The sequence below is a fragment of the Mastigoproctus giganteus genome, chromosome 10 (genome assembly GCF_048544385.1).
Source record: "Mastigoproctus giganteus isolate SK-2022 chromosome 10, ASM4854438v1, whole genome shotgun sequence".
In the NCBI taxonomy this organism is placed as follows: domain Eukaryota; kingdom Metazoa; phylum Arthropoda; class Arachnida; order Uropygi; family Thelyphonidae; genus Mastigoproctus; species Mastigoproctus giganteus.
In genome coordinates this window covers 179,181,184-179,308,058 of record NC_143584.1, presented here as the reverse complement: position 1 = coordinate 179,308,058, position 126,875 = coordinate 179,181,184, and the positions used below count along the sequence as shown (strand labels likewise).

Below are 126,875 nucleotides of genomic sequence, written 5' to 3'. Positions count from 1 at the left end.
ATTATATTTTGGACACTTATAATATACTTATTTATGATAAATATAAATCCACAAAAAGTATGAAAATAATACACTATTTTTGAGGGGGAAAAAATATTATTTAGAGGTACAAAAATACGTAAGAAATGCATGTCTACTGTATTTTGCAGGGAAAAAAACTAAACAAACAATTATAAGGATTAAGTTTTTTAAATATGTTGAATAAAGACTAAGTAAGCATTATATATAAAAAACACTAAATAAACAACAAACTAACAATATAATTACAGAGACTAAATATACACTTATTTAGACATTTTCTATACATCGGAGGCACAGTCTTTTTGCACATTGAAAACATATAGGCTTCTTACATGAATTACAGAGGTATTTTGTCATTCTTCTTTTTTGGACAAATTGAACAGATTTTACGTTTTTCCAGAATGTCTTTATCAACCAGATCTAAAACAGCCATATCTTCAGTACCTAGAATGCGGCATATGCAAAATTTTATTTCTCTAGGCACATGTGGATTTGCTTCCCTTCTTCTCATATGTGGTTCAACCATTTGCTTTGCAAGTTGTTTCAAAAAATTTGATTTTTGTGGTATTCGGGGATTGTCTGTATAAGATTATGGCCTATTATGGATTATGTATACATTTAGTGCAGTGGTGCCCAACCTTTTCCCGTGCAGGGGCCATATTCAAAGATAGATTTATTTCATGGGCTGCACTGAGTGATTTGAGAAAAATTAGTGTTACTTGTAAAAGGAAGTTTCTCTTTTCATGTTACCTTTTTTTTTTTCAGGTTGTACTTAAAAAAATTAAACTCCCAACACTTTTATGTGTAACAAGTCTATGTCAGTGATTTATTTTTTAATTTCATTAAAATTATAAAAATATGACTTTTGTTTTTTTAAATAATACTTTACTTTTTCTTATAAATGCTCACTTGACAAAATTTACAAGCTGAAAAGGATTACTGATTTTCAGTATTAAGGTGAATAAATAAATATAATGATACACCTAAAACTGAAAATATTCAAAAATTTTATTAAGTACGATACACAATAACATTTACTGAACTAAACTTAATATTTAATGAGATGACTGAGGCTGGATATTTTTAGATAATTGTTCAAAATTTTATTGAAAATTTGTGATGCCAGTTCTCAATATGGAACGAAGATGCTCGTCTGTTATTCTATTTCTTTTTAAATATTTATTTGATTTCATGCATGAAAAAAATTTACTTGCAAACATACGTTGATTGGAACAAAGTGGCCATTTTCGTGGCATTTTCGTTTATTAGTGTAAAATCTTCAGATGGCAGGGCCTTGTAGAATTCAAGTAACTTATTTTTGCAGTCCATATACGTATTTTTTGAACCATGTTTTGGCTTGAAGGTCAGTTATTTCAAGTTGCAAGCTGGGATTTTAGTTTTCAGCCATAGAAATAAATGGATTCTCAAACAAACTGATGTCTTTTTCATGGGCTCCTATATCAGCAAATTGACTTCCAAACTCTTCAAAAAGTAATTGCATCACGATTCATTGAAAATGCATGTTTCTCTTTTAGCTCGATACAACACTCAAAGTGAACTAAATTGTCTTGCTTAATTTGGATTTAAATAATAACAGCTTTATTCTGAAATGATTTGATGTCACCATACAAATCAAAGACCAACTTTCCTTTCCCTTGTAGTTCCAAATTAAGAGCATTTAAATGACTAGAAATATCTGTAAGAATTGCAAGATCAACCAGCCACTCCATGTTTGAGAGTTGTTTTATTGGTTTCCAGAAAGAAAGAATATAACACTTTGCCACGACTAAGCCATCCCACTGCACTATGTAAAATTACATCTTCGTATTCCACTTCAATTTCTGAAACATGCAGTGATTAAGGCCATGTGATCTTATAAAATTTACAGTTGAAATAATTACATTCATAATGTGTTGGAGATGCAATACTTTCCCACAGAGAGCTTCTTGATGCACAATGCAGTGAATTCCAATCAGAGGTTCAGCTCCTATATCTATCACTTTCTTGGTTATTCCACCCATAAGTCCAATATTTTTACCAGTCATATTTTTTGCACTGTCAATTGACTCCTACCAGGTTTTTAATATTTAATCAAACTAGTTGAGACAAACTGTCTTGTATAATTGTTCGTTTCTCCGGACAAATTTCTTCCACAACTTTTTATTATTATTATTATTACTAAGCCATAAGGAGGGTTATGCTGCACCAGCCAAAAAAAAAAATCCTGTGTTACCCTGAGAGAGAAATAGAAGGGAATCACCAAGAAAGAAGAATGATGATATCCAGCTCAGGATTCTGGGTTTGCCAAGCCCATACTCACCAGATGTGTGAGCCCCTGGGGTAATTTTTAACAAATTCACCACCACTGACCGGTTTACTTTCAAAAGTGATCAAATGTGCAGCTTGATAACCTGTCACTTATAGCAGATACATTTCTTGACTGATACCTTTTCAGCGTGTTTTGTTGTTTTCTTAATTTGTTTTGTAACTTTGAACACTTTTCTTTTCGCAGTGCTCCTTTATATAACAGTTATGCTTGGAATCATAGTGTCGTTTTAAATTATATTTTTTATAAACTGACAGTCTCCTTACACACCAAACACACTGCTTTTTCATCGTGTTCAATGAAGAAATAGTCTTCAATCCACCTTTGATTAAAAACACGATACTCCAAATTGACTTTCCTCTTTTGGAACATTTTTAAGGATGATTTTTTAATTCAATGCAAACTAACAATAATCCAATCCGATGAATAAGTTATATCAAAATAGTAGAATTTCACAATGTGAAAAGATTGATATGTACATAACTATATTTAGCATATATATGACTGCACTGGACTACATGTACACGTTGGATACAGTCGAGCTCGCCGCTTGCATGCCTGTACACACAGTGGCACGACTCTCTAAAATGCTGTTTTAGTTCCCCTTCCATGCGTGGGCCAGATACAGGTCATAGGTTGACACCACTGCATTAGTGCAAGCAACATCTAAAATTCTGAAAAGTATTGACACCTGCCATCTTTCTGTGTGACAACTTGTAGTGCTATTAGAACATTTTTCATCTAGTGAGTCTGCACCACCTTTTTTTTTTTTCGATTGTAAAAAGATATTTCTGGTTTATTCATAGCTGGATCAGTCTCTCTACTGTGGTGCATCGATGAGATGAGAATACTGGCCTCTCCTTTTTTACCAGTGTATGATAACAAAGTAATATCTTTTGTAAAACCATAAAGTGTGGTTCCAACTTCTCTTTTTCTGTTTGGTAGGAAATTGGGGGTAATTTCCCTTTTATTTTTTTCATGGTTGTTCCCACAGCAGTCAAACCATTGCTCTTTAGAAGTTGCACTAATTCAACTGAAGAAAACCAATTGTCTGCAATGACATTTCGGTTTGTTTTGAACAATGGACATGAAAGTCTTATAACAAATTGGGTTGGTTTTGGCAGCTCTCTTTCCTCTTCTGTTAGCCCTTTCCCATCAGAGTCTTTGCCACTATATATGTAGTTATTGTACAAATAACCATTTCTGGCATCTGTGAGAAACATCAATTTGATTGCCATATTTATCGGGTTTGTTTGGCAAAAACATTCGAAATTACACCTTCCCCAAAAACCAACCAACATTTCAGCAATACATGCTGAACTTCCAATTGTGTATACACTTTGGCAGTTTATAATAAATTTCTCAAAAAGTTCTGAAATTGAAGCCGAAATGAAATCAGGATTATCAATACAAAGGCATGCCAAAGGTACTGCAAATCTGTCTTTACTCATTATGCACCAGAAAATGTCTCTTTCGGTGCCATCTCTTGCAAAAATAGTATGGATACATTCACAATTTGAGTTGAACACAGCATATAAATCAGCATACCCAAGAATGCTGCGATTTCTGTCAAATCCTTGTCAACAATTTCACTTCTGTTTTGGCATTTCTATTTTTGTGGTAACCATGAATTTTCACACTTGTCCAACAAAAAACATGTTCAAACATGTCCGTACTAAATAGTAAATTCCACACTGCTAAAGGGTTTGATTGATTACCAAGAAAATGAGCATGTCCTTTCAGACCAGGAAGTTGTAAAACTATGTTATGTTTTGTGTTCTACCACATGTAGGTGCAACTTATTTGCACTATTTTAAACGACTATTTTAAAAGCAGTTTAAAATAGTGCCGACTATTTTAAACGGCTTTTGCCTATATAATTTTTATTTGATATTTCATTTTCATTTTCTTGATTATCTGGATCAGGATTTTCGCTGTTGCTCTCATTATCATCCAATATTTTGGATGCTGTATCATGCTCACTTTCAATTGCAAAATCATTACCGGCATCCCTATTTCACTAGCATCACTATCACACTCTTCATACTATTTTTGCGCTGTTTCTTCAAAATCATCATCAGTAGGACAAACAGCCTCTGAATTTTTTTTTTTTTTTGTAAACCCCAAACACAAGATGTATTAGAACCTATAGTACTTAGTACCGTGCTTGAGTTGGAGGTTGAGAAGACGAAAGAAGATATTTGTTGACATTGGACTTGTTCAAGTCCAATGTCAACGTTCAACTTCTGAAGACTGTGATTTTCAGGAAATATGACATAACAAGGAAGGTTGTTCTGGAAAAACGGCAGTTGAATGAATAAACGAAGAAGGTGAAAAGTTGGTTCTGCGAGTCCGAAGTTGGACAGTAAATGAATGTTGGCAGGTGGCTGCATGTGTTTGAACTGTTTTGAAAGAGAGAGCGGGAATTATAGAAGCCAATTCAGGAAGAGTGCCCATGGAAGTATCTGTAGAAGAGGCATGCAGCAGAAACAGTATGTCTATGAGACCGAGTGGAGAGTCTCTGTTAGAGATGAATCATTAATTAACCTAACTGCTGTCTTCTGAATGGAATCAAGAAGCCTGAGAGAGGTTTTGGGGGCACCACCCCAGATGTGGGAACAATATTCCATGTTAGGGCGGATTTGCGATTTATACAGAGTGAGCAGCTGTTTGGAAGAAAAGTAATGGCGACAGCGAAAGAGAAAACCAAGTTTTTTAGATGCAGAGGAAGCAATATTTGTAATGTGCTTGTGCCAAGAGAGATTAGAAGTCAGGGTAATCCCCAAAAGAAATATTTCATTTTGCCTAGAAATCGGAGTGTCACCAAAGATAAGCATAGGAGCAGAAGAATCCTTTTTGCAAGCTATAAGACAAGACTGAGTTTTACAAAGATTGAAATCAACAAAGTTGTCTTTGCCCCACTGGAGAATTACCTGGAGATTGGCATTTAAGGAATTAGGAGCAAATTTTCGAGAAGTTGAAGCTGATTGAGCAGGACAAGGTTTCTCAAAATGGAAAGTGGAATGCAATGTGCTATCATCGGCAAAACTATGGATAGGATTTTCAGTCAATGGAAGAAGGTCATTAATATACAAGAGGAAAAGAGTGGGGGAAAGAACTGAACCTTGGGGGACACCAGCATTAGTGGAGAAGTTAGAAGACAGAGAGCCATCTACCATCACCCTCAATCAGCGATCAGAGAGAAAACTGGATAAACCAATTACAAAAAACAGTTGGCAAACCATAAGATGGAAGCTTCTTTAGGAAAACTTTATGCCAAACATGATTGAAAGCCTTTGAGATGGCAAGAGCAACTGCTTGTGTTTCACCGAACTTTTCCATTGAATTTGTCCACAAGTGGGTAGCGAAAGCCAAAATATCACCAGTGGATCGACACTGACGGAATCCATACTGGCGATCGTTAATCAGATGGAAGGTTTCTAGGTAGTTTAAGAGTTGGCGGTTAATTGATTTCTCCATTACTTTAGAAAGAGTAGAAGTAATTGCAATGGGACGATAATTGGATGGTATGGATTTGTCACCCTTTTTAGGAACTGGCTGGATATGAGCAAATTTCCAAGCAGAAGGAAAAGCACCTTTGAATAAAAAGTGAAAAAAGGTGGCAAAGAACAGAAGTTCAGGAGCACAGGTTTGGAGGACAAGTGGAGAAATATCATCGGGACCTGGAGCTTTCTTAGCATCAAGATTCGTCAAAATCCTTCTCACATCCTTTTGATGGAAGACAGCAGGAGGCATTGAATGGAGAGTGTTGGGAATGGTGGGAGGTGTTTTACCAAGATCATTAATACGTGAGTTGGAAAAAAAATGGGATGCTAGCAGGTCAGCTTTATCCTTGGCTGAAGTGACAACAGAACCATCTAGTTTGAATAGAGGTCGGAGCAGAGATGGGCAAAAGTTGTGGCCAATAGCTTTGGCAAAAGACCAGAATGCTTGGCTACCATTAGGGCAAGAAACAAGTTTTCTACTCTTAGCCTGTTCAAGCTCTAGTTTGGACTGATTAATAACTGCTTTACAATTGTTGCGAGCTTTGGTGTAGGCAGAAAATGAAACTGAAGAATTAGAAACAAGCCAATTACGATATGCAATGTTCTTCTCTTGAACAGCCTTTGCGCATTTATTGGAAAACCAAGGTTTAGATAAAGGATGAGATTTTAAAGTGGAGTGTGGGATAAAGGATTCCATTCCTGCAAGAATAATTTCACTGATATGATTTGAGCAAATGTTGACATCAGAAGTTTTGAAACAGTAATCTGACCAAGGAAAAGAAGAAAATAAATCTCGCAGGTCATCCCATTTTGCATTCTGGTAATGCCAAAGAATACGAGGTTGGGCATAGCCATGAGATAAAGTTTCCATTGGAGAAGAGACAATCACCAAGTTGTGATCTGAGGTGCCTAAAGGACCACTCACTTCAACCATGTACTTAGAAGGGTTGTTTGTGAGAAAAAGATCACGTGTGTTGGCTGTATGGTTAGGATTGTCCAGTATCGTAGTTAAATGAACAATCTGTGCAAGGTTATCAGTAATTGCAAAAGCCTCAGCATCTCGACCAGCTGGGTCGGTGTGACTAGAAAACGGAAGCCAGCTAGAGTTGTGAACATTAAATCAACAAGGAAAATTACCTCACTGTTAGGAAAGTTGGACTGGAGAAAGTCGAGTTGCAAAGAGAGGAAGTCAAAGAGCTCCAAGTGATTAGTGGAGTTAGGAGAACAGTATAGACAACAGATGAATTTGACACAATGAGGTAGAGAGATTTTAAGCCAGAGAAGATCGAAAAGAGGAGATTCCAAATACCAAGTCTCTGACGGGGAATATCGGAACGGACATATGCACAAGTACCACATTTGAGGCGAAAGGAATCATACAGCGTATAGTTTGGGCAACTGAGATGAGCAGTAGTTGAATCAACCGATAACTGAGACTCTGTCAGAAAAAGTACATGGGGTTTGGCAGACTGCAAGTGGAAATGGACATCGTTGAGATTGAATTAGGAAGTGTTTGGGAGGTTTAGATCTTTTTGCAGATAAGCTTACTCTATTAGTTTGATAATTCATTGTGTATTCAATAATAAGTAAAAGTGGATCAGACATGCTGTATGAAGTAATGAAATTTTTGGATATGGCGCACATGATAAGAATATACCCAGATCCTTGACATAACGTAGCTTCAACAATGCCCCCCGCATATACACTACTTGGACTCCCTCCAGTCACTATCTGGCAGAGTAGAGGTAGCAAAATTATACACTAGCTGATCCGGAAGCCTTCTAGAGTTACCGATTGGTTCATTCCTGTGTACTAACTAGCGACCGGCCTGCGAACACCGTTTTAGTGCTGTACCCTTAGATTTCAAGGGTACACAGTTTTAGAGCTGTACCCTCAAAATGTAAGAAATATTGAACCTCGCCATGATGTTCATCATAACCTGAAGTCATCAATCTTACTGCATAATGGAAGAGATGGGGAAGGATTGACTGGAACTTAGCTCTGGAGAGGGTTCCACCACTTCAAGCCTCCAATAAGCAAAGTGGTTGTATTACACTGGTTGATGAGTCATTTACCACCTAGTAATAGAATAAACAGAAGTGGTATGTTGTATTTCAAACTTCCTCCAACAGATGGTGGTACAGAAATTGTTTAGTATGCTGACAGGTTGCAAGTAACAACCAGTTTCATTAATAGTGTTAATGTTCTGTGTCATGATTTTTCAATGGAGTAACAAATGAATATCAAGTTTTGCTTTAAACTGGGAAAATCTGCAACAGAAATGAATGAAGTGTTCAAAACTGTTTATGGTAATCAAATGTTAAGTTGTACCATGTGTTTGAATGGTATAAGTAGTTCAAAGACAGATGTGAAGATTTTTGCGATGATCCAAGAAGTGGGCGACCATCAACTGCTCGAAATGAGAATAGAGTTGCAAAAGTTCTGGAAATTGTAGAAAGATATCATTTGATCCTGAGAACAATGGCTGATGAGTTGGATATGGAGACAATTTGTCAAATTCTGTGTGAAGATTTACGGTAAAGGAAGGTGTGAAACATCTGCACTGAACAGCCTCACGAACGAGCAAAAGCAACAAGGAGTGTCATGTGAAGACCTGGCAAGACAGTCCTGATTTCCTTGACTACTGTCACTGGAGATGAGTGTTGGGTGGCTCAGTATGACCCAGAGATGAAGTGTCAAAGCATGCAGTGGACTTCAAAATCATCACCAAGGCTAAAAATGTTTCATTTACAGACATCCAGGATGAAGGTGATGCTGATTGTGTTTTTCAACAAACAGGGTGTGATTCCCAAGGAATTTGTACCTGAAGGGGGAGAGAGAGTCAGTGCTGTGTTTTACATTACAGATGCTTCAAAGACTACTGAAGCACATTTCCCATGAAAGGACACAATTTCAAGAGAAGGCAGCTGGTTCTTGTTGAACAATAATGCCCCCACCAGTTCACTTGTTTTGAAGACATTTCTGATGAAACATGTTCTAAAGTATTTTAGAACATGTAAATGAAGCATATAATAACTTCATTTACAATATATGTAATTTTATGGTTGTTCTGATAATGATACACATTAATTTGATTTATGATCAAACAAAAATTTATAGAATATTCTGATGTTCCTGGCTGAAAGACAGATTTGTTTTAAAAGTTTTACAAATTGTGATTCATAAAAGTTGGCAGGTATGCAAGCATCTGTAAATCAGAGCTGTGTATAAAATAATCATTATAGTTATCTCTTTGGAAGGCATTTAAAAATGGCCTTTATATGTTGATTAGAATGATAAATATTAGGAGCTTTTCATTTGGTAACTGATTTTATTAACAAAATAGCAGCAGTTACAAATGGATTTCAGAAACATTCTGGTATGCCAGAATGGTATTGAAAATAGTGTTAGCAGAAAGTATATCACAATAACATTTCAAGCATGAGATTAGTAATTACTTAAATTTCTCTCTCTCTCTCCTTTCATTAGATGACCAACATATATAACAAAACTCATTTGTAAAAGTATTTTCAAATCATACCACACTTCTTGTTTTTGTTAACTCCAAAGTGTCTGTATTGTTGAACTGGGATTACAAAGGGAATGGTGGACATAAGCTGTACCATATTTTAGCGTAGTTCTAAATTTTATATCCCTATCTCCAAAAAAAAAAAAAAATTCATTATGGGAAAAAAAAAGATGTAATAATAAATTATGAAATTTTATTTATTTTAATAGTATTTGAGACTTTGAGACTCTAATTAGGGCAGGGATACCATAGGTTTAGTTTTTAATTAGTTATTGCTTCTGATGTTGATCTGGGTATAACAAGTCTAATATTCAAGTTTGTAGTTACAATAATAGCAACCAGGCTATGCTGTTTCAAAACAACCTAGATAATTGTTCAAATACTCCAAAGAATGGCAGTTAAAATACAATGCTAGTAAATGCAAGATTCTGCACTTGTGTAACTGAAACACAGATTTACATATTGTTTAGGGAGCAACAAACATAAGGTAGCTGAAGAAAGTGATTTAGGGATAATTTTACAATCTGGCATGAAAAAATGAAATCACACATGAAAGGATTCCACGTGTGATGTGCATAGAGGATTCCACATATGATGCATAGAAGTTTTGGGCTACACCAAGTACTATTATGTTTCTGGAAACCCTATTTCAGGAAAGATGTGTATTTGTGGGAAAAGGTAAAACAAAGAGCAGTAAAGTTAATTATTTGCATGAAGAGGTATTCTTATAGGGAAAGATTCAAGTTTTTAAGTTGCAAAGTTTGAAAACACAGCATCTCTGTGGGAAAATGATAGAGGTTTTTAACGCTTTAAAAAGAATTGAGTAAACCTGTAAATCTTTTCTTTTTGAAGTGACCCAAACCTGATGTGTATTTAAGTTAAGAAAGGATAGATGTGGACTAGAAAATTTTTCTTTAAGTCAGAACAATTAGCTATGGAAATAAACTGTAATCTAACTTTGTAGAAGTGGAGAGCTATAAGAATGGTTGAATAAATACCAAGATTAAAAAAAAAAGTGATTATAGCCAAGTGGTTAAACACAAGAGTACCAAAGTACATTTTTTGAGTATCTAGTGCCCACAAGGCTGCCAAATAGTGCTGTTCTTGTATTCTCTTTAGCTTGTAAACTCCCCCACCACATAAAAATTTTTGGTTTAAATTGAAGTTTAACAACTAATTTTTTACAACTAATGAAACAGGATTCTTTTGTGGACAAGTATAAATTTCTTGAAACAGGCAAAGTCCATCTAAGCATACTAACAAAATACAGGGCAGTGATAAAGAGTGAGTCTGCAATTATAATCAAGAATAAAAATAACCTTGTGGCTCATACTGGAAAAAAATAATAATTGCAGCGATGAAAAGCTTATGTTACTATAGCTGTTTACTCAGATTACTTCATACTCTCAATAAATATCATGCAAGATTTACCAATTTTCTATTGTTTAAATGAAAATTGCTTTATACTCTGTATAGGAATACCTTGCCATTTTGGGCTGTTTGTCTTTATAAAATGATTTATTAAACATATTTAGAATCTGATTAATGATTAAAAAGAAGAGAGAGAGGTTTTCAGTTAAAAAAAAATAAAGTAGCTGCAAACGCACCTTTACATTAAGTATTCTTGATTTATGCATACAGTGAAATGTCAGCATAATAGTTTAAAGAAAAAATTTGGATATCTACTAGACCTAACATTTATTTACTGTAGTAAATGAATTTGTATATTTTGTAGCTTACCCTTTTAAGTGACTTTACCAATGTGGCATAATGTAGTTATGGTACAATGTGTGATGATGCAGTGCACCTAAATCCAAGAAACCCCATTTCTAACTGCTTGCTGTGGGTGTGAAAGTGTAGTGTAACCTTTTTCTTGAAATTATTGAATTGCAGTTATGGGGGGAAAAAATTAAATATCAAATAACATTTCACATTTAACTGCACAGTCTAAGTAGCAGTGTCTACACAGTAATACAGAATACTGATGAAATTACAAGCAGGACATCCTGTTAAAGGGTTGAGATAAAACCTGTACTTTGAAGTAAGGTAAGATTAATCTTTTTTTTTTTTTGTTTTCTTTGTGACAAAATATATCTATCAAGATTGTTGGAGGATGATTGAAAGGTGCTTCACTTATATACAGGGATGAAAAAAAAAGACAATACAGATTCAAAGGCTGCTCACATAGATGCTCCTCCAATTTTTACTTAGTATAAGTTTAAGGATAATCTTAATAGTTAATTAATAGGTTTGTTATACATACTAACATTTCACTGTATGACAGTTTTGAAAGACCAAAGGGAGTTTTTATTTCATGACTACAATCAGATGTAAAAATTATAAACAGGCACCATCCCTATATCAAAATGTAAATATATAAATAATACTTTGAATATCAGTAACCTATCATGCTAAATAAATCTTGTGTGCATTTTTACAATATGTGCAGTTTGTATACATATTTAAAAACAAAGTCCCTTCAGAAGCCTAGACAAGTAACTAGGATTCACTGTTAATATTACTTTAAAAATAGAGACAGTCAGCTCTACATTAATGCAAAAATTAGTGGTGACTCATACAAATACTGTCAGCATAAATCACAATCAGAACTTATTGCACAGGGCTGAAATAGGATTATTCATTTTTTCTGACACCAACATGCTCTAAAATATGTTCAAATCAGTAATCATTTCTGAAGTGGGGAAATAATTTTATCTAAAAATACAAGGATTTTTTCATGGCTCTTGACAATAACCAGTTACTTAAAAATGTTTTAAAATTATCAAACAATGGATTTTTTTGTAATTCTCATCTTTACATAAGTTGATTACAAGTTTGGAGTATTAAAGACCATTCTTTAATTAAAAAGATGCATTAACACCATTAAAGGGAATAAAATTCTAATATAATACCATAAAAACTCCTCTATTTAGTGGTTAACCAGATGAGAAATAAACTATTAATAACAATATCTCTTTTACAGTAGTATTTCCATCATAACAATATATATATATTTAAATATAATAATATATGGGACACTCATATATTATTGGGGGGGGGCTAACCAGATTTTTTAATAACAGAAGCAAAGCATTGTAGAATGGCACCACAGCAAGCTCTAAGAAGTGTCAGTGATGGTCATGTGATGTTAGATTTCCTTCGCATTCAGCATCAAATATATTAAAGAATTTGGTATAGCTAAATTCTAATGTAGCAGGCTACTGAAATTCGTAATCTATTATACATTATCCATACTATTCTTGAATATACGTTTGTTCATGATATTTGCCTTGAATATTTCATCTACAAAGATAAATCATATAATTGTTCAAAAAATCTCCAAAACCAGAATGTAATGAGTTCATTTTTAAATACAAAATTGATGCAAATGATTAATTGATGCTGTCGTTTTGCAAATCATGATATTATAAGAGTTTCTGTTATATGTTATTCCTTGATTCTGTTGACAGAAAAACTGAACAAAGTGATATAAATGAGATATATAAATAAAAAGTTTGTCACTGGGGTGGAAACTTACTGATTATATATAATTTAACACAATTAAAAATAAGAAAATTAATTAAAAGAATTTAACGAAAAAAATTGCAAAACGATTTTGCTTCCTAGAGCTAACAACGCTTTTCGACCGTATTTCGTGATCACAGGAATGAAAATACCGAATAGGGGTGAGTATGGAACTTAAATAGTGATTATTTGTCTTCGCACATGCGCGTAAAAGCCCACGAATCGGATGTGAGATATGGCCGACGAACATTAACAGAATTTTCATGTAATTTAATTTCTACGGGTTCTGCAATTAATAGTTGCGTATAATTACGTTGAACACTAAGTATTTTGGCTTCGTTGGACTTAGTGTCCAATGTAATTGTACGAGACTATTAATTGCAGAAACCTTAGAAATTAAATCACACAAAAATTCTGTTAATGTTCGTCGGCCACATCTCATCTCCGATTCGTGGACTTTTACGTGCATGCGCGAAGACAAATAATCCCTATTTAAGTTTCATACTCGCCCCTATTCGGTAATTTTCATTCCTGTGATCATGACATACGGTCGAAAAGCGTTGTCAGTTTCAGGAAGGAAAATCGTTTTACAATTTTTTTCGTTAAATTCTTTTAATTTTCTTATTTTTAATTGCGTTAAATTGAGTTAGTGTTAAATTATTTTTTAAACTATTTGTACTCTAATGTAAGTTTTTCGTTTTAATTTCTGGAGAGTATCATACGGAAGTGTTCTACGTACTATATTGAGGTAAACTTCTCTTATTATTTTACAAATAAAGTAACTACTGAATGCTATGCCTATGCTGGAACTTGTACATTTGACCACTCATAACTTTTATTTGTTAATAAAATATTCTTGAAGATTTGACCTTATCAAAAAGATAATTGAGAATATGTGTTGGTAAATATTAGGAATTTGTACTATAGTTATAAATTTTGTATTCTTTCTAAAAAAAAAATCCGCTTGCAAGGCAGTACTTTAAATCTTATCCATGCTGAGTTAGGTCAACTTATTTTGTATATATTTTTCATTTCATTTGGCATTTTCTTCTCTATTGACCCATATACAGTAAGCATATAATTTAGATAGTTAAATAAACTACCAGATTTGCTATAAAAAAAAAAAAAAGTTTCAATGCAGCCCAACCTATGGTATATGTACCATCAGTCATATACATACTATAGGTTGGACTGCTTCACTAAACTTTTTCAGACATGACATTTGAATGGGGAATAAAAAATCTAATCATGTAGGTGTTAATGACAACTGACATTTACTTTCGTTTAAATTTGAAAAATTTTGTAATAATATATTAAAAATGGAAAGAGAACCCATTTGTCTCTATTTTAAATCCTTTTGTTGCATAATAATTATCACACTGCTTCTTTATTAAAAACTGTCCAATATCATCCATGAAGTTGTTTCAATAAGCACTTTATTTCCATGAAATTTTATGACTGGAGGTTAGAAATTGAATATGTGTTCAGTTTCTAAATAAGTTGGTGATAATCAATCTCAGACACCATGGAATAGTTGAGTGCCATTGCAGAACATAGAATGTAATGCTATAGATCAGGATGATTCCACCCCCACACAAATTCAGACACATGGCACAAGTATATGTGGAAATTACAGATGGATTAAAATAATGAAAATTCCTTCTTTTGTAGCAGAATTTATTTCTATTAGAAAAAAAAAACATACTAAAATAATATTTCTTAACATAAAAAAAAATAAAACTATAAGTGAAAAAAGTATCTAAAAACTATCTTTAACATAGCAAAAATCTAAAGGGATACAAGTGAGGAATCTGTATGGGCACCCTTGTGTACGGTGTATTTATAGCTAAAAGGCACAATTCATACTTTTTTTTTACTTCAGAATCTCCTTTATTTCTGGTAAAAACTTAACAATAGATCCTGATTAGAAATTGTGATATAAAATATCACCTTTGTGGTAGTATTTCTGTTGCAATACATTGCTTGGCAATATATATATATATATAGCTTAATGGCACAATTCATAACAAGAATGGGTAGAATTGAAGGCTTCCTCAGCATAAGATAGCAGTTTCCAAACTTTATATAAGATGCATCCCACTCTAGCTGGAGTTTACTGTACCTTTCCATTACAATAATTTCAAGAAAAATAATATGTTATTAATATTAAGTATACATTCTTGACTGTTTTAAACTCTAAATGTTGAGTGTGAAAATCAAACCTAAGTGGTTACACAAGCTGATTTTGTTTTTAATGATTATTGACATTATAAATATGTAATACTATTAACAATCAGGAAAAATAATAATTTTAAATATTCATATGCTGGGTTTTTAATTTTGTCCTAAAAACCTTATGAATAACATGGTATATATATCTAAAAACAACGTCAGATTATTTTTCAGTCATGTTAATATGAGCTGCCATATGAATGGTGTGGCAATTAATATGCGGTTACTTAGAATGGAATGTAAAAGTAATCTTGCATTCATTTGCTTTTTTGGTTATTTTAATTAGTCCATGTTTACTACAAAATTTAGAAACTATATTTTGACTCTCAGAAAACCTGTAATCTGCCTCTTCCTGGGCACTGGGACACGACTGTCAAGAGGGCTGTTTGTATATTGCAATCTACATATTTAAAGAGCTACAAATATTCTTAAAATTTCTCTGATGGGATGTAAATTGAGAGAGGTAAACACCTCATTTGATTCACTTTTTTTCTGATAACTTATTCAAGCAATCAGTTAGAGATTATTTCTTCAAAAAAAAAAAAAAAAGACCACTACAATTTTTGTAATGAAGGAAGTTTGCAATAAAGGACTTCTAGTAGAAATAAAATTTTAATTTTTAACAAGAGTTTGTCACAGCTTCAAAGTAGTAAAGTACATCATTTCTATCAACAGTTAAGCCATTTAATCATGAATTTAATCACCCTATATACTGAAAATGACTTCTCACTACTAGATCTTTTCAACAGTTGAAACAAATACAAAATTATATTTGTAACCTATAAGGCAAAAATTGTTACCCTTGTGTTGAACATATACATCACAGATTCTTTATAAAGGCCACTTGCAATATATTTATTAACAGTTGGCACTATTTGCCTAAAAATATATATATATATACTACTACTTTATATACAAAAAATAATTGTTTGGAATATGTGCACTGATTATGGCACTTCACTTATATCTCAGAAAAAAACGTATTTACTGTTCAAGTACCAAAATATATTACTGAAAACCCAAGGATTTATTTTTAGTAACCAAGTTTTTTTCTCCCCTTTACAACAGATTTTAACAGTAAAGTCGCAAATATACTAAAAAAAGCAATGAAATGCACACAATATTGTAAAATCTTAGGCTACACAATTTAAAGTATTCCATCTATAAAAAAATAAGGGGGGGGGGGGAATTGAGATTCATGGAAATTAAATCTGGACCCTGTCACCACTCTTTGCAAATAATGATGTCTTTAATTACAAAGCTATATAAACATCTGATATTTTTCAACAACACTAAGAATAGACATCTCTCCAGTTATGGCCTTTGAAATTCTACTTGTATATCCATATCTTGATAATTTTCAAACCACCAAATTTGATAGTGCCCACCAGTACACTTTGTAACAAATACATCTTGCCCACCTTTACGATTCTGTGCATCAAGACACATCCCAGTAGCAATATGTTTAATTGGTCCTCCCTAAAAAATATAAATGTATAACCTGAACTAGCAAATATTTAAACATCATTTCACAGATAAACATATTTAAACATCATTTTACATATAGGACTAATTTTTAATAATAGGACTTATTTGAAAATGCTGCTAAAATTGCAATGCACAATTAAAAATTAAAATTTCTTACGATGTTATGAAATTTAGCTTTCTGGGACTCATGTCACATCCCCATTCCCAAAAAACAAGTCAAAATTTAAATTTTACCACACCTAGCTGGAAGCTAGACATTACTTCAAATATTTCCCTAAGAGTGGTTGACCTACAAGGGCAGAGGAGAAATACACTGGATGGACTTTAAAGGACCACAGGTGCCACATTCGTACAGTGTTTCATTATTCTTTGCATTTTCAAACACAAATTTCTTTGTGTTTTATATATTTCTTAGACTGTGCTGTTGTTACCCTGTATTTGCAACGTATAAAATTATTCATTTTGCAAGAAATTCAAAACTAGTTCACAGTATAGTACTTAGTAGTACAGCGATATATATTTAGTTTTAAAGAGGATTTGATTTCAAAATCATATTGTACCATTTATACTTCATGTAAAAAAAATTACTGGACATTTGCAACACCCATACCAGAAGCAGCATAGATGTTACAATTGTCACATATCATTTATTATCTGATTTCTGATAACAGTTTTAGATTATTTAGCTAGCAAAAATGCATACTTTCACCAAATTCACATTGATGAAATTAAAATTATGTATCTGATAATGTGACTGCATTAAATTATGCTATCAGATCACCAGAGTTTGCCAAGTAGAGAATACATACATAATATGAATTATCCCTGAATACTTAGCACTGCGCATAATTTTCAAAAATCCACCATGTGCTATGTCTGAAAGATGCCAGATTTATGAAGTCCTACTTACTGCAGATTAAGAAAGATTGTTTGCTTAGCTTCTAATAGGTGTCATGAAAGTGATGGCATCTTTTTTGGAATTGCTGGGGTGTACAAGCAACCCTCATCCACCCTTCAGTGCTGGTGGGAATTTGAATTAGGACAGTGGATGAATACGGGCCATATCTCTGCACTAGTGAAATTCTATAATTTGGCTCAATGTGCATTGTGTGTTTTTCTGAAAATTGTGTTTTGTTGTCAGTTTTCCTTATGCAAAATTGAGGGAAGTTGGTATGATAGGTAAAAAAAAATTACAACAGCACAAGAATTTTCAACAAATGAGACATGAGATGTAAATCATAATTAACAAAAGACAATTTACAATTAAAAAACTACACAGATGCTGGGGGAAATCTTGAACTATCCAGTATGCCAAAAATAGAACTTTCATTACATTTTTTTTAATGAATGCACCAACTAGAAGGCAAACTGTTAAGCAAACATTTTGTTGTAAGCAAATTTCGCTACGCACATTTTTTGTTTTAAGCTTTACTATTTTGATACCATTGAACCTTCATAATGGTGGGACTATGGGTGCAAAATCTAGAAGTACAACAATCTACGGTAATATACTGGAGGTGACTGCACAGCTGTGAACCAACATAAGCAGGAGTCAAGAGAGGAACAGCTGATCCTCTGTGTAATCAAGTAATACTAGGCAGTTGAAGACTCATCACCCGGTGTGATACACTCTGCTTAATAGATGCTTGCAGTGGTGAAAATAATGTTTGGTCTCAAGAGCAAAGCTCTGCAATCTGCTGCCATGCAGCATGGGTCATGTCTTTTGAAGTTGTGGTGGCAATCATGGGGAGCTCCAATATTCTTTGCATTTCGAGGATACAGCTTATATAAAATTCCACTTCCATCTAATGTTGTGGAGGCCATGACTTTCAGGTTTTGCTGATTATAAAATTTGTTTTCCTGTCTTGCTGACATAATTATTGTACTGCCATCTGTTTATAATCCATATAAGCTACACATTAGGTGGCACTAATGTGTAGCTGTGATGATTGCTTTTATATGTGCTCTTGCTAATTAGTTTATAAATATGATTTTAAAGTGTTTATTTTAAATTCTTTTGTGAAACTCAAGTACTGTGTGATAAGGTTCATCAGGTTTGATTTATAATCATGGAAAGGTAATTATGCTAAATTTATGATAAGTCTGTTTTGGCAGTTAGAGCATTCTTTGTTCTAACCGTCAATTCCAGCTGCCTTTGTTTTAGCATAGCACTAGTATTTGAAAGTTTGAAGAGCTGCTTTTTAAATTCTACAAGTTATGGATGCTGGAGATTTTAATTAAATGGAGGGGCTTGTCACATTGATTAGTTGCATCTAATTTTGAAACAAAATATCACCTTATCAGAAAAGATATAGATTTTTAAAGGCTGAGCTTTAATTAGTAAAGACCTATGCAGCCATATAACAGCACCACCACTGGAGAAAGATTTGGTGACCTACTCCAATATTTTTCACCAGAAAACTTTATGAACGAGCTCAAGAATAAACCGATAATGCTAGTAAGGGTCAGTGGAACAAAGAGAAAAGATCAGCAAAGAACACGCTGGCTCTACACCATCAAGAGCGACACTGGCATGAGCATGAAGAACTTGGAAGAAGCTGTTGAAGACCGGACAACTAGAGGCAGCTCGCCCAAAAAGTCTCCAAAAGTTTGCTGTGACCAAACTGATGAAAACAATAAACAATCTTAAAAACTAAATAAATATTTATATTCACTTAATAAGCAATTGTCACTTAATAGCAGTTGTTTTTTGTTTTAGTGGTCACAAAGTACCTTGTATTCTGTGTTAGAAGTGAAGTATTTAGTTATAGTAGTGACATCATGTAAAGGACTTTCTGACAAAGAAACTGAGAAGGTGTTAGAACTTTCTGATTCAGGGTGTAATTCACTTTTGTCACTAGTGATGATAATGTTATTTTCAATCCAAACAATGTATCTAGTAGAAATGATGAAGAAGTTGATGATAATCTGTCAATCAAAGGTAGTGTAGGAAACTGAAGACAAAGCAAGATGAAGTGTGTTTCAAGCAAGCAAGCTTGCTTACTTGAAATACCATTTATCTATCATTCAAATGTTTTCCCTTTACTGTTTCAAACTGTGGATTTTGGTCAGGTAAATCAAGTGTTCCAAAAACAAAAACTAAATATTTTCAGCTGTTATTACCAATTGTTTATTTGAAAAAATTTTGAAAGAATCATATAAATATGCTAAGTAAGCCCAGTTGCATATCATTTTCAGTTTCACTAAATGGACTAAAGATGTTTTGTGTTATTATTAACATGGGACTAAACAAAAAAAAACTCATGTAAAGGAATGAAGAATGGACAGATAGAATTCCATGTTTCAAAAATGTATTTAGTAGGAAGAGATTTCTGCAGATATTTTGGATGTCTTATCTCTGCCCATCAGCAAAGAGCACACAAAAGGAATTCAAAACGGGATATAAAGTAAAAAATATTGATTATCCAGATTTCATAAACATTTGTTTCAGGCAGAGATACTGCATTAGATGAAAGTACTGTTCTTTTCAAGAGTAAAATATCATTCAAATTTTATAACCCTCAAAAGCCAACAAAGTGGGCCTTTGTGTATTTGTTTTAACTGAACAGAACAGGTTACATATCAGCTATTGTGCCATATTTTAGAAAGCCTACTACTCATAGCTTGATAAGACCAGGCATGACTTTCTCCTGAAGCATAGTGCTTCACAGTATTGAGGCTAGTGGATTTCATTTGTTCACTGATTTTACACTACTATTTAACTACCAGAAAAACATAAATATACACCTAACAGACATTGTTATGGGAAACAGAAAAGGATTACTACCACTGAAGAAAACTGAAAAACACAGAATCATTAGTTTTTGAAAGAGTGTTAAAGAGAGTTGGAGTGTTAGCATGGAAAGACAAAAGAACTGTACAGGTAGGCCCTGCTTTACACCGGGGTATGTTCCACATCCTCAGGGTCATTAGCTGAAGTAGTGTAAATCGAGGAAGAATTATAATGTATTTAAATGAGATTGAACCATAACAGTTAATATAAATGTATTTTATATTAAATATTTGTGGTTATTTTATAATTATGAGATATAAATAATTTATAGATAAAATATAAGTAATAAAATAAAAATTTAATTTAGTACTTCATTCCAGTAGAGCCATCTTTGAAGTATGTAGTAATGCCGCTGTCTGCCCCCTTATTGAAGTTCTTTGACAGTGGCATAATGGGGCAGCATTAATGGGATAGGCCTGATGGAGGGTCGACCAGTTCTGCAGGTTCTTTAGCCCTAGAAAAGAACTGCAGCAATGGTGTCTGGTGAGTCTTTCTCTTTCTCTTCTAACATATTGTAGTAGAGCTTCAATATGTTAGTAACAGCTCTTTGGATGGAAGAGCTGCATCCCCAGTCTGGGTCATTATAGAGTTTCACAGCCTGTTTGTATTTGTGCCAAAGCTGATTGAAGTGTCTTTGTGCTGAGGGTCCTAATTGGCACAATCTCGTGCTCTTCCTCCTCCTCAGAATCCTGTTTAGCCAGTTGTGCAGCCAACTCCTTTAAAAGAGGTTCACTATAAGCCTCTCACTGACACTATAAGATGTCAGTGAGTGGCTTTGCAGCAACTCACTGACATCATCAATGTCAACCTTATCAAGGCAAACACCCTTAGCTATCCGAATGACATCTTCAGCCACTGCTGAAACTGGCTCAAACTCAAGGAAGTAAGACACTGCATCAGGCCACAATTTTCTCTAAACGCCGTTCATGCATGATTGCAACACTTCTTTCCAGGCTGCAGCAATGTTACTTATGGCCTTAATTAAGGATGTTGTAGGACCTCCAGTAGTCCCTCACTGAATTAGGTCCCTACACTGTCTCAACAATCCCTTTGAAGGTTGTACATAAATAGTATGCCTTGAAGGTCGCAATAACGCCATGATCCATTGGCTGCAATGGTGAGGTGGTGTTGGGTGGCAAATAAATGATCTTCATTCAGAACATCGTTAGGGATATCTTCAAGGTTGGCTGCATGTCCTGGAGCATTGTCAAGGACTAAAACAACATTTCTGGGCAAGTTGTTTGCTGCACAAAAGTATGAAGTGTACCATTCACTAAAAAGGGTCTGGGTCACCCACGCCTTCTTATTAGAACACCAGAAAATAGGACAGTCTTACCAATGCCCTTCTCATAACACGTGGATTCTCAGAATGGTACACCATTAGCTTTAACTTAAAAGTGCTTGATGCATTACCACTCAGAAATAACGTAAGCCAATCTTTTTCAGCTTTAAAACTAGGGGCAGACCTCTCTTCACAGGCTATGTACGTCCTACTACCAGGCATCTTCTTCCAGTACAGCGTCGTTTCATCAACATTAAAGACCAAATCTGGGGTGTAACAGCCTTCATCCTTTGAAATATGGGAGAATATTCCTTAGCACCTGCAGTGTCAGTGATAGCCACCTCACCAGTAATTTTTATATTGTAAATTCTGGTCCAGTTTTTGAACCAGAAAAACCAGCCCCTGCTAGCCAAAAATGATTCAGTCCCTCCCAATTCATCATTAATTTCATTGAACAAGCTCCTAGCCTTGTCCAAAACCACTATTTTGGTTCATATTGTCTATCCACAGCACTAATAACTTCTCCATTATCTCACTCCTTGAATAAGTTGTTCTCAAAACACCTATATTAACAATTCCCGTATGTGACTGCTTGATCTTCTCAACATTATTCATAATGGTCGTAACAATAGAAGGTACTAAGTTTAAGGTCTTGCACACCTCCAAATGCCGCTCACCACATTCCATACAATGAATAATGTTTTTTTTTTTTTTTTTTTTTTTTTGATTTGGTAGTTGTTGGCGCATCGGCTTCTGTGGCCATATTGCACCTCCCAAGGTTTTTGCAGTACTTTGATCCAAGCCCGAGGCGGGAATCGAACCCGCGACCTTCGGGTTGCCGGGCAGGTACTAATGAATAATGTACATTTTCACTTCAATCATTAGAGATGTGCAGACACAGATTCACCACTACACTTAGAAGACATAGTTGCACAATTTATTTAAAATAATAAGGCAATAATGAACACAGGAAATTATTAAAATTTAAGACACAGCTAACAACACATGCACAATGGCAGATGAGGAGAAAGCAATTAATGTTGACACTAGTGCTACCTATGTACACATTTCATGGCCTGCATTTATGCTTGCATTTTCAAATTGCTTTTTATGTGTTTTTTTTTTTTTTTTTCATTATTATTTTAAAAGGGCATTAATGTGAAACAGTGTAAAATTAAGTGTCGTAAAGTGGGGCCTACCTGTACTTAGATGCTTTCTGCTTTCTTTAATACTGAAACTGAGGTGACAACAGGAAAAATAAAAGAGGGGGAAAGCTTTCAAACTAAAAGCCAGTCACCATTTGTAAATATACAAGAAATATGGGTGCTTTAGACAGATGTTTTTTTTTTTTTTTTTTTTTTTTTTTTAGGAGCGTTAGCAACTAAGGCCATATTGCTCCGGGGATATGCGGTGGTCATTCCCTGACCTTTCCGCATTCTCCGTATTTGGTGGGCACGGGCTCGAACCCCGGTCTAATCAAGAAGCGTGTGCTACGCACTGCTGCTCCTGCCCACCTGGCTACGGAGGCGCCTTTAGACAGAGCTGACCATTACAGTGCAAGTTATTTGTTCACTCAAAAAAAAATCAAGGAAATAGTGAAGAAAGTTTTTCTTGCTTTTAGAATTCTCAATTGTGAACAGCTTCAATTGTGAACTTTTGAGATGGAGCAATTCTTCAATTCTCAATTGTGAACTTCTGAGATGGATCTGCCAACTTGAAGGTGGCAGATCCATCTCAAAAGAATCATTGTCACAAGTAGTTTCTAAAAAAGTTTCTTGTTTAACTAGTAGGAGTTCTCGTTCTCTGAAATAAGCACACCTTTCTAGAAAAAGGCTATCAAGTTTACATGTAGGAAACAATTGAATGGCCGCCCTCAATTTGTGATGAAAATGAAAATCCAAATAAGAAGAGAGACTGTGGTATTTTTAGTGACAGAAGTGTTTAAAGGTAGGAGAAAAGAAACAGTTTAGTATTGTAAGACACAATCCAGAAAACCAGGATCACATCCTAGTGAATGTTTCAAGAAATACCATACACTAAAATCATCACATTTAAAATGTCAAAACAGTTTTTAAAATGTTTTATTCATGTAAATCCAAAAATTGTTTTTAATTTTCATAAATGACATCGATGAAGGGATAGAGGACATGTCTAAATTTGCAGATGTTAAAATTGGTAGAGTAGTTAATGAACACTGTCAAGCTGAGCTTCTTTAGAGAGACCTAGATAGACTTCAGGAATGGTCAGAAAAATGGCAGCTATGCTTTAATCCAACAAAGTGTAAGGTATTACACCTGGGAAACAGTAATCCCAGAATAACTTATTCACTTGGTGGAATTCAACTAAACCCAGTACTGGAGGAAAGGGACTTGGGTATTGCGATACAGTCAGACATGAAATTCTCTGAGCATTGTAAACAGGTTGCAAAGAAGGCCCATGGTGTCCTATCGAACTTTTGCAAGTAGAGATAGGGAAGTGATAATCCCATTATATAAGGCTTTGGTTAGACCACACTTGGAATAGTGTGTTCAAGTATGGAGACCGCACCTAAAGAAAGACATCGAGCTTCTTGAAAGGGTACAAAGACGAGTAAACTCGCCTGGTGAGATCGGCAAAAGGGTGTCCTTATGAAGAAAGACTTCGAATATATGGGTTGCAGAGTTTGGAAACTAGACACCTTAGAGGAGATTTGATTGAGGTGTTTAAAGCTCTGAGAGGCATCAGTAAAATGAATGAGGACAAAATTTTCAAGATTATAAATGATTCTAGAACTAGGGGACATAAATTCAAGTTATGGGGGAAATGTTTAGATTGGACTGCAGGAAGTTTTATTTTAGCCAGAGAGTTATAAATTACTGGAATAAGTTGCCTACGTGGGTGGTAGAGGCTGACAGTTTGGGGAAATTCAAAGGTAATCTGGATAGTACCTTTGGGTCAGGGAAGTGCATAGGACGATAGGTTTAATTTCCTTTTCTTTTATTAATTATTATTTATTTATTTATTTATTATTATTATTATTTTTTTATCATTGTTTTATTCGGTTTTTTTTTTTTTTTTTTTTGGCTGGTGCAGCTTAAGCCATAGGCTTTCTTGCACCATGCGGCCATTACTAATACTAAATAAATAATTTTTGAACAGCGCTTTTCCAGTAGTCATTTTGATTTTTGAGCTGGATGCGTGGAAAGGACAGCATAAAAAATGCTGCACTGAAAAGGGTTAGAATGGCTTCAATAAGCCAGACACTAGATAATCCACCAAACTAAACCTATTGGTAATGCTGTAGGAGGTGGATCAGCTAGCATATAATCTCCCTGCTTGTATTTTGCTATCTGTGACCGGAAGGAGTCTGAGTAGTGTGTACATGTGGGGTAGGGGCAAAGCCAAGGAGTGGAGTATACTGTTTCTGTGGGTATGCCATATCAAAAATTTTTATCAATTAAGACGATGCCCCTCCCAACCAACTTTTACTTCAGTACACCAAGACCATTCAAATGTTTGAATGATAGATAAATTGTGGCTTTCCTAATAATAAGATGAATATAGGTTCCCCATTAATATTAATACTGAAGCCCTAAGTAAAAATGTGGGAGGCTTCAAGCCAGAATGGTTCTAGCTTGAAGAACCATTCTTCAAGAATGATCTTGATATTATGAGAATCAAACTGTTCATGCTACTCACACCAATAATGCTCAAAGAATGGGTGAAATGTCCCAATGTGCAGTCCTTGTCATTCATCGTTCCACAAACAGGTCACTTTTCCTGGAAAAAATGAATATCATACATTACACTGACACTCTAGACAATTTTTCTCTTCCTACATTGGGAAGAGAGCCCTTTTGTTATCAGCATGACAATCCACCTATGTCATACTGCACAGCCTGTAGCATTGTAATGTTGGCTGTATTGTGTGGAAGTCTTAGCTTATTAATGATAAACTAACCAATTTTCCAAACAAATTTACTTTATAATAACCTGTGTTTTTAATTAGTGTCATTCTTTATAATAAATTGTATTAACTATTTTTTTTTATTTATTATTTTTTTAATTTTAAGGAGAAATAGCATATATGCATAATGTGCCTATTTTCTTTGCCATGTTCATCTGCATGTAATAACTCAACTCCTAATGGATGGATTTTTAAAAAAATTTATATCTGGTTCTTTTAGAAAAATGTGCCGCAAAGCTATCCCAAATTTCATATTAAAACTGGATCAGTAGAAATCCAGCAATTATTATTATTTATTTTTTTTTTTTCATACATATCACATAACACTATCCATATACCATATATTGTAGTTGAAGCACTAGATATAATTTTTGCATGCACTGACTGGATGGATGAATGGAAACATAGCAAATGGGCAGAAATGAAATGCTTTTGGTTCATATATAAAAGTCAAAAGTCATTGCTTTTTTTTCATATATATATATATATATATATAGAATATCATTAGAAAAAGTAAATCAATCCAATAATAAGAATACCATCAAGGACTTAAGAAAACGCAAAAAAAAAAAAAAAATTATTATTATTATTATCGCTTTTTACCGACAATCTAGATGACTTCAACTGGGGCCAACCACCCAGAATGAAGGCAAAAAACGACAAGAAGTTCTCTGTTTCTGTGATGATCAATATATGCTAAGTAATTTAAATCTAAACCAAATATAAACCAGTATAGGCCGAACATAAATTGAATATAAATAAATCGAATGAAGATAATTAATTAAGAAAAATTTTGAAATATTAGAATCAAAGGTAAGAAATATAAGTAAAATATAAATGTAAGCATATATTAATCATCGTTGACCCGACAGAGAACGTAATTTAAGGATTAAAACAAGATTAAATATATAATACATACTACATTTGACCGTATCTAGGACATAATGTAATAGTCGTCAAAATAATATGTGGTGCCCCCTATGTGATGGATACGGTAAAAATAAATAATTAAATTAAATTAACGCAAAGAGAAACATGCAGATAGTAAGAAGAAAAACTAAAGGAGTAGGAAAAATAGAACCTGAACTCCACAAAGGCGAAAAATAGTGGTATAGATAAGAAATAGTTTCTCCTACGTCCTCGGATTGCCCTAATAATTTCGGAGAAATAAAAATAAAGAGTGTAGGACAGCTTAAAGGCATTACAAGATATAAGTTGTGGCTCGGGTATGCCCTTTTATCACTAATATAACTATTAAAATATATATATATATATATATATATATCATTAATTATTATTTTTTGCTAATATGCCCAAAAAGTATGCTGCATACATTAGCTAACTTGTTGATGTGAAAATATCTTTTCCGGTACCTACTAAATTTCAAACTGAAATAAAACCAGTTGGACATGAAAATTTGAAATGGAAATTATGCAAATTTTGTCACTTCCTAAATGATCTTACAGGAAGTGACAAATTTGTACCAAATTTTTCGTTACATGAAAATGTGAAACGGAAATTACGCAAATTATGCCACTTCCTCAATGACGTTGATGCAGTCACTAATGCTGATTCAGTAGAGTAAGTACTTACTCTACCAAATTTGTCACAAAAATGTGAAACGGAAATGATGCAAATTACATCACTTCCTAAATAATGCTATTGCAGTCACTAACATTGATTCGGTAAAGTAAGTAGCGGGCATGAGCCCACTACTTTACCAAATCACATTTTCATGACAAATTCAGTAAGATGTTTTCACATAAAACATCTTTCGTGCAGACAGAGTACACACGTGCTCTTTTTTTTGTTTAATGTAAGCCTTAGGATGTGACATAACAGAAAGTTTCATGAAGGTGAGCAATATACTATAATTGCCATAACAGCAATAAAGCTTCACTCTATTAGAACATGGAATAATCTTTTTCTTTACAACAGGCGGTCTGTACACTTTACTACCAGTAAAGCTGTATAGATTAAGTTTCAATAATTTAGCAAGGAATAAATCCCAGTGTTGCCATATTTATGAAATTATACTACATTTTAAATACTAAATTAAATGCCAAAAGATAGAATCATACTGTTTCATTTCTGATATAATACTCATTTGCATTTCTAATTTCAGAAAAAAAATAATATTTTTTTAGGTTTGATATTAACACAAAAATCAAAATACCTTTTCATGACTCCATGCCTGATCATCTTTCTTTCCATGGCACTTTGACATCAGTACTTTCTTGTATTTTTCATTGCTGTCAGGAGATACCTCTGCACAGTTCTCCTCTTTTCGGAGTTCACCAGTGGGCGTGAGTGACAACATCTTAAAAATCAATTAAAAACCTTGTCTATATAAAAATTAAAATCCTTCTCTGCATATTTCAGCAATAATAGTAAAAGCCTTCAACTATAATTTTTAGATTTAACAAAAGCATGTGTAAATATTATTTTAACTGGTGATATCATGCACTAATGTGTTTAAATTAATGTGGCACTAAGATTCTTGCATAACTTGCTTTCCCTGTAGCATGACACTAAAAATTTGTTTTTCTGTGTCAAAAAATAACATAAGAATGAAATATTACTTCTTTATGACAATTTATTTAAGGACTACAGATGATCCATTTCAGTATTTGCAACTTCCTCCAATATGGCAGATTTTTGATATTGTATGTATTATTAATCTAGAAAAGCCAGTATACAGGCAGTTTGGTTATGTGCTTAATGAAAAAGAGCACCACCATGAACTGGAGAACTTAACTGTTCTCCAGTTCATGGTGGTGCTCTTTTTCAGGTTTGATAAGGGGAAATCTGATTAATTATCCATTTATGGACAAATTCAATGGAAAAGTTCGGTGAAACACAACAGTTGCTCTTAACATCATAAAGGCTTTCGATCGTGTCTGCATTAAAGGTCTTCTAAACAAGATTCTTATGGTTTGCCAACTGTTTTTTGTATTTGGTTATCCAGTTTTTTTTTTCTGACTGCTCACTGAGGGTGATGGTAGACGGCTCTCTGCCTTCTAACTTCTCCACTGGTTTCCCCCAAGGTTCAGTTCTTTCCTCTTGTATATTAATGACCTTTTTCTGTTGATTGGAAATCCTATCCATAGTTTTGATGATAGTACATTGCATTCCACTTTCCAGTTTGAGAAACCTTGCCCTGCTCAGTCAGCTTCAACGTCTTGAATATCCACTACCAATTCCTTAAATGCCAATCTCCGGGTAATTCTCCAGTGGAACAAAGACAACTTAGTTGAAAAAGGATTCTTCTGCTCCTATGCTTATCTTTGGTTACACTCTGATTTCTATGCAAGATGATCTCTTTTGGGAATTACCCTGACTTCTAATCTCTCTTGGCACAAGCACAATTACAAATATTGCTTCCTCTGCATCTAAAAAACTTTGTTTTCTCTTTCGCTCTCAGCGTTACTTTTCTTCCAAACAGCTGTTCATGCTGTACAAATCACAAATCTGCTCTACCATGAATACTATTCCCACATCAGGGCAATGCTCCCAAAACCTCTCTCAGGCTTCTAGATTCCATTCAGAAGAGTGCAGTTAGGTTAATTAATGACTCATCTCTAACAGAGTCTCTCCACTCTCTGTCACATAGTCGTACTGTTTCTACTGAATGCCTTTTCTACAGATATTTCCATGGGTATTGTTCTTCTGAATTGGCTTCTATAATTCTTGCTCTCTCTCTTTCAAAACACTCTGAACACGTGCCGCCACCAGCCAACATCTATTTACTGTCCAACTTCAAACTCACAGAACCAACTTTTCATCTTCCTCTTTTATTCATTCCACTGCCGTTTTCTGGAACAACCTTTCCCCATAAGTATTTCCTGAAAATTAGTCTACAGAAGTTCAAGTCTATGTCAACAAATATCTTCTTTTGTCTTCTCAACCTCCAACCATGCAAGGTACTAAGTACTATAGGTTCTAATACCTCTCGTGTTTGGGGTTTTCATAAAAAAAAAATAAATAAATAAAATAATATGCGTATTTTGTTTCATTTGATTAACTTAGCAATCATGATCATGTAGAAACAGTTGTCCCATTCCAAACTTTAGAATAAAATACAAATATAGAGAACACCTTTTTGAGAGCCAAATAAGATGGTTTTTAAAGACTTGAGAACATGCATATTTCTTGAAAGATATCCATTGGGTATTAAAATCATTAGATATTCAGTTACTATTCGTGAGTTCTTTCATTTCCTGTTAAATACAAACTATTATTTTCAAGCTTAAATTGCTTCAGCTGATGTTTCTCCAAGAAATGCAGTTCATGGTATTAAGTTCCCCATTTTCTGCTCATGGATCAAGGTCTGGCTACCACCCATACTGTATAGAATAGGTTGGTTGTTCTAGGTTTAGGCCCATCAGCAACTTAGGCAATATTACGCTATATATATATATATGAGGTATGGTAATAAAGTTCCGGACTGGTGCTGTTGCGGTCATGTTTGATGAGTGAAAATAAAGGGATGTGGTATGTTAGTTCTAACTTCTTCCAGCATATATTGCCCAGTAAGGTGACAGTTTGCAAGTAACAACCAGTTTCATTAATAGCATTAACGTTCTGTGTCATGATTTTGCAATGGAGCAACGAACAAATATCAAATTTTGGGAAAATCTGCAATAGAAACCCGATATTAAAAACTGTTTATTGTGCTGAAACATTAAGTCGTACTAATGGGTATGAACGGTATAAGACAGAAGTGAGGATGTTTGCGATGACTCAAGAAGTGGGCATCCCTTAACCTCTCGAAATGAGGACAGAGTTGCAAACGAAGGAAATTATTGCAAGAGATCAATGTTTGACCCTCAGAATGATGGCTGATGAGTTGGACATGAATAAGGAGACAATTCATCAAATTCTGCATGAAGATTTAGGGAAAAGGAATGGCTTTGCAGCAAATACACAAATTAGTTCAGTGACTATCCTTCCCTGTAAATTTCTTAGGCAATTTTTCTCAAACATAACCTATTTGTAGGTTAGGATTGAGAAAATGGTTAGGTGTGTGAGGATGTACAGTAAACCCCCACTATTTGCGATCGTCGATTTAATATAAAATGAAACCTAAAAAATGTGAATTTTAAAGCGCCGTGAATATTTTCCGCCATAAAAAACATGGGCATGGCTAAAATTATCTTTCCCGGTCAAAACAGCGCTCAGTGGGTGGGGGGAGAGGGGTGACAAAATCGCGAGCGTGGATGTTTCTCGCTAATCCTTGTTCAGTATGTGTTATGCACTTGTCATGGAAGGTTTCGTCATTTGATTTTAATTTATATGCTTATAAATTGAATAAATTTATCAATTTATAAATTGATATGCTTACAAAAATGATAAATCTGCCGTTCTGCAGTGTAAAACAGACTTTTTCGAGTGTCGGAAGAAAGTGACTTTATTGTGGACAAGTTCTTTCTAACCCCTACAAAAATATGGCTACGAATAACAAGAGAAATGTGAAAATATCAAAGAAGGTGATGACATTAGCGAATAAAATTGAGTTATTAGATAAAATTTCTAATGGTGAAAGTGTCTCCTCAGTGGCAAAACATTATAAAATCAATGAGTCAACGGTACGATCAATCAAAAAATCCGCCATAGTGTCCGTGAAAACGTGCTAATTGCTCCAAAAATTTGCTCTGTAACTCGTGATGTTAAATTAGAAAAAATGGAAAAGGCTTTAAATCTGTGGATAGAAGACCGAACTCAAAATAAAATTCCGTTAAGTTCACTCATCATTCGTGAAAACGCAAAACTCCTTTATCAACACTTTAGCGAAACTGGTGATAGCACTGGCGAGATAAGTTTTTTTGCTAGCAAAGGCACTGGTTTGAAAGATTTGTTTGAAATTTCTAATAAATATTACATTTAATATTAAATTGTTTCTTATTTTCATTTCGATGCCATATGCTTGCATTTCACTATGTACATAGTCATATTATGAAGGTACATATAATACATACATAGACAAAATTTTAGACTAGTTTTTCTTATATATTTCATACTTTGGAACGGAACCCCTTTATTATTATGGGAGCCATAACTCAGTATTCGTGACATTTCTCAGGAACGTAACCCCCGCAAATAGTGGGGGTTTACTGTATTTGGCTATTTTATTATTATTATTAAGCTTGATTTCACCCCCTGTACAGCTAGTGGGCTAGAAGGGTGTACATAGAATTATAAGTGAAAAAGACAGACATACATACATACTGTACATTACAAGGACAATAGATAATGTTTGACAACCTGAAGTTGGGATAACATGTGTATACATATTTAAACATATATACTGGGAATTAATTAAGTTTACAATATAAATTCAGTTTACAGTCTATTAAAAGACAGCCATAAAGTCTTGAACTTCAGAGAATTTTGTGCGTCTGTCAATGGCATGTGATGGACTGGTAAATGGAGTGACTTGATCGTGTTTGTCGAGATTCACTGGAGGTCGGTGCTTCTATGCAATTCTTCCTGTATTTTTTTATCATCCAATAGTTCATTGGGGTTAATTTGCAGATTGTTGAAATGTTCCATATTGTTTGCTGGGAACATATCTCTAAGGCGGACAAGGTTAGTGAGAGTCAACCTATATTGTTGTTTATGTCGCTCTCTTGGATGGGTGCTTGAGGCTAAGATTATTTCTTGCACGTTGGGAGAATCAATCCTATTAGTTAACAGTTTGGCAAGAGTGATGAGGTTCTTTTCCAGAATTTTGATTTTCCACGGTGTCATGTTCATGTTTGCACGTAGAATAGACCTAGAGATGGTGAACGGGTTCCCATGGGTCCTGTTCAACCACCTCAGAACCCAATATTCAATTGTCTGGTATTTTTTTACAATACTTGATGGGGCTGAGGACAATAACTCAGATGCATATAAAGTGATGGGCATGAGACACCTTTCAATATATTTGCATATTAGGGACGTATTTTGGCAGCAAACAAGCTCCTGCCTGATCGCCCAGAAAGCTGCATATGTTTTCCTTTCTGTATATATGAAATCCTGGAAAGTAAGGTTTTCGTCCCAGGTGAGACCAAGATCTGTGTGAGATGAAACTTTTGTGACCTTATTGCCATTTATTAGAGCTTGGATATCATTTTAGGTTAAGAAAACATTCCAAACATTCCAAAATTCAACTGCCAGATTTAGAATAAAGCTGATTTTTCTTTCCTGTGAATTAAATTGACAAATTTCCTTAACCAATTCTAAAACTGAACAAAGAAATATTTGGATAATCGTTATAGCCAACCATAAGCATATTCCTGAATATGCCATGGAGGGGCCTGGAAGAATTTGCAGCCAAATGTAAGTATTCCCAAGCAGTTTCGGGAGATAGGAGTTAGGGATATAAGAACTCACAATATGAATTTATAACTTCAGTGAATGAAATTAGTTGACAGGCAAATTAACATGTCAAATATCTTTTATCATGACATGTCATAATAAAAGATATCTGCTCTGAAAAACCTAACCAGCTATCTGTGTTGGATTTTCTATTAATAATGAAAACTACCTGTTTTATCAACATGCAACTTGTAAGCTGTGAATGAATTCTGCAAATTTCCTTGGCCTATGCTAAAAATGACAAAGCATACATTTTAATAGATTCAGATTAATGGAAAAAAACAAAAAAAAACTACATGTTTCACCAATTAATAAAATTTGTTGAAACAATGTGCTGGTTTTTTCTATCTCATGCTTAGTGTAGATGAAAAAAAAAAAAAAAACAATGTCCATGCTTAGCTGCTAATAATAGCATCAGTTGGATTTTATATGTATTAAGAGACACCCTGCGCAATTTTCAAAATACAATCTTGACTTTATCTCAAATGTCACTGTTATCAAACTTTTAAAATATCTACCATTTACTATTAAAAACACAGACATGGTTACCTTGTAAAGTTCCTCATAAAGGGAATAATTGCAAAAATGATATGCAAGTAAATAATTATTAGAATAAACACTTTGCTATATAATGAAAATCCATTAAATTTTCTGGATGGATTTAAATTTGTCTGAATGGTAACTCAAAAATCACTACACCACACCACACTATGAATTCCATCTACTGGCGATATCTTGGTTTATAATGAAATAAAGTTTATGGTCTGAGAAAATCACATAGGGTCAGAGGTCATAAGACAGAAACCATAAGAACTGGTATAGAGTGATTAGTGTGCACATAGAATTGCATATATGTGGCATGTCTAACTCTCTACTTTCAAACTGATCACTCAGGTAAGGTCATACTGTGTTGCTAGTATGTAGGCAAAAATCTTTAAAAAGTCTGAAGAAATTCAAGTGGTTGCTCTTGACATTTCTAAGTCTTTTGATTGTGTTTGGCATAAAGGGGTTCTAAGCAAGCTTCCATCTTGCCGTCTACCTTCTGATTTTTGCAACTGGGTAGGAGGAGTTTATAAGATTCCTCCTCCCAATTGTAAAAAAATTCTTCTCTTCTCTCTGACTGCTCACTGCATTTGATAACAGACACTCTCAATCCAGTGTTTTCAAACTTTTTTGATACTGCCACACCACATGTATGCCAAAAATAATTAAACACACCACCCAGAATTTTGTAATTGTTTAACACCCTACACTTTTTGTTCCTTAAGTTGAAGGTAAATGCAACATATGCAACTTCCCCTGTTTCAGGCCAAAAACATATCAGGCCAGTTGCATATGTAAACAAAAGATGTGTGATATTAAGCACAAGCTCAACCAAGGCCATCTGAAATTGACTATGTCAGTTATTTGTTTTGAAAGAGAAAGAACATGTCCAAGGCTAACCAGCAGCCAAGTATGAAGTATGTGAAGAAGTCAATGTCATAAATTTTAATGCATTTCTTGTATTTCAGTCAATCAATAATTGTATTCATAAAATTGGCAAAAAATTAGTTCTATCTAGTTCTACTTCATAAAATTAGCAAAAGTTTTAAATTTATGAAATGTTCTTGCTTAAATAAATGTGTTTTATTTCACTGTCTTTATGCCCATAGGTATCATACATGTTTCATACCAAAAATGGTTGAAGGAAAAATCAATTTGCACATAACATGGCCTGGGAACCATCCAGATCTCAATCCAGTTGAAAACCATTTGGAAAAAAATGGGTATTTCAGAAATGCAAAAGAAACCAAAAACACTTAAGAGAGCTGCAAGAGACATTAAACCCTATTTGGTGCCATGGGATTTCCCAAAACCTTATCCAGTCGATGCCATAATGATGTGCAGCAGTTATCAAAGCAAGGGATGGACCAACAAAATATTAGTGCATTTTGTTGATATAACTTTTGTTATATCAACAAGTTGATAGAATTTTTGTTATTATATGAACTATAAGTAACATGATGTTATTTTGGAGAAAATTACTTATTTCGTTATATTTTTACCCATAAGGCATAAAAGTAAATTTTTCTGCAATTAACAGTTTCATATGTGTATTATTATTATTTATGTCCTTTCAGCTATTTATAAAAGATTAGCTGCCAGTATAAGGACAAACAACCTAAAAAATGAGGTAATGCAATTTTTTGAGCACTACTGTAAATCCATTTTCACAAATTCATACAGCTTCTACTATAAATGTATTAAATACAGTGGATTCCGGTTATTTGGGCCACCGGTTAATCGGGGCAGCCGTTTATTTGGGACAAATCTTAAAAAACAAAAACCAATCGAGAAAATAGCCAGGGTTTACTTCGCTTAATTGGGACAAAATGCCGTTTAATCGGGGCAGGAGACCACAGCACTGGAGATTACCCTACGATTGTCTCCGACCGTACCACGTAGTTCGGTCGGATTTCTGGAGGTCACAACCATAAAACAATAAAAACAATTAGCAGTCACCTTTTATTGGGCTTTTCTGTTAGTGCAATAAACGGACAGTAAACTCGATCTTATTGAATTTGCGGTAATACCAACAGCTGGAATTCTGTGGGTTATTATGGTAAAATGTGTTTACACTTCCATGGTATCTTCAATCATATAAAAAAAATTATTTTCAGAATCTTCTCTTCATTCCTATTTTTAAAGCTTCCTAATTTGTTACTCCGTTCTCACTTGCACGTGTTGTGTTACTTGCAATTTGTGTGTGCTGTGTTCTTTGTTATTGATTGCTTATCTTTTTACTGTTTTAAATTTCAGCCCCCACCAACAAATGTCAGTAAACAGAAATGTCAACTAGTTTAGTTAGTATGTACATATTACAGTATGTATTAATTATTCTGATCATCACGTATCATTTAATTTTTTAATTGGTAAGGTAATAAAGGGTAAATTTGTGCTTAATATATCTTTACTTTTATAGCCTGTGGATAATATTCCTCCTATTTTCACTAATTAGAATCGCTGTTTAATAGAATTAAAATTCAATTCACAAACGTGATCATAATGACCGGCGCTTACTGCACATCGTATAGTGAACGGTACTGTACTATTTTGAGTTCGTCGTAACGTGTTTTGATTGTACAGTGAACTAATTGTAAAGGGGGGGGGGGGTAAATTGTATTTTTAACTACTTACGTGAAACTTCGGATAATTGGGGCAGCCGCTTAATCGGGCCAAAATGCACTAGTCCCAATGTGTCCCAAATAACCGGAATCGACTCTATTTTAAGCAGTAACATTTCATTGGATCATAACAACATACAAATTACCTTGATGATACAACATGTAAACTTACATGAACACTTTTTTATTTTTTGTTTTATACCACAAGTATAAAACACTGGATGCAAAAAATAATTTTAATATCACATACTAGGATTTCAGGAAGGCTTTTGATACTGTTGCACATAAAAGACTGCTGTACAAACTGGAGCAATGTGGCATTAAGGACAAGTTACTGCTTTGGATAAAGGGATGGTTAAGTGGAAGAAGACAGACTGGTTATCAATGGGCACTGCTCTTTGCAGACTAATATTATCAGCGGAGTTCCTCGGTTTAGTGCTGAGCACATTGTTGTTTTCAATATTTATTAATGATATTAATAAAGGTATATCAGGCTTAATGTCGAAGTTTGCATATGATACAAAGGTTGGTAGAGCAGTTAATAATAGTAATGATGGTATGCTAATGCAACAAGATTTAGAAAAATTAGGTCAATGAGCCAAGAAATGGCAGATGAAGTTTAACATTGACAAATGTAACAAATGTAAGGTACTGCATGTGGATAGCAGTAATCTCAGAGTAACTTATCAACTGTGTGGAACTATACTCAAGGCAGTACAAAATGAAAAAGACCTTGGGGTAACTGTGCAGTCAGATATGAAATTCTCTGAACGGTGCAAGCGTGCTGCCAGGACAGCTCATGAGTGCTGTCAATAATATACAGAAACCTCACTAGTAGGGATAAGGAGGTGATTATCATTATCCCTTTGTATATGGTTAGGTCATAACTCGAGTACCCTTACAGGTCTGGAGGTCTCACTTTACGAAGGATGTAGATCTGCTGGAATGAGTGCAGAGAAGGGCAACCAGATTGGTGAAGGGAACAACGCCCCTTACCTAAAAAAACTTTGGCTTCGGTTCTGCAAATTGCGGCATCTGGAGACTAGGCACCTAGAATCTGACTGAGGTGTTTAAAGCCTTGAATGGATTGAGTAAGTTGAATGTAGATGACATTCTTCCTTTTGCTACATACAAGGGGGCTAAAATTCAAATTGAGGAAGGATGGTTGCAGGATAGATGTGCAGAAGTTTGCCTTAGCCAGCAAGTGGTTGATTATTAGAATAGTATTAGTATTAGTAATGGCCGCACGGTGCAAGAAAGCCTATGGCTTATGCTGCACCAGCCAAAAAAAAAAAAAAAATCCGAACAAAACAATGATAAAAACAAAAAATAAATAAAATAAAATAATAATAATTAATAAAAAAAAGGAAATTAAACCTATCATCCTATGCGCTTCCCTTACCTGAAAGTACTATCCAGATTTTGATTTGATTTGATTTTATTGGCGCAAAAACAACTAAGGTTATACTGCGCCAAGAAACGATTAAAATAACAATAAAGATAAATTCTGGTAACCTTTAAAAAGGTTACCTCGTCAAATTGTTATTTATATATGTGGATATATATTAATAGCTTTTAAAAATTTAAAAACTGCCGACACGTGGTCGTTGTCTGATAAAATCCGACTGAGTTTATAAGGCTCAGTCGGATGAGTAAAAGCGGTAAAATGTATATTGCGAACATGGATAAAATGAACGTAATCTATTAAAATATGCTTTAGAGTTAAAACGGTGTCACAAGACTCGCACATAGGAGGGTCATCCGCCCTCAGCAGAAAAGAATGTGTCAGATGACTGTGACCTATGCGGAGTCGAGCAAGAACAACTTCCTCGCTCCGATTCCTGCGCAGACTAGACTGCCAAGTTTGTATTGCAGGCTTTATTTGATATAATTTATTTGTTCTCTGTCTGTGCCATAGTTCTTGCCATTGGGAATATATCTTTTTGCGTATTATTTGCCTGTAGTCTGTATAGGGGACTGACAGGCAACGATTATGAGTGGGTGTTGCTGATTTGGCTGCAGCGTCAGCCAAATCATTTCCCTTTATCCCAATGTGGCTAGGAATCCAGCAGAAGCGGATATCAAACTTGCATTCATGAAGAGAATGTCTCTTCTGCTGAACCCGACAAAGAACTGGATGAGAATTATGTCTCGTAGATAATAAAGCCTGTAATACACTCAAAGAATCGGAATATATTATTGACCTTTGGAATTGACATGTTCGAATGTGATCCAAGGCTAGCTCTATAGCATACAGCTCTGCAGTGTATATGCTGGATTCGGGAGGAATCTGCTGAGATATTATAGTGTCCGGAAAGACAGCAGCAGATCCTACGCACGATTCAGACTTCGAGCCGTCTGTGTAAACGGGCAGGAAGTCTGAGTACTCAGCTTGGTGTGCAGAGTAGAGCTGCTGGTAGACAGATGATGAGGTCTCAGACTTTACCCATTTCTTAAGGGAAAAGTCGCACGGTGGGGGATGAGCATGCCAGGGTGGAGGAGTTTCTTTTGGTGTTTGTGCCACCTTGTCTACCATGACGTTAAATTCTCTGATTAGCTCTTGGACACGAATACCAAAAGGTCGGTTGGCAGTCTGACGGGTATTGTACAAGTTTTCCCAACGTGGCTCAAAAACGGATGCCCACGTAGGATGGTCTGGCAGGGATTTCAACTTTAAAGCATAGTTTAAAGATAACTGCTTACGTCAAAGGGATAACGATGGTTCGTTTGCTTCGACGTATAAGCTCTGGACAGGAGATGTTCGAAAAGCTCCAGTAGCGATACGGATAGCCTGATGGTGGACAGGGTCCAGCCATCGGAGGACACTATCTCTAGCTGAAGAGTATACCTGGGATCCGTAGTCTAATTTGGGTCGTACAAGTGCACGGTAAAGCCGTAGTAGGGTGCATCGATCTGCGCCCCAACGCGTTGAGGAGAGAGAGCGGAGGATATTGAGTCCCCTCGTGCATTTTGTACGAAGTTGACGAATATGTTCGAGAAAGGTCAACTTTTTATCAAACACAAGTCCCAAGAATTTTGTGTCTGACACTACTGGAATAACATTTTGTCCGAGCCTTAATTCAGGTTCAGGATGAAGATTACGCTTGCGACAAAAGTGCACGCAAACGGTCTTCTCCGGCGAGAACCTGAAGCCATTAGCAAGTGCCCAGGAATTAAGGCGATCAATGGCTTTCTGCAGTTGTCTTTCAATAACCCTCATGTTGCACGACTGACAAAATATGCTAAAGTCATCAACATAGAGGGCACAGTTTACAGTTGGAGGAAGTTGTTCTGTGATGGAATTGACTTTGATGGCAAAAAGCGTGACACTTAATACTGATCCTTGTGGTACTCCCTCCTCTTGGCTGAAGGGACGAGAGAGTAAGGATCCCACACGTACTTGGAAAGTTCAATTGGCTAAAAAGTTTTTAATAAAAATGGGGAGTTGCCCCCTAAGGCCAAGGCTATGCAGATCTTTTAAAATGCCAAATCTCCAAGTTGTGTCATACGCTTTCTCCATGTCAAAGAACACCGACACCAAGTGTTCGCGTTTTAGGAAAGCATCCCGGATGGATGCTTCCAATCTAATAAGATGGTCCAAAGTGGACCGGTTCCTTCGGAAGCCGCACTGGATGTTGGAGAGAAGGTCATTTGATTCTAGATACCATATTAAACGAGAATTAACCATTCTCTCCAGGATTTTGCACAGACAGCTAGTCAGAGCAATAGGACGATAGTTGGTGGTGACTTTTAGATCCTTTCCTGGCTTAGGGAAGGCAAGAACGATTGCCTTTCGCCAGGAGTCCGGAAACTGGCCTTCAGTAAAGATTCTGTTATACAGAAGGAGCAGACAATCCATAGATTTTGGTGAAAGATTTTTAATCATTTCATAATGGATGCCATCTGGTCCAACGGCACTTGCTTTGGAAAGAGCGAGGGCTCTTTCCAGTTCTTGAATAGTGAAATCCCCGTTGTAGGGATAAATACTCTTAGATTTAAAGTTAAGTGCCTGTTTTTCGATTTTATATTTCAGGACCAGGAACTCTGGGGAGTACGAGGATGTTGCGGAGATGTTAGAGAATGTTTCCCCAAGAGCATTGGCTATTGCAGTTGGATCTGCAATAGCGCATCCATTATAATCTAGGATTGAAGAAGGGTGGGATGTATATTTTCCCTTCATTTTCCGGATTTTATCCCAGACTACCTTAGAGTTGGTAGACTGGTTAATAGATGATGTAAAACGGATCCACGATTCCTTTTGACTCTGACGGCGGATATATCGTGCATTGGCTCGTGCACGTTTAAAGGCTATAAGGTTGGTCGTGGTAGGATATCAGCGGAATATCCCCCACGCTTTGTTTTGAGCCTTTTTTGCTGCTGTGCATTGTGAATTCCACCAAGGTTTAGGAAATGGTGGAAACCGGGCCGATGTTTTTAGAACAGCATTCGCAGCTGCTTGGACAATATTTTCTGTGATGTACTTAACTGCATCATTGATAGACTCTTGACTGACTGTGCTAAGATCAAAATTTGCCTGATGTTGGAAGGCAGTCCAGTCAGCCTGATCAATCTTCCACCGTGGTAACCTAAAAGGAAGACATGGTCTCCCACTGTGTAACAAGGTTATCACGGGGAAGTGATCGCTTCCGTATGGATTCTCCTCCACCTCCCAAGTGAGTGAAGGGAGTAGAGAAGGGGAGCAGATAGAGAGATCAATGGCAGAAAAAGTACGGGTAGGCATGTGGAAGAAGGTGTTTGTTCCAGTATTTAGAAGGGAAAGGTCATTGTCATTGAGCATACGCTCTATGACTCGTCCCCTTCCGTTGATGTTAGCACTACCCCACAGGGTGTTATGTCCATTCATATCCCTGAGAAGTAATAAAGGGGGAGGCAACTGCGTTAGAAGATCATCAAGGTCTGCCTGGGAGATGTCAGTCCCAGGTGGCAAATAGATAGAGCACACAGTTAATAAAAATCCCACCGTAAGGCGAATTGCAACAGCCTCTATGCTAGTTGTAATTAGTAAGGGCTGCACTGGGGTCTGGTTAGCCACAAGGATAGCCACTCCCCCATGTACAGAGCCATCCGTAATTCTATCCTTACGAAAAATTGTGGTGTTATGCATTGTGGGATCGTCATTTGCCTTTAGGTATGTCTCCTGCAAGCAAAAGCAAACTGGCTCGTGCTTTTGCAGGAGAGCCTTGATGTCATCAATATTTCGCCGGAATCCATGACAATTCCACTGTAGGAATTTAGCCATTATTTTGGCTTGGTGGGTCCATCAGGCGGCTTCCGAGGTGCTGAGGGCTTACTTTTATCAGTCTTGGATTTATCTTTTTTGGGGAAGAATGGACGCTGTCCCGTGTCCATTTCTTCCTCCGCAAAGAGTTCCAAGACTGAATCTTCGGGTACCTCCTTCTGCTCGACATCCATCTTTTCTTGGGTACTAGGGGGGACTTCCCCTTTTTTATTCTTATCTTTCATAATTATCTTTGTTGCTTGTGGAGCATTAGGAGGTACCGATATAGGAGTGGCAGCTGATTGGTCCTTCTGTGCAGGTTTTTGTGAACTCAAGAGATAATGCGCGATGGGAGTGAAAGACTCCTTTGAGGAATGGTCATGTCCGTCTGAGTTCCGACGGAACATCTCCCTGCTACCTTCTGGGCGTAGGTAGGTTTGTTGATATTCAGGGGTTTGACCGATTTCCTTGCCTCCTGGTATGATATATTTAGCTCTGCCTTCAGCCGTTGAATTTCTTTTTCTTCTTTCCACCTCTGGCATGCTCGTGAATAGGCCGGGTGTTCGCCTTCACAGTTAATACAGGTGGGTTTTACGGCTGAACATGCTGTTGTTTCGTGGTCCTTTGCACCGCATCGAGCGCATGCTAGGACTCCACGGCAGGCCATTTGAGAATGTCCATACTTCTGGCATTTAAAACACCGTAAAGGGTTCGGAACGTATGGACGCACTGAACAGTTGATGTATCCAGCTTTAATCTCATCAGGAGGTTTAGGAGAGTTAAAAGTCAGGATAACGCTCCTGGTTTTAACAATTTTTCCATCCCTTCGCGCAGTGATTCTCTTGACGGCAATCACTCCCTGTGGTTTTAATTCGGAGCAGATTTCCTCCTCGGTTACGTCGAGAAGGTCCCACTCCGAAATGACACCTCTCGATGAATTGAGTGTTCTGTGTGGTGTCACAGTTATAGGGATTCCTCTGATTGATGTTGTTCGGAGTAGATGTTCTGATTGCCTGTCATTTTTAGTTTCAATTAAAAGGTCTCCAGAACGAAGCCTTTTAACTGATTTGGGTGAACCTGCTAACCCATCTAACCCTTTTTGAATGAAAAAGGGTGACATTTTACCAATCGGTGTCTCATTGGTAGAATGCATGATTAAGAACCTTGGGACTGGCCCTGATGGTAATTCGGTTCGCTGCCTCTTTGTAGCAATAATGCTATCTGACTCTCTGTCTCTGTTTTCAGATAGGGACCGGGTTGGGGCCCCTGAAGAAGTTAGTTTATCAGGATTCATGGAGTTTATTAAATTGTTCAGTGCCCGGGCTCCCCACCCAACACGGAGCCCAAAGGGACGCCCACTACCCGGCATGCAATAAATGCGCTCGGGAGTGGGACGCCAGGGCTACCCAGACACTATACCCGCACCGCCGCCAGCCTGAATCCTGTCCCTCGGACCATGAGGGTAGGGGCGTGGCATTGACACGGTTAACCCTCGCAGGCGAGCCTACTAGCCGATTGATCCTAGCCGGGCCTTCCAGGACCACCTGTCTTGTCGAAGCAGGGGCCAAAGTGGTGTATTGAAGCTGGGCCCCTCAACCACCAGGATCCCCCTTTCCGAATTTCCACGGGTTGCAGCGCACGGCAAACACGCCGAATTCCATTGATGTAAGCCTGGAACCTGGGCTGTGGGCTGTGGGCGTTGGATCCCAGTGATGCTAGTCTGGAAGTCCAGCAGCGTCACTGGGAGGTCCCCTCACCACGTACAGGTGCCCACGTCGAGGGGCTATCCAGATGACCTTTGAATTTCCCCAAACTGTCGGCCTCTACCACCCATGAAGGCAACTTATTCCAGTAATTTATAACTCGCTGGCTAAAATAAAACTTCCTGCAGTCCAATCTAAACATTTCCCCCCGTAACTTGAATTTATGTCCCCTAGTTCTAGCATCATTTATAATCTTGAAAATTTCGTCCTTCTTTGAATAAATTCAAGGAAGGCGCCTCCGTAGCCAGGTGGGAAGGAGCAGCAGTGCGTAGCACACGCTTCTTGATTAGACCGGGGTTCGAGCCCATCACCACCAAATATGGAGGATGCGGAAAGGTCAGGGAATGACCACCGCATATCCCGGAGCAATATGGCCTTAGTTGCTAATGTTTCTAAAAACCAAACAACAACAACAACAACAACATAAATTCAAGGAAGAACTAGACAAATTCTTGGAGGGTAAGCATGGGTGAGGTGTGGGTGTACGTTTTTTTTTTTTTTTTGGCTAATGCTATATAAGCTTGTTTTCTTGCATCACTTGCCACTACTACTATTTTCCAGATTTTGGCACACAGCAGTAGCAACTATTGAAAGGAACCATAGCTTTACTATAACACAGGGGGAAGGAAAGCTATATGCAGTATAGTTGCATCTTGTATTCTGAAGCTGGTTATCTCAGAGTAAATGAGTTGTTTGGGACTTGAAAATGTAATAATTTCTTTTTTATATAAATAACTACATCTTTACATATATAAACTAAATATATAAACTCCTTCTGGGTGGATAAATTTGAAATTGATCCATCCAGATTGATTAAAAACAAAACAATAAAAACTGTTGAACACATTACTAGTAGAGGTATCTCCATTTACAGCTAAGCAAATAATAAAACTCACTTGGTTCATAACTACGCCTTTATGACTTTTGCATGGAAATAAGCCAAGAGGAGATGATTTCTCTTCATTTCGATTCAAAGTATCTAGACACAAACGTGAAATAGGATTGCGAACCTAGAAGTAGCATAGTTACTAAAGTAATTCAATACAAAAATTATGTAAACAAAAAAACAAGTCTCAAGAATCAAACTCAAAATCATAAACATGCTGATTTAAATATATATCAGTATGAAATGCTAAACTGAGTTACACCAGTTGACATTTTAGGTTAGTTGTTCTAACAAGCCAGATATTTGATTAAGTAATATCATAATTTATATAAAAACTATATCATTCATGTATCCATTAAAATAAGTCATATCCATTTTGCCATTGCATATACAAGTAAAACATGCACATATTCCTCTTCATAATCATCCATGGTTTAGACCATAAATATTCCTCTTCATAATCATCCATGGTTTAGACCATAAATTCTAAGGTTTACTTAGTTTCTTAACCAGTGTAAAAAAGTTACCTAAAACAAATTACATACAAGTTGTATGTAAGTGGGTGAAATCACAGTGGTAGTGTTACATAAAGATGAGAGCTTTTGTTGCTATGTCTGTGTTGAAGATAGTGAGAGTTTCCAAAACAAAGTGGTTTACAGGTTTTTTTTTTCCTTACAGGAATTTGATTAAGATTATAATCATTCATGTTGTAGGTCATTAATACAGTTGATGCCACCTATTGTGATCACTTCAGGATACAGCTTAACTTTCACTGCTGACTTTTCCGACAACCTTTCTGACCCAAGATTGAGTCAATCTGGACTGAAAAGGGCAGAAACATTTTTGGGCTTTCTTCTCATTATGATTGAATTAATCAGCCTCCAATGAAGGTTGTGTGACAAAAATATCTGATTTTTCTTCAGTCAAATTCAAAAAACAAGTTCTAAAAGTAGAGTGGTTTTCTCTCTAAGTAGATTAAAATCAGAAGCTGCATATTTGCATTCAGGAAGCAGTGAACATGTTAATTGATAACAATAACTGATGAAACAAAAATGCAGCTGTTCAGAGCTGCTTATTGGTGCAGTACAGAAATGCATATATAATATTATATAAATAAATACTAATAAATAATATAAATATTATGTATCTGACTTACACCATTTCTACAAGAAAGTCATCAATAAAAGTGAAACCATCATAATGTTTCTGGAAATCAATACAAACCATTAAAAACAATTAAAAGAAAATATTAAAATCAAGAATTACAAAAGGATTAATGCTCTACTGTAAAACAATAATGTTGGTACTAGTACAGATACACAACCATATGAACCGTATAAAGCAACAGCAGTAACTAGAAATGCAAAATGTTGGAGTTCAAGAAAAAATCAGGATGTTACATAATCACTTCTACTGCACATGAGTAAATAATGATAATGCAAAAATGTGATAATGTAAACCGAAGTGCTGAATACAATAAACAGAGATTTTTCTATGTATTAGTATACATTGATCAGGACTTCAAAAAAAAAAAAAAAAAAATAATAATAATAATAATAATAATAACATTACATGAATGATAACATTATCAGTGATCACAATAAGCAGCATGCACTGTATTTTGCACGTGCTTAACACAACACGTTTATCTGTATAGTGTTAGTTGTCTGACGGCACCAGGGGTTTCCCCCATCTCCACTTGTTTATCTGTATAATCAAATACAGTATACAGATAGCCCTCAACTTTCCAAAGGGTCTGATTCTTCAAACCCTTATGTAAGTTAAATTTTACATACAGGGGGAGAACAAAAAAACTGCATCACCTTAGAAAAAGTAACATTTGTAGTGAAACATATAAGATATTGTTTGATTACAGTCATTTTGTTTGTTGCAAAGCAAAGGTATTGCATCAGACAGTAATTGCAAGGTACTGCATCAGTCGTTTCTATAAATACACACTCATTAGTATTCGGTTTTGTGGAGGTGTAAGCATGGCTCCACATGTTCACTTGACACCAAGAAAAAAAAAGTGTAGCTGTTGCGCTGTCCCAGGAAGGGCTATCTATGCATGCTTTTGCTGATAAAATAGGCTGCCACCAGTCAACAGTAACCCGAGTGCTGAAATTAAAGCGTGAAACCGGTGACGTGAAGAGAAGGCCTGGATCAGGCCGTAAGAGAGTGACTATGCCTTCCCAAGATCGATATTTGAAATGGTTATGCCTTTGTAATTGCCATGCTAGTGCTCTTGATCTAAAACTGGACTTTGAGATGGCCTCTGGAGTTGCAACAAGTACACGAACTATCCAAAGATGGCTTTCGGAATGTGGTCTGCATGCTTATCAGCTCAAGAAGCCTTTGTTGACCCAACAAATTAGGAAGAAGCGACTTGGTTGGGCTAAAACACGTTTCATGGACAAAAGAGCAATGGGACACCATCATCTTTTCTGACGAATTGAAATTCAACCTGCATGGCTCGGATGGGAGTGATATATCAGAAGATGAAAATTGGAGACATACCATCCTGACTGCATAACACTGACTGTAAAGTTCCCCACTGGTCAGATGGTCTGGGGATGCATAAGAAGCAAAGGGGTGGGCAAATTAAGTTTATTAACGGAATGGCTAATGCAGAAACCTACAGTGCTATCTTGGAGAAGTGCCTGAAAGCCATTATTAAGGATCACCATAGAGACGTCCAAAACTTCATTTTTCAACAGGACTGAGCACCTTGCCACACAGCAAAATTGGTAAGTTTTGTGCTATTTAGATTTAATGATGAGTTTGTCTTCTTGTCTCACAAGGCTTAAAAAATATACACCAATATTTTCCCTCGTTTTTCTTCCTTGAGGTGAGTCATACCTCAGAAATGCTGGCATTACAGTGTTGGACTCACCCGGCAACAGTTCAGATTTGAACCCTATTGAAAATTGCTGGTATATAATGTCGTCTAAAATTGCTCAGAAGAAGCCAACAAGTAAGATTCAGCTGCAGGAGAACATTGTGTAAGGGTGTGGTACCACACAGCCTTGCAATGATCTGGCATAGAGTTACTACATCGTGGTAACTCCATGCCAGATCGTTGCAAGGCTGTAATTGCAGCTTGAGTTCCTCTAACAACAAAATATTGAGGGCTTGTTTTGCTGATTTACAGTACATACTACTATTACGTTAACTTGTCATTTCAGTTTGTACATGTAAATGCAATAAAATGTATGTCTGGTTGTCACGATTGCAATTTGCATGATTTCCATTAATTCTGCATTTTACCCTTTGGGAAGATATTTATGGCAATTAGGTACATCAGGCATAGTGTTTTTTTATTGGATTTCATGCATTGAGATATATATCCCATTTAACAAATGCATTTCAAACATTTCTGCAACTCACAATGCAGCGCGAACCACATTATTTGTAAAATTCACAAGTGATGCAGTTTTTGTCTGCCACTGCATGTTGGAAATTATCATAAGTAAATCTGTACACATGTACTTAAGTACATATGTACAATTGGCATATTATATACGTTGAAGCTATTCTGCAAATAATAAAAATAATTTAATATCATCAATTTAAATTATTTTTACCTACATACCTTAGTTTTGGTAGTCTGTTAAAGAAAAAAACCTGATGCATACAGTAAATAAAATAAAATAATTAAAATTAAATATTTTACTTATTTCATAAAATAATCTTTAAAAATTGATTTTAATCCTTGATTTGTAAAATTAATAATTTGCCATCTTGTAAAGCAATTCAGGGCACAACTTTGCAATCATTTCATAGGTCCAGAACCTTTTCCATGTTTTTAATATGCTCTTTGTCTTTTGCTATAGTGTTCACTGGCAACTTAGCCATACTGATACACAATGTGAAAGTTACTGATTGGCCACTTTCATAATGCTTAACAATGGTTTATATAATGTACAGATAATAGCTAATAGTGTTATTTTTTTTCATAATGTTTAACAAGTTTTCCCTCAACAAGCATAATCATACATCTCTTCTTCAGAGCACTAGCACCTTTAAAATAAATTTTGCATGCTTTTCAGCCATGTTGTTGGAGTAAAAGTTATGATTTTGTGAAAAAGTACTAGCTATGCACAGTCAAAATAAAATGGGATGAAAATGCTGTGAAATGTGTTGATATTATATACAGATGTGCAAAACTTAAGGACCAACACTATTTCTAAAGGTTACAACCACAAAATCTTTACTTAAAGTACTCTTTACTGATGAGAGTAGATTCAGTCTCAGCAGTGATTCTGGATGTCAGCTAATCTGGCGCGAGGTTGCCACACGGTATCACTCCGCAAACATCAATGAAAGGGATTGATATGGCGGTCGATGTGTTCTCATCTGGGGAGGCATTATCTTGGAAGGATGTACACAACTTCAGATACTGGAAGGTGGTACTGTAACTGATGCATGCTACTGTATTGTCCTTCCCTATGTGCATCTGTTCTGAGGTGCCATTGGCCCCGAGTTCATGTTTATGGATGATAACGTCACACCCCATCGCACTGCAGCTGTGATATGCTTTTGGAAAGTGAGGACATTGTTCGTATGGATTGGCCTGCCTGTTCTACCGATCTAAATCCCATCGAACACATATGGGACGCTCTGGGGAAATGCCTAGCAGCATGTCCACATCCACCAGAAAATGTTCACCAGCTGAAGATGGCACTGAAAGAGGAATGGACAATGTTACTGCAAGAACTTAACAACATTGTTCTAAGTATGAACAGGTGGTGCAAAGCCTGTATCGGCATTAGGGGTGGCCATATCTCCTACTGAGGACCACTTCTTCCCTTTGTTCCATCTTTGGCAGTGATGCATCTGTATCATGGCTTTTGATTTTGATTTGATTTGATTTGGTGTTTTATGGCGCATTGGCACTGTATCATGGCAGCCAGTGCTATGTTACCATTTTTGAATAAAGTCCCTCTGTACTGTTTTGTTTCCGTTGTTGTGTCAGTGTTGTTTCCCTCATCATTTCTGTACCTCATGAGGTTCCTTTGGTATGCTTTTCCCATATCCAGGCCACTCCTATGAGAAGCTACAGGTGAAAACCTGATTGGTCCTTAAATTTTGCACACCAGTGTATGAAGAATGCAACCACAATACATATATCTCAGATTTTTAAAATGTATTATTGAAGGTTTTTCACATAATGTTGGATTTCATTAATTGATTCTGCATAACCCAGGGAAGACATACATATACAAGGGATGGTTGATAGGTTCATGACATAACCATTAAAGAAAGAAAGAGTAACAAAGATTAATATGTATTTTTCACATGATTTTCTCCAGCGTCAATATATATTTTGCAGCAATCTTTCAGCATTGCTATCCCTAGTTTGTAGATGGCCACATCATGGGTCTCCAACCAGAGTTAAACGACACCAATGATATCATTATGACATACTCCCCCCTCCCATTTTCATACCTGCTCTGTGTAATTTTACACCAAATATCTTTGCTTGTGGAACTTTTCATAAACAGGCTTAGCTATGCTTCTCTTTTGTAAAGTGAACTGCTGCACCAGTGATACCCGCTGCTCTGCTTCTGTTTTACTGCTACAAGTGGTAATGCAAACCACTTGTAGCAGTAAAACAGAAATAAAACCATGGTGAATTTGTGATTATTTGTAGTAGTGAAGCACATATAAAATCACAAGTTTTATATGTGCTTCACTGATCGAGTTTATGATTACCTGTAACAGCGAAATTATGAACTTTATTACTAGCAAAGTACAAATTTTACTTTAAATTTCTGTTGCAGAGGGCCATCTGCAACAGAATAGATACCACTAAACAGATAAACAGCTTTTTAAGTTTTCCCCCCACAAATCTCACTCCCATAACTATAACTATGATTATAAAATTTATTAAAGTCATAATTCTGACCATAAAAAAAATCATTTAGATCTACCAACACACAGCAGAATTTTATTATTCTATGATTTTTGTAGCACAGATATTTAGATATGTAGATTTTTGTTGCCAGTTATATAAACTATTTGATAATTCATTTGGTTATGCTATGTGATTCATTCATCGTCTATAAAGTAAAAATTTCCAAGTCCCAACTTTACCAGCTCTCTCTAATAATTAGTAGTTGTTTCTAATGCATCAAGAAGTCTATCCTTTCTTAAAGTCTGCAAACTGATTGACAAACAGCATTAATAATCTCCAGGCAAGCACAGAATTATTCCTGAAAGTTATGTCAACTGCAGGAAAGGAGGAAAATTTTTATAAATAAATGAAATTCTTTTAATACTTGGTACAACCATCCATACCCAGAAGAGTTTACAACTTCACTGTAATTATTGTAAGCTTAAGAAACCTTCAATTCTACAAATAAATGAAGCATACATAAAACTTGAAATTTAGCCATTTTTCAAATTCACTCCCATAATGTGAAGCCTACATTGAAACTTCTTAGCTTCTAAGAAATTTCTGGACCTGAGTTTAACCTTTCCCCCACCCTTTCCAAAAAAATAAACAGGCCACTGTATGAGAGTAAAAACATTTTTGTTTATACTTTTATGCGACATATGGTGGAAGTATAGTGAGATACAAGTCTGCATTTAATGTTTTTTTTCCTGATAACATAGTTTAAGCCCACAGAAATGATAGAAAGAAAGATAAGAAAAAAAGAATGCCCTACAGGAACTGAAAAGGAAGAAGAAAATGATACTTTGTGGAAAGAATACCTTCTGTTAACTAAAAAAAAGATAATTCTCATGTGTCTGGCAAAAATATGAACTAGAATAAGCATAAAATTAATTATTGAATATATTATACATTATAAATTACAATAGAGAGCAGAAAAACAGCAAAATTAAAATTTAATTAAAACAGATCTATCCTAAATGCAAAATTCAAAAAAATTAAGTACATTGACACATTAAATTCTTCAAGATTAACATTTTTATACTTACTGTTCCATAGCCAATAACGTTCTCGTCAAGAACAAACTTCTGAGGATAAATATTTTTCAAGTACCAGCTAAAAGGTTTACATTTAAGTTTCTCCTTTAGGGCTAGCCTACTTGATATATCTCCATATTCAATACCCTAAAAAAATTTATAAAAGTTATTGCATCCAAATACAATTTATAATCATAGCTAACTTTAAAAATCCTTTAATACACATATAATTAAAGGACTTTTCTTGAGCAAACAGATTTAATATATTCTATCCTATAATGGTGTAACTTGAACCCTAATTTTTTTACATTAAAAATTTACTGAAAACAGTGTTATATTTTTTATTGTAAATTATTTTACTAATTATTGGATTAATAATTTATTAATCGATAAAATTATTGGATTTTTAGCCAATCTCAAGAAAGGGAGTAGGAGTTTTCCCCTGTGAGTTATTCTGGGTTTTTCATCCCACAATTTACAAACTGGCCTGTGAATACAAGCTACACATAACTATCCCACATGGATATGAGTAACAAGCTCATGCACTATTAAAATAATAATTTGAAATTTGACTTATGTGGTGAATTGCTTGAGAAAAATTGCACTAAAAGAGTCCTGCATCAATCTCTCAGGTTGCAGTCTATTATTTAATCTAGTGTTACAGTATGAATAAACAGTACAGTCAGTCCTCGTATAGCACAACAGTTGTGTTCCTAGAAACCCTTGTGCAATATAAACAACAGGCCCTATGGGAAAAATAGGGTTAGGTGCCGACCACCCAAGATTGAACACACATTTGTAACCAAAACATTACCAAACACAATAAATTATCGTAATAAAATACATATTTTATTACGACTATTACGTAAAAAAATATTGCTAATGCTTTTGCTTCTGTTTGTTTATTTGGTTTTTAGGAGCATTAGCAACTAAGGCCATACTGCTCCGAGATATGCTTGGTCATTCCCTGACCTTTCCGCATCCTCCGTATTTGGTGGTGACAGGCTTGAACCCCGGTCTAATCAAGAAGCATGTGCTACGCCCTGCTGCTCCTTCCCACCTGGCTACAGAGTAGTAGTAGTAGTAGTAGTGGCATGTGATGCAAGAAAGCAAGTGTATGAGCTTATGCAGCATCAGCCAAAAAAAAAAATCACACCATTCCCTCCAAATGCCTGTCCAGTTCCTCCTTAAATTTATTCAACCTATCAACTTCCACAACGACAGATGGAAGTTTGTTCCAGCAATTAACCACACGCTGGCTAAAGGCAAATTTCCGCACATCTGTCCTTTTTTAATTTGAATTTATGCCCCCTTAGGTTCGTAATCTGAACAAGTGGAAGGATCCCATCAGAATTCAGCGTGCTCAACCCCACTGCAATTTGCAGAACTTAAGCCTCTCTTGATAAGAGGATCCCTTCATTTCCATCACCAATCTTGTTGCCCTTCTCTGTACACGCTCAAGTAAAACTACATCCTTCCTAAAATGAGGCCTCCAGACCTGTATGCAGTACTCAAGGTGTGGCCTGACCATTGCCTTATACAGAGGGATAATCACCTCCTTTTCCCTGCTAGCAAAATTCCTATCTATCATTGACAAAACCCCATGACCTGCCCTGGCAGCCTGTCTGCATTGCTCAGAAAACTTCATATCTGCCTGCACAATTACTCCCAGGTCTTTTTCATTTTCTACCACCTTAAGTGTAGTACCACACAGTTGGTACGTTTCTCTGGGGTTACTTCTACCCATATGCAGTACTTTGCATTTGTCAAGGTTAAACTTCAGTTGCCACTTCTTAGCCCATCTGCCCAAATTATCCAGATCCTGTTGCAGTAGCACACTGCCATTACTGTCATTAACAACCCTGCCAACCTTTGTATCATCTGCAAACTTCGACATTAAGCCTGATATACCTTCATCAATATCATTGATAAATATACAAAACAACAGTGGACCTAACACCGAACCCTGTGGGACTCCACTAATAACATTAATCCACGAAGAGCAGCACCCATTGATTACCACCCTCTGTCTTCTCCCACTTAACCATCCTTTTATCCATTGTAGCAACTTACCCTTAATACCATTCTGCTCCAATTTGTACAATAGTCTTCCATGCGCAACAGTGTCAAAAGCTTTCCTGAAATCCAAATATATGATATCAAAATTATTTTTTGCATCCAGTTCCTTTGTAACCACATCATAATATCCTATCAAATTTGTCAGACAAGACTTTCCCTTAACAAACCCATGCTGTGTCTGAATTATTGCTGCAGTCTTGTCTAGATGATCCTGCAATGCATCTTTAACCAGTGACTCCATTATTTTACCAGGAACAGAAGTTAAACTAAATGGTCTGTAATTACTCGTGTCACCCTTCGACTCCCCCTTTGTGAATTGGGGATACATTTGCACATCTCCAGTCCGTTGGAACCTCCCCTGAGTCCAAGGACGCTCTCATAATTATGGCTAAGGGTTTGCTTAGTTGCTTTGCTGCCTCCTTTAATATAACTGGATAGATCCCATCCACCCCAGGTGCTTTTCTTATGTTTAACTTAACAATTTCTCTTCCACTTTGCTCGCCTACTCTTTTGCTTCTATCGTAAGCAAACTTGTTTTTTGTTTGATTTTCTATCGAAACAAATGACAGCCGTTCCATCTCTTCCAATTCTTTGTGTCTTGATCTAATGGATTTTAATTACATTTTGGGTTGTTCCTGCTATGAAAGTTGTTTTTATGCATCTTTCTAATTCTTGGCATTGCCTCATTTAGGCCTGTAGCATGTGCAATATCACATGGTCTTTCATTTCGATCAAAGCGTTTCATAATTTCATATTTTTTCTCTATCGACAGAGGCGGACTGGCCATAAGCCTTACCGGGGGAAACCTTGGTGGGCTGGAGGCTGGTGTGATTTTGGCCATAAACCATAGTATGAGGCCACTACAAATTTTCCCAGGTAAGAATTTTGGACCCAATCCACCTCTGTTTATCGATATTGCTTTTCTTTTTCTCTCTGAATCTGCAGTGTCTTCACCAGGACGCTTCCTTTTCACACCTTTTAAGTATTTTACTCATTATTAGGGAATAAAGCACAATTACAAAATGAGGAGGCACGCTTGATACACATAAACAAAGCTGCGCGCGTGTAGCAACTGAATAAACAACACCGTAAAGGCAGAGATACACTATTAACACCTCACATTTTACTAAAGCACATTTCTGGGGGTTACTCCCATAAAACAATTTCCAGTTGCGTTCCTGCTAGTGGAATTTGTTATAAACTGGTAGTAAACTCGATCTAATTGCATTTGCGATAATACCGATAGCTGGAATTGTGTGGGTTTTTACCTTATTATGGTGAAATGCGTTTCCCATTCACTGATATAAAAAAAACATAAATACATTTTCAGAATCTTCTCTTCATTCCTATCGTGTTGCGTTCAGTTGGGGTGATTCCACGTTCGACTGCCATTTCTTGTAAACACAAAGGCGAATCGTGCATAAGCGAATTCGGTTCATGTTATATAAGATATTGTTCCCCTATTTATAAATCATGTATAATCGAATTTGTGTAGTGTAAACATGTGTTATACGAGGACTGACTGTACTTCTCAAATGATAAGTATAATGCTATTTATTTGTAATGTGGTGCCCACCACCATCCAAGTGGTTGATTCAGTGATTATTGCTCAATTCATAGTTGGTGGCCAGACATCCCATTAGAGCAGCACCTCACAACAAAGTTTTGGCGGTGTAAATCACAAGATCAGAGATGTTAAATGGTATAAGAAATACATATTAAAAAAAAAGGCTAAAGAAAAGAGTGGGGCGATTTCAGTAGTCTTAGACACCCTTGAAGTTCTGGGATCAAATGGTAATTTTAACAAATACAAACTGTAGAATGGGATATGTTCAAAGGTATTAAGCTTTTTATACTAACAAAATGGTATTTCTTAAGGTATAGACCAAAATGGATGTTGAAAGAATAGTTGACCTAAGAGGTATAAAAAAAAATGTGTGAGAGGATTATAAACTATTAGGGGACACTAAAGACTAATTTATAGTATATATAAATTAGTCTGCAATATAGTTACTCAGGAGGTTATGCATTCTAAGTGAGATTGTGAGCAGTGCTTAACTAAAAGTATAAAAAACAATATTAAGGAATTCTTTGAATATGTTAGGAGTAAAATGAAAGGATTCAACCATATCAGTCCAGTTTATATCTTTGTTAACAGAGTACTGAATGCTAAATGATTTTATGATAACTGAAAGGAAGCAAACAGTGAAACTATTACATGAGTAATTAAAAAGTGAACACTAGGAGCTAATAGAATCTATCCGAATGAAGGAAGCAGCAAAAATGTCATCAAACTTTTAGCTATAAAATAAATATATACTGAGTGTATCTTTGGACTCAGGTAAAATCCCTGCAGGTTAAAGATGTGCAGATGTCTCTCCAATTCACAAAGGTGGCCCAAAGGGTAATACGAGCAACTAAACACTTGTAAGTTTGACTTCTGTGACAAGGACGAATATGGAATCCTTAGATAAAGATATAATACAGGATCATATAGACAGGGATTAAATTATGAGGGAATTGCACTAAGGCTTTATTTAGGGGAGATCATATTTGACTAATTAACTAAATAGTATGCTGTTGTCACTAAAGAATTGGAAGTAAAAAATAACCTTAGATAATCTTTGATTTCAGTAAAGCTGTTGATACTGTTCCACATGAAGCACTGTTGTATAAATTGGAGCAAAGTGGCATTACAGTCAAGTTATTACTATGAATAATGGTTAAGTGATAAGAGACATGGAGTAGTTATAAATTGTCATTATGCTTTCTTGGACTAATATTGTGAGGGGGAGGGTTCCCAGGATTTAGTGCTGGGCTGCTTACTGTTTCTAATATTCATTAATAATACTGTAAACTACATGTCATCATAATGGGAAAGGTGGTTAATGACAATAACCAGAATATTCTACTTCAACAAAAACTACAAAAATATTTGAATAGACTGAGAAATAGCAGCTGAGGTATAACACCGAAAAACTGTATCTCAGTAATAATAAAACTAAATTAATATACCACTTGAGTAGTACCAAATTTAAAACGGTTGCTAATGAAGAGATTTGGGAGTAACTATACAATCTGATATGTAGTTCTCTGAACAGTGTAGAGATTCTTCTAGGACAGTTCATGGTGTCCTCTCAGTTATATGCAAGAAATTTGCCAGTAGAGAAAAAGAAGTGATTATTCCATTATATAAAGAAACAGCTAGGCCACATCTTAAATACTGCATAGAGGCTTGGAAACTGGCAGGTCTTCACTGAGTAATGCCGCAGCAATAGAGGATGGTAAGTTAGGATAAATGCAGATTTTTTTTTTGATTCACAGATTTTTTAAACTTTGATACTTTGACAATACAAAAGTAGCAGTGATGATGAAAGTAAGTGGGCCTCTCCATATTTCAGGTATAGTAAAAGGCATATACTTAGAATCATCATGAAGTTATCTCCACTAATGTTGACCTGCAACTACTACAACAGGAATGAGGTATTCAGTATTTGCTCTATGGTGCAAGGAAACCCTGGGCTTTCGTACACTGACCAAAACACAAAATTAACACACCACTTATTTCATTTCCTCTTCACATAAGTATCTATCCAGTTGAGTTTTGAATTTATCTCAACCACCCATAGAGGCAACTCATTTCAATAAATAACAACTTGCCAGCTAAAATCCTGCAAGCTAGTCTAAAGGCACCCACAACTTGTCCTGATCATGTATAGGCATTCCAAAATAGGCTTTTACACTGCAAAACTTGATGCAACCAACAATGTTATGCTTCATCAGCTTTGAACCTATATAATATCTACAAACATAACAGAATGAATCTGAAGATAACATACACCTTCATTTGGTAGCCACAGAAAACTGCAAAAAAAAAAAAAAAAAAATTAAAATTCATTTACACAAATGTTAGCCTTTTACAATATCACAGTATTGGTATCCACTTATGTCACACAATACATATAAATTTTGCAGAAACATAAACCCTCAATTTCCACCAAAATACTGATACTACAGAAAAAACCAAAGATACAATTAGGTTTAATATGCAAAATTGTTCCTTAACATTTAAATATAAACATAAATATGTTATTGTTACATGACCAAATATGTTATATGATCAAAGTGTGCTACGTGGCCCAAGTTTTGGGACAAAATTTTAGGAATATATTTCCTACTCTAACATTATATAACATTAACCACAATATTACATATTTCTGTTATGATTCATAGCATTTATTTATTCACAGGATATATTTAAGCATGTTTACCAAAAGATCTTGCCGGTACATATAGAAATAGGACTTGTACTCATCCATCCACACCTCCACTGTCCGTACAGTGTTGATCCCATGTGTGTCTTTATTGCCAGGAAAGCTATATGGATGAAAGTTGCGAAAGATATGTCCAACGTGCGAACAAGGAACAATCTCCAAGGACCCACCACACATCCAAACCTGTAGAAAAACAAATTTTTTAAATAAATACTTTGAACATGATTGTTGATAACCAAATTTGGCAATCTACTAACATTTTTAGAACTCTGAATTGCTTGAATGTTTGCTATTTCTGACTTAGATATACAGTATAATTCGATTATTAAGCTTGCCTTGTATTGTACTTACTGAGAAAATGGCCAAATTGCCAGCTAAACTGAAAATGCTGCAAAGCATTTCCAATTGACAAAAGTAATTTTTTATGTCAACAAGTAATTTATATCTGTGTTAATTAGCTGTTGTTTGTACTTGCACAAGTTTTCTGTATACATGGCAGTAAAACCTATGGCCTTCAATGCCACAAATGGAAATATACTGAAGAAGTTAAGTGCAACATTTCTTGCATGTTATAAAATATACATTTTATACATCTACTTATGAGTATTATGGGAAAAGGAGTGCCCACTTGGGTTTATAATTAACAGAGGTTTAATGAAGCATTGGTTATAAAACTTCTCTTTAGGCACTGTCAAATGTCTATCAGGGAGTTCCTTTTAGCTGTACACTGGTTAGTAGCACCGCTGTTTGCAGTTTAGTTTTGGTTTACAGTCAGTTCTAGCTTATGTACCGTTATGTGCATTTTGTGTCTGTGTGATTGATTTTAGTTTATCATACAAGTAGTTTCAACTTCTCTTTAAATTTAAAATGGCCTCAAAGTGATCAAGTGAGTCAGAAAGTGCTAATAACACTAAGGTGAAAAAGCTATTGTAAAAGCATTAAATTAAACTGGATATTCTAAAAAAGACTGGATTTGCAACACCGACCTGTGAAAAATGTTTGATTTGGTAGCCTCCACTGTCAGACCCATAATAAAGATCAAGGGGAAAAAATCTTAAGAGTGTGGGAGGATAAGAATTTTTTTAAGTGCAATTAAATTATATTGATCTAGACTTAGACTTAATCGCGATTGAGACCCGTGCTGATGTGGAGGAGATGGACAAAAAAATTTAAGGCACTTTTGGATATTTTGAAGAAGATACTACACCCTTCAACCAGGGCCTAACTTGAGGATATGCAGGCCCTAGGCAAAAGTATTTTTGGGGGACCTGTAAAAATGTTTATTATGAAATGACATTTAATGTTTTTGGATTAATAAAAATAATAATGATGAATGGATAGGTTTTGGTGCCATTTTGTGAAGTCATGGTGCCAATGGTGCATTCAAAAAGTCATCTTGTCAATAATTCTTCCTTGAAACTGCTTTTTAAATTACTGATATTATACTATTCTGCTCTTTTTTGTTCAATACCATACAGTTGAATACTTGTTATTTGACACAGATGAATATATTTCACAAAACAAAAATTAACTTGTAGAATATCAATTATTAATTAGTTACTTAGAGACTCAGTTATATTACAAAATAAGATGTTTATTCAATTATTTCCATTGATTTGAAGCAACTAATACTCTAAAAATCAAATCAAAATTAAGACATAAATTAAATATAAAAATTCACTACAGAAAATGACAAAAATGAATATATACCATTTATGTAAAACAGAGGTTTCCAACCCATGGGTCCTGAACCCATTGGGAGTCGCGGAAGAAGTTCGAGCAGTCGTGAGGATGTGCGAAAGAAGACCTAAGCATAATACTTTTATCATGACATTGTATTACTAAAATGTCAACAATGTAATTGGCAACACTCCTTGAGACTCCACTTTAGCTCCTACAATGTCAAGTGTTACAATTTTGGCTATGTCCATTGCCATTTACAGGCTCTAGGCACAAGCCTAGTTTGCCTAGGTCTAAGATAGGCCCTGCCCTCAAGAGGTGTTAAATGTTCACAAATATGGTCTATACTGGAAGATAATAGAACAGAACAGAACAGAACAGGACTTAATTAAAGGGAAGAAAAATATATATCTGGATTTGAAGTTTTTTCAGATAGATTAATGGTGATTCTGGATAGGAATGCTGCTAGCAACTTCAAGCTGAACTCCTTGTTAGTCCAACATTCAGAAAATCCTAGATGCTCTTAGGGGATTTATTAAATCAAGGTTGCCAATCATATGGAAATCTGACAAGAAGGTTTAGGTCACTAGAAGCGATCCAAAATAATAATCTAGAAAACTTGTTTCAAAACATGTTTTTCAGATTATTTCTGTTCAATAGTCAAATGGCACTGTGCCCCAACAACATTCTCAATCAAATCTTTTGATACTGGATTTGATCACCAGGTCATACCATTTCTCTTAATGAGTTTAGTGTCAATATAAAAGCTATTTTACGTTCCTAACACCACCTCTCTTATCCACCCAGTAGACCAGGGTAAAATAGCAACTTTCAAGGCCTATTATATCTGAAGGGCTATTTCTCTCATGCTATTAAGGCTGTAAATTAAGGGAAAATACACCAAACTTTAAGAAATTTTGGAAAGCATACAATATTAAATGTGTGTGAGGCACAATTTTTCTGTATAAAGATATTAAATGTAATTGAAACATTCAAATAGAAACTTTAAATACATAAATTATTCCAAAAAAAAAAATGTATGTTCAAGAAAATGCAAGAAAACTTACCTTAAATTATCAAAAATCAATGGATGGGGAATGTGAGAAAGCTTTGGAAAAGCTGTGCTGAGGCTTCCATGGCTTTGATATTGAAAACATTAAAAATAGCATAGTACAGCTTGTCAAGTATATTGGGTTGGATGATATACAATCTCAAGACTTATAAGAACTCATGGAGAACCAAGATGGTTTAAGAAACAGAGAACTCATGGAAATGGCTGCTAAACAGGAGAAAACTCTTGAAGACATTGAAAAGAAAGAACTTGAGTCCCCTAAAACCACAATCACTAAAGACATTGCTGAAGCTTTCCAGAAGCTTGATGAGTACCTTTCTACTTCTGAAATGATGATGTGCATATGAAGAAATCCCTCAATGTACGTGAAATAGTTGAAAATGCTGTGAGCTGTTACAGGGCAATCTATAACAAGAAGGACTACATCTTTCTCTCTCTCCCCCCCTTCTAGATTTTTTCTTCATCCCTAAAAGAGATCAGTTTCTGCTGCTGCTTCAGACACATGTGAAAAAATATTCCCACCCATCTTTAAGCTTGTTCCACATGCATTTAGTGGACTTGAGCAATCTGAAAATTAACAGTATTGCAAGCTGTTATTATAAATACAGCCTATCAAGTTCCATAATTTAAAGTAAGTTTTCTTGCATTTTCTTGAACATACATTTTTTTTTTTTTTTTTTTTGGAATAATTTATGTATTTAAAGTTTCTATTTGAATGTTTCAATTACATTTAATATCTTTATACAGAAAAATTGTGCCTCAAAATTAGCCAGAAACACTGTTCGAGCTAACCAGTTATAATTATTTACGTGATTTCCTATGAATAAATCTCTCCCACCTAATGTGGATTCGAATCAGCCTATAAAGAAGCAACCCCAGATTCACTTAGTGCTAAGTTTTTATGGCCCAATTAAGCAGTCTTTGTTTTTCATATTATATTTGAAATCAACTGAAATATTTGTAATTAGAATTTTTTTATCGCTATTGTAGTCAATACACTGGTTGTCGGAAGAAAGAGGACTTATTCTAGCTAGGGCTAAAGATCTAGCAGAAAATAGAATAGGTGGAGAAAAATTAAAATAGTTAAAGAAAGGCTGATAGCCCAAATGGACTATTTACAGTAAAAGTAATGGCAGGATAGCTATGCAATAATAAGCAACTTTTCATCTAACTATTAATGACAGTTAATGTGCTATTATTGTTTGCTGCATTTTTTTGCCAGATAACTTTTCAAGAAAAACTTCAGACATCTCTATAAACCTGTAAAACTTTAGACATCTCTATGGAACAAAGGGGTGCTCTTACGAAGAAAGGCTTAAGTTTTGCGAATTACAGTGTCTGGAGACTAGGCACCAGCGAGGTGATCTGATAGAGGTGTACAAAGCCTTGAATGGTTTGAGCATGCTCAATGCTGATGGGATTCTTCCTCTTGCTCAGAATAATCACCTGAGAGGGCATAAATTCAAATTGAGGAAAGACAGATGTAGGATAGATTTGCGGAAATTTGCCTTTAGCCAGCGGGTGGTTGGTAAGTGGAACAGACTTCCATCCCTTGTCGTGGAAGTTGATAGCCCAAATAAGTTTAAGGCTCGGCTGGACAGGTATTTCGAACGAACAGAGGGGTGAAATGGAAGTGGTTATTTTTTATTTATTTATTTTACTTTAATTTTTTTGGCTGATGCTGCATAAGCTTGCTTTCTTGCATCAAATGCCTCTACTAATGCTAATGCTAACCTGAAATCTAAACTCACATATATAAACCACTAGCTTTTCTTCAATTTTAAGAAATATTGTCTGCTTTACTGATTACATCAGAAAAACAGACACTATTTCATGTTCTTTCAGTGGGGCATTTTGAAGCAATTGTTGTTTCACTTCTTACTTGCAACATGCAGCTATAACCATTCTGAATAACTTATCTTTGTGTACTCAATCAATATGCCCATTGTGTAGACTATAAGATGAGTACGTCATTCATTAGGTACTGTATCTTCATATATGTGATAGATTCCAATTTCAAAACTATGAACAAAGTTGAACAGTACCCACTTTTCAAAAAACTGGGAATTGATCAATTTCTGCACCCTTGTTTTTTCTATAATGAAAAGTGGTATACATCCTACACTGCTGCTTTAACAATAAATACAGTATTTCAATATTTTTCTTCATGTCTCCAATTTTAAAATTTGGCGAAAACTGACGGAAAATTAATCGAACATGAATATTATTAAGATCTGCATCTCACCCTAAATGACATCTCTAAATTTTCTCCTCCCCAGATATCCATACCAGGATCATAACTGCCAATCTCCCAAAAATATTTTCTATCCATAGCAAATAATCCTCCAGCCATTGTTGGAGACCTATAAAAATTAATTGAAAAATTTTGTTCATAATAACAAGAATACATTTAGACATTTTCTGTGCCAAAAAGAGATAATTATAAAGCAACACCAAGCAAGTGTAATAAATGTTAAAATATACAAAAGCAGTACAAAACCTAGTTGGTGAAACTTCACTGGCTTTCCTTTTCTCTTCCCATTCTGGAATTTCAATCCATGTAAAATGTCCACTCCAAGTAAAACCTCCTATTTGAAAATAATCTCCATTACTAGCATAATATTCCAGAGTTTTATCATCAATGACATCAATTATTGGACACAGCACTGCCTTCCTGTATTCTTTAATTCTCTGTAGTAAGGGTTCTAACCTAAGAGCAAAATAACAACAAAACATATACTTTAGTTTACTCATTATATTAAAATGCATAAGGCATAATACGATATTATGCACAAGGTATATGATATGAGCTTAAAATATATTATAAAATATTGGTGTAAATACACCATAAGGTTGCTCATAAATAAAAACTACAATCGTAGTGTAAAGGCATTGATTTAATTGTATCTCATATTGTGACCACATTCACAATGAGTTTCCATATATTGCACTACCTTGAATAAGTAATGCTTTGCTAATAGTAAAGGCTAGTGTCACTTATTCTCAGTAGGCACCACCACCACCCAGAGGGCACCATTTCAAGGCTTGTTGGCCTATCGTCAGTGGGTGGGCAGGTGTCCTAGTGTTGCAATCATGCCAACCCAGTTGTGAAGTTAATTCCACAACATGAGAGATGCCAAAATCTTTACAAAATAATACTATATTAAAATATAAATGCACAAGGCATTAATACGATATGAGCTTAAAATATACTATAAAATATCAGTGTAAATACACCATATATTGCTCATAAATGAAAACTACAATCATAGTGTAAAGGCACTGGCAGAGGTGAAAGCGATTCTTGCACTGCTTCTATTGGAATGAGCAGCAGCTGGAAAATAAGATGTAGGATATTTCAGAGACTGTGGGAATAATTGGGGTACAAGTAAACACATGGGTTGTGTTAGGGTAGCTAAGAAAAAGAACAGGTGCATGATTACTTGCATGTACACCAATGCTAGGAGTTTAGTAAATAAATTTGATGAAGTTGAGGTATTGCTCAAAACATCAAAGGCAGATATTGTTGGGATTTCAGAGATGTGGTGTCACACAGATATAAGGAATGCAGAACTGGAATTTGGGGAGTACAATATCTACAGAAAGGATAGACAGGATAGGAAGGGAGGAGGGGTTATGCTATTAGTTAAGAAACACATAAAATCCAAGGAAGTGAAGTCAGTCGACATCGCTGGACAGTGCAGTGTCGAGTCAGTTTGGTGAGACATAAGCATTGGGAGATAAAAATTGAGAGTAGGAGTGTGCTATAGGCCTAATGAGTATAATAAGAAACTGTACAGGGAAATAGAGTGGGCCAGTAAATCAGAGAGTCTTATAATGGGGGATTTTAATTTCCCAGATATTGACTGGAATTGGGGGCTGGTCACTCACACGCTAGCAAGGCTTTTGTGGATTTATTGGATGATTGCTTTCTACATCAGCATGTTCGGGAGGCAACTAGAGGGAGTAATACTCTTGATTTGATTATCAGTAGTGATTCTTCATGCATTAAGAATCTGCAGATAAATGAACCACTAGTGGCAGTGATCACAGTGTGCTGAAGTGGGATTTACTCAAAGAGGTAACTACCATTAGGGGTAAAAGGAAGGGTTATTGCTTTCGTAAAGGCGACTAGGATGGACTGAGACAGTATTTAAATTCTATACAGTGGGACCAACTGATGATGTTACCAACAGCAAATTCAAAATGGGAAGCATTCAAAGAATTTATCTTGGAAGCTACTAGGTTTTACGTACCAACTAAGAAATACTGTTCAAGGTTTAGGCCTAAATGGATGTCAGATGAACTAATGAAACATATGGCAGAGAAGAAAAATGCATGGGATACATACAAATTAACACGTGACACAGAAGCCTATGATAGATACAAGTTGATCTGTAACCAAGTTACAAAGGAGGTTAGGCAGGCGAAGGCAGATTACGAGAAATCTTTGGCAAGGGATGCAAAGAAAAACAGCAAAGAGTTCTTTACTTATGTAAACTCTAGAAGGAAGGGGATGAATCAGATTGGTCCACTTGATATCGATTGTTCAACTGTTCATGATCCTGCTCAGGTAGCTAACAAACTAAATGAATATTTTGCATCGACATTCACACATGAGGAGTTATTCAGCGAGGGGAATGCCAGAGGTGTATTCAACTCTGGCAGTAAGCTAGAGAATCTTGTAATAACTGAGAGTAAAGTGGAGGAGAAATTGTTGAAGGTAAACACAAGAAAGGCACCTGGGGTGGATGGGATCTATCCAGTTATTTTAAAGGAGGCAGCAAAGGAAGTAAGCCAACCCTTAGCCATAATTATGAGAGCTTCCTTGGACTCAGGGGAGGTACCCATGGACTGGAGATGTGTAAACGTGACCCCAATTCACAGAGGAGGATCAAAGGCTGACACAAGTAATTATAGACCTGTGAGTTTAACTTCTGTTCCTGGAAAATTAATGGAGGCACTGGTTAAAGAAGCACTGCAGGATCATCTAGACAAGACTTCAGTTATAGCTCGGACACAGCATGGATTTGTGAAGGGGAAGTCTTGCCTGATCAATTTGATTGGATACTATGATGCAGTCACAAAAGAACTGGATGCAGGGAATAACTTTGATATTATATACTTGGATCTTAGAAAGGCTTTTGATACTGTTGCACAAATTGGAGCAGTGTGGCTTTGGAGGCAAATTGCTGCTATGGATAAAGGGGTGGTTGAGGGGGAGAAGACAGAGAGTGGTAATCAATGGACACTGCTCATCGTGGACTAATGTTATTAGTAGAGTCCCTCAGGGTTCAGTATTGGGTCCATTATTATTTTCTGTATTTATAAATGATATTGATGATGGTATATCAAGCTTAATGTCCAAGTTTGCAGACGATACGAAGGTTTGCAGGGTTGTCAAGGACACTACTGACACTATGCTGCTGCAACAGGATCTGGAAAGGTTGAGCAGATGGGCTGAGAGGTGGCAAATGAAGTTAGACATTGACAAATGTAAAGTACTACATATGGGAAACAACAACCCCAGAACAACGTATCAACTCTGTGGTACTACACTGACAGTGGTAGAGAATGAAAGGGACCTGGGGGTGGTTGTGCAGGCAGATATGAAGTTCTCTGAGCAGTGCAGATAGGCTGCAAGAGTAGCTCATGGTGTATTGTCAATGATATATAGGAATTTTTCTAGCAGGAATAAGGAGGTGATTATTCCCTTGTATAAGGCAATGGTCAGGCCACACCTAGAGTACTGTATACAGGTCTGGAGGCCTCATTTCAAGAAGGATGTAGAGCTGCTGGAACGAGTACAGAGAAGGGCAACAAGATTAGTGAATGGAACAAAGGGGTGCTCTTACGAAGAAAGGCTTAAGTTTGGCAAATTACAGTGTCTGGAGACTAGGCACCAGCGAGGTGATCTGATAGAGGTGTATAAAGCCTTGAATGGTTTGAGCATGCTCAATGCTGATGGGATTCTTCCTCTAGCTCAGAATAATCACCTGAGAGGGCATAAATTCAAATTGAGGAAAGATAGATGTAGGATAGACGTGCGGAAATTTGCCTTTAGCCAGCGGGTGGTTGGTTGGTTGGTGGAACAGACTTCCATCCCTTGTAGTGGAGGTTGATAGCCTAAATAAGTTTAAGGCTGAGCTGGACAGGTATTTCAAACGAACAGAGGGGTGAAGTGGAAGTGGTTATTTTTTATTTATTTATTTTATTTATTTATTATTTATTTTTTTTTTGGCTGATGCTGCATAAGCTTGCTTTCTTGCATCAAATGCCCCTACTAATGCTAATGCATCGATTTAATTTTAATGTAGTATTATTTTGTAAACCTTTTGGCATTTTTCATATGTGAAATTAACTTCACAACTGGGTTGGCATGGTTGCAACACCAGGGTACCTGCCCACCCACTGATGATAGGTCAACAAGGTAAACATAAGCTTAAAATGGTAAACATAAGCTGTTGCGTCTTCATGAGCATCAGAAAACTGTCATCTTCTCATGGATCCCTGGCCACAGTGGTATTCCAGGAAATGAATGTGCAGATGATGCTGTTGCAAAGCATCCTTCCAACATAGCCTCAACAAATGATCTAGTCCCATATCCTGATTATAGACATAATATTCGAAGAATATCTAGGGAACAATGGACACTTCTGTGGAAAATGCAAACAAATAAACTATTTCAAATAAAACCTGAACCACAATTATGGACTTCTAGCCTTTGTAAAAATAGAAAATATGAAGTAATCTTAGCTAGAACTTGTATAGGTCACACGAAACAATCCTCCACAGTGTGTGCACTGCTTGCAACCACTTACAGTAAAACATATACTCCTTGAATGTAAATTGTTCAGCAATGCCCGACAAACGTCTTTTAGTTTCATTTCAGATCTACAACAACAACCTCTCCCCCCCTCTCCCCCCTCTAAATAGCATAATAGGTAAAGAATCCAGTCTAAACATCTCACATCATAACTTGAAATTATGGCCCCTTCTAGAATCATTGATAACTGTGAAAATTTCATCCTCATTCATTTTGCTTATGCCCCTCAGAGCTTTAAACACCTCAATCAAGTCTCCTCTAAGGTACCTAGTTTCCAAGCTCTGCAACCCACATATTCAAAGTCTTTTCTCATAACGATGCTCTTTTGCCAATCTCACCAACCCATCTTTGGACCCTTTCAAGAAGCACAATGTCTGTCTTTCTTTAGGTGCAGTTTCCATACTTGAAAACAGTATTCCAAGTGTGGTCAAACAATAGCCTTATATAATGGGATTATGGCGTCCTTATCTCTACTAGCAATTGTTCAATAAATCATCGATAGGACACCGTGGCCTTCCTTGCAACAAGTCTACAATGCTCGGAGAACTTCATGTCTGATCGTATTATAACACAAGTCCCTTTCTCCACCTACTGACTTTAGTTCAACTCCACCAAGTGTATAAGTTACTTTGGGTTACTGTTCCCCAGGTGTAAGACCTTGCACTTTGCTGGATTAAAGCATAGCTGCCACTTTTCTGACCATCCCTGAAGTCTATCTAGGTCACTATGAAGAAGCTCTGCTTGGAGGTGATCATTACCTACTCTACTAATCTTTACATCATCTGCAAATTTAGACATCATGCCCTCTATCCCTTCATCAATGTCATTTATGAAAATCAAAAACAACAGTGGTCCTTATACTGATCCTTGGGGATCCCTATTTCTTACATCAACCCAATCTGAGGAATAGCCATTTATCACAACCCTCTGCCTCCTGCCCTGAAGCCATCCTGCTATCCATCTAGGGATTTTAAAAATTTCTTGTTTATACTCCAGCACAACCACCAGGTCAGTGGAGCTTACAATAAATCAATCAATACAAATATTAATTGTATTTAGCAGTCATGGGCTTGAACCCCAAAAAGTGTATGCTACTGCACTCGCACTCCTGACCACTTGGCTACGTCATTTTCCCTGTGATTCCAACATGTTCCAGCTTATAAAGTAACCACTCATGTGGGACTGAGTCAAATGCTTTGCTGAAGTCTAAATAAACACAATGTTGAAATTATTCCCTAAATCCAGCTCATGAGTGACCATGTCAAAATAGATAACCAGTTTAGTTAAACATTATTTTTCCTTTACAAAACCATGCTGCATATCCTTCAGAATTTCATTTCTATCTAAATGATCCTGAATTCCACCCTTGATCATTGCCTCCGTGATGTTCCCCGACTGCTGAAGTTAGACTGACAGGTCGGTAATTTCCCACTTCACTCTTAGAACCACATTTATGTAATGGAGATACATTGGCCCTTTTCCAATTCAAAGGAATTTCTCCTGAGTTTAGAGTGATGCTCTCATAATTAGCCTCAGTGGTTTCATGCACTCACTTGCCACCTCTCTTAAAATTACAATGTTTACCCTTACAAAATTAGTGTCATAAGGAGGCCATTAGTTCCCCTACTACCAGCACTAAACTAATACTAACAGGTAGTATGTGGAAACTCCCAACATGTTGAAGTTCGGGTTGTAATTTCTGACAATAAAAGTGGAATTTAAACTACATAATTTCTTAATACATAAGCTCACATAATTTCTGATTTTTGAAATCAGTTGTATAATTTGGTTTAGTAAAGACACTTTACCATGTGAAGTATTTAATCAGTTTATTGGAACAACCTATGTATTAGTAAATTAGCATTTTGGTCTTCCATGGTAGAGTTATAAACTTATCCTAAATCAAAAATCCAGCCCCGAAGATGGATTTCAACACAGAAATCTGAAACGTAGCCAATTAATTTGGTTGTCAGAACTGTTTGAATCTATTATAATAATTGTCCTCTCAATCCAATAAATTAATTAAATACTTCAAGTGGTAATGTCTTTACTAAACCTACTTAGTAGTAATTACACATAACTTCCTTCTCGAGCTTAATTATTTGTATAATTTTTTTAAAATTATATTTTTCTGCAATGGGGACAGGTAACTGACAAGAGTTATGGGTGCCACAAGTGGCAACATGTATGCTGCAGATTGGTAACTCTGGCAGATTGGTAATCAAATCCAATAGAGCACAAATAATGATTTTTTGAACAATTAACTTTGATTAAGTTAAATGTTAATAACTCTAAATTTAATCATATATAGAGCCCCTCTTCAACTGTATTCGCTTTTTTGAAGAAAGCAGAAATTTTCTGTTGAGTAAATATTCTACTATCTTGCCATTTATAATATTCTTCTTCATTTCACTTAGAGTGAAAATATTTTTTTAATTCCTCATTACAGTTTTCAAATTTAATAAAAATACTGAAATAGCTTTTGCTTCATATAATTTAACCTTTTCTTATTTATCTCATTCTTCTTTTTCTTCAGTTTCTGCTTCACCAACAGATTTTCTCCCTTTGAAAAGTTGCCGTTGTTATTTCCTCTTCAGTCACAGTATGATAACCAGCTCTATCTCTAGTTACATTCTCACGTCCCTTATTAATATCCTTTTTACCACTATTATGCAACACATCCTGATGACCTTCACCTTTGATTTTCTTTTGGCAGATGCTATATAAGTATGCTTTCTTGCATCATATGCCTCAACTAATACTAATAAAGATAAGCAGCAGACTTTTTGTAAGAAATAAGACATTACTGTATTTTAGGAGTGAAGTTACTAAGTTGTTTTCTTCCCACTATAGTTGGATATCAGTATTTAAGGAACTCCTAGTGGCTACTTGAGAAGTTGTAGCTGTTCGGGCAGAGCAAAACTATGTTGAACTCAAAAGTGGAATGTAATGGGCTATCATCAGTCAAATTATGGACATGATTTCCAGTCTATGAAAAAAGTCACTGACATACAAAGGGATGCTTATAAATTTTTGGCCCAACCCACTTGGCATTAGCTTTAGTAGAGGCATATGATGCAAGCTTATACAGCATCAGCAAAAAAAAAAAAAAACAAAAAAAAAAAACCACTCCCTATTTCACCCATCCATTCACTCCAAAAGTTTGTCCAGTTCTTCTTTCATTTTTTATTTAAGCTATCAAATTCCACAATGACAGATGGACGTTTGTTCCAGCAATCAACCACCTGCTGGCTAAAGGCAATTTCTGCACATTCTATTTCCTCAATTTGAATTTATGCTCCCTTGGGTGCATAATCTGAGCAAGAGGAAGGATCTCAACAGCACTGAGCTTGCTCAAACCATTCAAGGCCTTATACACCTCAATCAGATCATCTCACCTTCCAGGTGCCTAGTGTCTTTGTGCCCCCTACACCTCCTGCAAGTTTGTCACTCTGGTAGTGAATCACCCTGTATATCACTACAAAATTAAAAAGATATGGTACAATGGATACCGCACACCTTTTTATAGTGAAATAAATATATAAATTTAAAAAAATAATAAATAATAAGTTTAAGTAACTTAAACCAAATTACAAGGCACCCCTGAAATGTTGTTGCAGCACCCTAGTGTGCTGCGGCACCGCGTTTGAAAACCACTGCACTAGGGTGTTCAGACAGAAATGTATTAACCATTTCAGAGACATTACATTATAGAAAAATATGCTGCAAATGGATACCAAAGTTGTAAACAAGAAAAATGAAATTCTCCAGGAAGGAGATATGCCAAGATTTGTTGAAGGAATACAATAACTTTCAAGAGGATTTTTTTTAAAGACCTGATAATAGGTGATAATAACTGGGTCTTTCATTATGCTAGTTTATAAAATAGACATGTCTGTCATCTTCAGTGAAGGAAAATCCTTGAACAGCTAGATCATCACAAAAAATTATAGCCATGTGTTTTTTTCAAAGAAGGCCCAATTCTGGTTGAATTTTTAGATAAAGGTCAGACTATAAATAAGGAAAGATATCACCAAACACGTGATAAGCTTAATAAGGCTATAAAACAAAAATAAGACTCTACCAGGACATAAAATCATATTACACCATGATAATGCCAAGCCACACACTGCCCATGTGACTCTGATGAAAACTAGAGACCTAGGATGGAGAGTTTTGCTTCATCATACATACAGACTGGAATTGGCTCCATCTGATTTTTTCCTATTAGACATATTTTTATGGAAAACACTTTTGAATAATGAGAAGCTGAAAAAGACACAGACAGGCTGGCATCAATAGAAGAGTCCACCCTTTTACTACAATGCATATGTGAGGTGGAAAGAATGATGGCAAAAATGTACTGATAAGCAAGGATACCTTGTTTATAAATGTTGAAAATTAATAATGTATACATGCTTCGCAGTGTTTATTTAATAAATGATATAAATTTTAATTTTGTATCAGTTGTATTTATACTTTTATGTTCAAAGAGACATTACTTATGGATCAACCCTTGTATATCTGTTCCTTCATTCTAGTTATAATTCTTATTACCAAAATTTTAGATACTTTCATATAATTCAAAAATGCATCAAAAATGTCTATAAATACTTCACAACTGTTTAAAAATTAATATAATATAACCTGATTTTTTTCAAGTTTTTTTTAGTGAATCTGATTTAAAACACAACTAGGCACCTCCCATCTTGTGAGTTAAATTGTCACTGGGGTATAATATGTGGTACCAAGGAGTGCCTACCACCCACAAACAAGATGGCAGTGACACACAACCATCTGGTGGTGGTGGGGGATGCAATGGTTCCATGAATAAACAAGTAAAATCACCAGGTCAGTTATTTCAACTATAGGTCTAGGTCTGAACTTAAAGAACAGTTAGACTATAATGTCTTTTCTCTTATAATGGTGCTATTTAATTGTAGTGTAACATTGAAGTAACTCACTGCAATAGCCTCACAAAATGAGAGATCACTTGCTGCTGTGAAAAGACTCTTATATACATTATTTATATAATTTGTGAATATTTAAAAAAAAATTAAATAAACAAATTTCAAGAATTCTAGTTGGGATTAAAAAAATCTCAGTGAAAAAATAAAATTAGGTTAAAGTTTATGACTACCACAATAAGAAGAAATGGCTTTTAATAACTACATCAAAAGATGTGTCCTTCTTACCACTGCTCATTAGCTTCACAATGGGAATCTAAGAAAACTAACACATCCCCCGTGGCAGCTTTGGCTCCAGCTAACCTTGCCCGTATTAAGCCTTCACGTTCAGTCATACGTAACAGTTTTAATTTTTTTGCATTAAAATGATGAGATATGTATGTTTCTAGCTCTCCCTTCAGCTCTTCTACAAACAAAAGGTAAAACAATTCCTGAACTCCAGACAAATTGAAATTCATATGTGCTAAATATACATTTACTAAAGAAACTAATTATAATTTATTAATTTAGAATGTTGTGATATTTAAAGCTTTCAAAATTTTAATTATTCATAGATACACTTCTCTTTTTGTTAAAAATGATAATTAGGAAACAAGAGTTTAAGAAAGTTCATTAATTGTGTATATAGTAGTAGTTAATGAATTACCATTAGCAAAAAAACTTAAAATTTAAATTTATTAAAAACACAGACATTTAATGAAAGCAATAGCGAGTTAAAAAAAACACAAATGTTTTTTTTTTAATCAATCTAAATTGTTATAAATAAATCAATGCAGTAAAATGCATTTGTTATACAAATTAACTATTCTTGATGATGCCCTTCAGCTCATACATATTGAAAATTAATATTCAGTTTAAAATGAATATAACAGTATTATTTGACTGTCATTTTGTAGCATTAATGGTACCAAATTTCCTGCAGTGACATGAAAAAATGGTACCAAATTTCCTGCAATTATGACATGAAAAAAAGCTAATTCAAATAATGAACATAAGTCTTTTCAATTTCACTGTAAATATTATAACTTGCTTTATGGTTTCTTTCATCAATTTGATATTATTGTTGCATTTTCAATAAAATGCATGATTTTTTAAAGCTACTTAGAGTGAAATTTAATTACAATGTATTTTGGGAGACCTTGGCTTCATGTTTATTGTATCAAGAATATGTTTAGTGATGTATATATATATATTAGAATAATGAAAAAGTTGAAAACGGTATTAGTTTTGATTTTATATTTAATATTAGATATATATACTGAGATCCATTTTTGACATATTTGCTATCTCATTATTACAGAAACTGTAAATGAACTGAACGAAACCCTAATATAACAAATATATTAGAGTACCAAATATACACTTACAAAAAAGAAATTTGAAGAGTATATAGCATGCCAAACTTTAAGATTATTACTATATTTAATACCGCTCATATACCATGTCAAATTAATAATATAGTTTATTAAGCAATTGCCTAAACCACTATACATTAAGGTGACATTTCAGGCATCTTGCTGTTTCCCATCATCAGACCATGCTGCTGACAGACTTGCCGATGCTGCTAGACACCTGATGTGCATCCCTTTCTGGTTTCTGACAGCATCAGCAAGTACGAGTCTGTCAGCAGCATGGTCTGATGATGGGTATCAGCAAGATGCCTGGAACCTCACCTTAATGTATAGGTCACCTCAAAAATTTAATTATTCATAGATACACTTCTCTTTTTGTTTAAAGGAAACAAGTTCATTAAATGGTGTATATAGTAGTAGTTAATGAATTACCATTAGTTTAGGCAATTGCATAATAAACTATATTATTAATTTCACATGGTATATGAGTGGTATTAAATATAGTAATAATCTTAATGGAAAATAACCATGTAATGTCCTTACCTAACTATGCCCAACTTTATAATAACAGAAGCTGCATATCATAATCTCAAAGGTTTGAAAGATACAATCAGATTTGATCTAGGTTACCATAATTAATAATTTCAAAATATATTTTTATGGATAATTTTTATTATAAATTTTACATATTACTAATATATTTTCTATTTATAGATTCATATACTGTATTAATCTTATAATTCAGTTTTATTTTTAATTAACACAATAATAATTGAACTACTTGCTGGTAGAGATTTTGTATTTTGTTCATCATGAGGCTTTTGAAATCCAGTTAATAGTTTGTGAATGCAGTACAAATTAACTCTGTCAAATGTCAGTTTGTTAATTGTGCATGGTGTTTTGATTTTATGAATTTCATTGTTGAGTATAGCAATTCATAGCAGCATATTGTACTGAAAACTGAAATTAATCTAACCAGCATTCTTTTTTGAGATGGGAACAATTTCATTCTGGAACAAGTTTTCAAAATTTGATTGAGATTATGATGATTTACGATGCATTTTTAGACCCTAATCCTTCTGAATTTCTAATAATTCCATTTCTCCAGCAAAAGTTTTAGGAAAGTTTTTGGGGTCACTGATTGCATCATTCTCATATGAGTTTACAAGAAAAACAATACCCAATTTGAAGTTCTTAAAATCATGAAACCTAACTTTGAAATCATCAAATAATCTTTGAAATTTACCTCAATATTCTGTTCTTCAGATAGGGAAACTGATTAAATGTTTTTTGTAATCAGGTTATTTTGAAAAAGCTCTATTTTTTTGAAAGATAAAATTATCTGTGTGAGATCAGAAACAATTTTATCCTCTCTAGGTAGTGCTAAGTTGAGAGTTCGTTAATGTTTGAGTTTGTTAATCAGTCAAAAACATCAAATCCTGTATCCAATCATCATCTTCCAATTGTTATTAAGATTTTTCCTTTTCTATAAGAAAACTGGCAAAAGGTCCGAATAATCCAACAAACCGACTTAAGACTTTGTAGGTTGATAACTGCCTCATAAGGCAGTAGAAAGATACGTCATTATGGTAATCCTCAAGATCCAACTGTTCAAAGAAATTTTTGAGTTGGAATGGTTCTTTATATTTGAATAAATATTATTTACAACCTGTAGAAACATTTTCCATAACATTATCATATTTGAAATGTTTAGCTACGAAGTGTTCACAGTGCAATGGATAGGCAGAAATTTCACAATTCTTGGATCGCTTTTTAAGAAACTAATAAGACCTCCATTTTTAATTAACATTGGAACTGCTCCATCAGTTGCCATATTCATGAGATTTTTAGTGGTACTCCAGCATTTGCAAATACAGGTGACCCCCACTTAACACTGATAGTTCATTCCGGGAAAACAGAGCGCTAAGTGAATCAGCGCTAAGCGAGCGCCATATTCCCATAAGGTAACATATGTATTTGTGAGTTGCGGTCTATTCCATAGGATATTTTCTAATCAATAATAAATGGTAGTGAAAATATGCACCAATGTCGATTAAAAATATTTAATATTCAAAATTTTGTACATATAAAATATTCTACATTATATACACATATAATTATGAGGTAATTAACTAACGAAAATCATGAATTTATTAATTCGATGGCCCTGTGCTCTCGAGTTTTCGTATTGTTGGACTGAAAAATGAGTCGATTTTGGGTTGTGCTTTGGCCTTCTTCCTCTCATTGTACAACAAGATGTAGGGATTCATTTCTTTCTTCAAATTTCTTATTACCTTGGCACTTCGTTCCATGTCAGGGTCGTTCTCCCGGAAATAATCACACATTTTTTCGAAGTGTTCAAAAGCTTCACTAAGTCCTTTTGCAGTCAGCGACTTCATCGGTTCTTCATCTATAGTATCTTGATCATCATCTCCCTCAATAGCAAGCTCTTGTTCTTTTATAATTTCCATTAGTTCTTCATTACAGAGGCCATCCCTGTCGTTGTCGATCATCTCTTGTACGATGTCTTCGTTAATTTCGTGTAATCCTGCTTCTTTTCCGAGCTCAACAATTTGTGTTTTAACATTTTCAACGGAATCATCAGGTTCCTGGGAATGCTTTATGCAATTTTTCCAAACTTTCCTCCACACTCCATTCATGGTTTTCTGAGTCACTTCATCCCAGGCCCTTGAAATGTTGTAGATGGCGGTTTTAATGTTATAGGATTTCCAAAACTCCTTTAAACTCAGTACATTTTCAGTGTTGATGGCTTTAATAGCTTGGGAAAAGGTGTTCCTTATGTAGTACGCTTTAAATGTGGCAATTACTCCTTGGTCCATTGGTTGGATCAGAGATGTAGTGTTTGGAGGCATGTAAAAAACTTTTATGTGATTGTTCAAGTCTTCTAAGCTCTCTTTGCTTGGGTGACCTGGTGCATTGTCCATGATTAGAATAGCTTTATACCCAATGTTATTTTTTGCACAATATTTTTCCACTGCAGGACAGAAGAACTCAGCATACCAATCAATGAAAAGTGGTCTGGTTACCCAAGCTCTTTTATTAGCCTTCCAGATGACAGGTAGGTTTGATTTAGCTAAACCTTTAAGAGCCCTTGGATTTTCGGAATAGTAAACTAAAAGGGGTTTTAATTTAAAATCCTCCGCAGCGTTACCGCCCAACAACAAAGTTAACTGATCCTTCGCCGCTTTGAAGCCTGGCATGTTTTTTTCTTCTTTCGATATGAAACTTCTTGTAGGCATTCGTTTCCAAAAAAGACCTGTTTCATCTATGTTAAAAACTTGTTGAGCAGTATAACATCCCTCTTCAATAATTTTAACAAATTCTTTTTTGAAAGTTTCGGCTCCTTGTTGATCTGCACTTGCAGCTTCTCCCTGTATTGCTACGTTGTGCAGGTTATAGCGCTTTCTAAATCTATCAAACCAGCCCTTACTAGCGTTAAATGGTTCCACGTTTTTTTCGGGGTGAGCTTCCTTTAAATCTTCATATAGGCTCTTCACTTTTTCTTTAATAATAATTGAACTTAACGGAATTCTATGTTGAATGTTGTCTTCAATAAAATTATGTAGAAGTTTCTCCATTTCAATCATAATAGCCGGCCTAGCCCTGGTCAATTTAGTTGCCTGCAGGGGAACAGCTGTTTTTCCAGCTGCTAAAATTGATTCTTTATTTTTTATGATTGTTCTTACAGTTGAACCTGCCAGTCTTAAATTATTGCACACATCCACTTGTCTTTGACCGGAATCAATTCTCTTCAAAACGTCTAATTTAATTTTCAAACTCAATGTTTTTCTTACCTTTCCAATCTTTGCACTGCATCCAGACATTGTTGCTTTTTCATTCTTATCCGCTATAACTCTCTGCAAATGTAACTGCGTTGCATTGATTGTGATACGATGTTCGAGTACAGTAAACTGTCTGTATGTCTAACACTGTATGCACTGAATGATATCTAGAATTCCTCTGGCAAGTGAGCTGAAGACGGTGACAAATGTTTTATTTATCTGAAAAGTTCGATTTTACCGTGCAGTAAAATCAAATGGTTGTTTATTGCACGAAAATACTGTAATAAATTATGGTGTGAGTCATGGAGAATGTTTATGGAATTTCCAAAACAGTAAAACAAACAAATTTTATGTACTTCGGATGACCACAAGGTCAGAGGAGTTCAGAAGACAAGAGAATACTGTACAAGAAACAGCAACGCATTTAGCACTCATGGGATTGATTGTGTGAAAAACATTTCGCAAGTTATAGTTCCCACAGTAAAACAAAAGAAGAGATAGGGAGTAAATCTATTTTTAGTATCTTTCTATTACAGGTCAGAACAGAAAATGCAGACTTCGTAACAGCATATGACACTGGATGGTAAATTTTTTCAGCTTGTGTACTAAAAAAGAATTTCTCCCTTGAAACTATCCACACCAAGAAAATAGAGCATATTGAAAGTTTCAATTTTGTACATAGAGTAGAAATTATAAAAATAATTACTGTATTTAATTTCATGGTGGCTATTTTCTCCTTTTGCCAAAAAAAAAAAAAAAAAGGCTCAAAACAGACTGGACTGAAGACGGATTTGCCAAAAATTCAATCTGTATGCTAGTAAAATAGCGTTCTAGTGAGTTTTGACAGCGTTATAGTCAGATTCGGGTTATAATATAAGAACAGCGTTATAGCGAATCAGCGTAAAGCGAACCGCGTTATAACGGGGGCCTGCTGTATTGTATCAAATGCATTCTTATACTGACACCAAAAGTTGCTTATTCAAGCACTACTAAATTTAACATTTCATCTTTCACAACTACATCTGCAGAAACACAATGAACATACACAGCTAATTCTGGGTTATCTTGAATATCTGTGGATTCAACAAGAGATAAACTGAATTTTAAATAACTTTTCAACCTCCTCTCAAAATCCTTACTGATTTTAGAAATACATAACACAAAATCAGAATTTGCATTTTTAATCTGTAAAGTTTTGAACCATTTGGATCTAAAATTTTAATAACTTCCTCCATACTTTTCTTAATAAATTCTCCTTCAATGTATAGATGTACAAGTAACATATTCCATGATATAATGAATCTAGCCTTGGTTGTGATATCAGCTTCCATGCTAAAAGATGCCAATAATGTCTGCTGATTACATAGGCTACAATTTTATACACTTAAGCTTGTTTGTCCATAATTCTAAATTAAGAGGATACTAAGTCAAAATCCACGCATGATTTTTCTTGTAATGATGTTTTAAGTTGCTAACGTTATAATGAGTAAGTGATACATTGCAAATAAGACACAATGGTTTGCCATATTTATCAGTGAATGCAAAATCTTCCCACTGAGGTTTTTTTGATTTTCTTCTTGATACCTTCTTTTCTTGTTATCTAGTGTCATAATGATAAATAATTTATATTATTCACATAATTTTATTAGATTATCCTCAACCGATATTTCAAAGAATCTGGATAAAAGAGTTTAAAAAATCAGAAAGTAACGTTTAAAAATTGGGGGTAATTTATTAACTTTGATAGGAAAAGTAAATAAAAATAAATAAAATTTCTGTTTATATTCCAGGATGACCGTATAAGGTCAGAGGAGTTTACAAGGTAGAAAGAATAAAGAAAAAAACATTATATTGTATTTAGTAGTCACGCAGGCTTGAATTACAGTCACATAAAATACATGCACTTTTGTATCGTTATGCTTGACCACTCAGCTACACAGACCTTAACCACCTAACCACATAGCCAACACGATTGATCTTTTCCACACAGCCAACCCTTCCAAGTACATAATCGAGGTGAGTGGTCCTCCAGACATACGTAAGATCACAACTTGGTGATGGTCTCTTTCCCAATGAAACCTTTTTCTCATGAGCACTCTCAACCTTGTTGTTTTGTATTACAAGAATGCAGGCACCTCCGTAGCCAGGTAGGCAGGAGCAGCAGTGCGTAGCACATGCTTCTTGATTAGACTGGGGTTCAGGCCCGTGACCACCAAATACAGAGGATGCTGAAAGGTCAGGGAATGACCACCGCATATCCCTGGAGCAATATGGCCTTAGTTGCTAATGCTCCTAAAAACCAAATAACAAAAAACAACAACAACAAGAATGCAAAATGGGATGAACCGAGAGATTTCTTTTCTTCTTTTCCATAGTGTGATTACCGTTTTAAATTTTCTGATGTCAATATTTGCTCAGAGATCATGTCAGTGAAATTACTCCTGTAGGGATGAAATCCTTTATTCCATACTTCAACTTAAAATCTTGTCCTTTATAGCACATATATTGAAAAACCTAGGTTTTTCAATATATGTGCTAAGACTGTTCAAGATAAGAATGTTGCATATCGCAATTAGCTTTCATCCATATCTCCAGGTTCTTTCTGCCTACACCAAAGCTCGTAACAATTGTAAAGCAGTTATTAATCAGTCCAAACCAGATTTTGAACAGGCTAAGAGTAGAAAAGACGAGCATTCTGGTCTCTTGCCCAAGCTATAGGCCACAAATCTTGCACATTTCTATTCTCACCTCTGTCAAAACCAGATGGTTCTATTGCCATCTCAGCTAAAGATAAAGCTGACCTGCTAGCATACCACTTTTCTTCTAACTCGTCTATTGATGATTTCAGTTAATCACCTGCTACCGTTCCCAGTACATCCCATTCAATGCTGACTGTGGTCTTCCATCAAAAGGATGTCAGAAGAATTTTGAACAATCTTGTTGCCAAGAAAGTGCCAGGTTTTTGATGGTATTTCTCCAGTTGTTCTTGAAATCTGTGCTAATGAGCTTACTTCTGTTCTGTGTCACCTTTTTACACTTTCTAATTCCACTGGTGTTTTCCTTTCTGCTTGGAAATTTGCTCATATCCAGCCAGTTCCTAAATAGTGTGATAAATCCCTCCCATCTAATTATTGTCTCATTGCACTTACTTCTACTCTTTCTAAAGCAATGGAGAAATCCATTAACCGCAAACTCCTGGACTATCTAGAAACCTTCCATCTGATCAATAATCACCAGTACTGATTTACATAACCCATCTATGGACAAATTCAATGGAAATGTTTGGTGAAACTCAAGCAGTTTCTTTTGACATTTCAAATGCTTTTGATTGTATTTGGCATAAAGATCTTCTAAATAAGCTTCCATAACGGTTTGACAACTGTTTTTTGTAAATGGGTATCCAGTTTTTTTTTTGACTACTCACTAAGGGTAATGATAGGCAGCTCTCTGCCTGGTGTTCCCCCAAGGTTCAATTCTTTCTCCTACTCTTTTCCTCTTGTATAATAATGATCTTCTTTCATTAGCCAAAAATGCTATCCATAGTTTTGCTGATGAGAGCACATTGCATTCCACCTACCAGTTTGAGAAACCTTGTCTCACACAAACAGATTCAACTTCTCGAATAGCCACTAACAATTCCTTAAATGCTTGTCTCCAGATAATTATCGAGTGGGGCAAAGATAATAATTGTTATTAATCCTTCTAAAACTCAGTCCTGTCATATCTTGCAGAAAAGAATTCTTCTGCTTTTATGCTTATCTTTGACAACGTTCAGATTTTTAGACAAGATCACACATCTCTCTATTATGCATTACCCTGACCTCTTTCTCTCTTGGCATAAGTACATCGCAAATATTGTTTCCTCTGCATCTAAATAACTGGTTTTTCTCTTTTGCTTTCACTTTTACTTTTCTTCCAAACAGCTGCTCACTCTATAGTATTCTGGGATCGAGGCTGCATATTTTTTAAGCTCTTAATTGCAGGTTAGTTTTTGAAATAATTTTGAAGTTTTTTTTTATTATTTTAATATACTAAACTGTAGTTAATATATAGTTTGAATTCCTGTAGTCACTTGGGTTAGTTTATTTTTGTATTTAGTTAAGCATTTGGAAAGTCACAACTTAATATTTAAATAGCCTTTGCTATCAGTATTTTGGCAGGGTAGCTTAAATTTAATTTCACTAGTGGCTAAAAGTATTGTATTGTATACTTACAATACAATACTTTTAACCCATCTATTCTATCCATATTGTAAGTTTAAATTTGTAAAGTATTTGGAAAGCTAAATCTTGATATTCAGATAGCCTTTGTTATCTGATTTTCCCATGAATTTTGTAACTTTTGTACTGTAGTTTAAATTTTTGTCAACGGTTTAATTTCTGCAATATTCTGTTCTGTAATATATTGTAAATTTAATTTTGTAATCTTTATAAAGCTCAAATTTAATTAAATTATGGTTGTTACAAGATCCACTTACAATACAAAGCCCAGGGACATCAGGACATGAACAGAAATACTTGCAGGCATTTCCAGTATGAGTCACGACTTCATCGTTTGTACTGCCTGTGGGAAGTATTCTAAGACTGGTCGAGTAGACAGACCTAGCTCATCTGGTGATTCTTTTCTTTTCAACCAATATAAGGAGTATACCGATCTCAAATTACATATTGGTGTGTTACAAAAAGAATGTAAGTCACTGAAAAACAAGTGCTTCCGCTAGAAACAAATGTAACTGAGAGCTCATCAGGGAGACTCAAGTATCTCCTGACCTGCCAAGTGATGCACCCCCGATTTGGGACCCAGATGATCTAGTTTTATTGGGTGACTATTGTCAGGGAAACGGGTAACATTTTTTGTAATAGATGGTCCAAAACCAGAATGTGTTTCCCAGGAGCTACAACTGATGATGTTACTAACAGATTGTCAGATTTTAAGGGAGGTAAAGAGAGAATTATTATTTATGTGAGGACTAACAATATTGTTTGTTTGTTATTTGGTTTTTAGGAGCATTAGTAACTAAGGCCATATTGCGCCAGGATATGCGGTGGTCATTCCCTGATCTTTCTGCATCCTCTGTATTTGGTGGTGATGGGCTTGAACCCCGGTCTAATCAAGAAGCGTGTGCTACGCACTGCTGCTCCTTCCCACCTGGCTATGGAGGTGCCTCTAACAATATTAAACCCCAATATTTAACAATATTAAATGACCTGACCATCTGTTGCAGAAATATGACTATGCTAAGAAAATGCCACGAGTTAGGTCACAATGTGTATGTGTCTGCAATTCTGTCCAGACACGACAGGAGGACTATATGCTGAAAGCCTTGTGAATTAACTCAAAACTTGAGGGAATCTGCAAGGCTCTAGGGGGAAATTTTATCAGCATTGCCAGCTTTTGTAGGTGTAGGAATCTATTTTGTACAGATGGTATTCATTTGAACAAATGTGGTGCAAGGATTTTTGCCAGTATGATTGAGGATACACTAAAGGTTCAGGGATACTGCTTGTTAGGGGGGGGGAGAAGGGTAATTAAGATCCTCATTTATCTGATGATATGGGCCAAAGTAATGGTTGCACTCACCTCACAAATTCTTGTTTGTTGCCACAATAGCCAATGTTGATAGGATATTCTGAGAGTAGCAATGTTTCAAATGAGAGGGAAGATACAGCTGGGATACAAACCTAAATAACTTCAAGTGTCGGGGTAGTAAACTATAGAAAACTACTTAGTCTCAACTGTGTCTACAGTAATGTTAGGAGTGTTGTCAATAAAACAGCTGAATTTGAACTCCTGGTGAGGACAACTAATGCTGATATAATGGGGCTAACAGAAACGTGGTGCCACCTGGAAATTGGTGATGACGAGTTCCAATTATGGTATGTATAATGTATTCGGGAAAGATAGGGAAGATAGAAAGGGTGGAGGGGTCATGTTTCTTATCAAAAGCAGCCTGAGCACAAAAATAGCTTTTGCTGAGTCTGAAGTTATGTCTGCCAGCACAGAATCTGTGTGGTGTGAGTTAGTCGGAAGCAAAGTAACAATAAGAGTGGGAGTAATCTACAGACCAGAAGATTGTGAAGAATATGAGTCTTTACATGCAGATGGAATGGGCAAGCAAGCATAAATGTCTTATTTTACATGACTTTAATCTGCCCCAAATTGATTGGAATAAGTGGGAGGGAAACTCGCAATGGGGAAAAAACTTTGTTTTAAATAAACTAGATGATTATTATCTGTACCAGCATGTTAGAGAAAGAACTAGGGGTGAGAATATTCTTGACCTTATCATTACTAATGATTCAGATGACATTGCAGGGCTTCAAGTACAGGAACCATTGTCAGGAAATGATCATGCAATTGTCAGCTGGAAGATAAAGAAAGATGTTGCAACAGTTAAAGGTAAAGGCACAGGTTTTAACTTCAGAAGTGGGGCCTTTGACAGTTTAAGATACTATATGGCATCTGTGAACTGGGCAGATAGCCGAAAGATGCTGAATACACTCGAATTATGGAATACTTTTAAAGCAAAAATCACAGAAACCATAAACACATACATACCTTTAAGAAAATATTGCAGGAGATGGATGATGCCGAAATGGATGACTACTGAGCTGGCTGGTCAAATAGAGTAGAAAAAGATATCATGGGACAGTTACAGAGTACTGAAGCCTACAACAGATACAAGTTGATCTGTAATAGTACCACAAATAAGGTCAGGGAGGGCACGGCTACATATGAGAAAGCATTGGCAAACAAAGCAAAGAAGTGGACAAGGAATTTTTCATGTATGTGAATACAAGGAAGAAAAAAGCGAATCAGATTGGACCCTTGTGCACTGGATATGGGAAGGTCTTAAACATCCTAGCTGATGTTGCAGATGAATTGAACAGGTACTTTGCATCTGTCTTTACTGATGAAAGACCCTTCATGCTGAGAAGAGGCTGTGCCATATGAAATTAGTGATGTTGTAATTACAGATGATTGTTTATTAGAAAAACTTTTGAGCATAAAATCAAGTAAGGATCTTAGAGTTGGTGGCATATACCCTGTAGTTCTGAGGAAGCGCAAGAGGGAGTGTATGGAACCATTGAGGTTAATTAACTGTTATTAAACAACCTAGTCTTAAAAAAAAAAAGTCTTAAACAACCTAGTTGATGTTGCAGATGAATTGAACAGGTACTTTGCATCTGTCTTTACTGATGAAAGACCCTTCATGCTGAGAAGAGGCTGTGTGAATGAGGCTGAGCCATATGAAATTAGTGATGTTGTAATTACAGATGATTGTTTATTAGAAAAACTTTTGAGCATAAAGTCAAGTAAGGGTCTCAGGGTTGGTGGACTATACCCTGTAGTTCTGAGAAAGAGCAAGAGGAAGTGTATAGAACCATTGAGGTTAATTATGAGGGCATCTTTGGACTTGGGGAGATTCCTTCGGATTGAAGAAGTGCCAATGCATTGCCAATACATAAAAGCAGTTATAAGAGTAAGGGTGGTAACTACAGACCAGTTAGTCTGACTTCAGTGCTAGGAAAATGTTAGAGGCAGTGATTAACGGTGCAGTCCAGGAACATTTAGGGTAAATCATGTTTTACTAACATAGTAGGTTATTTTGACACAGTTACTCATGAGCTGGATTTAGGGAATAATTTCAACATAGTTTATTTGGATTTTAGCAAAACATTTGACTTGGTCCCTCATGAGAGGTTGCTGTATAATCTTGAACAGGATGGAATTATTGGTAAGATTCTAAGATGGTTTGCTGGGTGGCTGCAGGATAGAAGGCAGAGAGTTGTGATTAATGGATATTCTTCAGACTGGCGTAATATCAAGAGTGGAGTCTCTCAAGGATCGGTTCTTGGACCACTGTTGTTTCTTTTTCATAAATGAAATCAATGAAGGGATAGAAGGCGTGATGTCGAAATTTGCAGATGACATAAAGATTGGCAGAGTAGTTAATGATCGGGATGACTTGAACAGACTTCAAAGATGGTCAGAAAAGTGGCAGCTATGTTTTAATGCTGCTAAATGCAAGGCATTACACTAGGGTAATAGACTACCCATAAATAAACTATACACTTGGTGGCACTGAATTAAAAATAGTGGAGGAGGAATGGGATCTGGGAATTAGATTTTCAGAACAGTGTCAACAAGCACCCATGGTGTCCTATCAATGATTTATCAAATGTTATCCTGTAGAGATAGAGAGGTCATAATCCCACTGTATAAGGCATTTGTAAGATCACAATTGGAATATTGTGTTCAAGTATGGAGACCTCATCTGAAAAAAGACATTGGGCTTCTTGAAAGGGTACAAAGACAAGCAACTCGAATGGTGAGATTGGAATAAGGACGACCGTATGAGGAAAGACTCCGATTATATGGGCTACAGAGCTTGGCAACCAGGCACCTCAGAGGTGATCTGATTGAGGTTTATAAGGTTCTAAGAGGGATTAGTAAAATGAATGTAGGTGGAATTCTCACTGTTATAAAGAATTCCAGAACAAGGGTTCATAAATTCAAATTACAGGGCTGGAGGTTTATATTAGATTGTAGGAAGTTTTCTTTTAGCCAGGGAGCCGTTGATAATCGGAACAAATTGGCCTCGCAAGTAGTTGAGGCTAACAGTTTGAATACATTCAAAGATCTACTGGATACTCACATGTGTGATGAGGGAAGGCTTATAATTTGTGTTTTCTTATCTACGTGTTTTTTTTTTTTTTTTTTTTGCTGGTGCAGCAAAAGCCTGTGGCTTCCTTGCACAATAGAGCAAATGCTATTACTATTACTCTGTACAAATCTCAAATTCGCCCTATCATGGAATATCGCTCACACATCCGGGGTGGTTGCTCCAAAACCTCTCTCAGGCTTCTAGACTCCATTCAAAAGAAGTCAATTAAAGTAAATTAATGACCCATCTCTAACAAAGTCTCTCCACTCTGCATCTCATAAACATTCTGTTCCTGATGCGTGCCTTTCCTATATTTTCACAGACACAGTTCTTCTGAAATTCCCACTCTCTCTTCCATATCAGGCCGAACCAGTGCCGTAACTAGTCGGCATCTTTTTCCTGTCCAACTTCAAACTCACAGAACCAACTTTTCTTCTTCTTCCTCATTTATTCCTTCACCTTCTGTTTTATGGAACAACCTCCCTTCATACATATTTTCTTAAAATTACAATCTACAAAAATTCAAGTCTAATGTCAACAAGTATCTTCTTTCATCTTCTCAACCTTCAACCCATGCACAGTACTAAGTACAACAGGTTCTAATACCTCTCATGCTTGGGGTTTTCATAAAAAAAAAAAAGAAGCATTTTCAATCATGGCAAATCACTTAGCTCCCTGTTAGACAGAAGTTTATCAAATTCTAACAGGGAGCTAAGTGATTTGATAATAACTGAGAGCGAAGTGGAGGAGAAATTGATGAAGTTAAACATAAGGATGGCACCTGGGGTGGACAGGATCTATCCAGTTATATTAAAGAAGGCAGCAAAGGAAGTAAGCAAACCCTTATTTCCTTACTAAACCCTTACTTAGCCATAATTATGAGAGCTTCCTTGGACTCAGGGGAGGTCCCCATGGACTGAAGCTGTGCCAATGAATCACCAATTCACAAAGGGAGTTTGAAAGGTGACACAAGTAACTACAGACTTTAGCATTAGCATTAGTAGAGGCATTTGATGCAAGAAAGCAAGCTTATGCAGCATCAGCCAAAAAAAAAAAAAAAAAAACCACTCCCCCTTCACACCCTCTGTTCGTTCAAAATACCTGTCCAGCTGAGCCTTAAACTTATTTAGGCTATCAACTTCCACAACAAGGGATGGAAGTCTGTTCCACCAACCAACCACTCGCTGGCTAAAGGCAAATTTCCGCACGTCTATCCTACATCTGTCTTTCCTCAATTTGAATTTATGCCCTCTCAGGTAATTATTCTGAGCGAGAGGAAGAATCCCATCAGCATTGAGCATGCTCAAACCATTCAATGCTTTATACACCTCTATCAGATCACCTCGCTGGTGCCTAGTCTCCAGACACTGTAATTTGCAAATCTTAAGCCTTTCTTCGTAAGAGCACCCCTTTGTTCCATTCACTAATCTTGTTGCCCTTCTCTGTACTCGTTCCAGCAGCTCTACATCCTTCTTGAAATGAGGCCTCCAGGCCTGTATACAGTACTCTAGGTGTGGCCTGACCATTGCCTTATACAAGGGAATAATCACCACCTTATCCCTGCTAGAAAAATTCCTATATATCATTGACAATACACCATGAGCTACTCTTGCAGCCCGTCTGCACTGCTCAGAGAACTTCATATCTGCCTGCACAACCACCCCCAGGTCCCTTTCATTCTCTACCACTGTCAGTGTAATACCACAGAGTTGATACATTGCTCTGGGGTTGCTGTTTCCCATGTGTAGTACTTTACATTTGTCAATGTTAAACTTCATTTGCCACCTCTCAGCCCATCTGCTCAACCTTTCCAGATCCTGTTGCAGCAGCATAGTGTCAGTAGTGTCCTTGACAACCCTGCCTACCTTTGTATCGTCTGCAAACTTCGACATTAAGCTTGATATACCATCATCAATATCATTTATGAATACAGAAAACAATAATGGACCCAACACTGAGCCCTGAGGGACTCCACTAATAACATTAGTCCACGACGAGCAGTGTCCATTGATTACCACTCTCTGTCTTCTCCCCCTCAGCCACCCCTTTACCCAGAGCAGCAATTTGCCTCCAATGTTACACTGCTCCAATTTGTGCAGCAGTCTTCCATGTGCAACAGTATCAAAAGCCTTTCTAAGATCCAAGTATATAATATCAAAGTTATTCCCTGCATCCAGTTCTTTTGTGACTGCATCATAGTATCCAATCAAATTGGTCAGGCAAGACTTCCCCTTAACAAAACCATGCTGTGTCCGAGCTATAACTGAAGTCTTGTCTAAATGATCCTGCAGTGCTTCTTTAACTAGTGCCTCCATTAATTTTCCTGGAACAGAAGTTAAACTCACAGGTCTATAATTGCTTGTGTCAGCTTTTGATCCTCCTTTGTGAATTGGGGTCACATTTGCACATCTCCAGTCTATGGGTACCTCCCCTGAGTCCAAGGAAGCTCTCATAATTATGGCTAAGGGTTTGCTTACTTCCTTTGCTGCCTCCTTTAATATAACTGGATAGATCCCATCCACCCCAGGTGCCTTTCTTGTGTTTATCTTCAACAATTTCTCCTCCACTTCACTCTCAGTTATTACAAGATTCTCTAGCTTACTGCTAGAGTTGAATACACCTCTGGCTTTCCCCTCGCTAAATAACTCCTCATGTGTGAATGTCGATGCAAAATATTCATTTAGTTTGTTAGCTACCTGAGCAGGATCATCAACAGTTGACCCATCGATATCAAGTGGACCAATCTGATTCATCCCCTTCCTTCTAGAGTTTACATAAGTAAAGAACTCTTTGCTGTTTTTCTTTGCATCCCTTGCCAAAGATTTCTCGTAATCTGCCTTCGCCTGCCTAACCTCCTTTGTAACTTGGTTACAGATCAACTTGTATCTATCATAGGCTTCTGTGTCATGTGTTAATTTGTATGTATCCCATGCATGTTTCTTCTCTGCCATATGCCTCATCAGTTCATCTGACATCCATTTAGGCTTAAACCTTGAACAATATTTCTTAGTTGGTATGTAAAGCCTAGTAGCTTCCAAGATAAGTTCTTTGAATGCTTCCCATTTTGAATTTGCTGTTGGTAACATCATGAGTTGGTCCCACTGTATAGAATTTAAATACTGTCTCAGTCCATCGTAGTCGCCTTTACGGAAGCAATAACCCTTCCCTTTACCCCTAATGGTAGTTACCTCTTTGAGTAAATCCCACTTCAGCACACTGTGATCACTGCCACCTAGTGGTTCATTTATCTGCAGATTCTTAATGCATGAAGAATCACTACTGATAATCAAATCAACAGTATAACTCCCTCTAGTTGCCTCCCGAACATGCTGATGTAGAAAACAATCATCCAATAAATCTCCCATTATAAGACTCTCTGATTTACTGACCCACTCTATTTCCCTGTACAGTTTCTTATTATACTCATCAGAGTCATTAGGCCTATTAGACTTGTTAATTTAACTTGTGTTCCGGGGAAAATAATGGAATCACTGGTTAAAGAAGCATTGCAGGATCATCTAGACAAGATGGCAGTAATAGTTAAGAACACCATGGGTTTGTTAAAGGGAGGTCTTGTCTGACCAATTTGATTGGATACTATGATGTGGTCACAAAGGAACTGAATGCCAAAAATAATTTTGATATCATATACTTGGATTTCAGGAAAGCTTTTGATACTGTTACACATAGAAGACTGCTGTACAGATTAGAGAGGTATGGCATTAAGGGTAAGTTGCTACAATGAATAAAGGGATGGTTGACTAGGAGACAACAGAGAGTGGTAATCAATGAACACTGCTCTTCGTGGAAAAATATTATTAGTGCAGTTCCCCAGGGCTCGTTGTTGTTTTGTATACTTATCAACGATACTGATGAATCAGGTTTAACGTCCAAGTTTGCAGATGATACAAAGGTTGGCAGGGTGGTTAACAACAGTAAAGACAGTATGCTACTCCAGCTGGATCTAGATAAGTTGGGAAAATGGGCTGAGAAGTGGCAACTGAAGCTTAATATTGACAAATGCAAAGTACTGCAAATGGGTAGCAGTAACCAAAGAGACATATACCAACTGTGTGGCACTACACTCAGGGAAGTGGAAAGTGAAAAGGACCTGTGGGGTAATTGTGCAGTCAAATATGAAGTTCGCTGAGCAATGCAGACCTGCTGCCAGGGCAGGTCATGGAGTCTTGTCAATGACATATATGAATTTTGCTAGCAGGGACAGAGAGGTGATTATCCCATTACACAAGGCAATGGTCAGACCTCACCTAGAGTACTGTGTACAGGTCTGGAGGCCTCATTTTAGGAAGGATGTAGAGTTTACTAGAACGAGTACAAAGAAGGGCAACAAGATTGGTGAGGGGAACAAAGGGGTGCTCTTACCAAGAAAGGCTTAAGTTCCGCAAATTGCAGCGCCTGGAGAGTAGACACCTGCGAGGTAATCTGATTGAGGTGTATAAGGCCTTGAATGGGTAGAGCAAGCTGAATGCTGATGGGATTTTTCCTCTTGCTCAGACTAAGAACCTGAGGGGACACAGTTTCAAATTGAGGAAAGATAGTTGTAGAATAAATGAGTGGAAATTTGTCTTTAGGCAGCAGGTAGTTGATTGGTGGAACAGGCTTCCATCTTTTGTAGTGGAAGCTAATAGCCTAAATAAATTTAAGGCTGAGCTGGACAGACATTTGGAACGAATGAAGGGGTGAAATGGGAGGGTTTTTTTTTGGTTTTTTTTGGCTGATGCTGCATAAGCTTGCTTTCTTGCATTGTATGCCTCCAGTAATGCTAATGCTAAATATTTCCCAAGACCATACATACATAATTTTTTTTTTTTTATTGCATGATGTGAGCAATACACGAAAGAACCAGTTTTTTCCTGCTTCCTTTGTGTATCATGGCCATGAGGTCTAACTGGAGAGTTCAGCACCATCGTAATACCCAAGCCCGAGGTGGGATTCGAACCCATGACCTTTTGGGTTGCCAGGCAGGCACTTTACCCACCCAGCTAGCCCGGTCGGCATACGTAATGAATATGTAAAAATGTAATTAATGATGTTGAAATATCACATGTTTTTTATTAATGAAAAAACTTTTGAGCCTACAGTCCAGTAAGGCTACTGGGGTTGATGGTATACCCTATAATCTTAGAGGAGGTGGCAAGTGAGAGCATTGAACCATTGAGGCTAATTATGAGAGCATCACTCAACTCGAGAGTGATTCCACTGGATTGGAAAAGTGCCAATGTATCTCCAATACATAAGGGCAGTTCTAAGAGTGAAGTGGGAAATTACCAGGCAGTCAGTCTAACTTTAGTAGTAGGGAAAATCATGAAGACAATGATCAAGGGTGGAATTCAGGATCATTTAGATAGAAATGGAATTCTGAAGGATACTCAGCATGGTTGTAAAGGGAAAAATCATGTTTAACTAATCTGGTTAGCTATTTTCATAGGGTCACTCAAGAGCTGGATTTAGGGAATAATTTTGACACTGTTTATTTGGATTTCAGCAAAGTATTTGACTCAGTCCCACATGAGTGGTTACTTTATAAGCTGTAACAGGTTGGAATCACAGGGAATATCCTTAGATGGATAGCATGGTTTCAGGGCAGGGGGCAGAGAGTTGTGATAAACAGTTATTCCTCAGTTTGGGTTGATATAAGAAATGGGGTTCCACAAGGATCAGTATTAGGACCACTGCTGTTTTTGATTTTCATAAATGACATCTGGATGGCTTCAGGGCAGGAGGCAGAGGGTTGTGATAAATGTTGATGTAAGAAGTGGGGTGTTCCACAAGGATCAGTATCAGGACCACTGTTGTTTTTGATTTTCATAAATGACATTGACGAAGGGATAGTAATAGTGGCATGTGATGCAAGAAAGCAAGTGTATGAGCTTATGTAGCATCAGCCAAAAAAAAAAATTTCACACAACCATTCCCTCTAAATGTTTGTCCAGTTCCTCTTTAAATTTATTTAACCTATCAACTTCCACAATGACAGATGGAAGTTTGTTCCAGCAATTAACCACCCGCTGGCTAAAGGTAAATTTCCACACATTATCTATTCTACATCTGTCCTTCCTCAATTTCAATTTATGCCCCCTTAGGTTTGTAATCTGAACAAGTGGAAGAATCCCTTCAGAATTCAGTGTGCTCAACCCATTCAAAGCCTTATACACCTCAATCAGTCATCTCGCAGGTGTTTTCTTGCATCGTATGTCTCTACTAATGCTAAATATTTCCCAAGACCATACATACATAATTAATACGTAAAAATGTAATTAATGATGTTAGTCTCCAGCCACTGCAATTTGCAGAACTTAAGCCTCTCTTAGTAAGGGATCCCTTCATTCCCCTCACCAATCTTGTTGCCTTCTCTGTACATGCTCAAGCAAATCTACATCCTTGCTAAAATGAGGCCTCCCGACCTGTACACAGTACTCAAGGCATGGCCTGATAATTGCCTTATACAGAAGGACAATCACCTCCTTTCCCTGCTAGCAATATTCCTGTATATCACTGACAACACCCAATGACCTGCCCTGGCAGCCTGTTTGCATTACTCAGAAAACTTCATATCTGACTGCACAATTACTCCCAGGTTTTTTTCATTTTCTACCACCCTAAGTGTAGTACCACACAGTTGGAACGTTCCTCTTGGTTACTTCTACCCATATGCAGTACTTTGCATTTGTCAATGTTAAACTTCAGTTGCCACTTCTCAGCCCATCTTCCCAAATTTTCTAGATCCTGTTGCAGTAGCACACTGTCATTAACAACCCTGCCAACCTTTGTATCATCTGCAAACTTCGACACTAAGCCTGATATACCTTCATCAATATCATTGATAAATATACAAAACAACAGTGGACCCAACACCGAACCCTGTGGGACTCCACTAATAACATTAGTCCACGAAGAGCAGCGGCCATTGATTACCACCCTCTGTTTTCTCCTACTCAACCATCCTTTTATCCATTGTAGCAACTTATCCTTAATACCATTCTTCTCCAATTTGTACAGTAGTCTTCCATATGCAACAGTGTCAAAAGCTTTCCTGAAATCCAAGTATATGATATCAAAATTATTTCTTGCATCCAGTTCCTTTGTAACCACATCATAATATCCAATCAAATTTGTCAGACAGGACTTTCCCTTAACAAACCCATGCTGTGTTTGAATTATTGCTGCAGTCTTGTCTAGATGATCCTGCAATGCATCTTTAACTAGTGACTCCATTATTTTACCCAGAACAGAAGTTAAACTAACTGGTCTGTAATTACTCGTGTCACCCTTCGATTCCCCTTTGTGAATTAGGGATACATTTGCACATCTCCAGTCCGTGGGGACCTCCCATGAGTCCATGGATGCTCTCATAATTAAGGCTAAGGGTTTGCTTACTTACTTCCTTTGCTGCCTCCTTTAATATAACTGAATAGATCCCATTCACCCCAGGTGCCTTTCTTATGTTTAACTTCAACAATTTCTCCTCCACTTTGCTCTCAGTTATTACAAAATCATTAAGCACCCTGCTACAATTTGAAAACCTTCTGGCATTTTCAATCCTTAATAACTCCTCATGTGTGAATGTAGATGCAAAATACTCATTCACTTTGTTTGCTATCTGAACAGGATCAATATCAAGTGGACCAATCTGATTCATCTCCTTCCTTTTAGAGTTTATATAAGTAAAGAAATCCTTGCTGTTTTTCTTAGCATCCTTTGCCAAAGATTTCTCGTAACCGGCCTTCGCCTGCCTAACCTCCTTTGTGACTACATTACAGACTAGCTTATATCTGCCATAGGCTTCTGTGTGACCTGATAATTTATATGCATCCCATGCATTTTTCTTCTCTGCCATGAGTCTCATTAGTTCATTTGACAACCATTTAGGCCTAAACCTTGAACAATATTTCTTAATAGGTATGAAACGTTTAGTAGCTTCCACGATTGATTCCTTGAATGCTTCTCACTTAGAATTTGCTGTTGGTAACATCATCAGTTGATCTCACTGTACAGAATTTAAAAATTGTCTGAGACCACTGTAGTCACCTTCACGGAAGCAAAAACCCTTTCCTTTACCCCTGATGGCGTGATGTCTAAATTTGCAGATAATGTAAAGATTGATAGAGTAGTTAATGATCACCGCCAAGCAGAGTTTCTTCAGTGACCTAGATAGACTTCAGGGATGGTCAGAAAAATGGCAGCTATGGTTTAATCCAGCAAAGTGTAATGTATTACACATCGGGAACAGTAACCCCAAAATAACTTATACACTTGGCGGAGTTGAACTAAAGCCAGTAGTGGAGGAAAGAGACTTGTGTGTTATGATACAGTCAGACATGAAGTTCTCCGACCATAGTAGACAGGTTGCAAGGAAGGCCCATGGTGTCCTATTGATGATTTCTCAAACAATTGCTAGTAGAGATAAGGATGTCGTAATTCCCTTATATAAGGCTATTGTTAGAACACACTTGGAATACTGTGTTCAAGTATGGAGACCGCACCTAAAGAAAGACATTGTGCTTCTTGAAAGGGTCCAAAGACGGGCAACTTGCCTGGGAAGATTGGCAAAAAGGCATCCATGTGAGGAAAGACTTTGAATATGTGGGTTGCAGAGCTTGGAAAATAGAGGACCTTAGAGGAGACTTGATTAAGGTGTTTGAGGCTCTGAGAGGCATAAGTAAAATAAACGAAGATGAAATTTTCACAGTTATAAATGATTCTAGAACTATGGGCCATAATTTCAAGTTACAGGGGAAGAAGTTTTATTTTAGCCAGCAAGTTATAAATTACTGGAATAAGTTACTTACATAGGTGGTGGATGCTTTTTATTATTATTCATTTTATTTTATTTTTTGGCTGGTGCAGCATAAGCCACAGGCTTCCTTGCACCATGTGGCCATTGCTAATACTAATATCCAATAGCCTGTAATGTCCACCCCGGTTGATGGAACCTAAGAAGTTCTTTAACCTGCTATAGCCTACATCTTAAAATTGCGGCCCCCCCCCCCCTGCTTTGCCTATGGCTGTTAAAATTTCATTGGATTCAATTCCTTTTATGATATTGTAGATGCTACCCAATAATGGTTCCATCACTGTAATATCTTTGATAACACTGGTATAGATGATTCTGCAACTGAAAACTATGAATATAGTTTTATTTTTTATATGACAGGACTACCAGAAACCAATGTTATTTCTCCCTTGTCAGATATTTCAAAAAATAGAATTACAGCATTTTCTGTGGTGCCCCCAGTTGACAGACAAGTGCTGTAGGTGTTTTAACTGTTCATCTATCATTAATGTAACACTTTTTTGTTTAGAAAGATGTATCCAAAAAGGATGATTTTCACACCTGGAAGAAAAAATATCATCAACAAGTCACTTGTACTCCTTAACAAAGTATTTCTGCTACTGTGACATATAAAAATGGGATTACAGTATCTATCATGCTATTGAGAATACAGAGGGTTCCTGGGAGGAAGTCACCTCTAAAGCTATGAATGAGGTGTATCAAAAGTTGTGGAGTGATTGTGCAACTGACTTCAAAGGATTTGATGAGATTGGATTTGATTTGATGAGAAGATAGTTGGTTATGAATGATTTGGAAACGTTCAAATGTAGCACACGTCTTTGATGTATATTTGAACTTCTCGACAAAATATACTGTCTTTTTGGAAAATAAACCAGACATTGCTCAAAGCTTCAAGATCAAGAGAGCTTTGCAAAATAAAGTAGAGTAAACTACTATGAGGAGCTTCATGATGAGAATAAAAAAAAAAAAGCCAAGAAGTAATGACATTGAATTCGTTTATGTTCAAAGCTATTCAAAAACTGAATCTAGCAGAGCTTTAACTTCTAAGTGACTTCTTTTTGCAACAAAGAGAGCTCAGTGAAATGATCGAGATTCATCATGAGAAACCATTAAGAGTAGGTTTAGCAGCCCTGAGATGTGTTTTGTATGTGTAGCTGTACGTACGTCCAAAATCATATACAGTTGGTCGTCGACTTACGACCGACTTCTGTTCTGACTGACAGGTCGTAAGTCGATCTGGTCGTATGTCGGCTATATATTTATTAACAGTATTTTTAACCTTTCTAATCTTTTCGTCATCTTTATAATTTATTTTTATAATCTTTTAAATTTTTATCATCTTTTATTTTTCATTTTAAAGACAGTAATGTTTTCATCTTTTACTTAGTGATACTGTACATACCTTCGTTTCTACGCCCAGGCTATCTCTCTCTCTCTGAGGTTAAATTCAAACGTTCTCTACATTTTAATTGGTTTATTATTCATACTGTTTATAAAAAAACAAAACTACAATCTATAATTATATTGTACATAATGTGAAAAATAATACTGTACATAATGTACTGTAAAAAAAAAATACAATCTAAAATTAATGTAAAAATTAATACAAATGAAATTTACAAAATCAATTTTTAATCTTTGCTTGTGCTGGGTTGTGCATCGTCAGGGTCATGTTCTTGGGTTGAGGTAGGAGTTGTTTATTTATAAGATACCATGGAATGTGATAACTTCAAGTCACGTGCTATCGTATTCACTTTCTTTTCGCCTTCATACTGCTGGATAATTTTCATTTTACACTCTAAATCAATAGTTTTCCTTGACTTCTTAGTGGCGTATATGTAGATGAAGACATTTTCCTTTTACTAAACATTTTATGTGTATTTCAGTAGAATTTTAATTAATACACCACACGCAACAGATGCTTGAAAGCGACTGGGTGTATGTGAGAGAGCGACTGAGTGTATGTGCCTGGTGCTGTCTTCAGGCCTCCCGTCATCAATGTGCCTCCTCACCTGGGTTATGGGTGTCCTCAGTAGTGACTTCCTGATTTATTATTATTATTATTTTTTTGTGGTCGTAAGTCGCATAGGTCGTAAGTCGACGACCAAGTGTACTCTAGTATGTAGTACCATCGTGTGCCACACTGTGCATAAATTTTTTGAATATCATACTACTTATTTTTACACTGTTATTTCATAATTATGTAAGTTAATAAATACTGCAGTCTTAACTATATTTATTGTGTTTTTAAAATATATTTATTGTTTTTATATCACTTTTTGGACCTTGATAATGCATTTTACATTATTCTTATTGCAAATCTATTCTGAGTAACAGTTTTGCTCTTAGTGCTCTACATTCACGAAACCAAGAGAACCCTCATATGGACTTAAAATGTAAATTAAATGTGGTGCAATCAAGTGATTTACAAATTGAACACTATTATTGCCACATTAAAGGAATTGTTGTAAACTGCAACAGGTAATGCTGAAGAGATACCAAAGACATCTTCATTCAAGTGAAAATTAAACTATCAAATAAAATAAATACATTAATTAAAAATACAGAATAGATAAATAGTGAATAATTTTTCACTTTCAATTTATTGTAAGACTTAAATTTTTACTTGAATGAAGATGGCAGTTGACACCTCTTTAACATTAGCTTATCAATTCCTTAATGTGGTATAACAGTATTTAATTTTGTAAACCAGTATTGTATGAATTTCTGTATTGTAGTGCCAATGTTTATCTTAAATATCCTAAATATGACAAAGAATAGTTATTTACAGAAATTGCTCTAAGAACTATTTTCATGCCTAATTTAATTAAAACATTTCATTATGAATATAAAAGTTATACAAAACTCCTAATTGAAAATTATACATACTTCGATCACTGTAATCATCAACTAATATTATTTCATGAAGTAATGATGGTGGGCTGCGATTGATAACACTATACACGGTCCTCATAAGTGCTGAAAGAACTTCATTTGTGAATATGATGATAATACTAGCAGTGGGCAGTTCTTGATCATAGCGAAGAGATTTACACCTAACAGAAAAAATCATCAGTATTGGCAAAAAAATAAATAAACTAATATTCCATTTATATAGTTACTTTTTTCTTGGTTTTCATTAAAGAATTTCTTGAATTTATAATTTTGGAGGCTTCTTAAAGTAAGCTTATCATTTCATTAAATTAAAACATTAAATGGTTTCACACATTAGGCTACTGAATTCTCAGATCAAATGTGTTCATACAAATGAAATTTATTCTGGGAGACCATAAATAAAGCTAGGAAGGGCATCTCCAGGACAAACCACAAAAAGTCCAACCATGGTATTACCATTAGTATTGCCCATGTGGCACAAGGAAGCCTAAGGCTTATGCTGCACCAGCCAAAAAAAAAAAAAAAAGAGTAAAATAATAATAATAATAATAAAATTAAACCAGTTCTTATGGTAATCCAGTTTATGGGTTTGCTACGTATTATGTCAGTATAAGCATGTATGTGTTCATAGGCTGATCCATGAAATTACTGCCATTTCATGATAAAACTTAAGTTTTTCAATCACACTATCAAACAAATGAAAACTTGTTATTTCCAAAGTACTAGATTTAAACAAATTAGGTAATGTATTTATTGCATTAAACTTCAGTACATTCAAAATGTTTTTCTTAAATTAATAATTTTCTATAATTAATTTTATTTAATTATTTTTATGTGGCATTCTAAATACACATTAGGAAATGTAATGAAAATCCACCAAAAGTAACCTGAGATAAACAAATACCTAAAATATGTTTTTAAAAATGAGTAAATAAATAATATAAGATATTTTTAAAAAGAAAAAAATGTCTGATATCTTTTTTGTCCATCTTAATAAATTTGGAATGGTGTGGCGAATACTTCTAAACGAGCCAAATATAAAATTTCATGAAAACCCATTCACCAGGAGTTCAGTTACTAACCCAGAATGGATTATTTTGAGTCTTTGAGACCCCACACAGCTCAAAATCTCAATAGCTTTGAATGTAGTGTTTTCTTTGATTTTGCAGGTGTCTTTGTAGTTATTGTACAAAAAGTAAAAATTCAGGATCAAGTTAAGCCTAATCTCGATATTTATATGCCCATGCTGATAAACATGAATTTAAAATTGTTGCGCATTTCTCACAAACAGTTATCAAAGCACATGCTCTATATGTTTTATGGCAACATATTCAGTCATTATGTTCCCCCCTAGTTTGCATTATGGAAGAGTCTAGCCGTTAAAATTTTGAAGTGCATGTTTTTGCTAACCAGTCAAAGATAAATAAGGGAGATGTAGGAAACTGGAAGGCAGCATTACGGATTTTGAAGGTATTTGGTTCCACAGCAGAAAATGGGTAGCCTGTTTTCTGAACAGGCGATAGTTTTACCAGAGGGTGGAGACAGAAAAGCATAATGAAAGGTAGTGTTATTTTCTAAAATGATTTCAATATCTGATGTGAAATAGTACTTCACTTCTTTAACAGTTTGAAAGTATATTGCATTGTTCTTCTTCTAGGTTAGCAGTTTCACAACTCTGTTGGTGGCATGTATGGGTATGTTGACGTAAGACCATATGTGCAGTAGTTTGCGGGCGATTCAAAAGAATCATTGTAAAAATAAACTTTTAACTGCCCTCAAACCATGGGGGCAATTAAAAAGTTTATAATCAGGAATAATATGAACATGTCCAATATATAACACTTTGCTTATACATAGTGGTTTAGTAATACCTCATATCTGTAAAGAATTTGTATTGATCAATAGAAATACTTTGCTGCATATAATATGTCAACTACAAAAAATTTTGAAAAAAAATCATTAATCAGGAAGAACATTAAAATTGACTGTAACAACTTTGTATAAATGAAGCTTTGTTGTCAAAATATCCATAGTTTAAAGAAAAAATTATCTGAACTTGAAACTGTACTGTTGTCTAATTGGTTTGATATCTGGGGACTTGGGAAAATGTCCGAGATAACTGACTGGTAACTTTGCTAGTTGTAAATCTTGTGTGTAAACTCCTCTAAGTGCAGAGATGGGATTATAATATTTGTTAAAAATCACAAAAACCTTTTACCTTCAATAGCTGCAAACTTTGTCTTTTAAGGAAATTGCACTTATATTGAGATTTGCTCTTGTAATTTATTATATGTTTATATATGGTCTCAAACTGATGAAGATATTTATGTTGAATTTATCTCTTGGGTGATTTGGGAGGTTAATCTAAAATTAAATACTTTTTTGTATGGTAACTCTAATTTATCTTTACATTATAATTATAGTTCTTTTCTCTGAAATCTACAACTCTTGTAATGAACATTGTCGCTTATAAATTGACTATCTGGAAATAAAAATAAGCTTGATCTTTTCTTTACAAACCCTTCTACAGTCCAGTCTCATTTTTTCTTGGGATTCACTTATTGAATCCAATCATACTCTCATTTTCCTTTCTGTTATAAATTTTAAATTACAAAAATCCTTCCCTTACTCATCTAAAAGTTTCTCACTTTCCCAGCCGAACAACTGGTGTTTCCACTAAAGATTCTAAAATTTCAGTTGCCCTTGACCTTCTTCTTCTCTCCTCCCATAGGATTTGTTAATAATTTGTCTGCTTGATCATGCTATGAACTGTCATCAAAAGAGCATCTGTCCATTGTCTAAAATTACTAGTATAACTAAACTCTGGTGGAAGAGTGAAGTAGATGCTGCATTCAGAATTAAACAACAGTTGTTTAAGCACAAACAGAGAACCCCAATCCTGCAAAACTTAGTTTATACAGGAAAGCTAAGAGTAGCTTTGTTAGTAGTAAGAAAATTAAAATCACAGAATTCCTACTTATAAAAATACCTCACTTTAGGAAGATGCAACCTTTTCCTGCCAATTCAATCTTGGTTTGGCTTGCCCAGGAGTTTAGATTTTCCAATCCTTGTAGCTATATTACCAGCTTAACTTAGTCCATTAATCTATACTGTATCTGTTATCACTCCTCATTTTGCTTCAATATGGGTCTCTTTAGAAACTGATTAATGGATTGCCACTATTTTATTTTCAGTTTTGTACTAAACTTTTCCAGTTTATAATTTGTTGACACATTTACCTTTTTTTTTTTTTTAATAGATGCCTTAAAAAGAAGTTTTATTCCTGATATTTGGCTCAGCTATTCTGTTCCATCCATTGAGAAAGTCTCTGTGTCAGAGGAGAATAAAGATTGGCATCCCGTAACTATGTCTTCCTCTATTTTTAAAGCTTTCGATCATGCCCTTCTTCCTTTACTTACTTCCCAGATTCATCCTTCAATTACCACCCAACATTCATTATTGCAAAAAAAAAAAAAAAAAAAAGTGGGGGGGGGGGGGGTTAGCAGTCACTAATACTTATTAGAAACATTATTTTTGGTGTTCATTTGTCATTAATTGCCAAGCTCAACTTAGCCGTTTAACTGGATCTGACCTCTGTATTTTATGCTCTGCAATCATCTATTTTAAATGATTTATTACAAAATTTATACTCTATTACTGGTGACCTTCTTTGGTTTCTTAAGTATTTCCTATTTAATTGTTTCTTAACTATTTCTGCTGGAATACTACATGGTGGGATCCTTTGTGCTCTACTATTTTACTCTTTACTTCTATTATACCTCCAAAAAAATGAAGTCATATCTTATGTTGATGATGTCAAGATGATTTCTCTTCCTCAGCTGTGGAGGAATACAGCTGAGGAAGTGAAATTAAATAATTTTCTCCTGAACTGTGCATTATCATTAGTTGTTAATCATTTCAAATTTTTTTATCTCCAAATGAACCATCAAAAATCAGCTCATATAGGTTTCTATAAAAAATTCAATTGGCTTACTGTTTCTCCTGTTGTCCAAAATTGAATCATTCCATTGGTATCTCTGCATAGAGATCTTGGTGTGATTTTTAATTATAAGCTTCTTTTTAACATTCAAGTCAATAATTCGAAATCTATTTCCTTAAAAAAAATTCTGCATTCTTAGAATTTAATTCATGTCTCCTCTCTCGCAACAAAGCCTTTTTCTACGTAGAACATAGAATACTACTTTTGGGGCCAATGTAAAATGTGATTTTTACAAAAACCACATTTTATTTTAAAGTTTTCTATTTTCATAATTAAAATATATAAAAGTCTTAATTCTTCTTTTTCAGCCATTGTCCTCAAGTCCACTGCTGTATGATAGTACCCACCTCCACATCTCTCCATGCACATCTTGCTGCTGCAGGTCCCATCTATTGCACTTCTGCAGTTTTCTGGATTTCATCTCTATCATACCCCTGTCCCTCCATAATGCATAAGCAAAATAGGCTTGTTTCATTGTATATATTTTTTCCCTATTCCTTCTATCAGGTTACTTAACACCCATAATCTTGATCTTCTGTGTTATGACCAAAAGTGTAGGGATGATGCCATCTGTAACCTTAAGTGCTGAGTGATACAATTTTGACTAATTATTTATCTGGTAGCTATTGTTCTGAAGTTATGCTCAATGTTCTTAACCTGTGTATTTAGAATATGTCACTGTCTATTCAAATACTCTAAATTTTTATTTTTATTTATTTTTTTGAGTTGTTTTTCTTTTCTTATGTTTATAAATTTATAGCATTATTTAATGTAACTTTCCTGAGTTTGTCTAAAATAAGCCTGTGATAAAAATTGTTCACAATCCATGTAAGCTCCTCTGACCTTGGCCATACAGAGAAGATTAATGTGATTAAACATCATTTTGTTAATCAAATGTAAGGCAGTTAAAAATAATTACTAAAAACAAAAGTGTACAGAACATATATATCAACAAGAAATCCAGACACATTTCCTGATGATTTTGTGGATACAGTGCTTCAGTATTTATTAATGATATTGATGAAGGAATATCAGGCTTAAAGTCCAAATTTTCAGATGATACAAAGGTTGGCAGGATTAATGACAGTAATCTGAGTATAGTACTGCAACAAGGTTGATATAAATTAGGCAGATGGGGTGAGAAGTGGAAGTTGAAGTTTAACATTGACAAATGCAAGGTGCTTCATATGGGTGTCAGTAATCCCAAATTATCATGCCAACTGTGTGGTACCACACTTGGTGTAATGGAGAATGAAAAAGATCTGGGGAGTAATTGCTCATGGGGTTTTCGTCAACAATATACAGGAACTTTGATTATCCCATTGTATAAGGCAGAGTTTCCCAAACTTTTTTAGTCACAGAAAACTTTTCATCTCACAATATATTTACGGAACACTTCATCATCATCAGCCATTTTCAATCCACTGCAGGATGAAGGCCTCTCCAGCAACTTTCCAGTTCCTTCTGTTTTGAGCACTGGCCATCCATTTACTACTCAAAAACTCATGAATTTCATCTATCCATCTCCGCCTTTGTCTTCCAGGTTTTCTTCTAGCTCCTCTTGGGTACCATTCTGTTATTTTCTTAGTCCATCTGTCATCATGTCTTCGAGCTATGTGTCCTGCCCAAGACCATTTTAGTTCTTTAGTTTTGATAAGAATGTCCTTTACTTGAGTTTGCTGCCTAATCCATGTGTTTCTCTTCTTATCTAACAGTCTGATTCCCAATATAATTCGTTCCATTCTTCGCTGTGTAGTTCTTAGCTTCTCTTCCATTCTTTTGGTGAGTGCCCAAGTTTCACTTCCATAAGTCATGGTGGGGAGTATACATTGATTCATTATTTTACGTTTCAGACAAACTGGGATATTGCTCTTCAGTATGTGACTATATTTCCTGAATGCTATCCATCCAAAATTTATTCTTCTCTTGACTTCCAGCCATTTATCATTATTACAGCTAACAACTTGTCCCAGATAAGTATATGACTCCACCTTTTCAATTACTGCTCCTTCAATCATTATTTCCCTTTCCATGGCATACTTGTTCATCATTACTTTTGTTTTAGCCATATTCATCTTTAGTCCAAAATCCTTACTAACTGTGCATAACTGATTAAGATTTTCCTCTAATTCTTTGGGATCGTGGCTTATGACCACAATGTCATCTGCAAATCGTAAATGGTTTAGGTACTCTCCGTTCACAATGACTCCTTTCTGCGACCAGTCTAATCTTCTGAAAGCTTCCTCAAGGGCAGCAGTAAACAGCTTCGGAGATATTGTGTCTCCTTGTCGAACTCCTTTCTCGATTTTAAATTTGCTACTGTCTTTGTCTAGTCTAATAAAGGATGTAGCACTCTCATATATTTTCTTCAAAATCATAATATATGGAGTATCTATGCCTTGTCTTTCCAGTGCCCGAAACATTGCCTTATGCTGTATGGAGTCAAATGCCTTTTCATAATCCACAAATGCCATGCATAATGGTGTTTTATATTCATTTGCTTTCTCCATTAGCTGTGATATTACGTGAAGGTGATCCATAGTTGAGAATCCTGTCCTAAAGCCAGCTTGCTCTTTCGGTTGATTCTCATCAAGTATTCTTTCTAATCTGTTAGTAATGACCCTTGTGAACAACTTGTAGATATGGGATAACAAGCTAATTGATCTATAATTTCCAATTTCTGATTTATCTCCTTTCTTATGCAGCAAAACTATGATTGCATTATTCCACTGCTTAGGCATCACACCTTTTCTAATGCACTTTGTGAAGAGCCTTGCCAGTTTTTGTGTTATGTCTCTTCCTCCCAATTTTAACAACTCTACAGTAACTTCATCTTCCCCCGGGGCTTTCCGATTCTTCATTTTCTTCAATGCATGTTCTACCTCATCAGGAAGAATATCGGGTATGTCGTATGTGTTGCTACTTTGCAATCCATCTTCCCCACTGCTGGTATCATTCCCTCGCTCCTTGTATAATTCTCTATAGTAGTCTTCTGCTATTTGAATTATGCCTTCTCTGCTGTTTATAAGTACACCATCGCTATTCTTCAGTTTCAGTATCATTTGTCTTTCTGTATTACTGCTCATGGCTGCTGATTTAAATCATTTGTTTTCCCTTAATGCTTGTTCTACTTTTCTTGTGTTAAATCTTCTTATGTCCTCTCTGAGTCTCTTTCTAATGGCTTTGCATAACTCAGTATACTCAATTTTCTCCCTGTCAGTGTTTTTCTTGCTCTTCATTTGTCGTCTTTGGTTCATCATGACAAGTGTTTCTTGACTAATTTTTTCTTCTTTGGATTTCTGTTTCCCTATAGGTTTCTTGGGCTTTATCACTTTCAGAAAGTTGTAATATTCCTCGTCGATATCTTGGTCCTGAGCAGTCTGCAGAAGCTCAAACTTGTTCTTAAGTTCCAGTACATACTGCTTTTTCTCCTCCTCTGTTATTTCAAAGACCTTTGTATTATTTACTCGAGTCAGTTTTTTCCTTTCCTTTCCTACATCTATATCAAGTGTACATCTTACCATTCTGTGATCACTTCCAACATTTACCTTATTCAGGACGGTAACATCATTCACAATATATCTTCTGTTAGTGAGGATGAAGTCGATTTCATTAGTTGTTAATCTATTTGGACTCTTCCATGTCCACTTTCTGTTCACCCTTTTCTTGAAAAAAGTGTTCATTACTGACATTCCTTGAGATTCTGCAAATTCCACAAGTCTTTCACCAATTCCAAAATTTCCTATAGTTCCTCTTTCTGCGCTGTTTTGCCTTTTTCCAACCTTAGCATTGAAGTCCCCCATAATAATAGTGTAGTGGGTTTTCTGATCATCTAGAAGACTCAATTTCAGTGTACATTTCTTCAACCTCTTCATCATCATGGCTCGATGTTGGTGCATAAATCATTATAATCTTTAGCTTGTACCTCTTAGAAATCTTGAGTATTAGTCTTGACACCCTTGGTGATGTACTTTTGAATTCCAAAATGTTGTTTTTAAAATCTTTATGGACCAGAAACCCAACTCCACCTTCACTCCTTTCACTGTTTCCACTGGTGTACAGCAGATTTCCACTTGATAAACTTATAAGTGATTCATTTCTTCTTCTTGTTTCAGCCAAACCGATGATATTCCAATTCACATTTTCTAATTCCTTTTCCAGCTCTAATATCCTGTCTTCACCGATGAGTGATCGTACGTTATAACAGGCCAAGTTCAATTTCCGTGCATGGCAGCCTGGTCGTACCCAGAGATCCTTAGCACCCTCTGCTTCCACTCTGATCCTCTCGCTTCCGTAAGAGGGAGAGTGAAAGCTGCTGGGGACTGAGGGCCATTTGTATTGTTGTGCTCTCATTGCTGGAGGGTTTGGTCTTTTCCTCTTCACGCTGACCAGGCATCTTGAAGAGAACCACTCTACACGTTCGCTGCCACCTAAGTGACGTAACAGGGCTTACCATCGAGAAGGTGTGCATAAGTGGATTTTAGGGAGGCAGGCCAACCGGACTTCTCCTAAATCTTCTGTAATAGAGAGATATTGGATCCATCAGTGTTTTAGGCTGAGTGTCTGATAACACACAGGATACCTGTTCCCCTCTAAGCCCCTACGAAACACAAATTTAGTGGGAGCCAAAGAACTGTTTGCTAATATTTTATTACATATAACACAATGTGCATCAGGAGCATCTTTATACCCAACACATGTAATGCCGAAATTCAAATAACTGTCATCATACTTTCGCTCTGGTCTTTTATTAGTTGGTTCCTGTTTTTTCACTTCCAATTTTTGGGGAACAAAGGTTGCAATTGTTCATCCTCACTTTAAAGTGTGACAATATTGTGTTCATTTCCATCAATCATAGTTGCAATACTAGAAGTATTTGCTTCTCGTTTTAAAGTTCCTTTTTTCAACCACAAATCCATGGTCATTTATTTTAATAATAATATTTCAAAATACTGATAATTATCACAAAAAAATTTATACATGGAAGTGAATTTAGTTATGATATTGGTTCGCTTCCCCTCTTCTTCAATCTGTGGACTCCAGGCTAAATCAGCGCCTCCGTAGCCAGGTGAGCAGCAGTGTGTAGCACACGCTTCTTGATTAGACCGGGGTTCGAGCCCGTGACCACCAAATACGGAGGATGCGGAAAGGTCAGGGGATGACCACCACATATCCCCGGAGCAATATGGCCTTAGTTGCTAATGCTCCTAAAAACCAAATAACAAACCAGGCTAAATCGCATATGAATGGCTTATGCTACTTTTCGTAGATGTCATTACCTCTACACATACTTCTCTATGCAAAAGCCTGCCAAAATAAAGTGTTCCATGGTCTATTTGATTATTAGTCTATGCCAGTATATTAATAACCAAAAAAAATAATGTTAAAAATGATAATGATAAAAAAGTGATGTACGTTACAAATATGCAAAATTTATTTATTTATTTTTTTTTTTTTTTAATTATTAATTATGATTTTTCACGGAATACTTGTTCGCATCTTGAAGAACACAGTTTTGGAAATGCTATTATAAGGCAATGGTTAGGCCACATCTTGAGTACTGAATATAGGTTATTTTAGGGAGGGTGTGGATTTGTTGGAACAGGTGTGCAGAAGAGCAACAACATAAGTGAGGGGACAAAAGAGTGTACCTACAGGAAGTCTTCAGTTCTATGAATTGTAGCATCTGGAGGCTAAACCCCTGCGAGTAGATCTGGTTGAGGTGTTCAAGACTCTGAATGGATTGAGTAAACAGTACTGATAGAATCCATCCTCTTGTTCACACTAAGAGCAAGGGGGCATAACTTCAAATTGAGGAAGGATGGTTGCAGGAGAAATATGCAAAAATTTGTCTTCCGCCAAGGGATAGTTGATTGTTGGAACAACTTCCAACAAACTTCCATCTGGTGCTGTAGAAGTGAGTAGTTTGAATAACTTCAAGGAAGAACTGGACAAACTGTTAGAGGGGATGGACAGGTTATATGAAAAGTATTAGATTTTTCTTTTTCTAGCTGATGCTGTATAAGCTTGCTTTCTTGCATCATTTGCTACTACTAATACTAATAAGAGAGGATAAAAAACATGCCTAAAGTGCTACAGAGTTGTTTTTTTTTTTCAAAAAATAATTTAAAATATTTGTTTTTTAATATAAAAACAAATATTTTATGGATTTATAAATTTTTCACAGTTGTGTTAATAAAGCTATGTTTACGCAGTGCCTGTTTTTGATGCAACATCACATGTGTTGTTTCATGCAACAAAGCATGTTTTAAGGTGCAAGAAGCACATGCTGTTCACTTTTCTTGCTACTCTTCTGGTTTAATCTAGAAATTTATCACTTTTTTCCATCTTATTTTTAACTGCTTTTAATAAATCACAAGCTTCTTCAACACCTGGGTCATTTTTTCCATTTTGGCCTGTTCTGTTGTGCAGGCTGTGGCTCCACAAAATGAGGTATTTTCTGTATCCAGTTGTTTCTCAGTGTTAGTCATGACAGTCATATCTTCAGTTACCTGAAAAATGACAAATAATAACTAATATTATAAGTTTGTAATGGAAGTTTTATATATAATAAACACTGGTATTTTTTATTTTCTGAGGTTTTTGTTTGTTTTTTTTTTAGCTCTTGACATATGGGAAAATATGGCTACAAACTGCTTAAGATTTCAGTGACAAATGGAATTTCCCTCATTGTCTGGGACACTTGACAGGAAACATGTCATACTACAGTCCCCAGAAAATATTGGAACCTCCTTTTATAACTTAAGGGGACATATGGTATTATATTGCTGACTGTTGTAGATGCGCATTACTTATTCCAATATACTACATTTTACAATGCACTTATCAATAGGGAATCGCATTTGCCAGAGCTAATTTAGCTTCCGGGGACTGATTTGTTAACTCCATATGTGCTAGTGGGCTGATGATGCATTTCCACTTACAACTCACATCATGAAACCATTTTCTGTAGTTTTGCTGATAGAATATCCAAGAAGAGTATATAATTATCGGTTATCAAGAGCATGCCATATTGTGGAAAACACATTTGGTTTGTTGGCACCAGTGTTCAGAATATTTCATAAGCCATTAGCAGTTAAAACTCCTATAACCGAAGATATTGTGCTCACTTACGTATACCTACAAAACTTTTCAAGAAGAAACTCAGCTTCAAGAAAACTGTATAACCCACCAAGAAAACACCGATGGGGACTCACTGATAGAAGGTTACTAAGAATGACACTGGGATGAAAAATCTACAGGGGACACCGAGAAAACCTAATGTTACTAAAGTGATTCAAAATAATTTTATTAATTATTCTAGGTGTGTTTGCTAGCAAGATAAATATTTGTAGAAGAAAGCTGACTATTTTTTATAAGAACCGTTTACTAAATAGGCATATTATATTGTATAGCTAATTATTTAACCCCAGGGGCTCACATCTGGTGAGTATGGGCTTGGCACACCCAGGGTCCTGAGCTGGATATCATCATTCTTCTCTTCTTGGTGATTCCCTTCTACTTTCTCTTTCTCTCTCTCTCTCTCTCTGGGTAACTTGGAAATTTTTTTTTAGCTGGTGCAGCATAAGCCTCAGGCTTCCTTGCATTATATGACTAGTAATAATAATAATAAGTAAAAACTTGTTTACTTACCACACTGTTGTCGTGTGTTATTTTTTTTTCTGGTCCATAGCTCATCTCCCTCCAGTATAAACAGAAAACATTTATAAGTGAACTGGCCAGATAGATTTGTAAGTATCATCTGCCGAAGATCCACTTTTTTAATTAATCACTTTCGTATATTCTCAGTGAAAATATGACCCTAGGCTTTTAATTATTTAATTCAATTTTAAATCCATAGAGTACTTAGACTCTAACTACTGAAGAGCATCTTGACTCATTTCCCTATTTTTATAACTTTTATCAGCAGAATGCAGAGAATTTTCTGTGGTTTTCCACAAAATTTACAGTTTGTTCTGTACTCCACAAAAGACCAAAAGACCTGATCCTCAAAATTATTCACTTGTTGATCTGAAGACTAGTGTTACACAATACTTTGCAAGAAGATAACCAACAGCACTGGGAAACATGTGCACTTAGCCATGCACAGGGATTTGATGCATGTGTTTTTGGATGCACCATTGTGCCTCTATTTACATGCCTCATGTTGCATGAAAAGAGGCACTGTCTAAATGAGTCATGTAAAATAAATGTGGCATCAAAAAGTGAACAATTCTGAATTATTTCTTTTCAATTTTTAAGATAAATGGGGTCACTTTTTACCCCATTAACTAAGCGTACACGTGAGGAACAAAAAATCACTGGTGCAACCAAATATGGATTAGCATTAGTTGAGGCATATGATGCAAGAAAGCAAGCTTATACAGCACCAGCCAGAAAAAAAAACCCCTTTCCATTTCACCCATCTGGTCACTCCAAATGTTTGTCTAGTTCAGTCTTAAATTTATTTAAGCTATCAAGTTCCACAACAACAGATGGAAGTCTGTTCCAGCAATCAACTACCTGCTGGCTAAAGGAAAACTTCCGTACATCTATTCTACAACTGTCTTTCCTAAATGCCCCCTCAGGTTCTTAATCTGAGCAAGCAGAAGTATCCCATCAGCATTGAGCCTGCTCAAACCATTTAAGGCCTTATACACCTCAATCAGATAACCTCACAGGTGCGTAGTCTCCAGATGTTCCAACTTGCAGGACTTAAGCCTATCTTGGTAAGATTAATATGAACAGATAGACAGCCATGCCGAAGTTAATAGTTGCTTATGCATTTGTGAATACATCTATAAAAATAGAACTTCTGTTTATGTGACAACAATGTCTCTTGAAAATATAATCTCTACAAATGATCACTGGATACCTGTTCCGTCAATAGCATTAGTAGAGGCATTTGATGCAAGAAAGCAAGCTTATGCAGAATCAGCCAAAAAAAAAAACAAAAAAAAACACCCCTTCCACTTCACCCCTCTGTTCGTTCAAAATACCTGTCCAGCTGAGCCTTAAACTTATTTAGGCTATCAACCTCCACTACAAGGGATGGAAGTCTGTTCCACCAACCAACCACCCGCTGGCTAAAGGCAAATTTCCGCACGTCTATCCTATATCTGTCTTTCCTCAATTTGAATTTATGCCCTCTCAGGTGATTCTTCTGAGCTAGAGGAAGAATCCCATCAGCATTGAGCATGCTCAAACCATTCAAGGCTTTATACACCTCTATCAGATCACCTCGCTGGTGCCTAGTCTCCAGACACTGTAATTTGCAAAACTTAAGCCATTCTTCGTAAGAGCACCCCGCTGTTCCATTCACTAATCTTGTTGCCCTTCTCTGTACTCGTTCCAGCAGCTCTACATCCTTCTTGAAATGAGGCCTCCAGACCTGTATACAGTACTCTAGGTGTGGCCTGACCATTGCCTTATACAAGGGAATAATCACTTCCTTATCCCTGCTGGAAAAATTCCTGTATATCATTGACAATACTCCATGAGCTACTCTTGCAGACCGTCTGCACTGCTCAGAGAACTTCATATCTGCCTGCACAACCACCCCCAAGTCCCTTTCATTCTCTACCACTATCAGTGTAGTACCACAGAGTTGATACGTTGCTCTGGGGTTGCTGTTTCCCATGTGTAGCACTTTACATTTGTCAATGTTAAACTTCATTTGCCACCTCTCAGCCCATCTGCTCAACCTTTCCAGATCCTGTTGCAGCATAGTGTCAGTAGTGTCCTTGACAACCCTGCCAACCTTTGTATCGTCTGCAAACTTGGACATTAAGCTTGATATACCATCATCAATATTATTTATAAATACAGAAAACAATAATGGACCCAACACTGAGCCCTGAGGGACTCCACTAATAACATTAGTCCACGATGAGCAGTGTCCATTGATTACCACTCTCTGTCTTCTCCCCCTCAACCACCCCTTTATCCATAGCAGCAATTTGCCTCCAATGTCACACTGCTCCAGTTTGTGTAGCAGTCTTCCATGCTCAACAGTATCAAAAGCCTTTCTAAGGTCCAAGTATATAATATCAAAGCTATTCCCTACATCCAGTTCTTTTGTGACTGCATCATAGTATCCAATCAAATTGGTCAGGCAAGACTTCCCCTTAGCAAAACCATGCTGTGTCCGAGCTATAACTGAAGTCTTGTCTAAATGATCATGCAGTGCTTCTTTAACCAGTGCCTCCATTAATTTTCCGGGAACAGAAGTTAAGCTCACAGGTCTATAATTACTTGTGTCAGCCTTTGATCCTCCTTTGTGAATTAGGGTCACATTTGCACATTTCCAGTCTATGGGTACCTCCCCTGAGTCCAAGGAAGCTCTCATAATTATGGCTAAGGGTTTGCTTACTTCCTTTGCTGCCTCCTTTAATATAACTGGATAGATCCCATCCATCCCGGGTGCCTTTCTTGTGTTTATCTTCAACAGTTTCTCCTCCACTTTACTCCCAGTTATTTCAAGATTCTGTAGCTTACTACTAGAGTTGAATACACCTCTGGCATTCCCCTCGCTGAATAACTCCTCATGTGTGAATGTTGATGCAAAATATTCATTTAGTTTGTTAGCTACCTGAGCAGGATCATCAACAGTTGACCCATCAATATCAAGTGGGCCAATCTGATTCATCCCCTTCCTTCTAGAGTTTACATAAGTAAAGAACTCTTTGCTGTTTTTCTTTGCATCCCTTGCCAAAGATTTCTCGTAATCTGCCTTCGCCTGCCTAACCTCCTTTGTAACTTGGTTGCATATCAACTTGTATCTATCATAGGCTTCTGTGTCATGTGTTAATTTGTAAGTATCCCATGTATTTTTCTTCTCTGCCATATGTCTCATTAGTTCATCTCACATCCATTTAGGCCTAAACCTTGAACAATATTTCTTAGTTGGTATGTAAAGCCTAGTAGCTTCCAAGATAAGTTCTTTGAATGCTTCCCATTTTGAATTTGCTGTTGGTAACATCATCAGTTGGTCCCACTGTATAGAACAATAAAACAGTAAGTGTTCCATTCCATCCTCACTGGTAGTGTTTGACAATGAATCAAATTGGCAATAGATGCTGCAGTATATACAACACTGCAACAAGTAATGTTTTATTACTCTATCAAATAACCTAACTTAACCTGTCATATCAGTTGGAGTGGCATTACTTATACAACCATTTTAAGCATAGGAGGAAGTTATTACTGCTGGTGAATATGTATGTTTTTTGGTAATTTGTCTGTTCTTATATTTCATTAGGCAGTGCCTAATGCTTAATTAGCAGCAGCACAGACCAATTAACAACCCAATAAATCATAAAAGTGTAAAATAAACTGATGTAGTCAATATTAACTTTGGTTGTTGTATTTATCACAAGTGGTATTTTCCCCAGAAATAACTAGAAATTAAAATAAATTAAAAATGACTTTTGATTGAATTACACTAAAAAAACAAACAAAGATGTAATAATGATGGGTATTAAAACAGTTTCCCAACATGCTGATTACACCAAAAGGGAAAATATTAACTCTGCAGTACCCCCAACTGAAAAAAATCAAGATTCCCATAAATTAATTGCCATTTACACACTATGTGACTGGCATAACTACTGTATCTTCGTTGTGACTGTTTCATCGCAGCTTTCACATCTTCATTGTAACTGTTTTATTGCAGCCAATATGACAGCATTAGTGAAAATATGAGCCTTACATATGTTTTTTTTGTGGCAGTGTACAAGCTTGTAGCAATGTGTGCGTACCCTTGTCCACATAAGCCATCAGAAGAGTGGTATAAGTCAGTGAAAACCAGTTTATGACTAATTCATGTTTCTTATAGTTTAAAAATAATTTTTGAGTTACACTAAAAAGTTGAGAATGCTAAAAAACAAACAAAGATGTAATAATTGATGGATGTTAAAACAGTTCCTTATTGTGCAACAGACAAAGATACCAGACTAATATAACTATACTAATATAACAGACTAATAAACCAGCCTGTTACTATTTGAAGTGTTCTACTTGAAGGTTAAGTGGCATGTCTTAAACCTATTCGTTGATTTCACAGAGCTGTGCATTACTCAACCCTGAAGCAGAAAATGGAATATCTTCACAGCTAAATCTGAATGATTCAGTTTCACACTGAATCATGCTTGGGATAAAAATTAATGTTCATGAGGCTCAAAGGAAATAGCTCTGTCTGCAAAAAAAAAAATATCTACATGTTCTCAAACAACATCGGCATATAATTGCATGGTGATACCTGTGGTGAACAAAACAAGAACCTAAAAGTTGTTTTAACCTGGATGAAAATTATTCAAAGGCAGAATCATCTATCAACATTTTCATGGAAGATATTGGTACCACTGGGTCTGCTGCTAAACAAACAGATATCCACATCCCTGGGCAATGGTATAAAATTATTTACCACTGCAAAAAAAAAAAAAGAAGCTGTTTATACAGCACAAACTTGAGTGGCTTGACGTCCTTGAATGATCCAGTAAAAAATGTGCCACTAAGTGAAAACAAGATGAAAGTAAACTGGTTGTAAATTCAATGGACTGGGGTGAGGAGAGACACTCAATTTTTTTTACAATGAGAGTAATAGTAACTTCATCAACTTTAGCATCCTGAATTTAAAGAGTAGCAGACATGGTTGGCCAAGGACTAGTTCGCTGATTAAAGCCATTATATTCTAATATTTTGATATTGTGTTTAAAGGGAAAGTGATCTCAGTTAAAAAAAAAAAAAAGATGTGAAAAGAAACATGATTACAAAAAATAAAATTGAATTTATGATGAATTCTACAGATGAAAAAAAAATATATCATTTTATCCACTTAACTTAATTTATATTAATACCTGATTTTTTTTCATAGAACCAAACTCAGAAACTTATTTCTCAAAACAAGGAAATGCTTACTAATACCAATTTTCTTCTTTTCTGAACGCCTCACGTGTAACACAGAATACAGCTTGTCTTAAAATAGTTTTTCATACAAAATATACGCATGTACTTTTCCCTAAGATATGGTAATATAATTCTAGGCACCTATTTGTTAACTTGTTTATCTTGAACATGGATTTAGCACATTGTGGCCTAAGATACTAATGTGCCATACAGCAGCAAATTATCCATAAGATAGGTTAAACACACACACACGATACAAAGCGTGTAAAAAAAAGGGGGGGGGGGACCACGAAAGTATATATTGTTAAAGTATATATTGTTAACTTACATTGGATGCCTGGGATCAGGAAGCGTGCGATTTAATGCAATCCGATCGCTAAGATACACATTAAACGCTGCAGTTTTGAAAAGTCCGTCAGCTATCTTTTCCTCCTTCCCCTCAAGATAGACGGGTGCCCCATTTTCACCCAAACCAGGGGTTACTTTCATAAAGTTATCATCAGTTTTAACCTTTAACAGCCATTTTTGTGTTTTAAGTTTACCAGTTTGGACGGATTTGTGATTTTCTGTATCAAATGGTGGCTTGATTTGATCCATAGGAAAGCTGTCCTGAAACTTATGCTGTCCTTTATACCCTTCTGAAACGTTCATTTTCAAGGAGTGTAACGACTGTTTAGCAACATTCTTCTCTTGTTTATAATCTACATGGACGGATTTAAAAGAATTAATTCTTGATGGTTCGTGTTCTGCAATACGCTCGAGTTTATTTTGCTTAAATGTCACCCTTTTTTCTTTGTCCTGAACGGACTCCTTTTCAGTTTCTTGTCGTCGATTAAAAACAACCATGGGCCCTCCAAGAAAATTACCATACCGTGGTGAAGGCACATTTCGAACTTCAAAAAACCAAAACACTACACCTGCCAATGCAATAGACACTATCAAAATTTTTAAAACTGTAAATCGTCGTCGCCTACTAAGCTTAAACCGCGGGAACATTTTATTATAAACCATAAGAAATCATTATGATATAAATTTGTGGTTCATTGTACAAGTCATTTGAAAATTAATGCCACACACCGAACAGTTCAACAACACGATTACACTTACGAAACATGCCTCAATGTCAACTTTAGTGGCTACCCACGTGGCAGTTGTCAATCTATGAATTTTCCCCCTAGTGGCAAAATAGTCGTAAAATGCACATTTTTGTTGAGAACGAAGAAAGAAATGTACGAAAAAAAGTAGATGTTCTAGAAAAGCCAGGGCAGTAAAAATTATATCGCTCTGACTTTTACATATGGATCCCGATTTTTATTCTTCAAAGCACCTTTCCCGATTTTTTCATCTTCAGAATTCGTTCGGTTCCGATTTTCATCCCGAAAAATCTGGTCACTCGAGCCAACAACGTTTTGTTTACGCAACCCATTTAAAGCCTTAACACGTCTCCTCACAGATGTCCAGTTTTAAGACGCTACAATTTACAGAATTCAAATCTTTCCTGGTAACAGTACCCTTTCTTAGTAAACTCTTAACTGAGGAGGCCTAACTAATCTTCTTGCCCTTCTCTGTACCCGTTACAACAGAACTATATCCTTCCTAAAATGAAGCTTCTCAACCTGTATGCAGTACTCGATATGACGCCTAACCACTGTCATCGTAATGAACTCGTCGTATAAACGACCGGACGTATAGCCATGAAGTCATCAAAACTGTTCGACAAAATTAATAAAACAAGTAGAAAACGTGGTGTAACTCGTGCAGCTTGCGATAAAGCGGAACAAATTTGGGTATGTTGGTGTACCATAGAAATGAGGAGACAGCAAGATACCTACGGACAGGCATACGGGACATTTATAGGGCTTATTTTTTTATATATTTTTTTTTTTTTGGTTTGGTAGTTGTTGGCGCATCGGCTTCTGTGGCCATATTGCACCTCCCAAGGTTTTTGCAGTACTTTGATCCAAGCCCGAGGCGGGAATCGAACCCGCGACCTTTGGGTTGCCGGGCAGGTACTTTACCCACTCGGCTAGCCCGGTCGGCTTATAGGGCTTATATAAGAATTACCAAAAAGGTAACATTACAGAAGTAAATACAAGGTGCTTGAAAATATGGTCACATGATCAGTGCGGCATATGATTCCCTCAAACGGCTAACAGGTCTCACAGCGGTGAACCATGCTCGATATAACAGTGCCTATGAGGGGTTAGCAGTCGGCGTACAATGCGACGCCCAAGTGCATCCCACACACGTTCGATCGGATTTAAGTCTGCTGATTGTGCTGGCCATGGCAGTCATTCGATATCTTCGGTTTCAAGATATTCCTTCGCAACATAAGCTCTATGGGCAGTGCCGTTGTCATGCATGAAGAGAAAATCTGGGCCAACTGCACCCCTAAAAACTCGCACGGAGGATCTGTTCTCGGTACCTCTGCGCTGTTACGGTACCCTATCAAAAACAGGAAAAGGCGCACGGCCGTTGATTATTCCGCCACATAGGAGAATACCGTTTCCACCGTGTCCCACTCTCTGATGCTGGAAGGATGGTATCGCATTCGTCGTGATCTCCAGATGAAATAACACCTAGAATATGTTTGTAGGCTGAAACGGGACTCATAACAGAACTGTAAACCATTTGTTAGTGCTCCAAATAATATGTTCATGGCACGAGTTTCTACGAGCTCTCCAGTGGTTTGGGGGCAATTCAAATTATTATATTAGGCCACCCATAATTTCATACATATACCCGTTTATTTATTATGTCTGTAAATTACGTGTGTTCTCTGGTCGATTTGCTTGTTTTGCTGGATGAAAAAACCCGTGTCTGGAAAGAAAAAAAAAAAAAAAAAGTTGCTATCTACGCCTGACGCCGACTAACTCAGCTACGGAATGAAAAAGCTCATTAAAGTTCCTCGCGTCATCGACGGGATTCGAACCCTGATCTTTTCCACCCCGTGTGGGGCAGATGGTGAGGATACCACTGTACTCCGTGGCGGATTACCCATTAAGGCAATGAGGCACGTGCCTAGGGGCCCCAAGTCAAGGCATTTTCCTATAGTGTTCTAAAATAGATTAATGTTTTCAGTAAACATCATAAAAGTCTTGATTAATTTAAGCGAAAATCTTGATTAATTTAAGCAAAAAATTCAAAAGTACAAATTTCATTTATTTGTCACCTAACTTTTATTTATTTTTTATTATTATTTTTGGGGACCTCGAAATATAATTTGCCTAGGGGCCCCAACTATCCTTAATCCGCCACTGACTGTACTATCCGCGCATACGGTTTGGGAGTAATGGAATACACACTACTGGCTTCCTTGTATAGTCCACTTAAATTGGGCCTTCTTAACAGTCTGGTTGGAAATGTTTTCACCTGTGGCTGCAGCAGCTTCAAGAAAGTATATAACAGGCCACCATTGTAGGTCTTGCTGTTGGAGCCATATAGCGGTCTGTTTTGGTTTACGTAGCCCGCGGGGGACCTTGGCCAGCTCTTCTTGTAGTGGTTCCCGTCTCCTGAAACTGCTCCCATAATGCTGAGACGACACTGCGTATTATGCCACCTCAGCCTGCCCGCCCTCTCAAAGAAACATCTAAACGACGATGACTTGCCATCCTGAGTACTGGAGATATGACTATCTCACTGTACAAGCCAAAAAACGGGAATGAAGTGATGTGGTCACAACCTGTGTTTTTATAGGTATGAATAAATTTCATAATGTACGGCTCTGTAAGGTGGTAGATCGATTTCTATTGGATACTCGGAATTTGCATGTAAGGATGCCTATCATATCAAATATTCGCGTTCCGCTACTGTTCATAATAAAATATTCGTAAAAAACATTTTGTTCTGTTAATTTTATCGAGCAGTGTATTTATGAAAGATGCATACATAGAAAGTGACTTAAATCGAAACATAGTTTTCAGTTGAAAAAATTTAAATATTTCAGCAGCTTATGGTGGGGTGACGGCAGAAAGCAATCAACTAGTTTCTAATTGATTATTGCCCTACTCTAATGATACATTTGATGCCCTCATCCCATACATCTCATGGTTTTTGGCGCCCTAGGCGAACAGAAAATCCTGAGCATTATTATGTAACTCTTCTTAAAAATAATGTGGATGTCCAAGTGTATTGTCCAAAAATATGCACACCCTTGCTAACATTTTTCTTCGCTAATTGTTGACGAACATTAGGACATATCAAGGTAGCCAATTCTGGAATCAAGGCTTTTTCATCCAGCGTTTTAATCGAAAGCAAAAGCGCTTATTATTTTCTCTGTATTGTCTAAAAGTTGTTCTCGTCCTTTTTAATTCTAGTAGCCCTTGACAATGACACCATTTCGCACGTTCTTAATTTTTATCATTAGTACAAATAGGCATCACAGTGCTTCTTGATTAGTTAAGTGATGTGGAAGTGGGTTTACCTACTTCTACTTCCGGAAACCACCTTGTGAGGTGGAAGTAAATACTTGGAAATAACGAAAGATTGCACAAATTATTAGAAGGGACGAGCAAGTGATGAGGTAAATATCTTGTTTGTATTTTGGTTGATGCTATATGAGCTTGTATTTGTTGCTTCTAGTACCCATTCTAATAATTAGAATTCTGAACAATATTTTATGTTCTTCAGATCAGTAAAATGGTATGAATAAAAATTCTGCCGTTATAATACCACCACCAGGCCTGCCACTTTAAAGGTGCCCAAAAATTCAGAGAACCCGATTTGTTCTAAATGGCTGTTGTTGTTGGGTTTTAGGTGCATCACCGACAAGGTCATATTGCTCTGTATATATTCTGTAAATTTTGGTGTTCTGTGATCAATTTGCTGTGTGGACAAAAAACCACGCTACCCTATCCTGAGACCAACTCAGCCATATTGTGAAAAAGACCCATAGAATTTCCGTGTCCTCGACAGGATTCCAACTCAGGTCTTTTCAACCGGCATGGGATGGACGGCGATTTGCAGCCGTGTTACCCACGACTCTTTAAAAAAATGTCCACTCCAGTACTTGGTGGTAGGGTAGTGACAGAATTTATAGTTTATCCTCTTCTAATTTTCTTTTGTATCAACATAGCATACATATTGTGCATTTAACTGTCATCAAGGTGATCTTTTTTGTTGAAATGTTCAGTTCTTCTAATTTGTTCCTTATAAACGTATTTAAGCATAGGCAGTTTACTGAAATGGGATAGTTTTAAAAAATAGAAAAACCTGATAGCGGTGTATATCCTGAAGGGAATCCATAAAATGAATGAGGGAAGCCGTTTCTTGTGCAAGAGAGAACCAGGGGACACAAATACAGTGGATTCCGGTTAATCGGGGCAGCCGTTTATTTGGGGCAAATCTTAAAAAACAGAACCCAATCGAGAAAATAGCCCGGGTTTACTTTGCTTAATTGGAACATGCCATTTAATCGGGGCAGGAGACTGCAGCACTGAAGAGTACCCTACGATTGTCACCGACCATACCACGTATTTCGGTTGGCTTTCTGGAGATCACAATCATAAAACAATAAGCAGTCACCTGTTTATTAGGCTTTTCTGTTAGTGAAATATATCATAAACTGATAGTAAACTCGATCTTATTGAATTTGCGATAATACCGACAGCTGGAATTCTGTGGGTTATTAAGGTGAAATGTGTTTAACACTTCCATGGAATCTTCAATCATATAAAAATAATAATTTTCAGAATCTTCTTTATTTCCTATTTTTAAAGCTTCGTAACTAGTTACTACGTTCTCACTTGTGCGTATCGTGTTTCTTGCAATTTGCGTGTGCCGTGTTTTTTGTTATTGATTGCTTATCTTTTTACTGTTTTAAATTTTAACCCCCACCCACAAATGTAGAGTGAACAGAAATGTCAACTAGTTAGTATGTACATATTACCCCGGGGGCTCACATCTGGGTATGGGCTTGGCACACCCAGGGTCCTGAGCTGGATATCATCATTCTTCTCTTTCTTGGCGATTCCTTTTGACTCTCTCTCTCTCTCTCAGGGTAACTCGGGAATTTTTTTGGCTGGTGCAGCATAAGCTTCAGGCTTCCTTGCACCATATGGCTAATAATAAGAATAATATTACAATATGTATTAATTATTCCGATTATCACGTATATTCTTCTGACCAGTTCAAGTATCATTTAATTTTTTAATTGGTAAGATAATAATAAGGGTAAATTTGTACTTAACATACTTTACTTTTTTAGCCTGCGGATAATATTCCTCCTATTTTTTCTAATTAGAATCGCTGTTTAATAGAATTAAAATTCAATTCACAAACGTGGATCACAATGACCGGGGCTTACTACATATCGTATAGTGAACGGTACTTTAATATGGTGAGTCCATCATAATGTGATTTGATTGTACAGTGAACCAATTGTAAAGCGGGGTTCCATTGTAATTTTAACTATTTACGTGAAACTTCGGATAACTGGGACAGCCACATAATCGGGCCAAAATGCACTAGTCCCGATGTGTCCCAAATAACCGGAATCGACTATACAAAATTTTGGGGAGTAACAGATGGCTAGATCTTGTGAAGTTTACTTTCAGGCAAGTGGTGTACGAGGAGTTTCCGAAAAGTAAGGTGACACATTTTTTTTCTTAATAATGATGAAAGGGAATGAGATGAAACACGGTGGACAGATAGACCCGTTAATAACGTTCAAAAAGACTGCCAGTGCAGTGTTGCGGTACTGTTACCTGACAGCAGATTCCAGTTGCAAAATGGCAGCTATCATGCAAGTGTGGTCCAAAACAGGTGTTCTTGAAGTTATCACTTTTTGCAAGCAAAAGGGATTTCACCAAGTGACACTCACTGTGAACTGGTTGCTATGTATGGCAAAAAGGTGATGACAAAGAAGTAGGTATGTTTTTGGCGCAATGAATTTAAAGCAGGCTGTGTTGACATTGAGGATCGACATCGGGCAGGCAGGCCTTCATCAAGCAAGACAGAAGACATTTCGAACATTAAGGGCATTGTTCTTGAAAACAGGTGAGTGAAATTGCACAAATAGTGAATGTAAGTCGACTGTTCGTGATGTCCTTGGCTTTCGAAAGCTATGCTGCTGCTGATGGGTGCCCTGACAATTGCCAGAGGACAAAGCAAAACACATGGGGATGTGTCTGGAGAACCTATTGCAATACAGCAACGAAGGAGAGGATTTTCTTGCTTGCAAAGTCACAGCAGACAAAATGTGGGTTCATCACTTTACCCCGGAGACCAAACAAGACTCCATGACCTGGAAACAACCACAATCTCCTGTGTGCAAAAAATGCAAAACTGTTCCGTGTCCAAAAAGTCACGGCCAGTGTTTTCTGAGATTGCCAAGGCATTCTGTCAGTGGATTTCTTGCCGAAGGGAGAAACAATCAATGTACAGCTTTACTGTGCAACGTTGGAAAAACTTAAAGCCAACATTCGATGCAAACAACCAGGTCTCCTGACAAGCGGCGTGATTTTGTTGCATGACAATGCAACTCCACACACTGCCCACACCACTCGTGAGTGGTTGCGCTGTAATTATTGGGAAACTCTGTCGCATCCCTCCTACAGCCCAGACTTAGTGCCTTCAGACTTCCATTTTTTTGATCAGTTTCTTTTCTTTTCTTTTTTTTTTTTTATCCTTGTCCCAACAATGGATCAGTTTGATAAATTGATCCATTGTTGGGACAAGGGCATCAATAAAACTGGAGACTTTGTGGGGAAGTAGTGCATGCTCACTTATTTCTTGGTGTGTAATTTCAACTTCGTATTATTAAACATCATCGAGAGAAAAAAAGTGTTACCTTACTTTCCAGAAACATTCGTATATAACAGGAATGAATTTCCTGCAAAAGAGGTTAAGGTGGATAGTCTGGTTCAAAGCAGAATTGGATAGGCATTTTTTGTAGCAAACGGAAAGGTATGAATGATATTTTTTTTTTTTGGCAATTTTAATTTTTGTACAGTAATTGTACTATTTTTTGAAAAGACCTAGTGGGATGCCATGCCACCATTATCACTATTTTTAAATGGTAGCAGCAGCAACTTGTGACCTGAATGGTGCTGATGCTTTGAATTTTTGTTTTTAATTGGTGGTCACTTGCTTTTATTCTCTCACGAGTTTTATATCTATTCCTACATAAAAAATTCTCCAAATTTAAATTTTGCATAATAAATACCAAAGACAATATTCACTAGGAATAGAGCTGGCAATCTACATAATATTCAAATATTGAGTGCTCAGCAGCATGCCAAATTTGAAAACGGAAATGAATAGTACCTAACATACACACACTTGGTAATCACTGAATCATGACCACCTCATCCATGGAGTATGCCACAGCTTGTAGGGCGTTTTGTTGGCAAAACCTAGGACCGCTGGTTTGTATGGAATGTTTCACTGGTGAGGTCAACCAGCAGCTGTTATGAGACCATGTGCACCCTGCCATGTTGCATTTTTCCCCAGATCTTCAAGACAATGATGTGGTGTCATTGGGTCCACACTGTGCATGAGTCGTTTGAGGAACACAGTGAGGATATATTCATCTTGACTCACCTCCAAATTTGCCTGACCTCAATCAAATTTGAACGCCTGTGGGATGTTTTGGGATGGCAAGTGAGGCATGACTATGCAACCATCAGGCAAATAGTGGCTCTCGTGCATGCAAACGGTGGCACAACATAGTATTAGATAGGTTGTAATAATTCAGTGATCACTGAATGTATATATGTATGTATATATTATTTATACATATAAAAAGCAGAAATATATACAAAATCACATTTGAAATTTTGCAATTATTTTTTGAAACTGGAAAATGGAAGACTAATAGTTATGTTTTTATGACATTCTTTTTAAATTTTCAGAATTTTTTTTTTTTTTTTGAAATTGAAAATGGATATTAAAAACACATTTTTAAATATTTAATTTTTTTTATTAAAAAAAAATACACATAGTAAGTCATCATCATCATCATCAGCCATTTTCAATCCACTGCAGGATGAAGGCCTCTCCAGCAACTTTCCAGTTCCTTCTGTTTTGAGCACTGGCCATCCATTTACTACTCAAAAACTCATGAATTTCATCTATCCATCTTCGCCTTTGTCTTCCAGGTTTTCTTCTAGCTCCTCTTGGGTACCATTCTGTTATTTTCTTATTCCATCTGTCATCATGTCTTAGAGCTATGTGTCCTGCCCAAGACCATTTTAGTTCTTTAGTTTTGATAAGAATGTCCTTTCCTTGAGTTTGCTGCCTAATCCATGTGTTTCTCTTCTTATCTAACAGTCTGATTCCCAATATAATTCGTTCCATTCTTCGCTGTGTAGTTCTTAGCTTCTCTTCCATTCTTTTGGTGAGTGCCCAAGTTTCACTTCCATAAGTCATGGTGGGAGTATACATTGATTCATTAATTCATTATTTCATTATTAATGAAATAATGAATTAATGAATCAATGTACATAGTAAGTACAGCATCCTTTAAGAAATATTGGTAAACCTCAAACGGAATTAAAAAATAAACTTTTTCAAGAAATTAAAAAGAAAGTTTTCCACTATCAGGTGCTGAACACCATTTCTGTTACAATTGCAAGTGCTATTACCAGGGCTATGAAGATGGAGTCTGGAGTCAGAGGTTTCTGTGGAGCTGGAGCCGGAGCCGGAGCCAGCGAAAAAAAAAAAACTGGCTCCATGGCTCCAACTAACTTGCTCAGTCATAGTCGCCTTCGTAAAGGCGACTACGATGGACTGAGACAGTATTTAAATTCTATACAGTGGGACCAACTGATGATGTTACCAACAACAAATTCAAAATGGGAAGCATTCAAAGAACTTATCTTGGAAGCTACTAGGCTTTACATACCAACTAAGAAATATTGTTCAAGGTTTAGGCCTAAATGGATGTGAGATGAACTAATGAGACATATGGCAGAGAAGAAAAATGCATGGGATACATACAAATTAACACGTGACACAGAAGTTACAAAGGAGGTTAGGCAGGCGAAGACAGATTACAAGAAATCTTTGGCAAGGGATGCAAAGAAAAACAGCAAAGAGTTCTTTACTTATGTAAACTCTAGAAGGAAGGGGATGAATCAGATTGGTCCACTTGATATTGATGGGTCAACTGTTGATGATCCTTCTCAGGTAGCTAACAAACTGAATGAATATTTTACATCGACATTCACACATGAGGAGTTATTCAGCGAGGGGAATGCCAGAGATGTATTCAACTCTGGCAGTAAGCTACAGAATCTTGTAATAACTGAGAGCAAAGTGGAGGAGAAATTGTTGAAGATAAATACAAGAAAGGCACCTGGGGTGGATGGGATCTATCCAGTTATATTAAAGGAGGCAGCAAAGGAAGTAAGCCGACCCTTAGCCATAATTATGAGAGCTTCCTTGGACACAGGGGAAGTACCCATGGGCTGGAGATGTGCAAATGTGGTCCCAATTCACAAATGAGGATCAAAGGGTGACACAAATAATTATAGACCTGTTAGTTTAACTTCTGTTCCTGGAAAATTAATGGAGGCACTGGTTAAAGAAGCACTGCAAGATCATCTAGACAAGACTTCAGTCATAGCTCAGACACAGCATGGTTTTGTTAAGGGGAAGTCTTACCTGACCAATTTGATTGGATACTATGATGCAGTCACAAAAGAACTGGATGCAGGGAATAACTTTGATATTATATACTTGGATCTTAGAAAGGCTTTTGATACTGTTGCACATGGAAGACTGCTGCACAAATTGGAGCAGTGTGGCACTGGAGGGAAATTGCTGCTAGGGATAAAGGGGTAGTTGAGGGGGAGAAGACAGGAGTGGTAATCAATGGACACTGCTCATCGTGGACTAATGTTATTAGTGGAGTCCCTCAGGGTTCAGTATTGGGTCCATTACTGTTTTCTGTATTTATAAATGATATTGATGATGGTATATCAAGCTTAATGTCCAAGTTTGCAGACAATACGAAGGTTGGCAGGGTTGTCAAGGACACTACTGACACTATGCTACTGCAACAGGATCTGGAAAGGTTGAGCAGATGGGCTTCGAGGTGGCAAATGAAGTTTAACATTGACAAATGTAAAGTACTACATATGTTTAACAGCAACCCCAGAGCAACGTATCAACTCTGTGGTACTACACTGACAGTGGTAGAGAATGAAAGGGACCTGGGGGTGGTTGTGCAGGCAGATATGAAGTTCTCTGAGCAACGCAGACAGGCTGCCAGGCCAGCTCATGGGGTTTTGTCAATGATATAGGTTATTTTGCTAGCAGGGATAAAGAGTTGATTATCCCTTTGTATAAGACAATGGTCAGGCCACATCTTGAGTACTGCATACACTTCTGGAGGCCTTATTTTAGAAAGGATGTAGAGCTGCTGGAACAAGTACAGAAAAGGATAATGAGATTGATAAGGGGAACAAAGGGTTGCTCTTACCAAGAAAGTCTTAAGTTCTGCAAATTTAAGCATTGGAGGTCAAGGCACATATGAGGTGATCTGATTAAGCTGTATAAGGCTTTGAATGGTTTGAGCAAGCTCAATGCTGATGGGATTCTTCCTCTTGCTCAGATTATGCATTTTGTGTGGGCATAAATTCAAAGGAAAGACGGTTGCGAAATAGATGTGCAGAAATTTGCCTTTAGCCAGTGAGTGGTTGATTGCTGGAACAAACTTCCATCTGTCGTTGTGGAAGTTGATAGCTTATATAAATTCAAGGAAGAACTAGACAAACGTTTGAAGCAAATGGATAGGTGAAATGAGAAGTGATTTTTTGTGGCTGATGCTGTATAAGTTTCCTTTCTTGCAGCATATGCCACTACTAATGCTAATGCTAATATTAAATCGTGAATTTTAATGTTTTTCTTAAAGACTTTATTATAAAACAAACAATTTTTTCCTACATTTTAAAATTTTATTTTTGCATAAACATACAAAACCATGCAATGCAACTAAAAACATACAAATAAAAATCCCAGAGATTTTTAAAAAATTACTTTACAATATTTAATAAAACAAAGTATAATTTATATTAACAAAATTGTAGAAAAGTTTTATCAAAAATATTTCCTACTGTGATTTACAAAATACAAGACTACAATTTCAGTAGATATGTATATATGATAAGAAGATCGTAAAATTGAAATCCCCAAATATACTGGTCCTTTAAAATGCAAATAATTTCCAGGCTCACTTTATACATATAAATAAACTATATCATATTGGTGTAAATACACCATAGTTTACCCATAAGTTTAACTACATAAGTAGTGTAAAGGCATCATTTGATTTTATCTCATATTGTGACTACCTTCACGAGATACCAGGTATTGCACTACTTCGAATAAACAACACTTCTCTAATATAGGAGACTTATTTATTCTCAGTGGGTACCACCACCCAGACGGCGCCATTTCGGAGCCTGTTGGCTCACTCATTGGTGGGTGGGCAGGTACACTGGTAATGCAAACATGCCATCATGGTTGCAAAGTTAATTCCACAGTATGAGAGAACCCATAACATATTATGCTTTGCGCATTTAGTCTTCAAAATATTAT

The 126,875-nt window shown here is 36.1% G+C and overlaps 1 protein-coding gene across 1 annotated transcript; it reads right to left on the bottom strand.

Annotated features, from left to right (window-relative positions):
* Window positions 1-16,453: 16,453 nt before the first annotated feature.
* On the bottom strand, window positions 16,454-115,431 carry LOC150079584 (polypeptide N-acetylgalactosaminyltransferase 1-like). Its single transcript, XM_090383127.1, has 10 exons — window positions 114,661-115,431; window positions 97,421-97,587; window positions 72,122-72,299; window positions 62,601-62,810; window positions 62,346-62,463; window positions 57,346-57,531; window positions 51,008-51,142; window positions 44,073-44,186; window positions 27,825-27,968; window positions 16,454-16,618 (listed from the first exon to the last, which is right to left on the bottom strand). Exons 1-10 carry the CDS (start codon window positions 115,341-115,343, stop codon window positions 16,454-16,456), a joined length of 2,100 nt encoding a protein of 699 aa, XP_090239253.1. The 5' UTR covers window positions 115,344-115,431.
* Window positions 115,432-126,875: the final 11,444 nt, after the last annotated feature.

What these genes read in the sequence shown, in the direction of transcription:
- LOC150079584 (XM_090383127.1), bottom strand. Translation starts at nt 115,343, where the DNA reads ATGGTTTATAATAAAATGTTCCCGCGGTTTAAGCTTAGTAGGCGACGA. An exon ending in TGTGAAGCTAATGAGCAGTG is followed by an intron (nt 62,811 to 72,121) that starts GTAAGAAGGACA and finishes TTTTGCTCTTAG; the next exon opens with GTTAGAACCCTTACTACAGA. An exon ending in AGGCATGGAGTCATGAAAAG is followed by an intron (nt 16,619 to 27,824) that starts GTATTTTGATTT and finishes TATATTTTTTAG; the next exon opens with GGAGGACCAATTAAACATAT.